We start from the raw sequence: 112,169 nt of genomic DNA, 5'->3' as shown, positions 1-112,169 counted from the left end.
ATAAGTTTCACAAGAAGAATATACTACTACGCAATAGTCCAACAGGGTAATGGGTTAATAGTCTGTAACAGTGGAATATCATATTTTAATAAATTTGCAGTTAAAATATTCATATATTAGGGTTGCTTTGTCATTTCAAAATATTACCAGTAATTGAAACGGAGGTGTTCTGTAAAGCGATCGCTTGATTTGAGCAGTGAAGAGGAGACTACATCATGACTAACAAATACAGTATACTAAATTGAAAAAAAGTATAAGTAAATTGCTGCTTCACCTGGAAGGAGTGTTTAGGGTCCTAATGGGAAGAGAAGAGGTGCAAGGATAGGTGTTGCATCTCCTGTGCTTATACGGGAAAGTGTCATGGGGAGGGGACCAGGCATTGCAGGTAATTGAAGAGTGGACATGGTTTTTTTCAGAATGTTGAATGGGGAGGGTGGGTTGGGAGGTGGGCGGGTGGAGCTGCGTTTGGTGTATGTGTGTGTAGTCCATCTTTTGGCCTAAGTGCTGCTTTCCTTGTATTTTTGGCTGGCTAAAGTTCAAAAATTTTGCTCACTCCATACAAATCCATATCAACAAAGTTAATCATTAAGGCAGAACATGAACCATGTATCTGTTTTGACTCAAGACAAGCAGGAATTGTAATCATAAATATATCTACAAAAGGTTACATTAAGAGAGGCGCAGTTTGCAAACTATTTCCTTCCTGGGTAGTATTACGTAACAAAATACTAATTATAGATGCCAGATTAACAGAACAACAGCAAAATTGTACAAATCATAGCCATGATTAGTTCAGTAATATAATAATATTCAAGTTCAGCTGAATATAAATCAACATTTATGGCAGTGATTGGAGCTTTAGACATCATCACAATTGACCAGAAAAGTTAATAAGTTGCCTCATTAATTACTAATTCTCCATGAAACTTTGAGTCTTTCTGCATCCGAAGTCATTACCATATATATTTTTGGTGGTCTTATTTACTAGCTCACGGAGTGGTACTATTTTTACATTAGCATTAATATTTGTGTTAATTTCTGCACAACATTAAGAACTGAAGCAGTTAAGTAGCAGGGCTTTGGTCAAATCCATTGATATGCTCTTAATAAATAGAGGAAACACCTCCAGGCACATCCCTAACTTTGACAAGTTTGGTACGTTTGGTACGTTTGAATCCTAGTAAACCTGGGACAGGGTTTTTAGGTCGGTGGGCGAACACGATCGGCAGGCCCAGGAGCAGCCAGGGAACAGACCACCGACTGCGATCGACCCCCAACCGCAATTTCACGCTGACTGGCCAATTAACAGCCAGCCAGCGTGAAGTGGGTGCTGATATGATCAGCGCTGCCTGGGTTGGGGGTGGGACTAGTCAAAGAAAGTGGGGAGAGGGGGAATGTCCTCGACTATTTAACCTTCAACCAACACCTAAAAACATGACCCTTGGGGGTGAATTTTACAAGGTTGGGGAGTGGGAGCCAATTCAAATATGCCAGCAGGGTACGTAAAACTCAGCCTCTGGTTATTTACTCCATTGCTGTTTTGGGGGCTTTGCTGCATGCAGATTGGCTGCTGTGTTTTCTACTTTGTAACAGTGACCACATTTCAAAATACTTAATTGTCTGAAGAGCACTTTGGATGTCCTGAGGTTGTGAAAGGCACCATGGAAATGTGACTTATTTCTTTCTTGATTTTGTCCTTTCGTTTCATATTAATATCACTCCAGCCATTTAGCCATCTACCATTTTCCATTTGTGATTTACTGTTCATTCTATTTCTTCTCTGTGTTTTCCTCCCATCCCTCTTTCTACTTTTTAAAATGCTGTTCATCTGTAGTTTTAATAAAGGGCACACACTAAATGTTGATACATAGGTTCTCTCCATGGGCAACTGACTGACCTGCTGAGTTTTTCCAGCACTTTCAGCATGTGACAGCAACTTGATTAAAAGATAAACAGGTTAATATTTAACAGGTGTTTTCTGAACTGCAACCATGGAATCCTCCAGGGATCAGTATCAGGGACCATTGGTATATTTTGGGAGGATGAATAAGGAGATGATATCCAGATTAAATAGTAAAACTTAAAGAAGTAGAGGAGCAGGGGTGCATAATGCTTTGAAAGTGGAAAATAAGTTGATTAAATTGTAAAATGAAAGCATAAAGAATCTTAGCATTTATAAATAAGGGTAAAGAGTATAAAAGAAAAGATGGAATAAAAACTATATAAATCATTAATTAGGCTGCTAATACAATATTGAGAATATTGAATCCAATTTTGGATTACTTCAGGTAAGGGGTCTCAAAGGACTGCAGAATTTATTTAACTGAGATGATTTCAGGAATAAGAGGATTTAGTTGTTGGGAGACAAGAGATACTATATCTCTTGTAATTGGAGCAAAATAAATTAAGAGATCATAGAGATATTCAAAATTAGTAAGTGTTTTAATAAAGTAGGTCAGGAAAAATATCATGTCACCTCTGGTTCTTTTGCCAATCACCTTAAATCTGTTTCTACTGCTTACCAACCATTCTACCCCTGGAACCTGTGTCTCCATATTTACTATATCAAAACCCTCATGGTTTCGGGCACTATCCAATCTCCTCTAAGCCTTGTCTGCTCTCAGGAGAGCCCCAGCTTCTCCAGTCTCTCCATCTCTCCATAACTGAAGTCACTCATCCTTGTTCCATTCTACTCCTTGTTTCATCTCTACCCTTAGGTCTTGACTTCCTTCCTGAAGTTTGGTATCCAGAATTGTACATAATATTCCAGCTGAGGCCTAAGCAGTGTTTATAAATGTTGAACATAACTTCCTTACTTTTATATTCTACGCCTCTATCAATAAAGCCAAGGATCCATCTTCAACCCCCCTTTCCTATCCAAAGTCCTTAAGCATGTTGTCACCTTTTAAATCCATTCCCATCTTTCCTGGAACTCCATGTTTGAATCCCTCCACCAGGTTTCTGGCCCTGCCACTGTACCGAGACAACTTTTATCAAAGTCACAAATGATATCAGCATAACCATGACAATGGTAAGCTTTCCCTCCTCATCCTTTTCAACATGTCTGCACCCTATGAGCTGTTTGGCCTCACAGCATCCTCCTGCAATGCCACCCCGGTGTCGTCCAGCTGGGTAGGGCTGCTCACACCTTGCAAGCTTCAGTTCATCAATGGCTTCGAGGTCAGTCAACACTGCTTTCGCCTACCTTTAAGAGTGTTGCTACGAGATTTCAAGCTGTGTCAAGGCTGGGCATGGGAGGCAAAGTCAGCAGGGATGGAGGAGACTGAGGCAGGACTAGGAGGATGGGGGGATGGAACACGGAGGGGAAGGTGAAGATGAGTGCAGGACTAGGGGAGGGGCAGTGGAACACAGGAGGGGAAGGCTGAGGCAGGATTGGGGTGGGGGTGGTGGAACACAGGAGGGGAGGGGGGAGCCTGAGGCAGGACTAGTGCGAAAGGTGGGTGGAACAAGTGAGAGGAGGAGCAAGAATGAGGCAGCACTGATGGGATGGGGGCTGTTGTGGCACATGGGAGGGGAGAGGGGAAACCAAGAAAGGACTGGGAGCAGGTGGGGGGTTGGAAGATGGGAGTGAAGGAAGGAGACAGAGGCAGGACTAGGTGGGGAGCTGTGGAAGACAGAAGCGGAGCGGGAAGCCAGAGGCAGGACTAGGAAATGGTCAAGGTACAGAGTGGAGTACTGAAAGACTGCCCTGGGGCAAGAGTTATAAGACTGTCTAAGGAAGAGTCAGAGCCTGGCCTGGGGGCTGAGGCCACTCTGTCGGGGACATATCGAAGAGATTGTCTTGGGACTTTGCTGGACATGAGTGCTCTGCGTAGCACGTATGTCTTGTCCCAGTCTTGGGTGGGGGAAGGCCTTGCTGGGTAATGACAGTTGTGCAGGGCACAGTCAGTCACCTACGGAATTTCATTCTGGGGGTTAAAGTCATAGTGCTGTGAGGCAGAGGACACAGTCACATTCAGTGGAGGCATCTGTATCCTGTAATTTAGTAGCTGAAAAGTCATGGGGGTGTATTGGATGATATCATGACAGGGGTTTGGGGGGGGCAGGGTTGGGGGTGGAATCCTGAAAAGTCAGGGTGCATCCGGCCTTGAGAAGGAGAGGGGTCAAGTTTACAAAGGGCATAGGAACATCAACATTAAAGGGGTCGGGGGGGAGGCGGGGCGGAGAAAAGAAATATCCACATGGATAATGATGAGTCAAGGGTAACAGGGGGAGGCTGGATAGTGATAGCAGGAAGGGGAATTTAGAGATAGTGAGAATGTCGGAAGATAGGAGGAACTTGGTGGGTGATAAGGGGAGGCTGGAAGCTGATCTCCCAGACAAGGTCAGCAGCACCATTTTCGAGCTCATCACATAATGCTGTTCAAAAAACAAGCTGAGAAAATATCAATTGGGGAGCGGTCCCAGGACATGTGTGAGGAGTTCAGCACAGCAACTGGCCAATTGAAGGGACATCCTGCTCAAAACATGGAGAGCATGGCTCAGCTGAGTGCTGGAGTTGAGGACCTAATGCACAATGAATGAGATTGGCTCCTTTGCTAATGTTATGCATTCAGGCAAGAATCCATTATGTTTAGGAGCTGCAGTGTATATGATCTTAATTGGCATCTGATCCTTACAGAGGCTTATGGGAAAGAAAGTAGGGCCAAAAAATCAATGTTCATGTCTGCTGCGCAGAGGCAGCATGGACCCTACAGGCCTCCATGTTCCCAGTGCACTGGGCATGGCATTCAAGGCAGCATGCTTGTAGTCAGGACAAAAGTGCAAGGATTGTGCATCCATAGTTATTGTCGAGGCTACTGGTAGATAACCAATACAAGGCTGACTGTGACTGCTAGGACTTGGGCCTTTTGACCCTAATTAAACCCTCGTTATGAATGCACAGTCACATCTGAGGGGAAAGATCAGCCACGTGTCCTCCAGGATGATATCAGCCTAAAATGGCTGGCCTTGGTATGCGATGTGCAGACTGAGGGAAAGTCAAGGGCTGGAGACTGCATTCCTGTTTTGTATATGGTGGGAGACCATTCCACAGGAGCTACCATAGGTGCAGGGCTTGTTGTGGAACACAAGTCTTCAGTACTACAGCCGAAATGTTATCTGGGCCCATAGCCTTTGCCATATCCATCCCTTCAGCAGCTTCTTGATATTACATGGAGTAAATGGAATTGGCTGAATTCTGCCATTCATGATGGTGGAGACCACAAGAGGAGGCCTAGATGAACTATCCACTTGACACTTCAGGCTAAAGATACTTACAAATGCTTCAGCCTTGTCTTTTGTACTGATGTGCTGGTCTCTGCCATCATTGAGGTTGAACATGTTTATGAAACTTCCTCCTCCTATTAGTTGTTTAATTGTCCACCACTATTCATGACTGGATGAGGCAGAACTGCAGAGGTTTGTTCAGATCTGTTGGTTGTGGGAGCACTTTGCTGTGTCGATCGCATGTTGCTTTCGCTGTTTAGCATGCAGGTAGTCCTGTGATGTAGCTTCATCAGGCTGGCACCTCATTTTTAGGTATGCCTGGTGACATTCCTGACATGTTCTCCTGTAGTCTTCATCAAACCAGGGTTGATCCCCTGGCTTGATGGTAATGGCAGAATGAAGGATATGCAAAGTCATGAGGTTACAGATTGTGGTTGAATACAATTCTGCTGCTGCTGATGGCCCACAGTATCCAATGTATTCTCAGTTTTGATCTGCTACATCTGTCCTGAATCCATCCCATTTAGTACGTTGGTAGTGCCACACAACACAATGCAGGGTATTGTCTGTGTGAAGGCAGGATTTTGTCTCCACAAGAACTGTGCAGTGGCCACTTTTACCAATACTGAGGAGCAGAAATTTCCTTCAATTAAATATTGGGAAGGCTAAAGCCATTATTTTCAGTCCCTTCTCCCAACTCTGTTCCCTAGCTACTCACTCCATCCTACTCTCTGGCAACAGACTGAGATTAAGTCAGACTATTTGCTACTTTGGTGTCACATTTGACTCGGAGATGAGCTTCCGATCTTATATTTGCACCATCACTAAGACCACCTTTTCCCACCTCCATGATATCACCCAATATTGTCTGTCTCAGCTCATCACTGCTGAAACCCTCACTTATGGCTTCGTTACCTCAAGACTCGACTATTCCGACTCACTCTTGGCTGAACTCCCAGGTTATACCTTTCATAACCGCGAGGTCATTCAAACTCTTTTCCCCATGTCTTAACTCGCAGTATCGTTCCTCAACACCCCTGTGTTTGCTAAGTCTCTACTTACTATTGACTCACTTATTGTTGTTTCACTTCAACATCCTTAATAAAGTAGTGTCAATATACCCATTTAATGTTGCCAGTCATTTGCCACAGACTTCTTCTTCTGAGACCTGCCTGCTCACATGGCTTTTCCAGCTGGGCTTTCGCTCTTGCCCTCAGTCCATCTTCCTCCCACTTCTGCCCTTGCCTCTCCCACTCTTGCCAACTCCAAGCCTTGCAGACCCCTTGCCTTGCCGACTCCACCCATGCCAACTCCCAGCCTATGTTCTTACCTTAGTTTTCAGGTTCTATTTTTCAGTGGCTCCCAGCTTTTGGCTCCGCTGCTGGGCTTGCTCCTGGCTCTCATTCTGAACTCGCACTGGAGTCCTGGATTCCATCTAGTAACAGAAGTAGGTCAGTGCAAGCAGTTCTGGGACTTCGACTGCTACCTGCACAGGCCAACTTCTGCCACTAGATGGAGCCTGGTCAATCTATTCTAAAAGTACTGTGGACCGAGGCAAGTACTGTAATTTTTAAAAACAGTTTAATTGTATTGTCTATTGTATTTATTTTATATTTAGTGGTGTATTAACTTTTACATGCACAGTGCTGTACATATATGGTTCAGTATTTCATCTTGCACATTGGTTTTCTCAGGCGAGAAATGTCCGAAGGAATATAACTCTGGCTTTAACAGGCCAAAATTCTAGACATTTTAAAACATGCCTTTTAAAATATACAAATATACTAAACAGCAAGAAAACTACCCTTATCAAAACTCTTGGTTCATTTATCGAAGAATTCAATGAAGCTAGTCAATCATGATTTAACAAATCTGTGTTGGCTTCCATTGATTAGTTGAATTTTCCAAACAGCAATTAATTTTAATTGTCCTGAATTGTCTCTAAAGGTTTCCCCACCGCTGATGTTATGCTGGCTGGACTGTAGGTGCTAGGTTTAAATCTCTTTTTAAAACAGGGGTATGACATTTTCAATCTTCTGGTACCACCCCCATATCGAAGGAGGATTGGAGGTTTGTGGCCAGAGCCTTCATCCCCTCAAAATTTACTTCCTTCAGGAACCTTCCAATACTCTGGAATTGGGTGACTTTTCCCAATTTGAGGGCCGTCAAAATGTTTAAGTACCTCCCCTTGTAAGTATAAGAAAAAAATGAATTAACAGGAAATAAAACAGAAAATGCAGGCAAACACTCAATAGGTCATCTGTGGATAGAGAAATGGAGTTTGGATTGGCAACGATGCTGCCCCCTGACTCTTTTTGGAGTAAAGAGAAGTGTTGTGAACTAAGCAGTAAATGTTTCTAAGAGCCTGCACAACTGCACAAATTTGATGGGTCGAATGACCTCTCTCTGTGCAGACTAAAAATATGGCTTGAATGAAAGGCGAGAAGGAGATGGGTGGGGGGGATGGAAATCACCCTGTTTTAAAACAAAGAGAGGGTAAGCAAAGTTCTGCACATATCAAAAAGAAACAGGGCAGACAACAAACTCCTGTAGGGTGGCCAACCCTCAGGATTGGCTCAGAGTCTCCAGGACACAGCTCTGTGCAAAAAAATCACAGGAACCATTAAAAAAAATGTATTTTTTGTCATTTTCTTTGGACATTTCTCTTACCAGATATAAAAATATTGACAATGGGTTGGAAAGGCTCTTTGGCTAACAGTCAAGTAACATCCAATTGGGTAATGAGTGTTTTTGCTTTCCAATTGGTGTAGGAAGGTAGTCTGTCACAAGGAAGGACATGTTGGCTAACTAATGGCTAGAGTGGGAGGGTGGGGGGCAAGTCATGTGATGAACCTTCAGGAATACACTTAATGTGCCTTTTAAAGGGACATTAAAAGGGATTGTAATAGAGGGTCACCAGACTAATACCCTGGGAGGGTGGAATTGTTTTAAGAGGAGAGATTGAGGAACTTGTATTCTCTAGAGTTTTGAAGAATAATTGGTAGTCTCATTGAAATTTACAAAATTCTTCAGGGGCGTGACAGGATACTTGTAGATAGGATGTATCTCCTGGTAGATGAGTCAGAATAAGGAACAGGCCATTTAAAACTGAGATGAGGAGCAATTTCTTAACTCTAAGAGGGGTGAATCTTTGGAATTCTCTACCCCAGTGGGCTGTGGAAGCTCAATCAAGGCAGAAAGCAATGGATTTCTGGATACTAATGACATCATTATGGGGAAAGCAGGGAAAAATGATTTAAGAAGCCAAGATCTGTTCTAATGGCAGAGCAGGCTCAATGGGCCAAATGGCCTACTCTCCTATTTCCTATGCTCCGAATCACAGCTGGAAACCCTATGTACAGATCAAAAGAAGCAGGGCAGATAAACTCCTATACAGATCAATGTACAAGATTCATGGGGGCGACAGTGATGTAGTGCTAATGTCACTGGACTAGTAATCCAGAGGCCCAGGCTAACGTCCTGGGGACAAGGGTTCAATCCTACCACATCAGCTGCTGAAATGTAAGTTTAATTAATAATCTGGAATTGCAAGGCCAGTCTGGCAACCATGAAACCATTGTTGACTGTCGTAAAAACCCATCTGGTTTTCACTCATGTCCTTTGGTGTTGGAAACCTGCCTCCCTTCCCTGGGTCTGGTGACTCTCTGTGTGGTTGACTGTCATCTGCCCTCTGGAATGGGGGTGGCAAACCACCTGGCGCAGTGGCAATGAGGGGGTGGGCAGCAAATGCTAGTCTTGCCAGCGACGTCCACATCCCATAAAAGAATATATTTTAAAAAGCAGGGCAGACACACTCTTCTACAGGTCAAAAGAGGCGGGGCGGCTCAATTTGAATCGCCGCGCTTCCCGCCCACAATGTCGCAGCGGCACAGCCTGTGACGTCATGCCATGGCCCTGAGCCCCGCCGGCTGCTGTGACGTCACAACGCGTGAGGGTGGCGCGAGGCTGTCACGCTGCGTGACGTCAGTGGCGCTGTCACCGCTCGAGCCGCTGCGCACGTAAACATTAGCGGAGAGAACTTTGAGGCGCTTCAAAAAGTGATCGAGCAACGGCGGACACGGGAGTTAGACAGCCGGCTAGATTTTAACGGGGGAACTGAGGCGAGGGAGTCCCGCGACTTAAGGGTTTGTTTTTCTCTTTTTTATTGGTATAGAAAAAAAGCTTCTTATTCAAACAGGAAGGAGGATTGGAAAGCTCACAGGGCAGCCGGAGCTGGCGCCGGAAATCTCGCCTCTGGCTCGATCTTATTGGCTGGCTAGGGAGGATGCGTGCCTTTAATTGGTGCATTGTGCTGTCAGTCGAATGGGTAGTGTCATCACCCCCCCCCCTACCTCCCTCCCTCCCCACCCCCCGACTTCCCGGCAGGTTCTGAGTATTTCCACCACTACCCCCGCCGTCGCGGTCTGACGAGGCTTTTCCGTCTCCACTTCACTTGTGAGACAGCCTCTCCTCCCTTAGAGCTGTCTCAAAGTTTGCCGTTGTTAGGCGGCTGCTTACCTTTTGGGTATCAACCTTCGCGCACCGCCCCCCCCCCCCCCGCAGTAAGGGAAATGGGCAGCACCGCCTCCAACTCCCAACTTTAAATAAGCTTTCCTTGCCTTTAGGATGCTGGCTGCCCTTATCTCCACAAACTAACTCTCAACCAGTTCTTCTTGCCACCCCTCCCCACCGCACCCAGTTCTTCTCGCCAGCCCCCCACCGCACCCAGTTCTTCTCGCCAGCCCCCCACCGCACCCAGTTCTTCTCGCCAGCCCCCCACCGCACCCAGTTCTCCTCGCCAGCCCCCCACCGCACCCAGTTCTCCTCGCCAGCCCCCCACCGCACCCAGTTCTCCTCGCCAGCCCCCCACCGCACCCAGTTCTCCTCGCCAGCCCCCCACCGCACCCAGTTCTCCTCGCCAGCCCCCCACCGCACCCAGTTCTCCTCGCCAGCCCCCCACCGCACCCAGTTCTCCTCGCCAGCCCCCCACCGCACCCAGTTCTCCTCGCCAGCCCCCCACCGCACCCAGTTCTCCTCGCCAGCCCCCCAACGCACCCAGTTCTCCTCGCCAGCCCCCCACCGCACCCAGTTCTCCTCGCCAGCCCCCCACCGCACCCAGTTCTCCTCGCCAGCCCCCCACCGCACCCAGTTCTCCTCGCCAGCCCCCCACCGCACCCAGTTCTCCTCGCCAGCCCCCACCGCACCCAGTTCTCCTCGCCAGCCCCCCACCGCACCCAGTTCTCCTCGCCAGCCCCCCACCGCACCCAGTTCTCCTCGCCAGCCCCCCACCGCACCCAGTTCTCCTCGCCAGCCCCCCACCGCACCCAGTTCTCCTCGCCAGCCCCCCACCGCACCCAGTTCTCCTCGCCAGCCCCACACCGCACCCAGTTCTTCTCGCCAGCCCCCCACCGCACCCAGTTCTCCTCGCCAGCCCCCCACCGCACCAGTTCTCCTCGCCAGCCCCCCACCGCACCCAGTTCTCCTCGCCAGCCCCCCACCGCACCCAGTTCTTCTCGCCAGCCCCCCACCGCACCCAGTTCTTCTCGCCAGCCCCCCACCGCACCCAGTTCTCCTCGCCAGCCCCCCCACCGCACCCAGTTCTCCTCGCCAGCCCCCCACCGCACCCAGTTCTCCTCGCCAGCCCCCCACCGCACCCAGTTCTCCTCGCCAGCCCCCCACCGCACCCAGTTCTCCTCGCCAGCCCCCCACCGCACCCAGTTCTCCTCGCCAGCCCCCCACCGCACCCAGTTCTCCTCGCCAGCCCCCCCACTGCACCCAGTTCTCCTCGCCAGCCCCCCACCGCACCCAGTTCTCCTCGCCAGCCCCCCACCGCACCCAGTTCTCCTCGCCAGCCCCCCACCGCACCCAGTTCTTCTCGGCAGCCCCCCACCGCACCCAGGTCTTCTCGGCAGCCCCCCACCGCACCCAGTTCTTCTCGCCAGCCCCCCACCGCACCCAGTGCTTCTCGCCAGCCCCCCACCGCACCCAGTTCTTCTCGCCAGCCCCCCACCGCACCCAGTTCTTCTCGCCACCCCCCACCGCACCCAGTTCTTCTCGCCACCTCCCCCACCGCACCCAGTTCTTCTCGCCACCCCCACCGCACCCAGTTCTTCTCGCCACCCCCACCGCACCCAGTTCTTCTCGCCACCCCCCCCCACCGCACCCAGTCCTCCTCCTCCACTCCCCACTCCCCCACCGCACCCAGTTCTTCTCGCCACCCCCACCGCACCCAGTTCTTCTCGCCACCTCCACCGCACCCAGTTCTTCTCGCCACCCCCACCGCACCCAGTTCTTCTCGCCACCCCCACCGCACCCAGTTCTTCTCGCCACCCCCACCGCACCCAGTTCTTCTCGCCACCCCCCCCCCACCGCACCCAGTCCTCCTCCTCCACTCCCCACTCCCCCCCCGCACCCAGTCTCTCCACCCCCCGCACTCAGTTCTTCTCCCACCCCATCCCCCCACACCCAGTCCTCCTCTTCCCCCACCCAGTCCTCCTCCCCCCCCCCCCCCCCCCCCCCCCCCCAGTCCCCGGCACCAGACCCCCCCCCCTCCGGCACCCAGTCTCTCCACCCTCCCGCACTCAGTTCTTCTCCCACCCCACCCCCCCACACCCAGTCCTCCTCTTTCCCCACCTCCCCCCCCCGCACCCAGTCCTCCTCTTTCCCCATTCCCCCGCACCCAGTTCTCCTCTTTCTCCGACCCCACCCCCCCAGCCCCCACTGGGGTGTCTCTATGTCTGATTTCACCCCCCCCCCCAACCAAAAGGCATGTCCATCCCTCCCCTGCCCTTGCTCCCAGAGGCAGCCAATCCTCTCCTGTACCAGGGCTGCTGTTCAGCCTCTCACTTTCCCCCTACCCAAGAATGTTCCCCTGGGGGGTTGGGGGGTTAACTTTACCCTCCCAGTCCATCCAAGTGTGTCATCTCTCCCCGCACCCCGGTGTCCTGTTCCTCCCTCACGTCTCCCTTTGACCCCTCCTGTCCACCCCTTCTGGATAAGCTGCAAGCCAAAGGTTCACCTTTTTTCCACACATTGGCTACACTGGTAAACTTTCATGGTTCAGTACTAAGCCATCACAAGTGACCTTTTGCAGGTTGGCATTGATCCGCTTTGTATTCCTCTGAGCTGCTTGTAGTGGGTCACATGCTGGGCTTTCACACGTGGTTTATTGTAGTTTTGTTTGGAAATTGGACTTATCTGAAAACTTCATAATATTAGAATCTGTGGGGGTAGATGGAAGAATCTATTGTGAAACAACAAACTGTTTTAAGCCAAGGTTATACAATGATTAGGATACATACAGTTGTTGATGTGACAATTTAAAAATAATTGGTGTCTGGATTTTTACTAATATTTAAATGTGTAGTGAATGACAGTTTTATAGCTTTCTTTTAAACTGAGATATTTTATATGTAAAATATATTAAAGTATTTTGAATAGAATTACAAACAATATTCAATTCTATTGTATACTATATTGATGCACACATCTACAGAATGCATGGTTAAAAGCAAATATCCTAAAATGAGCTGGTTTATTCTGTGCAGGGATGTTTAATGCAGCTATTGAATTCTAAATAGGTTACTTTGTGGCATTTTTGCTGCTGTTCTATATTGCGAAGGAAGAAAATAACCCCAGAAAACAGAGATAATTCCCTTCCTCTGTTATGGGAGTACTGTTTTTCTAAAATAAATTTGTACCAGGATAGATTTATGAAGGTGCACATTTTATAGTTGTGTATCATTTGTGTAACTTATATGAAAGCAGAGATAGAGGGGTACTACAAACATCACTTAGACTGCTAATGGTGGCAGTACCATGGTCAAACTTTCCTTTGTCACAGTGCATTACAGAGATCTTGTGTTAACAAGGAGGCCAAATATATTTTTGCTAGCAAAAAGGTTTGCAAACAAACTGTGCCACTAGTCCACAATTGAGCTTAATAAGATGGTAAGTTGAATATATGAAATCCCTATTTGAAGAAAAATGATTGTTACTAATATTGATTATTAATTGGAGTTTTGCTCAGTGGCTTGCAAGTATATAGTTATTGACGCAGTTATGTGTATTTAAGGCAGTATGAAATTAGAAAAGGCACTGACAAGCCAAAAAGAAGATTTTTGAGATTGATTATTGCATGGGAAGTGGAGCAAAACTTCATTAAGAGAATCCATTAAAGAATGCGTATAAAGTTGTAATTCTTAAGAGTGTAGGTGCATTTTCCTTTGGAAGCCTGCCTATTTGACAGTTCATTAATTGCAATAATGTGAATTATTAAAGTCTGGAGCAAAACAGAATAAAAGTCACTGGGTTTAGAATTTCAATTTACTTTAAATCTTTTTAAGAAAAATACTGAATTTTCAAACGTTGTAAAATGTTTGCATCAGTCCATTATTTAATTAGATAGCGAAACTTGGATTTTTGGCTATTAAATTGATTTTTTTCCTCTTTCTTTCTCCATCCCAAACCCCCTGACCACCATGATGTATCATGGGTTGACACAATGGGTAGAATTTCACCAGCCCCATGGTGACAGGCTTGGAGTTGGATGGGGGACAGTAGGTGGTAAAATGGCAGGGGCACAACAGTGCAGGCAAGCACAAACAAAAATTGCTGGAAAAACTCAGCAGGTCTGACAGCATCTGTGGAAAGGAAGACAGAGTTAACGTTTTGAGTCCATATGACTCACATGCTGTCAGACCTGCTGAGTTTTTTCAGCAATTTTTGTTTTTGTTTCAGATTTCCAGCATCCGTAGTATTTTGCTTTTATCTTAGTGCAGGTAAGCAGTTCTCTGTGGCTTTAAGGTGGACTTTAAATTTTACTGTGCACAGGTTCCAGATCTTCAGCTTGCCAGCTAAACAGGAGTGACAGATCAGTGGCAGGTGAATGGTGGCTGGAAGCCTTGAGTTAAGCTGTGTTTTCAAATGGGAATGGTAAGAATTATTCAGGCAGGGGAGTGAAATGTTGGGGGGGATTGTGCAGTGGGAGCCCATATCACTTACTCTTTTTATTCATTCATGGGATGTGGGTGTTGTTGGCCATTCCTAAATGCCCTTGTTTATATTTCCTTCCCTAAAGGGCATCGTTGTAGTCGGCAATGGTTTTGTGGTCATCACCAGGCTTTTAATTCCAGATTTTTATTAAATTCAAATTTCGCCATCTGCCATGGTGGGATTCAAACCCGGGTTCCCAGAGCATTACCCTGAGTCTCTGGAATACCAGTACCATGACAATACTGTTATGCCACTACCTCCCCACTAGAAGGGTGCCTCCCAGCTGTATTTCATCTAGTGCATACAATAGTAGGGGATTGAGAGGTTTTGTGCCTTGAGTGATCTAATTCTCAATGGGTGAGTTGACTCCTTTAGCGAGGGGAAGAATAGGAGTGAGAGACGGGCAGAGGAGCAGCAGCCTCACGATGGTGCGAGGGGATGCAGACATGGGCGTTTAGGATGAAGAGTGTAGGCTGTTGTTTGCAGGAGGCTCTAGCTGGCTGAAAGGGTTTGCAGACCATCAACATCCTGGGGGTTGCCATTAACTAGAAATTTAACTGGAGAAGCCATATAAATACTGCGGCCACAAGAGCAGGTTGGAGACTAGGAATTCTGCAGCGATTAACTTGCCTGACTTCCCCAAAGCCTGTCCCCATCTGCAAGCCACAGGTCAGGGGTGTGATGCAATACTCTCCACTTGCCTAAATGAGTGCAGCTGCAAAAGCACTCGAAGCTCAACACCATCCAGGACAAAACAGCCCACTTGATCGGCAGCCCATTCACCACATTAAACATTCGCTCCTTCCACCACTGTCGCACAGTGGTTGCAGTGTGTATCATTAGAAAATATAAACTACATCAACTTGTCAAGCCCCTTCGACAGCACCTTCCAAACCCACGATCTTTACAACCCAGAAAGGCAAGACAGCACAGAAAGGCAAGGACAGCAGACACGTGGGGACGCTACAACCAGGAAGTTCCCCTCCAAGCCACACAAACCATCCTAACTCGCAACTACGTTGCTCTTCCTTCACTGTTGCTGGGTCAGAAACCTGGCACTCCCTTCCTAACAGCCTTGTGGATGTACCTACACCAGATGGACAGCAGTGGTTCAAGAAGGCAGTTCACCAACACCATCTCTAGGGCAATTAGCGATGAGCAATAAATGCTGGCCCAGCCAATGATGCTCATATTGCATGAGAGAATAGAAAAAAGAGGTTCTGCTTCATGGAGATGTCAGAACACCTGTCTGCAAAGCCTGGGTCTCTCCAGGCAGGTGGTAGCAGACACACGTGAAATGCTGGAAGAGACATTAAGGCCAATATGATGTGGCGGTGGAGGCGGCCATGGCGTTTAACATTTAAGCCTCAGAATCAATCCAGGGGTCATCCGGAGGCACCTGTAGGATATTCCAGTCAGCTGCCCATCACTGCATCAAGCAGGTGACAGATGCCAGGTACCAGAGGGTAGGGCAATATATAAGGAATCGCACCGATCAGGCCAGAAAGGCCAAAAGTGCTGGATTCTCTCAGGTTCAGCAATCATCGACTGGGGTATGTGGCCGTCAAGGCTCCCGCAGAGAAGCCAGGAGCTGCCTTGAACAGGAAAGAGTCACACTCCCTGTTCACTTAGTCATGACTTGTACGTCGTGAGACAGACTGAAATGTGTCAGCTTTTCAGGCTACTCAAATAACTTTATGCTTGGATATTGTGTGACAAAGGGTATGCACTGAAGACATGGCTTCTTACAACCATGCAGAACCCTGAAACAAAGGCAGAGGACATGTACAACTGCGGTCATAGGCTGCCTGAAAATGAGGTTCTGATGCTTGGCCAGAGCTGGAGAAGTCCTGCATTACTTCCCTGCAAGGGGGTCTCATATTGTTGTGGTCTGATGTCCTTTGCACAACCTGGTGCTCCAGTGGGAAAAGTACCTCTCTTCTGTTGCCTTCCAGCCTTTGGGAGCACCTCCGGTGAGATGTCACTGAAAATTGGTGCTATCCTTTCTCTGATTCCATCCATTCTTCATGCTCAATCTATGTTGTCTGGTACCCCTTCCAGTGTCCTCTTTATGTGTAGCCTGTAGAAAGGCTGCTAAGTATGGGGCTTCCTTTGACCTGCTAGAAATTTCTCCCACCCATATGGCTGTCCACACTGTATTGAGCCCCAATGTAATCTCTCTTTTGCTGAAATTCAGCTCAATACCTCTGAAAATGTTTTAATACCTTTAGCCTAGTAGCATACTCAACATGCAAAAGTATTCGAGTTAATGTTTTGAGTCCATATGACTCTTCAGAGTTATGTGGACGCGAAACGTTAACTCGGTTTCTGTCTCCACAAGATACTGCCAGACCTGCTTAGTTTTCCCAGCATTTTCTGTTTTTTCTTTCAGATTTCTAGCATCTGCAGTATTTTGCTTTTATGCAAAAATAATCATTTGGATCAGGTTGGTATTGAGCTTTTACTAGGGAGATAAATTCAACCATTCCACAACTTTGCCCCAATTTGTCAATTTCTGTTAGATTATCTGTAGCCTGAAGAACACAGAGAAGGAATTATTTTGTGGAATATTTGTGTTCAGAGTGAAATAAGACCTTGGCAGCTATGTAAGTTAGCAGAAAGAAATATTCAAAAAGGGATGAAGGAGGTCTAAAATGATGTGTTCAGTTTGAATTATGATAAATGATAAGAAAATGGAAGTGAGGTCATTGCAAGAGATTTTAAGTCTTTGATTCATAAAATGTTGATGAGATATTAGTTTCACTAGAGTGGATTAAATTCTAAGTAAACAGAATATTGTCACTTTACAGAAACTGTGGGCAGTATAATCATATTTATACTGAGACAGAAGCACCTATTGTTTCACCCTGGCAGTTGCTGTAAACTAAACAATGCTTATGAGATAAAAGTTTAATAATTGCTGTTAGTGCTTGTATAATTGGATATGCATTACTGATTTGTGGAGTAATTATGTTATAGATTGCTTTTTATGGGAAACACGGGTTCTGCTCTATTTAACACTATGTCTCAGCCCTATGAATCCTTTGGTCGTTGAAATCATACCTGACTAGATAAAATGTTAAGCTCAATCCTACTTCATGTTATATGGTTCTTAACTGGGTCCAGTAGCTCAATTCACACAACAGTTCAAATTTTATTCCTTTTCCAAAAAATCTTTTGGAAGCTTGAGTGCACAAAAATTAGTGGCAGACTGTGATTTTCCAAAATTGGCCTGAACCTGTCAGGAAAGTTGTTGACCTGGGAAATCTTATTGTAGTTTCAATGGTAGAAATCTAAGACTGTTTAAGATTGACATTGGAAAGATATTTTGAGAATAATTTTGCAGTTATTGCAACTTGTGTGTTTCCTAAATATTTTGACAGTCATTTTTTAAATGGTTAAATATAGAAGAATAGAATGAAATTATTCACGTATATAAAATCAAAATTCTGCAGATGCTGGAAATCAGAAATAAAAACAGAAAATGCTGGAAAAACTCAGGTCTGACAGCATCTGTGGAGAGAGAAACAGAGTTAACGTTTTGAGTCTATATGACCCTTCTTCAGAGCAGAAATATTAACTCTGATTCTATCTCCACAGGTGCTGTCAAACCTGCATTTTTCCAGCATTTTCTGATTTTATATTATATGGAATTATGTATGGCCACATATTAAAATGTGTTTCTTAGGCAATTTCCCTTTTATCTGAGATGGAGTGTGCTGAAATCTGATTTTAAAAATTTCTATTATAATATGTAACTGCTGTTATCTTTGTGTAATATCAAGTCGAATTTCGATCACAGAATCTTTACAGTGCAGGAGGAGGCCGTTCATCCATCAAGTCTGCACTGGCACTCTGAAAGAGCATTCCACTTAGTCCCTCTCCCCTGCCTTATCCCTGTAACCCTGCACATTTTTTATTTTCAGGTAGCAATCCAATTCTCTTTTGAATACCTTGATTGAACCTACCTCCATTACACTCTCAGGAAATTCGTTCCAGACTCCAACCACCCTCTGGGTGAAAAATAATTTCCTCATCGCTTTTACTCCTTTTTTTGCCAATTAGTTTGAATCTGTGCCCTCTGGTTCTTGATGCTTCCTTGAGTGGGAACAATTTCTCACTATATACCCTGTCCATACCCCTCAGGATCTTGAATACTACTGTCAAGTCTCCTCTCAGTCTTTTTTCCAAGGAAAACAGTCCCAACCTCACCATTCTATCCTCATAGCTACTGTTCTTTGTCCCTGGAATCATCCTTGTGAATGTCCTCTGTACTCTCTCCAGTGCTTTCACATCCTTCCTCAAGTATGGCACTCAGAACTGGATACAGTACTTAGGCCTAACTAGTGTCTTATACAAGTTCAACATGACCTCCTTCCTTATCTTGTACCCAACGCCCCTATCAATAAAGCCGAAGATCCTATATACCTTGTTAACTGCTCTCTCAACATCCCCTGCCATCTTCAATGACTTATGTACATATAAACCAAGGTACCTCTGTTCCTGCACCTCCTTTAGAGTCTCTCCTCTTATTTTATACTGTCTCTCCATATTCTTCCTGCCAAAATGAATCACCTCACACTTCTCTGCACTGAACTTCATCTGCCATTTGTCTGCCCAATCCACCAACATGTCTATGTCATTCTAAAGTTCAAGAATATCCTCATTACAGTTGACAATGTCTCCAATCTTCGTATCATCTGCAAATTTTGAAATCATGCCCTGAACACCACAGTCTACGTCATTAATATATATGAGGAAGACAAGGGCCCAACTCTGACCCATGGGGAATTCCACTACAGATCTTCCTCCAATCTGAAAAACAACCATTTATCACTACTCTGTTTCCTGGCGCTGAGCCAGTTCCTCATCCAAGTGCCCGCTTTCCCTTTTATTCCATGAATTTTGTTCATAAGCCTGTTGTGTGACACTATCAGATGCCTTTAGAAAATGCATATATACCACATCAACAGCATTGCCCTTATCAATCTTCTCTGTTATCTCCTCAAAAAATTCCAGCAAGTTAGTTAAGCATGATTTTCCCTTAATGAATCCACACTGGCTTTCCTTTGTTATCCTGCACTTTTCTAACTGACTATTCATTTTGTTCCAAACTATAGTTTCCAGAAGTCTCCCTACCACTGAAGTCAAACTGACTGGTCTGTAGTTGTCAGCTTTATTCTTGCACCTCTTTTTGAGCAAGGGTATAACATTCGCAATTCTCCAGTCCTCTGGCACCAACCCTGTGAAAGATTATCACTCGTGCCTCTGCAATTTCCACTGTCTTCCCTCCGTACCCTTGGATGCATCTCATCTGCTCCTGGTGCCTTAGCTGTTTAAAGTAAAGATATCCCTTCTGCTGTAGTGTTCAAGTGACACTAGAGGTGGAGATGCTGGAGGTCCGAGTAAGACAACGGCTTTATTACAAGTGTGCAGACAAGGGGACACGGCTTGTGGAGAGACTGCCTCTCCAATTGTTCGTTTTACACATTTATACACTTTACAATCATGTCGATTACTTAGGTATTCTGATTATCACATGACTACAAGTTATGCAGAGCTATTACAGTACTTTGCATTTCTTTGTGAAACTAGACGGATCTCCGGTTGAGGCATTTTACAGCGGTCATGGCTTTGTGCATTAAAACAGATTTCCACTCTATCTGCTTACAGCAATCATTTCATTTTAAAGTTAAATAGGTTTCTGCTTTACATATATTACAGTGACCACCTCCTCTTCGTGATCTTAAACAAGTCTCAGTTTTGAATTAAATATGTCTCGACCCCTCTTGATGCCTACAGCCATGTCACCCCCTTTCTACATAGTTGGCTAATAATTTCTGTATCTATATCTTCCTTCACTTTCTAAAACCTTCTCAATTGTAAATTCTTCAAATGTACCAGTTACCTCACCTCAGCCTGGGTAGCATCATCTTCCTTTGTAAAGACAGATGCAAAGTACTCATTTAATACCTCCGTTATTTCTCCTGCCTCCATGTGCCCTTTTTTTTTATCCCTAATTGGCCCTACTCTTCCTTTCACCACCCTTTTATTATTTATATGCTTAGAGACGAGCTTGGGATTCACTTTTATGTTAGCTGCCAGTCTCATTTCATGCTCTCTCCTTGCTTTTCTTATTAGTTTTTTCACTTCCCCTCTGGGCCTTCTGTATTCAGCCTAATTCTCCATTGTACTTTCTACTTGATATCTGTCGTACGTGCACTTTTTTTTCACCTTCACCTCTCCTTACACTGCATAAGGTGAGTGTGCCAATTGAGTCACTGTATCCAGAGCTAAACATGTGTTTTTTTAATTTTTAGATTAGAAAAAATTGATTCATCAATAGTTCTGGGCAACCAGACATAATATTTTATCCCACCAGTTTTCTTATTTATTAAACCCAAAACACAGCTACACTAGATAGACCAAGTGAGAAATGAAGCCATGAGCAGGTTTGGTGTACAATAAGGTCCCCATTCATTTACATGCACGAATGTTTACTAGAAAGCTGCTGTTATACTGAAGTAGGTGTAAAGCTGATTCAGCACAAAATCAACTTCTGCAGGTGATCTTTCACCCTCTGCATAAATGTGATTTGGGTGATTATTTACATGGATTACATTGTATGATTAGATTTAGTTAAATTCTGTGACCTGCTGAATCTAGCAAACTAATCTAAGTGGCCTAAAAGATTATTATTCACAATGATGTGATTTTCTATACTGTGTATAATATTAGGTTATTATGTACTGATAGCACTGAACATATTCGGCCCACAGAACAGATGAATGGAGGCTTCTCGGCTTAGTGGAATTGTGCAATACTAAGCTTCCCTTGAAGCCCGCTTTAATACTTTTGTGTGATTGTTTATTGTTAATGGATATGTACACAATTTATGGCCCTCAAAGGGTTAAAGCTGAGATCTCATTACAAGCTGAAAGTGTTTATAGTCTATCGTATGACTTGTTACAATATGCAGTCATGTAAATAGACTCAGCAGTGCCTTTGCCAAATCACATGTCACCTAAATTTGAAGCAACAAGTGCTCCAGAAAGTCCTTTTGATTTGATTGCTTAATAAAGATACCTTTATAAGTTATTAGTGAATTTGAATCTTGCTCTTCCAGTTTGTAGAGGGTGTGAGAGGCACTTGCAAGAATGAAAAAGAAAATTGGCATGAAAAGGAAGTTCAAAAAATGTAAAATAGATCACTCGTCAGAAATAAAATATCTTACTCTGAATCCAACTGAGTTCCCAGGTTCAGTCTCAGCCTTTGTAGCATTAGTTGGTCTTCACCACAGAACAAGAACTTATATGACAGGGTGTTTTTAATGTAATAAAATGCCCATGGCACCTCACAGGAGCATTATGTGGTTCAGTGCCATATTTTGTTTTATAAGTTATTAGGTCGGATGGTCAAAGCGGTAGGTTTTAAGGAATGTCTTAAAGGAAGAAATTGAGGCAGAGAATTCTTGAGCTATGGACCAAAGCTGGTGGAGCAATTAAAGTCAGGGATGCTTAAGTGCCCAGAATTATATAAGTGCTGATAGCTTGGAGGATTGTGGAACTGGAGGAGGTTATAGAGCTAAGGAAGTGAGAGGCCATTGAGGGATTTGAAAACAAGAATGAGAATTATAAAATCAAGATGCTTCTTGACCGGAAGCCAGTGTAGCATACGCAGGAGTGATGGGGAACGCAGGTAGTACATTTCCTGTGCTTTGAGGTGCCGGCTATAGTTGTCCGAGAGGAACATGGGGATCACTGCTGCCCTGTAATCAGTGACATTAGTCTCAGATTTGAGATCCTGGTCCTCAAATGCCTTAGTCAGTCAAAGGCTGAGCTGGCACATTGGAGGCAATAATGAAATGATGAATTTTGTCATCTATGTCTGCCTCTGTCGAGAGGAGGTCCCAAATATGGAAAATAATCGACATTTTTAAGGATCTTGCTGTTGATCTTAATTAACTCGAGGAGGCATTGTGCTGTGGGAGTTTAGTTTTCTGACAGTAGGCCCTGGAAACATTGGAAAAGTACCACCTTTGAAAGATCCTCCAAATCCAGTGGCAAGAAAGACAGTCCAACAGCAGCAGCATCTCTCAAGCCAGGATGCCCAGCATCGAGGTGCCAATCATTGAAAACTAGCTCTAGTGGGTGGGAGAGACATGTTGCCTGACACCAGACTCCTGAAGCAACAGTTCTACTTGGAACTCTGTCGTGGTGGGAGACTACCAACAGGACAATGAAAACACTCCAGGGATGTCCTCAAAGCATACATGAAGCTATTAAACATTCCTGCTGACTGATAGTCCCTGGCTTGTGATTGACCAGAATGGAGAAAGTTCATTCAGGCACCAAACACATCAAGAAACTTTGGGGACATACAGATGTAAAGTCAAGGTGTTGGAGAGCACATGCACTAACCTCCAAACACCTCACCTATCTGACCCTTCAAGTAGCACCTGCCCTGAATGTGGCACAGTCTGCCGATCATATATTGACCTTATCAGCCATCTCGGAACCCATTGCACTGGACTGGAAGCAAGTCTCCCTTGAACCTGTTGGACTGCCTAGGAAGAAGGTGATAGGTGAACAGGACTTGGTGTGACTTGAAATGTGGGAAGCAGAGTTTTAGATGACCTCAGGTTATGAAGGATAGAATATTGGAGACCAGACAGAATTGTGTTGGAATAGGTAAGTCTAGAGGTAACAAAGGCATGAATGAGGGTTTCAACAGCAGATGAGCTGAGACAGAAGCAAAGTCAAGCAATATAATGGAGCTGGTCTTAGTGATGACACAAATATGAGGTAGGAAGCTCATCTCAAGACCATATGTGACACTAAGGTTGTGGACAGACTGGCCTAATCTGAGACTGTTGCCATGAAGGAGGCGGAGTTAGGAATGGAGTTTAGAGCATGGTCCAAAAACAATGGCGTCAGTCTTCCCAATGTTTAATTGGGGGAAATTTCTGCTTATGCAATACTGGATGTCAGATAAGCAGCCTGATCATGTAACAACAGTGAAGGAGTCGAAAGATGGTGAGGTAGGGTTGGTGTCGTCAATGTACAAGTTAAGATGAACGTTGTGCCTTCCAACGATGTTGCCAAGGAACAGCATGTAGATGAGAAATGGGAGAGGACCAAGGATAGATCCTTGGGGGACACCGGAGGTAAGGGGGTGGGAAGTAGAGATGAGATAGATTAGAATGGAAGCAGATGGGAGCAGTCCCACCTATGGGCACTCTGTTCCCAAAGATAGTCATGCCTCTTGGTCAGCAGTGAGGGACAGGAAGATATGACCATGAGTGAGGCAGGGCATGGGACCGAGCAGATAGTTGTGAGGAGCCTCAGACTTTGCAATTGTCAAACAGGTTGAGGTGCTTACAACCTGTGTGAACATCAGTCGGCAAGGTGGATGAGCAGGCTAGCAATGGCACCATGGTACATGAAGCTGTTCAAGGAGGGAGAGCAAACAGGAATATAGCGGTGGCAGAGGACAGTATAATGAGGGGGATTGACACTATTCTCTGCAGCAAAAAGCAAGAGTCCTCAAGGCTGTGTTGCCTGTCCGGTGCCAGGGTTTGGGACATCTGCTCAGGGCTCAGAGAAACTTGCAGTGGGAGGGGGAGGATCCAGTTGTTGTCCATGTAGAAAGCAACGACATAAGCAGGACAAGAAGGGAGGTTCTGGATAGTCAGTATGAGAAGCTAGGTACCAAATTAAGCAGGACCTCAAAAGTAATAGATTTATTACCTGAACCATGTGCAAATTGGTATAAGGCAAATAAGATGAGAGAGATGAATGTGTGGCTGGTGTGGGAGAAGCAGATTCCGGTCTGTGAGGCACTGGGACCAGTACAGGGGAAAGTGGGGGCTGTACCGTTGGCACGGTTTACACCTGAATCATGGTAGGATGTGTGTTCTTGCGAACCACTTGACTAGGGAAGTAGAGAGGGATTTGAACTAACGCGGGGCGGGGGGGAGGTTTTTTCCGGGGGCAAGGGATCAAGCTTGGGTAGGTGTCAAATCAAGGGGTAGATTCGAGGCAGAAGACCATAATAGTAATATGGGAAATGAGGGTCATAGAATAGCAGGAAGGAGCAGAGAGGTAAAACCTGAGAATACACCAAGAGTCAAGATGATGTTCCAAAGATAATAAGATAAAACTAAAGGCTTTGAATCTGCATGTAGCATTCATCACTAAGTAAATTAATATCGAACATTGGAGTAAGTAAATAAATATGATTGCCATTATGGAGGGATGGCTACAGGATGACAAGGATTGGGTCCTGAATATTGAGGAGTATATGACGTTGAAGAAGAATAAGAACCTAGGTAAATATGGAGGATAAACACTGTTGATCAAGGATGGCATTGGTGCAATAGTTAGGCATTCCCTTGGTTCAGGAGATCAGGATGTAGGATTGGTTTGGGTGGAGATAACAAATAGGGGAAAGAAGTCAGTAGTGAGAGTGGTCTACAGGCCTCATAACAGTAACCACAATTTAGGACAAAAGTATACAAGAAATATTGAGTGCATGTGAAAAAGGGACAGAAGTAATGGGTAAATTTAATCTACATATAAACTGAAAAATCAGACTGGCAGTAGTAGCTTGGATGAGGAGTTCATAGAATGTTTTTGAGAGCTTTTTTTAGAGTGGCACTTTCTGAAGCCAACCTAAGAGCATGTTATATTAACTTGGTATTGTGTAATGTGTACAGGATTAATTAGTGACCTCAGAGTGAAGGCACCCCTAGGTAGCAGCAACCACAATATGATTGAATTTCACATTCAGTTTGAAAGGGAGAAGAGTGAGTCTAAGACTAGTATTTTAAACTTAAATAAGGGCAACTGTATGGGCATGAGAAAGTTCAGCTAGCTGAAGCGAACTGGGATATGAGGTTAGGGGATAGATCAATAGAGAAACAGTGGCAGACATTTAAGGGGATATTTCACAATTTTCAGAATAATACCATAAAGAAAACTACTACTACTAGAATACTACTGTAGAGAAAAATTCTAAAGGGAGGACCCACTATCCATGGTTAATCAAAGAAGTTAAGGAAAGCATCAAACTTAAGGAAAAAACATTTAACTGCACATAGGTGAGTGGCAGGTCAAATGATTTGTCAGAATACAAAGAATGGCAGAGAATGTCTAAAATGTTAATCATGAGTAAGAAATTAGAGTATGAGAAGAAGCTAGCTAGGAATGTAAAAATGGATAGCAAGAGTTTTGACGTATTTAAAAAGGAAAAGAGTAAGTAAAGTGAATGTTGGTCCTCTAGAGAGTGACAATGAGTTAATAGATAATAAGGAAATGGCAGATGAAATGAACAAATATTTTACTTCTGTCTTCACTATAGAGGATACAAAAATCATTCCAGTAATAGCTGTAAATCAGGAGGCAGAAGAGAGAGGGGAACCTGATGAAATTACAATCACTAGAAGTGATACTGAGCAGACTGACGGAGCTGCTGGCTGACAAGTCTCCGGGTTCAGATAGACTTCATCCAAGGGTCTTAAAAGAGGCAGCTAATGGGATAGTTGATGTTAATTTTCCCAAATTCCCTACATTCTGGAAAGGTTCCATCAGACTGGAAAGTGGCAAATATGATCCCTCTGTTCAAGAAGGGAGGGAGGCAGAAAACAGGAAACTATGGGCCAGTTAGCTTGATCTATCATTGGGAGGGTGTTCGAACCGATCATTAAGGAGATTATAGCTGGGCACTTGGAGCAACTCAAGGTAATTGGGAACAGTCAGCATGGTTTTGTGAAAGGAAAATCACGTTTAACCCATTTATTGAAGTTCTTTGAAGGAGTAAAATGCACTGTGGATAAAAGAGAGCCTGTAGACATACAATACTTGGGTTTTCAGAAGGCAAATGATACGGTGCCACATCAAAAGTTATTGCGTAAAATGAAAGCTCATGGTGTAGGTAGCATATTAGCATGGATAGAAGATTGGCTGGCAGAAAACGAAGAATATGCATAAATGGGCCTTTTTCTGATTCACAGGATGTGATGAGTGGAGTCCCGCAGGGGTCTGTGCTGGTGCCTTAACTTCTTACAATTTATGTAAATGAATTAGATGAGGGGAGTGAAGGCATGATAGCTAAATTTGCAGGTGACACAAAGATAGGGAAGTATGTTTTGAAGAAGACGTAAGGAGGTAGCAGATGGTTATAGATAGGTTGTGAGTGGACAAAAATCTGGAAGGTGGAGTATAATGTGGGAAAATTGGCAGGAAGAATAAAAAAGCATAGTATTACTTAAACAGAACACCTGCAGAATTCTGAGGTGCAGCGGGATCTAGGTGATTTAGAGCATGAGTAACAAAGTTAGTGTGCTGGTAGAGCAGGTAATTATGAAGGCTAATGGAGTGCTATCCTTTATTATGAGAGGAATTGAATGTAAAATTTAAGGATGTTATAGTTCAGTTATACAGGGCATTGGTGAGACCACACCTTGAATATTGTGTGCAGTTTTGGTCTCCTTATTTAAGGAAGGATGTAAATGCATTGGAGGTGTTTCAGAGGATGTTTACTGGATTGATATCTGGAATGAGCAGGTTGTCTTATGAGGAAAAGTTAGACAGACCGGGCTTCTTTCCACGAGTTAAGAAGTGTAAGGGGTGACTTGATTGAAGTATGTAAGATCTTGAACAGTATTGGCAAGCTGGAAAGGATGTTTCCTGTTGTGGGAGTATCCAGAGCTACGCGACATGGTTTTAAAATTAGGGATTGCCTTTTTAAGGAAGGAGGTGAGAAATTTTTCCAGAAGGTTGTGCGACTTTGGAACGTTCTGCCTCAGGAGGTGGGGTCATTGAATATTTTTAAGGTGGAGCCAGATAGATTCTTGCTAGGCAAGAGAATCAAAGGTTATTGGGGGTAGATGGGAATATGGAATTTGAAACACAAACAAATCAGCTGTGAATTTAATGAATGGCGGAGCAGCCTTAAGGGGCCAACTGGCCTACTTCTCCTATTTCGTATGGTCGGATTTAAATGTGGAGTTCCAAGAAAGATGGGAACAGATTTTGGAGGTGACAGCAAGTTTAAGGACTTTGGGAGAGGATGTGGAGATGGGAGGATACTGTGTGGGCAGCACCTGAAGGCAGAAATGTTTGGCTGTGATCCCCTCCACTGTTGAATAGCCTGGCAGTTGCAACCAAGACTCAACAATAATTAGACAAATTTTGGTGAGGTACCGGAGGGGCAGTCAATATGCTGGTTAGTATAGGGTAGAAAATGTGTGCTAAGTGGAGAGTTTTGTGTGCTAGCCATTAACTATTGGGCATGTACATTAGTAAACATGTGGAATTGACAGGCAGGGTCCATCAAGCCTGCCTCTTGCTATGATGGCCATCATGTTATAACTAAACACTCTCCTTCCCCTGCACCCCACTTTGTTGAAAAAAAAATTCATCCAATAATTTGGCCAGAAAGAGAGAAAAAAGTGAATGGGGGAGAAAAAAGTCCTGGAACATTCTCCACTCCCCTTGAGGCAGTCAAAACCAGTCCAGGAGATCATGTGGACTACATGCTGCCTGTGTTTATTTGTATCACATGTTGGCTGAATTCGTTTTCTGATTGGTCCCCATGGAGGACAATGCACACCCACCAGTTTGTCTGGAATATATAATTTTATCTTGCCTGCTGTAGAACAATTCAATGACCTCTGAATTGTGTAATTTCAACTAATAATTGTCAGGAAGGCTTCAGAACTCAGTGCTGCTGTGATTGTACAGTATGGCTGAGGAACGTGCAAACCATGTGAGAACAGTGATACAATAGAATGCAGAAAATGGAGCTATGGTTAGCTTTGTGAAGGTCATCTTTATCCATATAAGATAAGAACAAAAAAACTGCGGATGCTGGAAATCCAAAACAAAAACAGAATTACCTGGAAAAACTCAGCAGGTCTGGCAGCATCGGCGGAGAAGAAAAGAGTTGACGTTTCGAGTCCTCATGACCCTTCGACAGAACTTGCGTTCGAGTCCAAGAAAGAGTTGAAATATAAGCTGGTTTAAGGTGTGTGTGTGGGGGGCGGAGAGATAGAGAGACAAAGAGGTGGAGGGGGGGGTGGGGGTGTGTGGTTGTAGGGACAAACAAGCAGTGATAGAAGCAGATCATCAAAAGATGTCAACGACAATAGTACAATAGAACACATAGGTGTTAAAATTAAAGTTGGTGATATTATCTAAACGAATGTGCTAATTAAGAATGGATGGTAGGGCACTCAAGGTATAGCTCTAGTGGGTTTTTTTTAATATATAATGGAAATAGGTGGGAAAAGGAAAATCTTTATAATTTATTGGAAAAAAAAAAGGGAAGGGGGAAACAGAAAGGGGGTGGGGATGGGGGAGGGAGCTTACGACCTAAAGTTGTTGAATTCAATATTCAGTCCAGAAGGCTGTAAAGTCCCTAGTCGGAAGATGAGGTGTTGTTCCTCCAGTTTGCGTTGGGCTTCACTGGAACAATGCAGCAAGCCAAGGACAGACATGTGGGCAAGAGAGCAGGGTGGAGTGTTGAAATGGCAAGCGACAGGGAGGTTTGGGTCATTCTTGCGGACAGACCGCAGGTGTTCTGCAAAGCGGTCGCCCAGTTTACGTTTGGTCTCTCCAATGTAGAGGAGACCACATTGGGAGCAACGGATGCAGTAGACTAAGTTGGGGGAAATGCAAGTGAAATGCTGCTTCACTTGAAAGGAGTGTTTGGGTCCTTGGACGGTGAGGAGAGAGGAAGTGAAGGGGCAGGTATTGCATTTTTTGCGTGGGCATGGGGTGGTGCCATAGGAGGGGGTTGAGGAGTAGGGGGTGATGGAGGAGTGGACCAGGGTGTCCCGGAGGGAGCGATCCCTACGGAATGCCGATAAGGGGGGTGAAGGGAAGATGTGTTTGGTGGTGGCATCATGCTGGAGTTGGCGGAAATGGCGGAGGATGATCCTTTGAATGCGGAGGCTGGTGGGGTGATAAGTGAGGACAAGGGGGACCCTATCATGTTTCTGGGAGGGAGGAGAAGGCGTGAGGGCGGATGCGCGGGGGATGGGCCGGACACGGTTGAGGGCCCTGTCAACGACCGTGGGTGGAACACCTCGGTTAAGGAAGAAGGAGGACATGTCAGAGGAACTGTTTTTGAATGTAGCATCATCGGAACAGATGCGACGGAGGTGAAGGAATTGAGAGAATGGGATGGAGTCCTTACAGGAAGCAGGGTGTGAGGAGCTGTAGTCGAGATAGCTGTGGGAGTCGGTGGGTTTGTAATGGATATTGGTGGACAGTCTATCACCAGAGATTGAGACAGAGAGGTCAAGGAAGGGAAGGGAAGTGTCAGAGATGGACCACGTGAAAATGATGGAGGGGTGGAGATTGGAAGCAAAATTAATAAATTTTTCCAAGTCCTGACGAGAGCATGAAGCGGCACCGAAGTAATCATCGATGTACCGGAGAAAGAGTTGTGGAAGGGGGCCGGAGTAGGACTGCAACAAGGAATGTTCCACATACCCCATAAAGAGACAGGCATAGCTGGGGCCCATGCGGGTACCCATAGCCACACCTTTTATTTGGAGGAAGTGAGAGGAGTTGAAGGAGAAATTGTTCAGTGTGAGAACAAGTTCAGCCAGACGGAGGAGAGTAGTGGTGGATGGGGATTGTTCGGGCCTCTGTTCGAGGAAGAAGCTAAGGGCCCTCAGACCATCCTGGTGGGGGATGGAGGTGTAGAGGGATTGGACGTCCATGGTGAAGAGTAAGCGGTTGGGGCCAGGGAACTGGAAATTGTTGATGTGACGTAAGGTGTCAGAGGAATCACGGATGTAGGTGGGAAGGGACTGGACAAGGGGAGAGAGAAGGGAGTCAAGATAACGAGAAATGAGTTCTGTGGGGCAGGAGCAAGCTGAGACGATCGGTCTACCGGGGCAGTTCTGTTTGTGGATTTTGGGTAGGAGATAGAAGCGGGCCGTCCGAGGTTGGGCGACTATCAGGTTGGAAGCTGTGGGAGGGAGATCCCCAGAGGAGATGAGGTCAGTGACAGTCCTGGAAACAATGGCTTGATGTTCAGTGGTGGGGTCATGGTCCAGGGAGAGGTAGGAGGAAGTGTCTGCGAGTTGACGCTCAGCCTCCGCGAGGTAGAGGTCAGTGCGCCAGACAACAACAGCACCACCAGTTTTGTAATTGTAATTCTAGTTATCCTTGGTTGGTAAGAGTTAATTACTACTTTGAAGTCTTATGTTTTGTTTTCCTTCTGGAAGTGATCATTTAATTCTGAATGAAGGGACCAAAGTCAAGATGACAACTTTAAAGCAAAAATGTGAATTAAAATCCAACAGCCTGGTGCAGCTTAGTAGCAAATGACTCTTCTGGTCTGGCAAATGCAACAAGGCCTTCCATTTCCTGCCATGACAATCTGACTGGCCACCAGCACATCTACATGATGAGCAGGCCTTCCTTCCATTGTCTGGCCTGCAGGAAAAATTTTATTGAGTTAGGCACCACCATGAGCCTTCCGTGACCACACGGAAGAGAAGGCCTTCTGTGAGGAGTGTGGTAACTCCAAACTTGATGGTCCATCAGGGCATGCACCCAGGACAGGCAGTGTGCTTCAGCAGGCCTCACTTCTGATTTCCTCTCCAGTCAGCTTTATGGAGTTTAGTCATATGCATGACCGATTGTCAGATCTTTTTTAATCTTCTCGTTTGGGAGGCACATGTTCAGAAGGACTGATGTGTCTTGCAAGTAATCACTCTGTAAAGATATAGACCTTTTATATGAAGCAGTCATTCACCCAATCAACAAGCAGCCCAGCTCCCTCCTGAAGGCGTGCAGAAAGTCAGCACTCACCACACCAGCCATTAATGTATTGCAGAAACACTCAGTTCTGCAAGAACTGCCTAATATCCAGTCTAGTCCTACCCTAAGGTTAAACTCATGACCTGGTCCTCAGTTTGTTAAACTGGAATAATCAATAGAAATACTATCTAGCCGTTAATTTATTTATCTCTATCTGATCACCTCAAAGTCTGCAATAGCAAAATACTGCAGGTTTGGAAATATTCAGCTGATCAGGCAGCATCTATGGAGAGAGAAAGAGTTAATTTTTCAGGTCAATAATCTTTCATCAGAACCTGAATTCATTGACCTGAAATGTTAATTCTGGCCCTGATTTTGCAGTCAGTGGTAAAGCAGCAGTGCTGGCCCCTCACTGCACTGCAATATACTCACCTAGTCCAATAGCCATAGCAAAATTTTGAACTTCTGGCTGCAACATGGCTTTCTATCAGGAGGAATGGCGAGCCTCAGTGCTTTCTGGGTGAAGGTAGAGGCATTGCCATGGAGACATCTCTACCAATCAGAGTCCACTTGCCAACTAGTCAGCGTTCTCTTCTCATACAGTGTAAATTGTTTTCTCCTTATCAGGATACTTTACAAGAATACTAATGAGTGCAAGATGGAAAGCTTCAACATGTCTCTCTTTTTCAGCAATACTCAAGTTCTGTACTAACAAATGACCATTTATATTCAAACTCCTTCTCATTTTTTGGTATAGGAGGAGCCACAACTCTAACTTCCAAAAACTCAGGATCTCTATTAAGATCATAGAACAACTCTTTTTTGACTATGATGCTCTCTTCCCATGCCTATGTATACTTGTGGCATACCTTTCCCTGGCTGGGTGGATGATAGGTAGCACCTGCTTGAGTGTCCAACCATGTTATTCCATTTAGCTGTTGGGAAGTGCACAACAGTGGTTGGAGGTGACTCGATTCCTGATTCTTTCTCTTCCCCCGTGGTCCCAACATTTCTATGAGAAAACCACTTAAGGGTAGTTGATGAGCAAAGATCAAGTTCTCACACAATTTTGAACTAGCCATTTAAGGAACTGAAGGTGCAACTTTTCTGCTGTCATTTGCACAGTGATTTGGTGGCAAATTGGTAATGTCACTGGACTAGTAATTCAGAGGCCCAGGCTATGAACAGGGGTTCAAATACCATCAAGGCACCAATTTAAATTCAATTAATAGATCTAGAATTAAAAGCTAGTCTCAATAATGGTGACCATGAAACAATTGTTAATAGTCATAAAAACCTGTCTGGTGCACTAATGCCCTTTAGGGAAGGAAATCTGCCATCCTTATCTGGTCTGACCTACATGTGACTCCAGACCCACATCAATGTGGTTGGCTCTTAAATGCCCTCTGAAATTGCCCTCAGCACGCCACTCAGTTGTATCAAACCACCTCAAAGCCTAAAAGGAGTGAAACTGAATGAACCACCTGGCATCGACCTAGGCAATGGAAATGATAATGGCAAGCCCGGCCATGTCAACCCTGCAAAGTCCTCCTTACTAACATGTGGTGGCTTCTGCCAAAATTGGGCAGACTATCCCACAGACTAGTCAAGCAGCAGCATGACATAGTCGTGCTCACCAAATCATACCCCACAATGTCCCAGACACCGCCACCACCATCCCTGGGTATGTCCTGTCACAGTGGCAGGATAGACCCACCAGAGGTGGTGGCACAGTGGTGTACAGTTGAGAGGGAGTTGCCCTGGGAATCCTTAATATTTGACTCCATACCCCAAGAAGCCTTGTGGCATCAAGTCAAACATGGGCAAGGAAACCTCCTGCTGATTACCACCTACATGCCCCCCACCTTTAACTGATGAATCAATACTTCTCCATGTTGAACACCAATTGGAAGAAGCACTCGAGGGTGGCAAGGGCAAAGAATGTATTCTGGGTGGGGGACTTTCAGATTCTATCACTAAGTGGCTCAGTAGAACCACTACTGATCGAGCTGGATGAGTCTGAAAGGACATAACTGCTAGACTGGATCTGTGACAGGTGCAGAGGGAATCAGCAAGAGTTTGATCTCGTCCTCACCAATCTATCTGTTGCAGATGCATTTGCCCATGACTACTGTACAGTCTTTGTGGAGACAAAGACCTGTCTTCACATTGAGGGTACCCTCTATCGTGTTGTGTGGCACTACCACCATGGTTAATGGGGAAGATTTTGAACAAATCTAGCAACTCCAAAACTGGCCACCCACAAGGCACTGTGGGCCTTCAGCAGCAGCAGCATCTGTGTGTAATCACAATGTTACATCATGACCCAGCATATCCCCCACTGTAACAATACCATCAAGCAGCCGGGTGATCAACCCTGGTTCGATAAAAAGTGCAGGAAGGCATGCCAGGAGCAGCACCAAGCATATCTAAACATGGGTTGAAGAAACAACACAGGACTACTTGCATGCCAAATGGCAGAAGCAGCATATGATAGAGCTAAGTGATCCCACAATCAACAGATCAGAGTTAAGCTTTGCAGTCCTGCCAGTCTTGAATGACGGTGGACATTTAAACAACTAATAGGAGGGAGGTGGCTCCACAAATATTCCCATCCTCAATGATGGGGAAGCCTAGCACATCAATGTGAAAGACAAGGCTGAAGTATTTGCAACCATCTTCAGCCAGAAATGCCATGTGCATTATCCATCTCAGCCTCCTCCTGAGGTTCCCAGCATCACAGTTGCCAGTCTTCAGCCAATTCAGTTCATTCCACATGATATCAGAAAACGGCTGAAGGCACTGGATACTGTAAAGGCCATGGGCCTTGACAGCATTTAAACATTAGTACTGGAGACCTGTGCTTCAGAACTAGCCATGCCCCCTAGCTAAGCTGTTCCAGTACAGGCAACTACCCAACAAAGTGGAAAATTGCCCAGGTATGTACTGTTTACAAAAAGCAGGACAAATCCTACCTGGCCAGTTAGTACCACATCAGTTTACTCTCGATCATTAACAAAATGTTTGAAGTGGTGGTCGACAATGCTATCAAGCAGCACTTATTCAGCAATAACCTGCTCACTGATGCTCAGTTTGGGTTCCACCAGGGCCACTTGGCTCCTGCCCTCATTACAGCCTTGGTTCAAATATGGACAAAAGAGCTAAACTCAAGAGGTGAGGCGAGTGACTGCCCTTGCGGTCAAAGCAGCATTTGACCGCGTGTGGCATCAAAACTGGAATCCATGGGAATCGGGGGGTGGGGAAGTGCTCCACTAGTTGGAGTCATACCTAGCACAAAGGAAGATGATTGTGCTTGTTGGAGGTCAGTGGTCTCAGTTTTAGGACATTACTTTAGGACTTTCTCAGCGTAGTATCTTAGGCCCAACCGTCTTCAGTTGCTTTATCATTGACCTTGCCTCCAGCATAAGGTCAGAAGTGGGAATGTTTACTGATGATTGCACATTGTTCATCGTTCACAATGACTCAGATACTGGAGCAGTCTGTGCCCATATGCAGCAAGACCTGTACAACATTTGTGCTTGGGCTGATAAGTGGCAAGTATCATTTGTGCCACAAGTGCCAGTCAATGACCATCTCCAACAGGAGAAAATCTAACCACACCTCCCCTTGACATTCGGTGATACTACCATTGCTGAGTACCTCACTGTCAACACCCTGGTGGTTGCCATTGACCAGAAACTAAACTGGACCAGCCATACAAATATTCTGGCTGCAAGAGCAGGTCAGAGACTGGGAATTCTACCGTGAATGACTCGCCTTTTGTCTTCCCAAAGCCTGTCCACCATATACAAGGCACAAGTCAGGAGTGTGATGGAATACTGTCCACTTGCCTGGATGATTGCAGCTCCATCAGCACTCAAGAAGTTTGACACCATCCAGACAAAGCAATCCGTGTGATTGGCACCCCATCCACCACCTTTAAATATTCACTCCACTACTGATACACAATGGCAATTATGTGTATGCACCTTCTACAAGATGCACTGCAGCAACTCACCAAGGCTCCTTCAGCAGCTCCTTCCAAACCCGTAACCTCCACCACCTAGAAGGACAAGGGCAACAGATGCATGGGAACACAACCACCTGCAAGTTCCCCTCCAAGTCACGCACCATCCTGACTTGGGACTAAATGGCTGTTCCTTCACTATCGCTGAGTAAAAATCCTGAAACTCTCCCTAACAGCACTGTGGGTGTATCTACACCACAGGCAGTGCAGCGGTTCAGGAATGCGATTCACTGCCACCTTCTTGAGCAATTAGGGATGGGAAATCAATGATGGCCTAGCCAGCGACACCCACATCCTGCAAATAAATAAAAAAAGTTTGCAGTTTGTTTCTACAACAATGAGGTACATTATCAGGTGGCAGTCACTGTCACGAATAATAGACTCTTGGTGAGGTATTGGAGGTATTGAAAAACAGCTGAGACCTGTGAAGCTGTACCCCAGTGAGGAAGTTGGGGCCTTGGGGAAGAGAAGAAGCAAAAATGCACAGGAGAATGTAGGACAGAGAGTGCACACTAATATTGAGAAGTTTTGTCTGCTGGTCATGCATGTTGAGAATATGCTGGCTTATTAGTAAACCCATAGCCACATGGAATTAACAAGCATTGAAAAGAGCAGTTCGTTCAGAAAGCCTGTTTTAAGCCATGACTAAAGACCTACCCCCCCCTCCCCAAAAAAAAAACTGACATGCAGCAATAATCTGTGTGAAAAAATGCTCTAACTCCCTCAGGTGATTGAAACAAATCCAAATGATCACATGGACTAAGGTGTTATCTGTAACATTTTGCATCAAATTTATATTTCTTTTTATTTACCCTTAGACAAGAACTTACTGCACTTCAGCTATAAATAAGCACTAAGTTTTGTCATTTTTTAAAATCTCTGCTGCAACCAATCATCTTTAGGGTGTTGTACCTCATTAGTTGGTTTTTGTATACTTGCTCAAATATTGCAAGGCAGCGGGCTATTTTCCCAAGATCACATCACAACCTTGCTAATCCTATCCTTGCCTGATGTGTACGTGCTTTTCAGTAATTCATGAAAAGCAACCCAGATTGGAAATAATGGCTGAATGTTTTGCTCATCCTTCCTCATGTAAAGATGTTGAGGCCGGTTGTAGTTCACTGTCTGCTGACACTGTTAATACAGGACAGGCCTGCTCCTTTGTAGATCAGTACCACAACTTGAGGCATCTTGCTGAATTGCAGGCAAACTACATTGTTAATCTCACCTGTTTGTTACACAGTTCCTTGCCAGTACTTGGGATCTCCTGCCATGCTGTCTGAGAGGGACTCCGTAAGGATTCATTACAGTGTGGGAAAAGAATGACAAATACTGACTGCAAAAGGACGTGGCAAAAACATTTAGCCCTACAACAGATGATTTTTACACGTGCATCCACACTCCAGTTGTATTCAATAGAAAATGCCCACATGAGAGTTCACATGGTCTAGCCACCTGAAGAGATGCAGTCTGCTGGCTCAGCAGGGATAGCTCAGCACTACATGATATTGAATTGGGCCATGCAGAGGAAAAGGTTCTGGGTTTAATCCCTTTTTCGTTACCTGATTTCTGATCTCTTAAAGGCTATTGTAGGTTTGCTGCAATGAACCTTGGTCGTCCTGAATTGGGGAGGGAAAATTCAACCAAGGTTTCTGCCCTGGACTGCTGCCCAATACTCACCACTGAAACATGCATACATTTTGATGCTGAGTGAGGATGGGACTGAGTTTGGGTCCCTGGCACATGCTGTCCAGATTCAAATTGACTTTGTTTTAAAAATGTGTGCTTGGTTTCAGTACTGACATCCATGACAGACAGTATGAATTTCTGCCACCGAGTGGAATTCCTTTACTAGACGTGCTGCAGGACAGCATCCATTGTCCTTGTATGCTCGATCTATTTTCATTACAAATTTATTATTCTTCTATCAGGGCCTCTTTTCACTTAAATTACTGTTATTCTAAAATGTCTTTATTGTATTTATTGTATTTATGAAGACTTGTTAACTAAAAACAATTTAATATCAGTTAATATTAGTTGAGAACCGGTTGTCTATCTTTCATTTGAAGTCTTTAGCAGTGTTGTTCTCATTTCTCAGCTTGGCTACAACTACAGAAGCACACAGTTTCCTCCAAGATTTGCTGATGTATAGGATACCTTAATGGTTTGGGAGCCTAGTGTAAGAGGTTTTGCTGTAACTGTTCAATTCAATAATACAACAGCTTGTGCTTGTATAATGCCTTTAACCCAAAACAACTCACCATTTCACAGATGCACAGTTATGGCTCCAAGCCAAAGGTGAAGATGCTAGAACAGGAGATCAAAAACTTAGTGAAAGAGGTGGGTTTTAGTGAGGGTCTTAAATGAGAAGTGGAAGGTAGAGAGGTGGTTATATTTAGGAAGAAAATTCCAGACATTGACATTAGGCTGTTGGAGGCATGGCCATAAGTGATTATGGAGTGGAGGTTGGGGGTGTTGCTGGGCAGGGGAATTTACGAGGCTATAGTCAGGCATATTCGGGTAGTTACAGAACAGGAGGCAGTTAAAAGAGATGGTGGTGAGGTCATGAAGACATTTAAACATGAGGATGAGGATTTTAAATTCCGAGGCATTAGGGGACTAGTGAGGATGGTGTGATGATGAGCATGATGGTGCACATTGTTGGGAAAGAAGAATTTTGTATGAACTGAAGTTTCAAATTTCTAATAGCCTAATATTTGGCCACCTGTTTACTGTGATTCTTCAACTGTCAATTTATTCAAGTATTTCCTCATCTTTGGTAAAATCTTCATTGTTTCTCATTCCTTTGGTGTGAACCCCTTCATCACTCAAGTGCAAAAGGCATAGACTTCAACTTATTTGGTGTATGATTGGCTTAGCCATGTATCACTGGATTTAGCTGGAACATATCAAGTGCTACTGGGCTTAATTCTCTGCTCCCATGCTAGGTCATATGGTAAATGGATTCCTCTCTGCTGGGGCACCCTTTCAGAAGCACCGTCCTTATGCTTCCTTCAAAAATAAAATGTACCCTTGACCACTCTGTCCTTGCAAACTGTTGCCCATTTCCAAAATGTCTTTGCTCTCCTAAGTGCTTGAACATGCTGTCACTCCTAAATCCATTCCCAGTTCTCTGGCAGTGCTCCAATAAAGTTTCCGCCCTGCCACAGAACTAAAAAGGTCCTAACCAAAGATACTAATGGCATTTTTTGTGCATGACTGTGGTGTGTTATCCCCTTTCATTCCCCTTAATCTCTTGAGATCCGAAATGCGGTCAGCAACAACAAATGACTTGTATTTATATAGTGCCTGTAGCATAGTAAATTGTCCTAAGGCACTACTCGAGTGATTTCAAACGGGCTTTATCTCCTTGTGGTTAGTTGTCATTGGGGTAGATGACCAAAATGTAGTCAGTGGTAAGTTTTAAGGAGCACCTTAAAGGACGATAGTGAGGCAGATGTTTACGGAGGGAATTCTAGAGCTTAGGTCTTGGCTGCCGAAAGTAAGGTCACCAGTGGTGGAGTGATTAAAATTGGAGTTGTGCAGAAGGCCAGAATTGGAGGGGTGCGAGTACCTTGGTTTAATGTGGGGTTGAAGAATTACAGAATTAGAGCATATGGCACCTCTAACAGTGCAGCTCTCTGAGTACTGCACTGGAGTGTCAGCCTAGACTTTTGTACACCAGTCTCTGGAGTGAGACTTGAACCCACAATCTTCAGTCTCAAAGGCAATCTGAGCTACAGCTGACATTAACAAGGATTAAGTATTTTCCGAAACAGAGGGGACAAATTCCTCTTTATTCTTTCGTTCGTATGTTTGCCTTTAATTTTTTTTTTCCAAAATTGCGTGTTAAGTGCTGGGTTTGTCCCAAATAAAACAGAAGTGTTGTAAACCTCTCATAAAATTCTTGCTTGAATTTGTTTCATATGTGTCTTAAATCTTTTAAATTCATGCTTTAAAAGCAAATGTACTTCAAATTGTTTGTGCAGACAACTTTCCGTTTCATCAGGAGGAAGAGCAATAGAAGTTTTCATTTTATTTTCAACAATTTTTTTGTTTGTGCCAAGTCGGACACCACACAACATTTTTTGTTAAATGGCTGACCACAAAGGTACCAGTACAAAAATACAGACATGTCAGTCACTGCACGACAAAAAAACTGTTTGTGATTGCCCGATCATAATCTGATGCAGGTGCAAACAATTTAAAGAAAGCATATGTTATAAGCTTTAAAAAATGTATATTACTAGTTTTCAGCTGTTCAGAGGCTTTTAAAAAGCTATGTACAGTGTTATGACATGTTGAGCCAAGCTTACTGTGTATGAGAACATGTGGATACAGTTCTGTCAGCATTTTTACAATGTGATGAGGTTACAGGAATGGGCCATTATTTTAATTAAAATGGTACATAAGCATGTGTTGTAGGTTAATTTGCCACTATTATAAATACTGATAGAACAGATAATACTATCACAAGCAGATCCAGTCTAAAAAGTACTATACAAATAATCCTTTCTCTTTTAAAGGATAAGTTCATTGCCAGAACCAAGTTTCAGTGACCTTTATTTGTTGCAGTAAAACATGTTCTAAAATTATATGTTTGTATCTCATCAGGTCTATGAATGTTTTTTATCGAGGCTTTGACCGGTTTGTGTTTGGGCCAACAATCCACACGTCAAAGATATGACTCAAGAGTCAGATTGCTGAGGAAGTGGGTAGTAGGTCATGGAAAAACTACAGGATGTGTCATCAGATTCTAAGGAGAAGGGGGATGATGGGGTGGATTCAAAGACTGCAGAATATGAAACTCCGGGACCAGATACTGATATAGCTTCCAGTAGTCAAAAAGGTAATGAAATAATGTTGGGTGTTTTTTTTTAAATAACAGGACTAAAGCTCTAACTTTGAGAATAATTAAGGGTAAGTAACATTTGTTTGCTAGTTATCTGAATACCTGAGGGGATACTTGCATCATGTAAATAAGGCTGAATAATGTACAGTTTCTATCTAACTAATTTGGAATATTCGCTTTGACTCTGCTTCTCCTTGGTATATAACTGGTGTCCTGTTTATGTTTATCTATCTAACTGTATTAAAGTAACAGAACCATATTAACTTTATTGATCACCACTACTAATTTTGCAGATAAGTTTCCTGCAATTTTGATTTGTGTTTTTCTATTGAGATTGAACCAACAAAAATGATTTGTGGTTATTAACAATTTTGAATAATAACTCCAAAAGGCTTTATTGGGACTTTGAGTTAGCACTTTTGGAATTTGGATTCAAATGTAGCCCATTTTAATTGGTTGCAAACTGCAAGGGTCCTTAATGGCATCAGATTGGACATGTCAAAACCCTTTCTTAATAGAGCAGAATATTGAGAGATTGAGGCACCAGTTGCATACCTCATGGAAACAAAGATGGTAGCAGGTAAACAGAAAAGTTCCAACTGGTACTGTCCTGATGTCTCAAACAACAAGTCTCCATCTTAGTGCCATAAGTAGTCAAAAATGGCCAAGTTCAATCCCTGATGTTGGCTCAGTTAACTAACTTCATCCAGGATTGCCACAATATTTTGTGAAGAGGAAAATTAGCCAGACTTATTGCTGTTGACCACCGGATAGCAGCCCCCCCTACTGGAATTCTGCATGTGTGGATGTTGAGTGAAGATGAAATTGGGCTAAGCTATGATGTTCTCAATAACTGGATAACTTTGCCACTCACTGACGTAGCTAAGGCTACTTGAATGAGGTACTGTGAAAACGGTACTCTAGTGAGGAAATAAAATCGTTGCTGGGCCAGAGTACACAGCTATTATCCTGGTTGCTCTGTACCTGACCTGGGAATGTTTGATTCTGAAATAAGATGCCAAAGATGGTAAAGATTTTTGTTCTCCTTTATTGTGTTGATATTCTTCACCACAATAATCAAAACAAAAAATAGTCAAGAGAATGTAGAATTTAAATAACAGTTTTACATAAGCCCACCAAAAAAATGTGGAATTTAAAAAAAAATGTTTGCATTAGTCCACCAAATATCATTTTTATTCTTTTTAAATTGGGTTTGGTTTTACAGAAGGAAAAACAATGACACTGGTGGCTTTAAGTTATGAATCAAACCAAATAACCAGAAAACAGCTTCACAATTTTTGCAGCTAAGTTCCCTAAACAAGATGGAAAAGGCTGGCAATATGTCGCAATTTCCGACACTGAAATTGACTTTAAACACACCTTAATAAACCAATGCCTAAAGCGGTTGATGGTCTGCCTCTTCCTATTCCATGTTTGGGTGGCAAAAAAATTGATACTAGATTGGTTGTAAATTTAAAATCTGAGATTAGATGATAATCTATCAAAGATATTAGGGTATTGAGAAGAGGCAGGTACATAGAGTTGGGCTGCAGATCGACTATGATGTAATTGAGTGGCAGAACAGGCTCAAGAGGCTAAATGGCCTACTACTGTACCTATGTTCCTCCAGGTACAGTGTCTCAAAACTGGCAACGTCAGGACAGAGTCTGTACCGGATTTTGGATTTTGCTGCTTTTCGGAAAAAAAATTGGAACCTTAATTCAATTTTTCGACACATGAAATCAAGTGAATAAGGTTCTTTAAGAATATCTAACAGTGAAGAAATAATGTTTGAAAAAAAATTAAATACTAAGGTAGGTAAGACTGACAGGTCGGGTCAGGTGGATCGGGCCAAGCTGGGTCGGGTGGGTCAAGGGTCGCTCAGACCACTCACAGCGCAGGAACAGATCGCGCAAAGCCAATATTTAGCTCAGTGCACCATTGTGCCAATGTAGCAACGAGCCAAATTGTTCCAGTAAGTTATTTTACTTATTAAATACCTATTAAGATTTATGTATGATGGCTTATAAAAATCTCCAGTTTTCGGATAGCTGGATTTGAGACACTACCTGTAGTAATGTGTCAGTATCTGAATTTTTTTGGCTTCCCCCTTTCCCTTGTGTAGAAGCACCTTACCCCTGCAACCATAACAAATTTTAGAAAATAGCATGATTTAAAGTTAAAAGTCAATGCTTTAAAAATTCAGTTCAATTAAGAGGAAAGCTTATCATTTTTCTGTTTGAAGGCAACAATCCGTACAATATTTGACGATTGTCACAACCACGTAAAAGTGGTCTGAGAATCTGTATGTGTGTTTGTAGACCTACTTTACTTTGAAAAATTCAATCTATAAAAAATAACCCAGCATACAAGCTTTAGTCTTAAACAAGGTAAAGGTTAATTTATTACAAAACTACAGCTGGAATGTTACTTAAGAAAAAAGTGATAAAGCTATTAACTAAAATATAGATACAAAGATTAAAATGCAGATAAAGAAAAAGAGATATTTAAAGATGAGCTTTCAAGTCAGCCTCTGTGAAATATTGTTGTAGGCCCAATGATTGAAGGCATTGAAACTTGAGGTTCAGTTTAGCAGCTGCGATGGCTTCTGTAGTTGAAGAGTTGGAGTTTGCCGTTGTAGGTGGACTCAACAAGCAGAACAGGTCATGAAAGTGAAGTGAGTGAAGGCGCCTGTTTTCACTTTTACTGTAGTGCAGGTGATGGTCCTTGGTAGCTTCAATTAGTACAGCAGTCTGATAGCAATTCTGGAAACCTTCCTCCATCTCTCCCTGTTGAGAAGCAGTTTCTGATTCAAGGGGTGTGTCTCATGATGTTAAAGATTGTTCTCTGTTTAGGCAACTTCCAGCCTTGTCTTATAGTATGAAACTCAAAGATGGCTGTTCCCAAACTGACGGATCATGCTTCCATATTAGGTATTGGCCATTCAAACAGCCTTTCTCCCATCTGGAGTTGTTTTGAGCTTTTCATTAAGGCCCTTATCAGCTAATTGTCTTTGTCCTGAAGGAAGACTGGCAAGTGGATGGATCTTGTTCATACTTGTGGAACACACGTTGAATAATTCAGCAGGTCTGGCAGCATCGGCGGAGAAGAAAAGAGTTGATGTTTCGAGTCCTCATGACCCTTCAACAGAACTAGTTGAATCCAAGGAAGGGGTGAAATATAAGTTGGTTTAAGGTGTGTGTGGGGGGAGGGGGGGTTTGGGTGGGGGGAGAGAAGTGGAGTGGGGTGGTGTGGTTGTAGGGACAAGCAAGCAGTGATAGAAGCAGATCATCAAAAGATGTCACAGACAACAGAACAAAAGAACACATAGGTGTTGAAGTTGGTGATATCTAAACGAATGTGCTAATTAAGAATGGATGGTAGGGCACTCAAGGTATAGCTCTACTGGGGGTGGGGGGAGCATAAAAGATTTAAAAATATTTTAAAATAATGGAAATAGGTGGGAAAAGAAAAATCTATATAATTTATTGGAAAAAACAAAAGGAAGGGGGAAGAAACAGAAAGGGGGTGGGGATGTAGGAGGGAGTTCAACACCTAAAGTTATTGAATTCAATATTCAGTCCGGAAGGCTGTAAAGTGCCAAGTCGGAAGATGAGGTGTTGTTCCTCCTTGAGTGCCCTACCATCCATTCTTAGCACATTCGTTTAGATAATATCACCAACTTCAACACCTATGTGTTCTTTTGTTCTGTTGTCTGTGACATCTTTTGATGATCTGCTTCTATCACTGCTTGCTTGTCCCTACAACCACACCAACCCCCTCCACTTCTCTCCCCCCACCCAACCCCACCCCCCCCTCCCCACATACACACCTTAAACCAGCTTATATTTCACCTCTTCCTTGGATTCACCTAGTTCTGTTGAAGGGTCATGAGGACTCGAAACGTCAACTCTTTTCTTCTCCGCCGATGCTGCCAGACCTGCTGAGTTTTTCCAGGTAATTTTGTTTCTGTTTTGGATTTCCAGCATCCGCAGTTTTTTGTTTTTAACACATTGAATAATGCTTTTTGTGATCCTTCTTGAGATAAGTAGTTTGATAAGGTTTTGGAACCAACACTGAAAGGCACCAAGTTGTCGGTCCATTCCTTTTCTGAACAGTTCTAAAAAGAATTTTTTTAGCAAACGTGCTTTTCGAACAGTTGTCCCTAAAAATCTATACTACACATTCATGACAACTACCTCTAAATTAAACCAGGGCATCTCTTACTCCTCTATGTAATAGTTGTAAAATTTTGAACATTTTTTTTTTGTAACCATTTGGATTTCCTTCTCAGATGCAATGGAAGCTGCAAGTCCATCAGTTGTACAATCCAAAGTTACTAATGAGGAGGCCACCACCTCTGGAGTGAATGTTGAATGCCGAATATGTGGTGATAAGGCTTCAGGCTTCCATTATGGTGTACATGCGTGTGAGGGTTGTAAGGTACTGTGCTACATTACGTCCTTAAAATGTAACATGCTGTTGTAGAAATGTTCCCTTACATTTTATGATAACATGTATAAAGACTGAAACTTGCTTTGCACTTCTGATGCTGCATTAATGTGCAAATTAGTTAAAAGATAAGATTACTAGATGGCTTCAGGTAAAAGTCAGCTACCCTTTATTGCTTTCTGATATTTTGTTATATGATATATGCACTTTGAACACTTGCGTCTACCCTTAATTCAAAAATGCTTAATTCAGATGATTGAAATTAAAGTCTTTTAGCTGAACTTTTTAATTTGTTATCTACATTGCTTATAATTAATTTAATTTTTAACACAAATCCTGAATTGTCAGGAGGAAACTCTTCTATTGTTTAAATATCTTCATAATTGAAAATCATACAAGTAAATAAGTCGATACCCCAACTAGATTTTAGGTATTTTGTAAGCAAAGCTTCAGTAAGTATTTTATATTATGCTTTGTTTCAATTTCTTTTCAATTTCACATCAATTCATTACATATCACTCTATCAGCTTGGCCCTTGTACAAATTATGTGCAACATCTGAATATGCCTAGGCTTTTCTACAAGACTGAGTTCTCAATCTTGGCCTTACCATCAGTGAAGAATAGTAGATATTACTCCTTGTAGACGGACGGAAGGCTGAGGGTGATCCCAAAATATTATCCATACACCTTGAAGTTAACTCAAATGGCAGAGGTTGGGAGCAAGTCAAGGAAGGGAAAGAAATGGAAATATCCTCAATTCAACAGAAACCAAAAATAATATTAAATTATTTTACATATTGTTGACATATCCTCTGGAGAGGATCCAGTGCGTATAACAAGCAGAGTTGCTAAAGGGGAACCGGTAGATGTAGTGTATTTGGATTTCCAGAAGGCATTCAATGAAGTGCCACGTAAAAGGTTATTGCACAAGGTGGGAGCCCACGGTATTGGGGGTAATGTATTAGCATGGATTGAGGATTGGTTAACACACATAAGGCAGAGAGTCGGGATTAATGGGTCTTTTTCAGATTGGAAAGATGTAACTAGTGGAGTGCCACAAGGATCAGTCCTAAGGCCTCAATTATTTACTAACTCTATTAATGACTTGGAGGAGGGGTCAGAGTGTAATCTATCCAAATTTGCTGCCGTTAAAAAAAAATAGGAAGGCATGTTGTGATGAGGACATAAGGAATCTGCAAGATGCTAAAGATAGGTTGAGTGAGTAGGCAAAAACTTGGCAGATGGAGTTTAATGTCGGAAAGTGTGAGGTCATGCACTTTGGTAGGAAGAATCAAAAGGCAGACTATCATTTAAATTGAGAGAGACTCCAAAAATAGTGCAGCACTGAGGGATCGGGGTGTTCTTGTGCATGAAACACAAAAAGTTAGCATGCAGATGCAACAAGTAATTAAGAAGGCAAATGGAATTTTGCCCTTTTGCTAGGGGGTTGGAGTTTAAAAATAGGGATGTCTTGTTACAGCTGTACAGGTGTTGGTGAGGCTGCATCTGGAGTACTGTGTACAGTTTGGTGCCTATATTTAAGAAAATATATACTGGCATTGGAGGCAGCTCAAAAGAGATTCACTAGGCTGATTCCTGGGATGAAGGAGTTGACTTATCAAGAATAGCTAAACAGGTTAGGCCTTTATTCATTAGAGTTTAGAAGAATGAGGGGTGATTGAATTGAAACATACAAGATTCTGAGGGGGCTTGACAGGGCAGATGTTGAGAAGATGTTTCCACTAGTGGGGGAATCTCGAACTACGGGACATAGTTACAAAATAAGGGGACCCTCATGTGAAACTGAGATGCAGAGGAATTTCTTCTCGGAAGCTAGTGAATGTCTGGAATTCCCTACCTCAGAGAACTGTGGAAGCTAGATCACTGAAAGTATTTAAAGAGGAGGTAGATAAATTTTTGAAATATTGGGGAGTTGAGGACTATGAGGAGTTGGCATGAAAGAGGAGTTGAGGCCTGGGGCAGATCAGCCATGTTCCTATTTAATGGCGTGGCAGGCTTGAGGGTCCGAATGGCCTATTCCTGCTCCTATTTCTTATGTTCTTACGTAGTCCAGAAATCTATGTTTTGGAAACATCAAGTTTTCCGGAAAGTTTTTGAGTGGGCCAGAGCATTCCCTCAATGTCAACAGCACTATTTTAGCGCAGTACTTTGGGAGCAAGCTATATAGTATTTGAATAATTAAAACAGTTTTTATTACTGCTTTATAATGTTTTATCACTTTTTTGTTTTAAGGTAAGTATACCTGCACACTTGTAATTAGGCATCCTAATGTCATTCAAAAATCCAGAAAATTCCAAACTCCAGAAATGACTTGTTCCCAAGCATTCTGAACTGGTGAGATTACAGCATATAGTAATAAAAAGAGATTGTGTTGAGCAGAATGGTGTAAAGCTTTGTATCTTGTCTATGAATATTGGAATTGTAAAGTTAAATTTCAGTGTACAGAAATTGCTTAATGGCTTATTTATACTCATATAGCTTGGTTAGATAAACTTAGATCAAACAGCTAATGTTTTCCCTCCCTTAAAAATGACACTTAGTCCTTGTACCCAGATATTATTGCAAGTGAGAAATTCTTCATCTGGTACTCACTACAGCTTCCAGTGTCTGTGTCAGAAGTGGCACTAGCAGGGCTGAGAGGCAATCATTTATTCATCCTCAGGTAGTGCTTTGCATGGAGATGGGACTAAAGCTAACCCCAACCCTTCTGCTGTGATGGGTAGAAATACTATCAAAATTAAAGATGTAGGTATGATGAGTTCCATGGATAATGTCTCCAAACCTATACTTAAAATAGGTATTGTGTTACCTGTATAGAATGTGCTCTTTAATTAGACACAAGGTTTTGTCTCACCTATTTGAAGAATGTTTTGCAGGGATTTTTTCAGGAGATGGATCCCTCAGTTAGTGAAACTTGCTGAAATCTGAGTGATTCAGAATATACAGAAGGAGAATGCATATAAGGAAAGGATATCTTGTTTGTTAATCCATAATTGGAAATATTGCCATTCTTTTACTAACCCTTGGTCAAAATCCTGGAACATTCTCCCCAACAGCACTGTGGGTATACCTACACCACATGGACTGCAGCAGTTTGAGAAGACAGCTCACCACTGCCTTCTCAAGGACACTTAGGGATGGGCAATAAATGCTGGTCCAGCTACATCCAATGAATGAATTTTTTAAAAAGTAAAAATGACTTGGGAATGCTGCTGAATCTCTGCCAGCAAGTTAACTTGATCACTTTTCTTTCTTGTTAATTATTTTGAGAAGCACTTTCAAATGAAATAAAGCAATTACGGGACACGGCAGTTGTAAAGTGCCTTGAGCAAACTGTTTGCTTTGAAAATGCTGACTTGGCTTCGCCTTCTTTGCCTGCCTTTAATTTAATCTATGTCATATTTTCTGCTTAGTTCAGCCAACTGACCCTAGATATTGTAGATTCTTGACGTGAAAAATGAAAGGTGATTATAAGCATTATACTGTTTAAGTAGGCTGAAAGCACCAGCAGACAGCAATTTGGGTAACATGTTGACCAGGAAGATTCTAGGTTTGACCCCCAATCTCAGCTGGAGCAGAAATTGGGACTGTTGGTGATTAACCATGCCTTTGCACCCCTGAAATAGGAAACAAAACTAGACTCAGCTGTGATGAACTGCATGGTTGAGTAGCTTGTTGTAATTCACTTGCCAAGCTTTGATATGAACAACAGCTGCTTCAAGTGATTAGTGGGTGGTGATCTGCATTCCAACTATTCAACAGCCTCAGGAGGAAAGAGGGGGAGGGGGCAAAAGGGAGGGAAAATTCCTTGCAACACCAAAGAGACCATAGAATCTGAATGAATTTTATGTACTCTCCTTGAAACTCTGAATATCCCTCCCTCCGCTAAAGTCCCTATATCTCCATCTTCTATTCCTCCTTTCAGATACTCTTTGAAACCTACGTCTTCTGTTAAGCTTTTGGTCCTGACCTGAGTATTTCCAGCATTTTCTGTTTCTGTTTCCAATTTCCAGCATCCACACTATTTCATTTTTGTATCTTATTGACTACTTGAGTCTGTTTTTCCCATGTATATGTGAAGCATCTGGCGATGTTTTACAAGCTTGTTAATTTACTATTCTGTTAGTCTTGTTCTCTCATTGTGTCCCTCAGTTGAATTTTTATCTTGGTTGTTTTAACAAGTTAAATTGCAAGTAGGTATTTTCATGGACATAAAAACAAAAAACTGCGGATGCTGGAAATCCAAAACAAAAACAGAATTACCTGGAAAAACTCAGCAGGTCTGGCAGCATCGGCGGAGAAGAAAAGAGTTGACGTTTCGAGTCCTCATGACCCTTCGACAGAACTAGGTGAATCCCAGGAAGGGGTGAAATATAAGCTGGTTTAAGGGTGGGGGCGGGGTGGTGGGGTGGGGGGAGAGAAGTGGAGGGGGGTAGTGTGGTTGTAGGGACAAACAAGCAGTGATAGAAGCAGATCATCAAAAGATGTCACAGACAACAGAACAAAAGAACACATAGGTGTCGAAGTTCGTGATATTATCTAAACGAATGTGCTAATTAAGAATGGGTGGTAGTGCGCTCAAGGTATAGCTCTAGTGGGGGTGGGGGGAGCATAAAAGATTTAAAAATATTTTAAAATAATAGAAATAGGTGGGAAAAAGAAAAATCTATATAATTTATTGGAAAAAAAACAAAAGGAAGGGGGAAGAAACAGAAAGGGGTGGGGATGGAGGAGGGAGGTCAAGACCTAAAGTTGTTGAATTCAATATTCAGTCCGGAAGGCTGTAAAGTGCCTAGTCGGAAGATGAGGTGTTGTTCCTCCAGTTTGCGTTGGACTTCACTGGAACAATGCAGCAATCAAAGGACAGACATGTGGGCAAGAGAGCAGGGTGGAGTGTTGAAATGGCAAGCGACAGGGAGGTTTGGGTCATTCTTGCGAACAGACCGCAGGTGTTCTGCAAAGCGGTCGCCCACTGGCGCTTGCCATTTCAACACTCCGCTCTGCTCTCTTGCCCACATGTCTGTCCTTGGCTTGCTGCATTGTTCCAGTGAAGTCCAACGCAAACTGGAGGAACAACACCTCATCTTCCGACTAGGCACTTTACAGCCTTCCAGACTGAATATTGAATTCAACAACTTTAGGTCTTGACCTCCCTCCTCCATCCCCACCCCCTTGCTGTTTCTTCCCCCTTCCTTTTGTTTTTTTTCCAATAAATTATATAGATTTTTCTTTTTCCCACCTATTTCCATTATTTTTAAATATTTTTAAATCTTTTATGCTCCCCCCACCCCCAGTAGAGCTATACCTTGAGTGCCCTACCACCCATTCTTAATTAGCACATTCGTTTAGATAATATCACCAACTTCGACACCTATGTGTTCTTTTGTTCTGTTGTCTGTGACATCTTTTGATGATCTGCTTCTATCACTGCTTGTTTGTCCCTACAACCACACCCCCCCCCCCCCAACCCTTAAACCAGCTTATATTTCACCCCTTCCTGATTTTCATGGACAGTTGGGTTAAATAGTAAAGACTGCTTATCAGTCAATTTTATTTACAGACTGGAGAATTCTCAAAGAGTTCGACTTAAATGGCCATTTATTTAAGTCTGAGTAAGAAGACTGGTGACTCTTATTGGTTTGCTTGCTCAGAGTAAAATTTATTTCAATAGTTAATTGTATTTATAATCACACAAATACTAAGTGGATCAGTAGTTTATGCGAATAATCATATAACAGGTGCCCAATGGAAGCTGATTAAGAACACAAAGCCTTTAGTTTTCGCTTCTGTTTCACTCTGGACAGGTTTCAGACTGACATTTGGGTATAACTTCAATTTCAGTGCTTAATGCAGAACAGTTAACAGAGCAGATTTTTATCAGATTCAAGACGTTTATTACTGAGGTAGAGAGAGGAGCAATAGGAAGACCACGAGAAGAAAACATGTATAAACTTAGTGAGCCAACTGCTCAAATTCACTTTTATGTATCCAGCTCCTCACTGTATTACTATAAGTAGCAATGACCAGAGTCATTTCAAAGTGAATTAGGACAGGTTGCTCAGCATGTTTATTTATTTAGCAAGTGAGACACACAGGCCAGATAGATTTAATCACAGATCGCCTGTACTGTACAGAGTTCAGCTGTGTAGTGATTAAGAGTGCTTTAATTGGCTTCACTTTCTCTGGTAAGAGAGAGGAAAATCAGGTCAGTTACGCATTATTGATCATTTTCCAGTCATCCCTGCTGGAAGTGTTTAATGGATCAGGCCACTATTGAATTAGTTTAGTCTGAAGAATAAATAGAAATTCCTTTTGGAGATGTCAAGAGGGTGACTTTTGATTGTGAAATGACACCCCAGCAGTGAGAGGATTGTTCTTTGAACAAAAGTAGTTAATATAAATGAGTATTACAAAAAATAATAGTGCAGTCGGAAGATGGATTATAAACATCAGTAAGAGCGATCCAAATAACTTTTTTCTGAGCTTTGCAAGGTAGGAGACAATGTTTTACACTAGACTGATTCTCTAGTTGGTTCCACAAAGTATTGCTCCAAGAAACTGTCACACAACATTCTACAAACTCATCTTGCCAATTTGATTGCTCCAGTCTATATGAAGATGAAGGTCCCCCACAATTATTATGTTGCCTTTTTTACAAGCTCCAATAATTTACTATTGAACAGAGCATTAAATAATATAACTACTATTAGGGGACCTATAAACTACTCCCACCAGTGTTTTCTGAATCTTGCTATCCCTAATTTCCACCCATACAGATTCTACTTCATGATCTTCAGAGGCCAGATCCTTTCTCACTGATATCTTTATGCCACCCTTTAATGTCAGGATTACCACTCCTCCTTTGCCATTCTGCCTGTCTTTCTGAAATATTGTGTACCCTGGAAAATTTATTTCCCAACCATGATCCCCTTGTAACTATGTTTCTGTGATGGTGATTAGGACTAAATTATTTACTTCTTTTTATGCCATTAGTTCATCCATCTTATTGCAGGTGGTTTGTGCATTCAGATAAGGAACCTTCAATTTCATTTTTTAAAATTTCTATTCCCTGCAATTACCTTATTCACTGATGTATAATTTTTGTTAAACTTTGTCTCTTTCTGTCCCATTCTGCTTGCCTTTACTCACATTGCTATACTGTTCCGTTGCCTCGACCATTTTCCTTGGATTTCAAAGACTCCCATAAGACCGTAAGATGTAGGAACAGAAGTAGGCCATTCGGCCCATTGAGTCTGCTCCATCATTCAATGAGATCATGGCTGACCTGCTAATTCTCAACTCCACTTTCCGGCCTTTTCCCCATAGCCCTTGATTCCCTTAACTGATTAAAAATCTGTCTGCCTCAGCCTTGAATATACTTAATGACCCAGCCTCTACAGCCCTCTGTGGTAAAGAATTCCACAGATTAACAACCCTCTGAGAAGAAATTGCTCCTCCTCCTCCTCCTCTGTCTTAAATGGGCGAACCTTCACTCTGAGGTTATGCCCTCTGGTCCTAGACCTCTCCCATAAGGGGAAACAACCTCTCAGCATCCACCCTGTCAAGCCCCCTAAGAATCTTATATGTTTCTCTCATTCTTCTAAACTCCGATGACTACATGTCCAACCTATTTAACCTCTCCTTATAAGAAAATCCCTCCATACCCAGGATGAACCAAGTGAACCTTCTCTGGACTGCCTCTAATGCCAGTATCTCTTTCCTTAGAAAGAGGAACCAAAGCTGTTCACAGCATTCTAGGTGTGGTCCAACTAGTGCCTTGTATAGTTTTAGCAAGACTTCCCTATTTTTATATTCCATTCCCTTTGAAATAAAGGCCAACATTCCATATGCCTTACCTAATACCTGCTGAACTTGTATGCTAGCTTTTTGTGATTCATGTATGAGGACTCCCAAATCCCTCTGTGCTACAGCTTTCTTCAGTCTATCTCCATTTAAGTAATATTCAGCTCCTCTATTCTTTCTGCCGAAGTGCATAACCTCACACTTTGCCACATTATATTCCATCTGCCAAGTTTTTGCTCACTCACTTAACCTGTTTATATCCCCCTGTAGACTGTCATCCTCACCACTTGTCTTCCCACTATTTTTGGGTCATCCACAAACTTGGTGATTAGTATATTCATTTCCTTCATCCAAGCCATTAATATATATTGTAAATAATTCTGCCCCCCAGCACTGACTCCTGTGGCACAGGTTGTCATTCTGAAATGCCCTCCCCGCCCCACCCTGGATCCCAACTCTGTCTTCTATTAGTTAGCTAATCCTCTATCCATGCTAATATACTACCCCCAACACCATGGGCTCTTATCTTATTAAGTAGCCTTGTGCGATACCTTATTGAACGTTTTTTGGAAATCCAAATATATTACATCTACTGGTTCACCTATATCTACCCTGCTTGTTAGTTCCTCAAAGAATTCTAATAAATTTGTGAGGCTTGATTTCCCCTTCATGAAGCCATGCTGACTCTGCTTGATTATATTATGCATTTCTAAATGCTCTGCTATTACATCCTTTATAATAGATTCCAACATTTTCCTAATGACTGATAAGCTAACTGGCCTATAGTTACCTGTTTTTTGTCTCCCTTCCGTTTTGAATAAGGGTGTTACATTGGCAGTTTTCCAATCCTCTGAGACTTTTCCAGAATCTTAGAATTCTTGGAAGATTACTATCAGTGCAACCACTATCTCTACAGCTATTTCCTTTAATATCCTAGGAGGCAACCCATCAGGTCCAGGGGACCTATTGGCCTTTAGCCACATTAGTGTTCCTAGTACTTTTCCTCTAGTGATAGTTATTATATTTATTTTCCCACCCTCCCCCCTCACCTTTTGCCCCATGATTATTTAGTATTTTTAGTATGCTGTTAGTGTCTTCTACTGTGAAGACTAATGCAAAGTATTCAACTCCTCAATTTCCTGGTTCACCATTATTATTTCTCCAGCCTCATTCTGTAAGGGGCCTATATTGACTTTGGCCTCTGTCTTCCTTTTTATATATTTAAAGAAGCTGTTACGGCCGTTTTCATATTACTTGCTAGTTTGCCCTCAAAGTTTATTTTGTCCCTCTTTATTTTTTTTGGTCAGCTTCTGTTGGTTTTTAAAACTTTCCCAACCCTTTGGCTTATTAATCCTTTGTGATTTGCCACATTGTATGTTTTTCTTTCACTTTGATACTACCCTTAACTTCCTTGGTTAACCATGGTTGGTTTACCCCCTTCCTACATTTGTTCTTCCTCACTGGGATATATCTTTGTTGTAAGTCATTAACTATTTTCCTAAACATCTGCCATTGTTCATCAACCGTCTTTTCTGCTAAACTCCTTTCCCAGTCCACTCCAGCCAACACTGCCCTCATTCCTTTGTAATTACCCTTATTTAAGTTTAGCACAGTTGTTTCCAAACTAATTTTCTCACTCTCAAACTGAATGCTGAATTCCATTATGTTATGGTCACTGTTTCCTAGGGGATCTTTTACTCTGAGATCATTTATTAAACCTGCCTCATTACACATTGCCAGATCCAAAATAGTCTGATCCCTGGTTGGATCCACAACATATTGCTCTAGGAAACTGTCCCGATTACACTCTATGAATTCTTTCTCGTAGCTACCTCTGCCAATTTTTCCCAATCTGCATGAAGATTAAAGTCACCCATGATTAATATTGCATTTTTTACATGCCCTCATTATTTCCTGATTTATTCTCTGTCCAACAGCATAGCTACTGTTAGGGGGCCTATAGACTACTCCCACCAGTGTCGTCTTCCCCTTGTTATTTCTTACCTCCACCCATATGGATTCCACATCTTCCGATCCATGATCATTTCTTGCTATTGTGCTTATTCCATCTCGTACTAACAAAGCTACCCCACCATTCTTTCCTTCCTGCCTGCCCTTTCAAAAAATCAGATACCCCTGAATATTTAGTTCCCAGCTTTGATCTCCTTGTAACTATGTCTCCATAATGGCTATAAGATCATAAAAGCAAAATACTGCGGATGCTGGAAATCTGAAACAAAAACAGAAAATGCTGGAAAAACTCAGCAGGCCTAAAAGCACCTGTACAGAGAGAAATAGAGCTAACCTTTCGAGTCCGTGTGACTCTTCAGGCTAATAAGTTCATACCCATTAACATCTATTTGTGCCATTAATTCATTTATTTCGTTCTGAATACTGCGTACGTTTTAAGTGAAGAGCCATTCATTTTGCCTTTTACTATTTTACCCCCTTTGTAACCTATTTGTTGCTGTTTTTTTATGTTTGTACGCTTGGTCCCTTCCTGTCACACTCGGTATCGTTACCTAAATAGCTGCCCTGCAATACTGCCATATCCTTTTGCTTTGTGAGCCTAGGTATCCCCTCTCCAGAACCCTCCCCCCCTCTATTTAGTTTAAAGCCCTCTCTACAGCCCTAGTTATTTGATTCACCAGGACACTGGTCCCAGCATGATTCAAATGACTCCTGTCCCACCGAACAGCTCCCTTCTACCCCAGTATTGGTGTCAGTGCTCCATGAACTGAAACCCATTCCTCCCACACCAATCTTTGAACCATTCATTTAACTCCTTGACTTTATTTACCCTATGCCAGTTTCCCCATGGCTCAGGTAGTAATCCTGAGATTATTACCTTGGAGGCTCTGCTTTTTAATTTAGCTCCTAACTGTTCAAATTCTTTTAGCAGAACCTCTTTTCTAGTCTTATCAACGATGTTGGCATCAACGTGGATGACGACAACTGGGTCCCTCCCCTCCCACTCCAAGTTCCTCTCCAACCCTGAAGAGATGTCCTTAACCCTGGCACCAGGCAGGCAACACAGCCTTCAGGACTCACGCTCACGGCTGCAGAGAACAGTACCTAACCCCCTAATTATACTGTCCCCTACCACATTCCTATTTCCTCCCACCACTTGAATGGCTCCTAGTACCACGGTGCCGTGGTTAGTTTGCTCATCCTCCTTGCAGTCCCTACTCTCGTCCACACAGCTTGCAAGGACCTCGTAACTGTTGGACAATTGCAGGGGCTGAGGCTCCTTGAACGCCACCCCCTGCATCCCCATACCTGCCTCACCTGCAGTCACACATTCCTGTCCCTGATTACAGACCAAATTCAACTTACCTAACGTGTGGGGTGTGACTGCCTTCTGGAGCAAAGTGTCCAGGTAACTTTCTCCCTCCCTGATCTGGTATAATGTCTGCAGCTCGGATTTCAGCTCCTTTACTCGAATCCAAAGTTCCTCGAGCTGCCAACTCTTACCAGAGATGTATTCGCTCTGGATCACTTTGGTATCTAGCAGCTCCCATATGCTGCAGCAGCAACATATCACCCGTCCTGACATCGTTGTCGTGTTCTAATTAATGAATTCATTAATTACTCTAGCTCTTTGCACTTTATGGAAGTTAATTTTTTACACCAGTATCGATCTTATATTTAACAAACTATTTTTAAAAAAGAGAAAATAAAGACTAGAGACCTAAACACAAACTATAGACCTTAATTTTACTCTAAAGACTAGAAATACTCACCAATCAACTGCTGTCCGTGCTCTTTTTAAATGAAGTCACCCTACTCTTTGTTTTAAATGAAGTCTGCACGCTCACCCACTCTTTGTTTTAAATGAAGTCTGCACGCTCACCCGCTCTTTGTTTTAAATGAAGTCTGCATGCTCATCTGCTTTTTGTTTTAAATGCCTTCACCTGAACCCTCCCCTTTTCCTGTTTGATGGTGTCCAACTAGAAGATCATCCTCTAGGGGTTGTACAGCCTGCTGCTGCTCCATTTTCTTATGTTTTGCTCCAATGGCATTGTTAACAGCAGAATCTTACAGCATAGAAGAAGGCATTCAGCCCATCACCCCCGTGCTGGCTCTTTGAAAGAAATGCTCAAATTAGTCCCAAACCCAGCCTTTTCCCTCTAACTCTGCAAATGAGTCCTCTTCACATACATGTCCAGCTGCCCTTTAAAAGTTCATTCATCACCCTTTCAGCTAGCGCATTTTAGATCTTAGCTCTATACGTGAAGAAATTTGTCTTCATAGGGAAATACTAAACAGAGGGGGGGATAAATAACTAGGGCCATCGGAGGTTGTTCTCATGCATTTGCTGTCATGGGAGGGCTGGGGTTAAGTTGCCAACTTGAAAATTCAGCTAAAGTTTTGTGGTCAATTTTGGGGTGAGGATAGGTTTCTTTTAATAAAAAAGCAACATTTATATAAACCTACGAAATAGAAGCGGAGGTAGGCCATTCGGCCCCTCTAGCCTGCTCCAACATTCATTAAGATCATAGCTGAATGTTTGTTTCGAATTCCACATTTCTATCTACCCCGATAACCTTTGATTTCCCTGCCTAACAAGAATCTATCTACCTCCGCCTTAAAAATATTCAGTGACCATGCCTCACCACCTTCTGAGGCAGAAGTCTCACAATCCTCGGAAGGGGGGGTGGATTTCTTCTCACCTCTGTGCTGAAAGGGCAACCTTTTGATGTCCCACCTTGTCAGTACCAATCAGGATCTTATGTACTTCAATCAAGTCACCTGTCACTCTTCTAAACCTCATTGTAAACAAGCCCAGTCTGCCTAAACTATCCTCATAAGACAATGGCTCATTCCAGGTATCAATCTAGTAAGCTTCCACTGAACTACCTCCAATGCATTTACTGTATTTGTATAAATGTTGTTTTTGGTCAAAAGAAACTTATCTCGCCCCCACTACTAACCACAAAACTAGCTGAAGTTTCAAGTTGGCAACCACACTCCAAGCTCTTGTAGCAGCAAATGCATGGGAACAACCTCTGGTTTCTCCCCCTTCTGTTTCCTCCTCTCGTAATAAAGGCATTAGCCGCCTTAATTACTTGCTCTACCCACACAACTTCTTGTGCCTTGTCCATTAGAGCACCTAGATTCCTCTGCACCTTGGAATTCTGCAGCCATTCTCCAGTTAAGCAATATTCTGCGTTTTTATTCTTCCTGCTGGAGTGAACAACTTTACATTTTCCCACATTATACTCCATCTGTCAGATTTTTGCTCACTCACTCAACCTATCTATATCCATCTGTAACCTCCTTATGTCCTCTTAATAACATACTTTCCTACCTATCTTTGTATCATCTGCAAATTTAGCTATTGTGCCTTCATTCCCCTCTTCTAAGTCATTGGTATAAATTGAAAAATGCTGAGGCCCCAGCACAGACCCCTGTGAGACTCCACTTGTTACATCCTGCCAATCGGAAAAAGACTCATTTCTGCATACTCTCTGTTTTCTGCCAGCCAAATCATCTATCCATGCTAATGCGTTACCCTCTACACCATGAGCTATTATTTTACGCAGTAACCTTTGATCTGGCACCTTATCAAATGCCTTCTGGAAATTCAAGTACAGCACATCTACAGGCCCCCCTTTATCCATAGCGCATGTTACCCCATCAAAGAGCCCCAATAAATTGGTTAAACATGATTTCCCTTTCACAAAACCATGCTGACTGTTCCCAATTACCTTCAGTTTCTCTAAGTGCCCAGCTATAACCTCCTTAATGATCGATTCTAACACCTACCCACTGACAGACATCAAGCTAACTGGCCTATAGTTTCCTGTTTTCTGCCTCCCTCCCTTCTTGAATAGAGGTGTTATATTTGCTCCTTTCCATTCTGATGGAACCTTTCCAGAATGTAGGGAATTTTGGAAAATTAACACCAACGCATCTATTACCTCATTAGCCACCTCTTTTAAGACCCTAGGATAAAGTCGATCAGGACCTGGAGATTTGTCAGTCTGCAGCTTCATCAGTTTGCTCAGTACTGCTTCCCTAGTGATTGTAATTTCACCAAGTTCCCCTCTCCCTTCCAACTTCTGATTTACAGCTATTACTGGAATGTTTTTTGTATCCTCTATAGTGGAGACAGAAGCAAAATATTTGTTCATTTCATCTGCCATTTACTGTTTATCTACTATCAACTCCCTAGAGGACGAGCATTCACTTTACCTTTTTAAATACCTGTAGAAACTCTTGCTATCCATTTTTACATTCCTAGCTAGCTTCCTCTAGCTAGCTTCTTCTCATACTTTAACTTCTTACTCCTGATTAGCCTGTTAGCCATTCTCTGCTGTTCTTTATATTCTGATCAATCATCTGACCTGCCACTCATTTTTACAGTTATATGCTTTTTCCTTAAGTTTGATACTTTCCTTAACTTTTTTAGTTAACCACGGATGGTGGGTCCTCCCTTTAGTTTTTCTTTACAGTAGAAATATGCTTATTCTGAGTGTTCTGAAATATCCCCATAAATATCTGCCACTGCTTCTCTATTGATCTATCCCCTAGCCTAGTATCCCAATTCACTTCAGCTAGCTCAGCTTTCATGCCCACATAGTTGCCCTTATTTAAGTTTAATATACTAGTCTTAGACGCACTCTTCTCCCTTTCACACTGGATGTAAAATTCAATCATATTGTGCTCATTGCTACCTAGGGATGCCTTCACTCTGAGGTCACTAATTAATCCTGTCACATTACACAATACCAAGTGTCGTGACTCACTGGGGATAGTCCGCTGTAATATCAAGCCCCGCTGTTCCCTGAGCTATAACAAATGTGAAAAATTTGATCAAACCACCAGATTGCCCCAATTCTACATAACTGTTTAACTTAGGTTAACAGAATACAAGCACCAGGTTTGTAAACATAATAAGTAAATAACTGTTTATTGAACAAACTGTCGTTAAGCAGTGGCAAAAGAAAGAAATATGAACTGCTAACTTCTAACACTATAACTTAAACTCTACCCTCTTAAGTCCCATGTGTACATAAAACACATACAGCGCATGCACAACACACCACACAGATTTTAAGGAGCTAAATCAGTTCAATAGTACCAATCTGGAGTACAGGATTCGATGGTTTGATTTTGATCAATGTCTTCCAATTTCCTTTCAGTTCTTGTTGATGATACGAGGCGGTCTTCCAGCATTTTCGGTATTTAGTTCACTGGTCAAGCACTTGCCTTTCAAAATCAGCCTGTGATTTTCCCCCTTTGCCTATTGACAGGGGCTTTCAGAGAGAGAGCAGGTTATAGAGATATGAGGAGAAAAGCTAGCTATTATTGTGGAATTACTGGAATCTTGCACAAAGAAGAGAAAGAGTTTTTAGGTCTTGTTCCTTTCAGGCTAGGAGCTATTCAGCTGCACTGCTTCTCACACAAAACTTGGTTACGTGGTCAGGAACTTAAAAAAATGTTGTTGTCAGGCAACCCCCTTGGCCCAGGACCCCTTTCCGGCACCATCCTGTCTTTCATAGCACACTCTGTTCCAGGACTGCAACATTGTATATATCTCTCATTCTGTCTTTCAACCTGCAGCTATTGTAATTTAATCCACAGTCCAACAGCAAATAAAAAGATATGTTCCTTACACAAGTCTAATATAACCTGCTCTCTGGTTGGTTCCAGAATGCGCTGCTCTAAGAAACTAACTCGAAAGCGTTTTATGAACTCCTCATCCAGGCTACTACTGCTAACCTGATTTTTCCAGTTTATATCTTGATTGTTATTATTTATAGCTGCTTACACATTTACTATAAACGCTTATTGATTGGAACTCTCATGTTTTGATCCATGAATACATGGAATAAAAATGCACATGGAGGTGTCAATGGACACTGACTTTAACTGCCATCATTTCCAAGATCATCACCAACCTTATGTCCTATGGAGATCTGCCCTCCGCAACCTCCAACCTCATAGTCCCCCAACTCTGAACAGTCCATTTCTTCCTCTCCTGAAGATCAATAAACAGGAATACCCTGGTGGACATCATTTCAGCCTGTTCTTGCCCCGCAGAACTGATTTCTTCCTGTTTTGACTCATATCGTTCCTCCCCTTGTCCCATCTCTTTACACCTATGTCCACATCTCTCCCAGCATCCTTCATCACTTTAACTGTTTCCACTTTCCTGGCCATAGCTCTATGGACATATCTCCACCAGGCCTGAAGGCTCTTTAATTTGTCCATGACAGAGGCCCAACCAGTCCTTATCTTTCACCAACCATCTCCACCTGGCTGAACTTGCTCTCACATTGAAAAACTTCTCCTCTAAGTCATCCTTCCCCCCAAAAAACTGTTGCTATAGGAGCTATGCCTGCCTTTTCATGGAATATGTGAAATATTCTTTCTCCCAGTCCGTCTTGGGTCCCCTTCCTTATTCCTTTTCCCCCTTCCTTTTTCAGCTCATTGATGACTGTGCTAGTGCTGTTTCCTGCTCTCGCCCCAAACTGGAAAATTTAATCAACTTTGTTTTCAATTTGCACCCTGCCTTTACATGGTTCAACTCTGACTCTTTCCTTCCTTAGAATCCCTGCCTCTATTTTTGGGGATAGACTATCGACCAATACCCATTATATGTCCATTGGTTCTCATAGCTACTTTGACAACATTTTCTGACACCTTGCTTCCTGTAAGGACTCCGTTCCATTTTCCCAGTTTCTCCCTCACAATTGTATCTGGCCTAAGGCTGCTATCTCCCATAACAGTACCTCTGAAATGTCTTCCTTTTGCCTCAACTCAGGATTTGGTCCCCACTCGCCCCAAACATGGTTGGCGGGGCTCTCAACTATGCCTGTACCATTTCCTGCACTTCTGCTCTGACCGCTCCACATCTCTCCTACCTACCACCACCACCACCACCCACCCCCCACCAAACCATGATAGGATTTCCCTTGGCCTCGCCTTATCAGTTTCCATATTCAAAGGAACATTTTCTCCTCAATTTCTGCCACCTCCAGTGTGATACCAGCACCAAAAGCACCTTCACTTTCCCTTCCCTTTCAGCATTCCAAAGGGACTGTTTGTTCTGTGACCCCCTCGTCCACTCCACAACCATGATGAGATGCAGCACCTAACCTTTTATCTTCCCTCTTCCCATTGACCAAAGCCCCAAATACTCCTTCCAGGTGAAGCAGAAATTTTCTTGTACTACTTTTACTTTAGCATATTGTATTCACCATTGAAATACAGACTCTTTACAATGGGGAGACCAAACGTAGATCAGATGAATACTTTGTGGAGCATCTCCATTCAATCTGGAAATGTGATCTCAATCTTCCAGCCACTGGTCGTTTTGAATCTCTGCACCACCTCCACTATTACCTTTCTGTCCTCAGCTTCCTACACTGTTCCTCTCAAGCTCACTGGGAACTTGAGGAACAACATTTGATTAGGCACTTTACAGACTTCTGGACTCAATGTTGAGTTCAGCCATTTCGCATCATAACCTGTGCACCATTTTTTTTCTTATTTTCTGTCTTTGGATGGCAGCCATTGGTGATAATTCTGCATTCCCCATTCACATCCCTTTTGGACTCATCTTTTGTTTCTTGTTCATTACGGTTCCCTTTTGCAATGCATAATCACTGTTATTTAATCTCTCCTGCTTTCTGCCCTATCATAGACTTCCCTGTTGTTGTTCCTTGGTACTGCCACCCCCACCCCCACATTCTCTGCCTCTGTAATTAACTAAAATTTGTTAATGGCTAAATTTTTCTGGTTCTGATGAAAGGCATTGCGCTGAAACTTTAACTCTGTTTCTCTCTCCACAGATGTTGTCAAACTTGAAGAATATTTGTAGCATTTTCTGTTCTTTTCAGATTTCCAGCATCCACGATATTTTGCATCTGACTTTACTTTGTTGGTCAAGAAATTTGGTTAACTTACGTGACATAAGAAATTTAAAAAGTCTTGTCGCTGGATCATTTTTTTTAAATTCTAAGGTGTGCTACTGAATTATGGATAGAGGGTACTAATGTATTAGGAATAGATTAGATAGGTTAGAATGATTCAAGGAAAGGAGAATAAAGGGATGTGGGAGCAGAATGAGCACAAAGTAGGATACTGCCTAGTGAAGGATAAGAACCAATATGGACTGGCTCGGTTAAATGGTCAGTTGTTGTGCTGTAATTTCTATGTAATTGAGTTTTACTAATTTTCTTACTCTACTCACTGATATAAAAAGCAGTTTATTGAAATCAATTTTATGTTGTCCATATTGCACTTGGTAGCAAAAAAATCCAATGTCAAACCGCTGATTTCTATTTGAACTAGTATTGCAAAGGTAGAAAAGAAATCTTCCCTTTAATTTATTTTTTTAAAAGTGCTTCCCGATGGTTGTTAGTAAGTGAGTTGCTTGAACTGAGCAGTACAAAGTGTTATGACACAGCAGATGGTAAATACTGAGCTGTTCAAATCCCGGAGGGAAACTTGACACAACTGTCACAACTAATTTTCAATTTATATGTTTCGTGATGTGGGCTTTGAATTCAGTAATAAGACCATCGAGTCTTAAGAGGTTTTTATAAAACTATATTAAACATTTATTAATAAGAGAAATGATTTTAAATACATAGATCTACAAATTACCTACTATGATGCTTCTAAATCTCCTAATCAATCTAACTCCCAGTTACACTTTCGTTAAGGCAACAATAAGACATAATGATTTTAAAAGATACCCTGAACAGTCGGATTCAAAGTGAATTCTCTTAACTTCAGTCCCTGGAGGCAGCAGTTTGGTACATACAGGCTGCAGGCTTTTCACACTTGTTGGATCTTAAACTGCCTACCCTTACACGCATCCTTCGCTCCTATATACATATTTCCCTTTTTCAGTGCAAATTCCCATTGTTTCACTATGTCCTTGGACTTTATCTTGCTGATAATAAAAAATCTCTTATAGCAATAAGTTTTACCAGTAATCTTTGGGAAAAATAAACACACTCTTTCTAAACTTCAGCTGGCTAGGTGACACATTTCACTCCTTTTTTGAAAATAATCTAGTCTGGTTTATTTAAAAATGTAATGTTCCCTTGACACCTTTGTTTCTAAACTTCCCCATGTTTACCTAGTTAACATTTCAAACCTAACTTCTCTTACATTAAAGCACCCAGACTAGCTGCTTCTAATTCAATTAAGTTTCTCTCTCTCTCTCACACATGCGCACGCGCGCGCACTCACACACACACACGTATATATATATATATATATAGACACATCCCACTATTACTCTATTTTACAATAAATTCCAATAACATCAGGAGAATTATATCTTCCTGACAAAAGTAGGAATAGCCATATATTGATTCACAATTGGTATTATCCCTTAGCTACTGAAATGAAAAATTAGCTAGATTATCACTCCTCATTAGGATTTTGAGCAGGAGTCATTCCTAGAGTGGATGTCTAACTTGTCTGTGATGTTATCCACAGTCAAATAGCCTGCTGATGCTTAATGACTAGACTCACATGTTGAATGGCTAACTATGTTGTTATACTGCAGCCTGTCAGTCAGTGCGTTGATGTTGCATTCTGTGTTTGCCGCATGTACGGTATATCCAGCTGTGCTTAATTGAAATTTCTAATGCAGATTTTAGGCTATTCTAGGAAGTTCTTTTTCGGTTGACTTTCAGTCAGTTGAAATTCAAATGTCCTTTCTATGTCATTATCTTGTGTACTGTTCCAACAAAGATTAACTGAAGCTTCAACAACATTATTTCATATTTTTCCTAGGCACATGTAACCTTATGAACCTAACTGTTCAGAACATTTACTTCTCTTACTTGAGATTTTAACTTATATCTTTTTTTAAAGCCTGTTTTAATTTAATATCTGATCCTCAGGTTTTCCATCTCATTTAATTGTATTTCGCTAGGCCTTACTTTGCCTCAGCTAGTTACAACAAAAACACAACAAGCTGGACATTCATAGCGGGTCATTCAGAACAAAAATACATTTATTTTGGTGCTTACTGTTGTTCAGATTGGTTAAGTTAACTTTTTATTAAGTATTGTGACCTAATTGGAAAGGAGCTCCACCCAGGAGGGAACAACCAATGAAAGAATTGCATTAATTGAAACTTATGCTTCAATAACTTGCATTTATCAGGAAAATTCTAAAGTTTAGCGTAGCCAATTAAGTTTCCTGCATGTAAATGATCAGAAGTTTTATTCACTGTTCCCAAAGTCATAATTATCTTAACTTCAAAACTTGCATTCATTTCAGTTCGCTAAATTTATGCTATGTATGTATGATAATGCAGACATTGCTTGACTTGGACACTCCGGAATATGCAAACACAGATCAGGGTCATTAGAATGAAGTTGAGTTACTGTGAATAGTCCTGATTCTTTTGAGAAACCAGCTTTCAATCTCAGCTCATGTGATTTATGACTGTGAAGCAAACTATATCATTATATCTCTTCCCCACCCCCCAACAAACACACATCCTGTGACTCTGGCATTAGTGCAACTCCCCTTCCTTTCCTTCACAATTGGCGGAGGAACCTTCAATAGTTAGGTTCCTACATTCTGAAATTCCATCCCTAAACCTCTGTCGTTCCACTTTTCTCTCCCTCCCAATAAAATCCCTCTTAAAACCCATCTTTTCAGCCAGGCTTTCAGTTGCTGTTCATAACCTTCCCCTTCTTGGCTCAACATAATATCCATTTGAGCTTTGGAATGGTAAAGATGCCATATAAATGAAAATTCACTCTGCAGAAAAAGTTTTCACGTTATGACTTGGTGAAATCGGCAATATTTATTTAAATAATGCAGTTTTATTAAAATAAATGTAGACTTCCATGATTTGCTGCTGGGGAAGCATTTATAAGAAACTTCTTAACCAGGGGGGTTGAAAATAGTAAGGAGTGCAGGAGAGAGCAAAAAGATGGGGAAGGCACTAATGCCTAAGGCAGAGGAAGCAGCAGGGGGCAAGATAACGGGCAGCTGGAGGGAGGACCGGTGAACTTTGGCAAATAGAATAAGGTGGAGCAGGAATCCCACTTCTTACCCAGCTTTGAAAAAGCAAAAGGCTTTACATGCCAAGCTGGGAAGCCTTAATACTATTATATGACAAACTGAAACTTTTATCAAGAGCTCAAGAAAACTTAAAGTTAGATCCTGCTAATGACAAGAACATAGATTTTCTTTGGCATGGGTATCAGAGTTCAAGTTGGAGTGGCAGCAGGAATGGCCCATTAGGGTTTTAGATCAAGTAGAGAGGTAGCAGTGACAAGGTAACAAAGGGGGCTGGCATGCAGTAAGTTGACAGGTAAATGACTGAAGATGGGAGCTAGAAGAGCTCATCCAAAGTGAAGTATGCAAGTTGAGATAGTGTATGATGGAAAAGTTACTAGAAATGATTGACAGTTCCAGGGAGTGCATGCATACCTTCGCTATATGCAGAAAATCTTTAATCCTTGGTTGCTCTCTAGAGTTTCAAAATGAGATTGTTTTGGCTTACTCTACAGGTGATAACCGAAAACACAAATGTTTATAAATAACTCAACAACTTGGAAGAAAAGGAGTAAAATATCGTCTAAGCTAGCATTTTAGTTATCAGAAATTTGCATGTATTTATTATTGAGCCACATACTCTGATTTGAAATCCTATTTCTGTCTTACTGCATAGTCTAAAATTAAACTAAAATTTGTCTTCCAGGGTTTCTTCCGAAGAACGATTCGCATGAAGCTGAAGTATGAGAAATGTGATCGTAACTGTAAGATCCAGAAAAAGAACAGGAATAAGTGCCAGTATTGTCGCTTCCAGAAGTGCCTGGCATTAGGGATGTCACATAATGGTCAGTAAATGTCGCCAAAATGAGCAAATGAAAATTAAAGACGTGAGAAGTTGATGAACTTAACAGCTTTCCAAATAGAGAATTGAGTAATTTTATAAGCTCTTTGTGTTAATACATTTTATTTTGTTTAAAATTGTGCTTTACAGGCACCTGACACGGCATAAATATCCTAAAAATCAGAGTTGGTCGATAAATTGCCACAACTTCATTCCTGATTCACTTTAATTATTAACTTCAATTGTTCAGCTTTGTTATTGATTCCCTTTTGAATTAATCCAGTCTTTAAAAATGATTGTGCCCATTGCGTCATACTTGCTAGGAAAGCCCCAGGTTTAGCCTTGATTGTTGCTGAGTTATTTGTTCTTGGCTAATGTGGCAGTTTTGCAATAAGAATTGGATTCACTGTACCAGGCTGTGGAGGGAGGAAAATCAGCCAATGTTTCTGATCCTGATTACTATTGGAGGAGGAACAGAAAGAAAAGCAAATAAAAATCAATTAGGCAAGTCTGGTTTTTAAAAAAATCCTATGAATATTTTGGGGAGGCATGACCTCTAAGTTAATTGTAAGCTCTAAGCATTGGTCTAAAATGTTACTCAAAAGATGAGACCAAGATGCTGCCTGCCTACCTGTTCAGGTGTCTGTAACAGACCTCATGGCATCCATATGAAGAAGAGTAGGGAGCTCCACCAGCCTGCTGGCCAACATTCACCCTCAACCAATGCCACCACAAATATTTACCTCATTGCTATTTTTGAGGACGTCCCGTATGTAAATTGGTTACCTGTTTTCCTACAAAAAACAGATGTCAGAGGTGCTGTGTAAATCTCTGTCAGTCCTTGCGTCTTTTATAATGTCCTCCAAGCCCATCAGTTTGTGTTCCATCCTTGAGATATACTCACAGCTATTGTTTTCTATTGTTCTTGAGCTATTTCCGGAATTGACGGTTGTGAAGAACAGTATGATAGCTGGTCCTTGCATGTTAGGAGAAGGTTAAAGTGAAAGGGTTACTGTGTTACAATTGTTACCAGAGGGAAGAACTGCCTGTTTTCAATTTCTGTTAACAACCTTGTGTTGAATCTTCTATGGTGGTACAGTCTGCAATGATTGATGCTTGCTGAAAACAGACTTGCTATTCACTGACCTGCCTAATAATAAATAACTTAAATTTAAGCCAATTTTATACTTAACCAAAATTAACTGAATTCTTTGCCAAGCCTAATTTTGTTTTTCTCTGGTAACAGCCATCCGATTTGGCCGAATGCCTGAAGCAGAGAAGAAAAAACTAGTTGCGGGACTTCTAGCTAGTGAAACAACAGTTCAAAACCCACTAATAGCCGATCTGAAATCACTGGCAAGACATGTTTACGATGCATACCTAAAGAACTTCAATATGACTAAGAAAAAAGCACGAGACATCCTAAGTGGAAAGGCTACCAAGGACCCTGTAAGTAAAGGGAGAAGAAGAGCCTTGTTGATCAGTGTAGGTGCTCCCATAACATGACTATACTTTGATTCTCTCAATATTGGCTGCACTCATTAGAAGCAAGAACCGAACATTGCCAGTGAAGCACAGCAATAACAGCTTTCATTTATACAGTGCCTTTAACATAGCAAAATAGTCCTAGGTGCTAAACAGAGGCTTAATCAGACAAAAACGAATGCTGCGCCAAAGAAGGCTGCATTGGAAGGGGTGGCTAAAAGCTTGGCTAAAGCGGTGGCTTTTAAAGAGAGACTTAAAGGAGAAGATGAAAGTGGTGAGGCAGAGAAGTCATAGGAAGAGAATTCCAGAGCATAGGGCCTAGATGACTGACTACCAAAAGTGAGGCAAAGCGGGGAGAGGTGCAGGCCAGGGACCACAGAGTGGAAAGATTGTAGGGCTAGAGAAGGTTACTGAGATAGGAAGGGATGGTGCCATGAAGAGATTTAACCATGATGAGAATTTTGAACGGGGTTTGGGAGCCAGTTCAGATTGCTAAAGGCAGAAATGATAGATGAGTGGGTGAGTATATGATGGGATATGAATGAACTGAATTTTGTGTAAGATGAGAATGAGAGACTGGGGAAGGGGATGGGTGAAAGAAGCAGACACAGCAGAACAAATGGTCTGAATTCTAATGACAACAAAGTCCATGAGTTCATGGTGTTTGAGGTAACAAAGCAGAGAATACAGTTGGTAATGGGGACATAAGCTAGTACTTTGAAGTACAAAGCCTGCTAAAATGAATTGAAATTTATTTCTGAGACAGTGGAGGCGTTTTTCTCATACATCTCCTGATCCTTGTTGAGAACAACAAACTCTTCTTGTTTATTAATTGTACAAGCTGCTGTGTTTCAAAGTTCCAACATACACAAACACCCTGAGGTACAGCATCTGTACAGTTTGATTCTCAAGTCCACTCACTATATGCAATTAATAAGTTCATAAGCAGTAGGAGCAGAGGCAGGCTACTGACCCATTGAACCTGCTTCGTCATACAATAAGATGACTGGTCTGATTCTGGCCTTAACTCCACTTTCCTGCCTGTCCCCATAACCATTAACATCCTTGTTGATCAAAAGTCTGTCTAACTCAGCCTTGAATATATTCAATGACCCCAGCCTCCACTGCTTCCTGTGGGAGAGAATTCCAAAGGCAAACAACCCTCTGAAAGAAGAATGCCTCCTCATCTCTGACTTAAATGAGAGATCCCTTATTTTTAAACTCTGCCCCCTCGTTCGAGATTCCCCTACAGGAGAAAACATCCTCCCTGTCAAGCTACTCAAAATCTTATATGTTTCAATAAGATCACCTCTCATTCTTCTAAACTTCAAGGAGTATAGGCCCATCCTGCTCAACTTCTCCTCGTAAGACAACCCCTTCATCCCAGGACTCAGCCCAGCAAACCTTCTCTGAACTGCTTCCAATGTAAGTATATCCCTCCTAAGTATTCTGCAGTCTCTCTCCATTTAGATAATACTCTGCTTTTCTATTCTTCATACCAAAGTGGACAACCATGTATTTTCCCACGTTATATTTCATCTGCCAAAGTTTTGCCCACTCACTTCACCTATCTATATCCTTCTGCAGACACTTGTATCCTCCTCAGAACTTGTTTTCCTACTCTATCTTTGTATCACCAACAAATTTGGCTATGAGATAGTTGGTCCCATCATCTTAGTCATTAATATAGATTGTAAATAGTTGAGGCCCCACCACTGATCCCTGTGGCACTCCACTAATTACAGTTTGCCAACCTGAAAATGACCCATTTATCCTGACTCTGTTTTTAGTTAGCTAGCCAATCCTCTATATATGTCAAAACTTTTACTGCATGTTTTTATATTTGCTACATATTTTATAGTTCTCACATTCCAATTTCTCCCTCTTTAATTTTTTAGTTATCATTCACTGGTTTCTAAATTTTTCCCAACCTTTGGGCTACCACTAATCCTTTCAGCATTGTACATGTTTTCTTTCAATTTGATACCATCCTTAACTTCTATAGTTAGCCATGGATGGTGCACCCTTCTCGTAGGGCCTTTCTTTTTCAATAGAATAAACCTTTGTTGAGAGTTATAAAATATCTCCTTAAATGTCTGCCACTGCTTCTCTGTCTTCTTACCTTTAACCTGTTTTCCCATTCCATTTCAGCCAACTCCGTCTTCATATGCTTGTAACTGCCTTTATTAAGTTTAAGACATTTCAGACCCAGGTTTCTCACCCTCAAACTGAATGTGAAATTCCATCATGTTATAATCACTCTTACCTAGCTGCTGTTTGTAGCTACTGTTGCCAGGAGATTTGCTGACATGGAATGCCACGCTCGTCTGAGTTCTACCATCCTCACACATCCAATGTAGCTCTTCTGCAACCACTCTGACTCTTATCTACAGGATCCTTTACTTTGAGGTTATTAATTACTCTTGCCTTATTACACATTACTAGGTGTAAAGTTGCCAGTTCCCTGCTTGGTTGCAGAACATATTATTTGAAAAAAACTGTTCAGAATACACTCTTATGAACTCATCCTCCAGGCTACTTTTGCCAATTTGATTCATCCAATCTATATGAAGATTAAAATCTCTCACGATCATTGCAGTACCATTCTTGCAAGTCACCATTATTATTTTATTTATACTCTGACGGTAGTTACACTGTAGGACAGGGGGCCTATAAACCATTCCCACTTTCTCCTTTGCTATTTTTTTACCTCCACTCAAACGGATTCTTTTTGGTCCTCCGAGCCAAGGTCATTTCTCACTATTGGACTGATCTCATCCTTTATTAACAGAGCCATCCCACCTCCTTTCCCTTTCTTCCTGTCCTTCCAAAAAGTCAAATACCCTTGAATATTCAGGTCCCAGCCATGGTCACTTTGCAACCATATCTCTTTAATGGCTATCGTACTCATTTATTTCTCTTTGTGCTATCAATTCATCTGCCTTGTTACGAATGTTGCGTTCATTCAGATAAAGAGCCTTTAATTCTGTCTTTTTATTGTGTTTTCCCTATTCTAATGTTATTTCCTGGTGAAATCTTAAGTTTATATGCTCTGTCCCTTCATGTTACACTCTGGTTATTATTACCCGCATCGCTATCCTGCATTTTTTTTTATTCCTTTATGGGATGAGAGCATTGCTGGCTAGGCCAGCATTTATTGATTTATTGCCCATCCTTAATTGCCCTTGAGAAGGTAGTGGTGAGCAGCCTTCTTATTGCCTTTGTCCTTTCTTTTTAACATTCCAAATCTACCCATTCTATTTAACTCAAAGCCTTTGTTATGAGATTCACTAGTATACGGGTACCAGCACGTTCAGGTGAAGGCCAACCCAACAGTAAAGCTCTCACTTTCCTGAGTACTGGTGCTAGTGCCCATGAACTGAAATCTATTTCTGCCACATCAATCCTCAAGCCACACAGTCTACTCTCTGATCTTATTTTCCTTGTGCCAATTTGCTCATGGTTAAGGTAGTAATCCAGAAATTATTACCTTTTGTGATTCTGCTTTTCAATTTAATCCTTAGCTGCTCATACTCCCTCAGCTGAACTTCTTTCTTAGGCCAAATATGTCATTGGTACCCGCATGGATCATGACAACTGGATTCTTCCCCTCCCACTCCAATTCCTCCCCAGCCTGAGGAGATGTCCTTAACTCTGGCACCATAGTTACATCATAACATAGCAATCCCAGAGCCATTCCCAGAACTGTGTTCTCTCAGGCTTGCACAGAGACCCGTACAAGGCACCTGTATAAACATGAGAGTGAAATGCATGGAGGTAGTTCTCCAAAATGGAATGGAAGAATGGTAAGTGTAGACATAACCCAAACTGTACATACCCACTGGGAGGAAGTTACCGTTGCACTGTAACAAGTTTACATAGGTAGTTTTCATTTAAAAAGTATGGACATAGGAATTTGTGATGGAAAAATATGTGCAGATGTAGGAGTTATAATATAGTTATTACTTTCAGAAAGAAATGGAAGGGCATATTTTGAATAGAAAGTACTCTCCCTAGACTTTGCTTTCCTATTAAATTCAAAGAAACCACACACTTTTTGGGCATCTCAAAAATAAAGGTACAGGAAAAGTCAAGCCACAACTTCCTATATGACATTAACTGCCAAATAATGGCTTCTGAGACTTTCAATCAGTTCAATGCAAAACTAAAACACAGTAAAGGTGCCTAAAGTACTGTTTCTTGTTTTGTAGAAACTTAATTTTAATCCAGAATCAAAATGAAATGAGAACTCAATAGTCAGCAGTCCCAACTCAGAATGAAGTTAAGTCTGCAATAATGCATTACTCGGATTGTGATGTAATGTCATATTTGTGCTGAAGTGTAATTTGGTTTGGTATTAAATATTAGTGTTTCATGTTTTTGCCGACTTTGTAGAAGTACAAATGAGACCCTTCAGTCGAAATTAGAAGCACACTTCACAAATAGATGGTGAATTATTTGAAGTTTATTCACCTTCAGGTTGCGTGGCCCAAAGACTGGAATGGTGGTAAACACTTCGGCTTCGTAAATGCATCCCCCTCTTGCTTCCTGCCCCCATCCCAAGTTAATCAAAAAAATTTTAGATTAGGACAGTCTGGATATTGATTTTTTTTTTATTATTATTAATTAGAAAGGGGAAAAATATCGAAGTGCAAGTTTTTTTCCCAGAATCAAGCCTCCGAATTGAGGGGAAATAGACTTGTTTACATTTATATTGCATCTTATGTCTTTCAGAAATGCCTCGGGTGCTTTATGTGCACTAAATTACTTTAAAATGCATGAATTTTTATTAAGTAAGCAAATAGTACTACCGTTTTGTGTTCAGCCAAGATTTCAAAAGCAGCATTGGGATGAATGATAAGTTAATCAGTTTTGGTGGTGTTGGCCAAGAGACTGGGAGACTTTCCTGCCTTTCGTCTAAAAATGTCAGAGATCTTCAACATCCATCTGAAAACATCTCTTTTAAAGCACAGCCCCTCAGCCTCACTAACACTGAAGTCCTGAAGTGGGACTTGAATGTGCAGTTCTCTGACTGAGAGGGAAGAGTGTTGGTAAATGTCAGATTAATAGGAATATAGATTTCAACAGACAATTGTTTTCTGAAGTCAAAGTTGATTCTATATTTCAGAACGCTTTTAGTATTGGACTAAACCATGTCCAAAAGGAAAACACTAATACAGACATTAAATTCTTCCTTCAACAATATCAACATTCATGCCATGAGCACAAATGGTTAAGATGCAGAACCTGATTATATGTTTGTTTGCATAGGTCAACATTATAATTGATCTTATATAATAGTTGTATCATTCATTCATTATTGAGAATACTGCATAGAGTTTAGTAAATGTTCTGTTGCAAAGTATTTTTGGAACATCTTTTTTGCACTGAATTTTGTGCGCACACATTTGAGGGAGGAAAAAAGGATGACTATGGGATCCATAAATAAAGAGGATATTGTCCTCTATTCCCACCCCTCATGTCTGAGGCAAATCATAGAATGATTAAGAGGAAATCTCAAGAGATTATTATGACACAGCCGATGGTAATGGCTGAGTTGTTCAAATCCCAGAGGGAAACTTGAAACAACTGTAATATCCTCATTTCGTGATACAGGCTTTGAATTCTGTAGTAAGAAGACCACCAAGTCTCAAGCAGTATTTTATAAAACTAAATCAAACATTTATTAATACAAGAAAGATTGTAAACACATACATACATCTACTATAATAACTACAAAAATCCCCTAATTAATCTGACTCTCAATTACACCCCCGTTAAGGCAACAGTAAATCTTATAGATTTAAAGAGACACCTGGCAGAGCACACCCTGAAAAAATGCATTCAAAATGAGTTTCTTTCAGTTCTGGGTCCTTGCAGACAACAGCTTGTGGCTTACAGGCTGGAGGCTTCTCACATTTGTTGGACTTTAAAATGCTTCTACCTTACACCCAATCTCCTTTTTCCTTTATACATATCTTTCTCTTTGTGTGTAAATTTTCCATTGTGTCACTAAGTTTTTAACTTTACTTCTTCCAACAATAATATGCTTTCATCCCACCAATTTTGTTAGTAAGCTGAAAAAAAAATCACATTGCTTGGCACCTTCTAGCTAGGTGTAAGATTTCACCTGCAGTCTTGATTGGTTTATTTTAACAAATGCAAATTTACACTTTACCTTCCACCTTCCTTACATTTATCTAATTAACATCTCAAAACTACTATACATCAAAGAACCCAGACTAGCTGTCTTTAATCCAATTAAGACACACACATAGACACAGACCCCACTAGACTCTATTTTAAAAAATAATTTCCAATAACATATAGACACTAATATCTCTTCATGACATCCCCCTCCCTATTGAAAAATGAAATCATCATAATTCTAAGAGACAGCTTCATTTTTTATTAACCCGTCTTACGCTATCTCCTATACTTAACTATATAGTTACACTATTACATTACCAGATCCATGCATTACCATAACAGTAGGTATACAAATCCTTGGTATCAGCAAAAATTATTCCAGTTCAGTGTCCAGGTTTTAAAATGTCCAATTTTCCCTTTAAGCTTCAAACCCTTAATAATGCAATTTTCTCTCCCAGCAACATTTATAATCTGAGGACTAAATGGTTGTATTAATAAACTGTATCTGAATTGACGTGCACTTCTGTCTCAAAATTTGTCCAGTAATTTTAAAGGATTGTGGCCTGTACAAACAATTGTTTCTGACAAATTGTTTGCCACATAGCATTGCAGCATTTTGAAATCTAACACCAAACCCAATATCTCTATTTTGGTCTTTGAATATCTTTTCTGTTGTGCATTCAGCTTCCATGAAAAATACCCTATCGGTTTTTCAATTTTAGTGTTGTCAACTTGTAACAGTATGGCCCCAATGCCTATATCGCTTGTGTCAATGGCAAATTTAAATTGCTTGGCGTAATTGGTACTGCCAGAACTGGTGCTGTGGTTAATACAGTTTTCAAACTATCAAATGCCTTCTGGCACTCCTGTGTCCGTTAAAACTTCGTGTTCTTTTTTAATAGCTCAGTCAGTGGAGCAACCACACTGCTAAAATTTCCTGTCAAACCCGCTCATGCCCAGAAATCTCAAAATTCCTCATTTTGTTGTAGCATGGGGAAATCCATGATAGCCTTGACTTTCACATCTCTCGGAGCCACCTTATTATATCCAATGGTATGACCTAGATATGTAACTTGTGCTTTTGCAAATTCACTTTTAGCCAAGTTCAGTACCAAATTAGCTTATTGTAATCGAGTAAGTAATTTCTCCAGATGCTGTAAATGCTCCCTCCAAGTCTGACTGAAAACTCTTAAGCCATCAGTATAAACAACACAATTGCTTAGACCTGCAATTACTTTGTCAGTCTTTGAAATGTCACAGGTGCATTCTTCATACCAAATGGCATGACTTTAAACTGACATAATCTATTTGGTGTCACAAAAGCCGATATCTCCTTTGCTGTCTCTGATAACGGTACTTGCCAAAACCTTTTAACAAGTCAATCTTTGTGATAAATTTTGATTGTCCCACTTTCTCAATACAATCCTCCAGTCGTGGTACAGGCTATGAATCTGCTTTTGTCACTGCATTCACCTTTCAATAGTCCACACACACTTTGTGTTCCATCCAGTTTCGGTACCAGCACAATTGGCGAACTCCATTTACTACAACTAGACTCAATGATATCATTTGGAAGCAGAAATCAGTTTCTTTCTGTACATGTGATAGCTTTGCTGGATTTAATCTATAAGGAGGTTGCCTTACTGAAGATGAAACTGTTATAGAGATAGCATGTATATCTAAATCTGTCCACTCCAACTAATTTCCACAAATAGCTTTGTGTGATTGCAATAGCTTTTCCAAAACACTGGCATTTGTATGGAAGGTAACTCAGTATTATATTTAAATTTTCAAGTACCCCCTCATTATCCAATTTGAGTAGAGGAAAATCAATTTCAGAGTCCTGCATTTCTACTGTTTCTCATTATCTACCACCACTAATACCTCTTTTTGTTCCTCTTCCCTGTCAAAGTACTTTTAAAGCACATTTACTTGACACACCCTCTTCTTTGTTCTATCTGGAGTATTTATTAAATAATTTACTTCACTCAATTTCTTTTCAATCCTGTAAGGCCTACTAAACCTTGCCTTTAAGGAGTTACTCATAACTGGTAACAGCTTTTTCTCCAGAAATAAAATAGCGAGCTTTAGCTTTCTTATCTGCCGTTACTTTTATCACTTGCTGTGATATCTTTGAATGTTCCCTAGCCAACTCACATGCTCTGTCTAATCTCTCTGAAGTTTGTTACATAATCCGGGAGAGTAGTTTCTGGATTTTGACCCACCAGTTTCTCATAAATCAATTTCATTGGTCCCTTTACTTCATGACTATAAACTAACTCTGAAGGACTCAAACCAGTCGATGCATTAGGAAAGTCTCTAAAAGCAATAACAAATGGAATTCCTCTATCCCAATCCTGTGGATAACCCTGACAATACCCTCTCATCATGGTTTTTAATGTTTGATGCTATCTTTCCAAAGCTCCTTGTTTGTGACTCCGGATGATAAGCTGTTGACTTAAACTGTTTTATCCCCAAACTGTTCATTACTTCCTTAAACAGCTGTGACATGAAATTTAAACCTTGATCTGATTGCATTTCCTTGGGTAAACCATGTCTTGTAAAAAATTTAGTTAGCTCTTCCACAATCATCTTAGTTTTAATATTTCTTAAAGGTATCACTTCAGGAAACCTGGTAGACACATCCATTATTGTCAGTGTGTACTGATTTCCACTTTAGTCTTAGAGAGGGGTCCAACACAATCAATCATGACCTTAGTAAAAGATTCTTCAAATGCTGGTATTGGGATTAAAGATGCTGACTTAACCATCGCTTGTGGTTTCCCTATCACCTGACATGTGTAATATGTTCTACAGAATTTGATTACACACCTATACAATCCTGGCCAACAAAAATGTTTCTGTACTTTTGCCTGTACTTTTCTAATTCCTAAATGTCCCCCCATTGGAACTTCATGAGCAATTCTCAGAATCTCATTTCTCTACCCTAATGGGATAACAATCTGACGTAACTCCTCACCAGCTTTCATTTGTTGAGACATGATCTGGCCTCCAATTTTTCATTAAAATATATTTTGCCTCTGTTTCTGAGTAAGCTGTCTGATATAACTATTTAATTGCAAATCCTTTTTCTGCAACTCAGTTAACTGTCTTGAGTTAAACACTTCAGCTGAATGGTGTTCCCCTGTGTCTTTCTGAACAACGTTATCAAACACTGCCTACTAATTGGATTTCAATACCTTCTTCCTGCCTTTGAACTGCCTGACCTCCTCGTTTTTCTTGCTTCAACTTGTGTGCCTGTGATCTCGTTATTAGACAATCTGGAAACAATCCAGGATGCTCCTCTTGTAATACCTCTGTTGGAAGCAATCCAGGATGCTCCTCTTGTGACACCTCTGTTGAAAAAATTTCTACAGGCTGCTCAATTATCTTGGCATCACCCACATTTGTGACCCAGCTACATCGTTACCTAGAATAAATTGAATCCCTGCAATGGGCAATTTTTCTACCACCCCCAACACTTTGTCAGTTTTCCACTTACTCTTTAAATTTACCTTCCACAAGGGAATAGGTTTAGCATCTCCATGAACCTCACTTATCACTTGTTCCTGCAATACTCCCTCTGAACAACAAATATTACTATCCCACCATTAAGTCTTGATATCCCCCTGTCTCTTAAATTTTTAATATCTTTACCTACTCCACCCAGTACACATGGAAGGACTTTCCCTTCACACACAAAATCTTTAAACATTTCTGCAACCTGCTACTCAGAATTCCCTTGGGTAAACTATGAACCCATCTCCACTTCTTCACCTATCAATGATACTCTCTGTTTTACTTGTACACAAACCACTGGTTTCTCCTGTCCCTGAACCTCAGAACCCCACAGTACTTTACTTCCAGAACTTTTCTGCACCCCAATAACTCCAACAGATTTTCCCTGCAATTTCCAACACACTGACTTCGTGTGCCCCACTTTATTATGATAACACCTCAATTTTCAAATATCAGTTCTACCCTCAGCACCTTCCTTTTTATTCTGAGGAAAAAACTTCCTGGGAATTTCCAGCTACTTCTCTTTCCTGACTACCCACCTTCCTTTCACCTTCCCACTTTCTATCCTTTTCGGATTTGAAAGGGGTGATTGAGAAAAACGTTTAGCTTTGTACACTAACTCATAATCATCAGCTATCTCTGCTGCTTGTCTTACCATTTGAACCCTCTGTTCCTCTATATGAGTTTTCACCACTTAAGGGATTGAATCTTTAAATTCTTTCAAAAGAGTTACTTCTCTAAGAGCTGCAAAAGTTATCTCTATTTTTAATGCCAATATCCACCAGTCAAAATTACTTTGTTTTACTCTTTCAAACTCAGTGTAAGTTTGCCCAGGCTGTTTTCTCTTATTCCTAAATTTCTGCCTGTATGCTTCAGGAACCAACTCATGTGCACTCAAAATAGCCTTTTTAACCATATCATAATTCACTGACATTTCTTCAGATAGCGAGGCATATACCTCATGTGCCCTACTCACCACCCTAGATTGTAACAGTAATGTCCAGTTCTCCTGTGGTCATCTCATCTGTTTAGCTATCTGCTCAAATGACATAAAAATGCTTCAATATCTTTTTCCTCAAACCATGAAAGAGCATGTACAAACTTAAACATCTCTCCATTGGGTTTTAGGTTAGAGGTTTTTTCTTCATAACTTTTCTCAGAATTTGAGGCCTTTTCTTTTTAACTTCCAACCTTTTAAGCCAATATTCTCTGTATCTTTCCTTAGTTCTCTCTTCCATTGCTAACTTTTCCCTCTGGAGATCAAGTTTTTGCATTTCCATTTCTTTTTGAAACAATCTTCCTTTTCCCCTTTTTCTGCTGCCTATAGTTCGTTTTTTCATTTCCTTTGCTTGTTCAAGCTCAAGCTTCTTTATTTCAAACCGAAGTCGCATTACCTCCAGCTGTGACGCACTCGTGTCAAATATCACTTCCAACTTCAAAAGCTGTGCTATCACTTCAATTATATCTGCTTTTATGTGCCAACTCTGTTAACTTACTCTTGGATACTTTTGGTAACCCAATCAGAGTTGTATCTTCTACTCCCAGACAAGTCTTAGCAATTACCAAAGCCATCTTGCAGTCTCACCATGTTTTTAAAAAAAAGTCCCACGCCCACTCCTGAATTCAAAGTGCTTCTCATACTTGTAACTTTAAGATTCAGCAATCCAAAAAATCAAGGAATTTCAAAAATATCCCGCAAAGAGTCCGCAATTATGATGTCACAGCCGATGGTAAAGGCTGAATTGTTCAAATCCCAGATGGAAACTTGAAACAAATGTCATAACCCATTTTTTCAGTTAGCATGTTTCGAGATGCAGGCTTTGAATTCAGTAGTAATAAGACCACTGAGTCTCAAAGCTTTTTATAAAACTAAATTAAACATTTATTAATACAAAGATTGTAAACACATACATATGTTTACAAAATTACTACTATAATAACTACAAAAATCCCCTAATTAATCTGACTCTCAGTTACACCCTCGTTAAGGCAATGGTAAACCTTAAATTTAAAGAGACGCCTGACAGAGCACCTCCTGGACAGTGACACTCAAAATGAGTTCCTTTCAGCTCTGGGTCCTTGCAGACAGCAACTTGTGGCTTACAGGCTGGAGGCTTCTCACACTTTTTGGATCTTAAAATGCTTCTATCTTACACACAATCTCCTTTCTCCTTTATACATATCTTTATCATTGAATGTAAATTTTCCATTGTATCACTAGGCTTTAACTATACTTATTCTAACAATATCACACTTTCATCCCACCAATTTTATTAGTAAGCTGAAAAATTATAAACATAGTGCTTGGCACCTTCTAGTTAGATGTAAGATTTCATCCACAGACTTGAATGGTTTCTTTTAACAAATGCAAATTTACACTTTACCTTTTACCTTTCTTATGTTTAACTAATTAATATATCAAAACTACTATATTCAAAGCACCCAGACTAGCTGGCTTTAATCCAATTAAATGACACGCACACCCCACTAAAACTCTCTTTTAAAAAATAATTTCTAATAACATTATAGACATTAATATCGCTTCCTGACAAGGTACAAATCAGAACCACTCTGATGTGTACTGTGGTCTGTACATGTTTTACTTTTGTTGAAACTGGCAGGGTAGTACCCCATGGTTATATGCATTGACTAGCTGAGGACTGACCTTCACTGAACAAGTTCTGGACAAGGTGGGGGGGGGGTTCTTTCTGCTTAAAGTTTTAAAAGATTGAGTTTCACTTAAAGGCTAGACTCCCTTTTGGAGTTAGTTTCCAGTATCAATCAATTTGCCAATGCATATTCATATACTTTCAATACTCTACCGTTCAGAGTTCGGAACCTAAGATGTCAGGATGTATTATACACTTTAGTCATTTGGTAGCACCGCACTTGAGTTTTGCTGAAAAAAGAAACATTGAAGCTTTTTGTCTTGTACTCATCAGGACACTTCAAAAATACCAATAAAAGGGGCAAAAACAACTTATACTGTATTTGCAGAGAGTTCTGAGTAAGTGGACTCTGGTAGAGGCATTGCCATGGAGAATACACCAGTGATGGCGACTGACAGTTAGCTACCAAGCATTGTTTGAAATTTAAACCAGACAGCTTAACTCTGATTGGTCAAAGCATTGCCCTGAGGATGTCTTGCAAGTCTTAATAGGCTCCATCCTGAGCTCAAATTCACCTTTGAAATGGAGCAGTCAAATAAACTCCCCTTCCTTGATGTACTGGTTGAGAAATCTGCCTGGGAGTTCTCTACCATGATCTACCGCAAGACTACTTTCACTGGCCAGTATACGTGTTGGGATTCTTACAGTTCCACACAATATAGGATTGGTCTTATTAGTAACCTTGTAAATAGAGCCGAGCCATTTGCTCATCCTGCAAACTTGATGCTGAAATAGGGTGCATAAAAAGTACCCTGCAGGATAATGATTACCCTGCTCAGATCATTTTGCGCTGAATATCACCCAAACTCACGAATGGGCCTAAGGCTGTCACTTTTGGCCCTGAAAAGTGCCCAGTCTACTTCAGATTACCTTGCCCTTCCAAGGTATCTGAAAAATTTGAACAACAGATGAAGCTAGCTGTTTCAAGTTGCTATTATGCTGTAGTAACACGAATGGTCCTCGCCACTAACAGGATGCTGCCATCAAGCCAAAAAGATGTTCTGCCTATCACACAAATGAGTAATGTGGTATATGAATTTCAGCGCCAGTGTGATGCTAGGTATGGAGGTCATACGTTCTAAAGACTGGCAGATCATATCAAACACGTCCCAGCCGCTGTTCACAACGGGCAGGGTACAGATCGTACCAAACCAGATCATGCTTGCAAAACTCAAAACACAGTATCCAACATTAGATGTGGATCCATGATTAGACAACATTTGCTAAATAATCCTCAATGTGCTAAGAATTACGCTGACAACCAATTTAAGATTGTCAGTCAGGCTTGCAGTGTGGCACATTTGCATGCACTGGAAGTTACATATATTAATACACAGGGCTCTGTTCTTCGCAGATAGAAAAAACATGTACACACAAGGATGTGATTGCACTGGAAAGGGTGCTGAGGAGATTCACCAGGATGTTGCCTGGGCTGTAGCATTTCAGATATGAAGAGAAACTAGATAGGCTGGGGTTGTTTTCCTTTAAGCAGAGAAGGCTGAGGAGGGACCTGATTGAGATGTACAAAATTGAGGGGCATGGAAAGAGTAGATGGGAAGAAACTTTTCCCCTTAGTGGAGGGATCAATAACCAGGGAGCATAGATGTAAGTTAAGGGGCGGGAAATTGAGGGGATTTGAGGAAAACTTTTTTCACCCAGAGGGTGGGGTTTGGTATCTGAAACTTACTGCCTGAAAGGGTGGTAGAGGCGGGAAACTTCACAACATTTAAGAAGTATTTAGATGAACATTTGAAATGCCATAGCATACAAGGCTACAGGCCAAGGGCTGGAAAATGGGATTAGAGTAGATAGGTGCTTGATGTCTGGCGCAGGCACGATGGGCCAAAGGGCCGCTTTCCATGCTGTAAAACTCTATGACTCTTGTTGCGCCTGTTTCAGCTAAACAAAATAAGTGACAGCCGTTCACTGACTCATTCCTCAGGCCAATGCCTTAACCGATCAGGGTCAAGTTGCCTGGTTTAAATTTCAAACGGTGCTTGGCAGTTAATTGTTCATCACCTTCATTGGTGTATTCGCCATGGCAATACCTCTACCAATCAGACTCCACTTGCCAGCCAATCTCTTGCACATGCAGTATAAATTGTTGTTTTCCCTTTATACTGGTATTTTTGCAAAGTATCTTGATTGCGAGATGAAGAGTTCGACATGTCTCTTATATAAAGGCAAAAAAACTGTGGATGCTGGAAATCAAAAACAAAAACAAAAATTCGACATGTCTCTTGTTCAGTAATAACAGTAATCTTTGTTATCTGGTACTCTCAACCAGAATTCTCCATTAACTGGAATTTTTGATGCTTCCCTAATACAAATTGTCATTTTATCAACTGGAAGAAATTATGAGGTTATCCAGAACCTGTACCTGTATATTGTATTATCTTATACTTTATGATTTAATGTACTGTTGAAGATTAGAAGTAAAAAGAATATTGTACTTCCTGAGTACTTGCATATTAGTTCATGCTATAAGTATTGCACTGTATTCCATTGGTAAATGAAACTCTCCTTTAACCAGCATTTTTGATTAACATGCATCACCCATCCCCTGCGCATGTTGGATAATGGTTTTACTGTATTTTTAAACATTTACAATTGATGTGCAGCAGCGACATCTGGTGGCTATAAATGGTACCGTGTAAGCCTTTTGACTGCAAGGGAAGTGTGTCAGTTCTGTTGAAGAGTCACGCGGACTCGAAATGTTAACTGTGCTCCTCTTCCACAGATGCTGCCAGACCTGCTGAGTTTTTCCAGGTATTTTTGTTTTTGTTTCAGATCTGTAATTGTGAATAGGGAGTTTCAGTTCGGTGGACTTTAGACTGGCTGACCATATTTTGAGATTAAAATCATTGCTTTGTACTAAAATTCCTTTGGTGCTTCACCCCATACTACCCTCTGCGTTTTTCTTGCTACATATCCCCATTGAATTTCCCATTGCAGATTCCATCTTCATGTGCAACCCCCACCCTAATGTCATTGACTGCTAGCAGAATCTGCCAAAAGCCTAGATTCTACTGTCTGAAAATTCATTTCGTAAAACCCTCTGCTTCTCCGTCTCATTAAAAATCAATAATTTTGACAAAATAATTGGTCACCTCTCATTGGCATCCAGTTTGCAGAAGCACCTTTGACCTTCTTGTGAAAAAAATTAAATTGAAATTATAGTTGAGAGAAAGTGGAAGTCCAAGACAAAAAAAGAGACGCAAAAGAGCACAAGTGACTCAGAAGGCACGCAAGCATGTGAATCTGAGAGCGCATGCGCAATTGAAAGATACAAATCATGCATGACTAAATGCATGACAGGAGGACCATTGTGATACAAGGAGAGTGGAGAATGAAGGAGGCATGTCTCCCATTAATTTCAGTTTGCATCAAGTGCTATATAGCATTTCTCCCATGAGGGAAGTGAAGTTGGCAACAGTGAATTTAAGAGCTTTTGTGTTTACACTGGCCAGTAGATTCCTCACTCACTCCCGGCTGGCTGAATAAAATGGGATATTACTAATTCCAAAACTTAATGGCAATTGTTGCATTCCTGGCTTTTTAATTGATTATGTATAGTGTTAGAACTATAGAAATTTTTCCTATTTGATTGTGCTTGTGGTTATATCCTGATCATTTTTAAAAATCTAGGTAATTTTTCTGCAGGTCCCTTGGCCAAAATCCAGCACTGAGACCATGTTGGATTTTGGATTTTCCTGGATTTTGGACATCATACCTGTGCAGTGCCTGAAACTAATGCAGACCCTGGAACTAGACCAGCACCGCATTTCAAAATTGTCCTATTTTTCAGACAATTCTGCTTTTCGGACAGCTGAAGTTTCGGTATTGTACCTGTAACTGGTTTGGATGTTAGTAAACATAAATCTGGTCCTCCAAGCAAATTTTAATTTTTCTATTTTCTCTCCTGAATGCAGCCTTTTGTTATTCACGACATGGAGACTCTTTGGCAGGCTGAGAAAAACCTAGTTTGGAAACAATCAGTAAATGGAATTCCAAACAAAGAGATCGCGGTTCATGTCTTCCATCGTTGCCAGTGTACAACTGTTGAAACAGTCCGAGAACTCACTGAATTTGCCAAGTGCATCCCTGAATTCTTAAAGCTGTACCTGAATGACCAGGTGACATTACTAAAGTACGGTGTACATGAAGCCATTTTTGCCATGTTGGCATCAATTATGAATAAGGATGGTCTTCTTGTGGCTAATGGAAATGGATTTGTGACTCGGGAATTCTTGAGAAGCCTGCGCAAACCATTTAGCGAAATTATGGAACCCAAGTTTGAGTTTGCAGTGAAATTCAATGCCTTGGAACTGGATGATAGTGACTTGGCTCTTTTTGTGGCTGCCATTATTTTATGTGGAGGTAAGGAAATAATCTGTGTAAGTACTAACTCCCTTCACTTAATAGAATCATGGAATAGAGTCTGCAATGGCTTTCTCGAAGAGCAATCAGTTATTGCCACTTCCCACTTTTTCCCCACATTCCTGATTTTTTTTTATCCTTCAAGTATTTAGCCAATTCCCTTTTGAGGGTCAGGCAGTGCATTCCAAATCCTAATGGTTCATTGTGTAAACAAAGAAAATTTTTCCTCATGTCACCTCTGGTTCTTTTGCCAATCACCTCAAATCTGTGCCTTCTGGTTATCAGTATTTTGGCCATTAGAAACAGTTTCTCTTACAACATAAGAAATATGAGTGGGCCATAAGGCCCCTTGAGCCTGCTCCATCATTCACTAAGATTGTACATCGATCTCAATTTCCTGCCCTATCTCATGTCCCTTGATTTCCTCAGTGCCCCAAAATTAAATGATCTCAGCCTTTAATATACTCATCAACTGAGCATCCACAACCCTTTGTTGTAGAGATTCGAAAGATTCACATCTGAGGGAAGAAATTTCTCATCTCAGTCCAAGTGGCTGAGACTATGACCCCCAGTTCGAGAATCTCCAGGAAACACCTCTCTGCATCTACCCTGTCATGCAATTTTATAGGTTTCAAAGAGATTTATTTATCTAAACCCTTCATGATTTTAAGTACCTCTGTTAAATCCCCACTTAGCCTTTTCTGTTGTGAGGAGAACAACCCCAGCTTCTTCAGTCCATCCCTCATCCCTGGAACCGTTCTAGTAAATCTTTTCCATACCTTGTGTAAAGCCTTCATGTCCTTCCTGAAGTGTATTGTTCAGAATGGGACACAGAGCTGCAGCTGGGAAAGAACCAGTGTTTTGTATACTGTGCTTTTGTACTCTATGCTTCTAATGTCCCATATGCTTTATTAACTGCTGCCATCTCCAAGCACTGACACCTTTAACGTGATTGCCACCACCTGCCATTCCCTTCACATCACTGCTTCTACCTACATAGATATGAATAGGCTGTATATCTCCTTGAGCATTCAGTGAGATCATGGCTGATCTGCATCCTGACACCATATGGGCCTTTGCCCCCTTTCCCTTAATAACTTTGGACAACAAAAATCTCTCAATCTCAGATTTGAAATTTGCAATTGATTTGCAGAAGAGAGTTTCAAACTTCTACCATCTTGTGTATAGATGCAATTCCTAATTTCATTCCTGAAATATCTAGCTCTAATATTTTGATTAGACTTTTCAGCCCAATGGAAATAATTTCTTTTTACCTTCTCTGTTGGGTCTCCATTAATATCTTGAAAACGTCGAACAAATCATCCTTAACTTTCTGAATTCCAGCGAATAACCTTAGTTTGCGTCATTTCCTCATAACCTTGGAGTCCAAGTATCGTTCTGGTAAATCTATGCTGCACTCCCTCCAAGCTCAATATATCCTTCCTTAGATGTGATGCCAGACTGCTCACAGCAATCCAATGTTCAGCACCATTCACAACTCCTCAGATACTGAAGCAGTCCATGTCCAAATGCAGCAAGACCAGGACAATACCTATGCTTGAGCTGACAAGTGGCAAGCAACATTCATGCCACACAAGTACCAGGCAATGACCATCTCCAACAAGTGGGAGTTTAACCATTGCCCCTTGACATTCAATGGCATTACCATCGCTGAATCCCTCACTATCACCATCCTGGTGGGGGGTTACCATTGATCAGAAACTGAACTGGACTACCCATATAAATACTTGTAGCTATGAGATCAGGTGAGAGGCTAAGAATCCTGTGGCAAGTAACTCACCGCCTGACTCTCAAAGCCTGTCCATCATCTACAAAGCTGAAGTCAGGAGTGTGATGGAATATTCACCACTTGCCTGGATGAGTACAGCTCCAGTAATACTCAAGATGCTTGCACCATCCAGGACAGAGCAGCCTACTTGATTGGCATCCCATCCACAAACATTCACTCCCTCCATTTGGTATAGTTTTGTCATTCATTTAATTGATCAATGTCTCTTTGTAATTTTATGCTTCCATCTACATTGCTTACATTGCCACCTATTTTTGTGTTTGTCATTGGCAAATTTGGTTATGCGGCTTTCTATTCCATCACCTTAAGCCTGTAATAAATACAGTGAATCATTGAGGCTCCAGCACAGATCCTTCCCGGACAAAACTAGTAATTCTGACAATTAGAGTATCTGCCCATTATCCTGAGCCTCTGTTTCCTGCCGCTTAACCAGTTTCCAATTTTTTCAATTGCATGGGCTTCATATTTAATTAACAGTTACAGTATCTTATGAAGGACTTTGTCAGGTGCCTTCTGGAAGTTCATTTGGTTAACATCCATAAACTTTTGCTTGTCCAGTACTTCAGTTACCTCTTCAAAAAACTCTTTCAGGGTCATCAGGTATGATCTACTCGTTACAAACCCATTTGGCTCTCTCTGACCAGCTGAATGTTCAAGGCGTTCAGTCACCCCATCCCCAACTGTTTCTTAGTAATTTCCCAACAACAGATGTTAGGCTAACTGACCTATAATGTGCTGGTTTTTCTCACTCTTTTCTTACATATGGTGATGAATGCAGTCTTCCAATATAAAGTCATGGTTCTCTTATCTGTTAGCTCTTATCTGTTTTGTCACCTTGTATATTTTTGCCAGGATCTGTCTTGGTTTTTCATTTTTGCATGCTTTTTCTTGTTTTGTGTTCTCTTACCTCTTTAGTTGTCCATGGCTTTTTGTCAAGAAGAGTTATTGCCCCTTAGTGTTATAAACTGATTCTGTATCATACTGAACTCTTTTTGAACCCCTGCCACTGATCATCTGTCATTAGTACCCATTAATGGATTTGACCAGTGTAGTGTGGGCACTCTATCTCATCGCAGTCAGCTTTACCTAAATCTAGAAACATAGAAAATCTGAGCAGGAGAAGGCCATTCAGCCATTTGAGCCTGCTCCTCCATTCATTATTATCATGGCTGACCATCCAACTCAAAAGCCTGCTCCCGCTTTCTCCCCATATCCTTTGATCCCTTTCGCCCCAAGAGCTATATCTAACTCCTTCTTGAAAACATACAATGTTTTGGCCTCAGTTACTTTCTGTGGTAGTGATTTCCCCACGCTCGCCACTCCCTGGGTGAAGAAATTTCTCTTCATCTCAGTCCTAAATGGTCTACCCTGTATCCTCAGAATGTGACCCCTAGTTCTTAATGAATGTTAATGTTAAAAGAACCTTAATGAATGTTTCACATTTCTCCCTTTTAAACAAAATGTTGAATTTAATCATAAGATCGCAATTAGATAAATGCTTAACATCTGTTAACTAAATCTGGCTCATTGCTCATTACTAAATATAATGTGGCCTTTTCCCCTTGTTGGTTCTAGGACATATTAAGCAGAAAGCACTCAAAAAATTCACTACCTTTCTGAAATGTGCAAGTCTGGTTTTCCCACTCTTTATAAGAATTAAAAATCCCCCATTAAAACCGCTCTGCCTTTGCCAAATGTTTGTCTAACCTTTGCATTTATACAATCTATCACTTACAACTTTAAATCCTTTTTTTTATTCTAGCCATAAAATCTCCAATGCTAGCTTACTTCTCAGTATATCCTCTCATCATTGAAGTGATTGAATTGTACGCTAAGCACTAAGGTTACTCGTCCCCTCTATTATTTCCCTATGTTTCCTGTAGTCCTTAAAACCTGCCATATTTAGTTCCCAGTCCTAACCATCTTGCAGCCATGTCTCAATAATGACTACCATGTCATACCCTCCAAGTTGGATTTGCACTTACACTTCATTCAGTTTGATCCTTATTCTCCATGTATTTATATAAAGAACATTTATTTGGACCATAGACCCTAACCATCAGCTTTAATGTTTCACCCACATGTTTCATATTTCCTTCTCCTGGTACAATCACTTTGCATCCTTTAGTTTTTATTTTACCTGTATTGCCTAAAGCTCAATTTCTGGCTGTTGCTCTGCTCTCATCCCCTTCTTTTGTTTTTGACCTATTATGAATACTACTTTCTCCACCTGAGCCCTTCTGACCCAGCCACATTCTCCATCCTATAAATCCCTACCTTTCTTACCATCACTGCCTGCATCTGCATTCATGACTCCCTTCACATCACTATTACCATTTGCAATTTTCCTATTTTTTTCCTCCCGCTTTTCCTGTCACTTTTCTCAACATTTGTTCTGGATGGGGTATAGTTTTACAGCCGCTTTAGTGTCACACATGAAGAATGACCACAGATAATGAATGAGAAGACTATGCAACTACAGAAGGCAGCACAACCAAGTTTGATCCAGCAAACTTGTTTCCAACTGGGTCACAGATTATCTATTGAGACCAGGAACCCTGGCCAACTTTCCTAGATCCACTAGTAACACCTCTTCCTATTTCACGGCAAAGTAATTCTTTGTGGGAATCCTGGCTGGTTATCCCTTTCCTGTCCATAAGGAGCACAGAGGCCAATTGTACTGCACTGGTTGAGGTCAGTTAACTAACCAGAAAATGCATCTTGGGCTTCATATGGCTGTACGAGTAGTTACCTTAAAAGCTTCACTTTTAACTGCAGGTTATTTATTTACCCCTTGAGCCTTGAGCTTGACTTTGAGGTTTAGAGTTACTTAACTGTCGCAGTAGATATGAACCACAAGCTAAAACAGAATTACCTGGAAAAACTCAGCAGGTCTGGCAGCATCGGCGGAGAAGAAAAGAGTTGACGTTTTGAGTCCTCATGACCCTTCGACAGAACTGAGTGAATCCAAGAAAGGGGTGAGATATAAGCTGGTTTTGTGTGTGTGTGTGGTGGTTTGGGTGGGGGGAGAGAAGTGGAGGGGGTTGGTGTGGTTGTAGGGACAAACAAGCAGTGGTAGAAGCAGATCATCAAAAGATGTCACAGACAACAGAACAAAAGAACACATAGGTGTTACACTTGGTGATATTATCTAAATGAATGTGCTAATTAAGAATGGATGGTAGGGCACTCAAGGTATAGCTCTAGTGGGGGTGGGGGGAGCATAAAAGATTTAAAAATATTTAAAAATAATGGAAATAGGTGGGAAAAGAAAAATCTATATAATTTATTGGAAAAAACAAAAGGAAAGGGGAAGAAACAGAAAGGGCGTGGGGATGTAGGAGGGAGTTCAACATCTAAAGTTATTGAATTCAATATTCAGTCCGGAAGGCTGTAAAGTGCCTAGTCGGAAGATGAGGTGTTGTTCCTCCAGTTTGCGTTGGGATTCACTGGAACAATGCAGCAAGCCAAGGACAGACATGTGGGCCCGCAAGAATGACCCAAACCTCCCTGTCGCTTGCCATTTTAACACTCCACCCTGCTCTCTTGCCCACATGTCTGGCCTTGGCTTGCTGCATTGTTCCAGTGAAGCCCAACGCAAACTGGAGGAACAACACCTCATCTTCCGACTAGGCACTTTGCAGCCTTCCGGACTGAATATTGAATTCAACAACTTTAGGTCTTGAGCTCGCTCCTCCATCCCCACGCCCTTTCTGTTTCTTCCCCCTTCCTTTTGTTTTTTCCAATAAATTATATAGATTTTTCTTTTCCCACCTATTTCCATTATTTTTAAATATTTTTAAATCTTTTATGCTCCCCCCACCCCCACTAGAGCTATACCTTGAGTGCCCTACCATCCATTCTTAATTAGCACATTTGTTTAGATAATATCACCAACTTTAACACCTATGTGTTCTTTTGTTCTGTTGTCTGTGACATCTTTTGATGATCTGCTTCTATTACTGCTTGTTTGTCCCAACAACCACACCAACCCCCTCCACTTCTCTTCTTTCCACCCCCCCCCCCCAACCAGCAAAACACACACACACCTTAAACCAGCTGATATTTCACCCCTTTCTTGAATTCACTCAGTTCTGTCAAAGGGTCATGAGGACTCAAAAAGTCAACTCTTTTCTTCTCCACCGATGCTGCCAGACCTGCTGAGTTTTTCCAGGTAATTCTGTTTTTGTTTTGGATTTCCAGCATCCGCAGATTTTTTGTTTTTATATTTATGAACCACAAGCTGCCTGACTTGTGAAATTTCATTGCATTTTGAAAATCATTAGGGGAAAATATTAATCTCATGTTTTGTAAATGTATTTTTCACCAACTTCATAGACAAACTTAAGTTAATCTTCTGATATTAGTCTATGGAGGAGCCAAGCCTACTTGTTTAGTATGCAAGACCTATTTGACAAGTGAAAAATTATATTAAAGTAGTTGAAAATGCCAGCCTAAAGCAACATAACCACACTGAAACATTTCTTGGGTAAGCGCATCATCATAAAACTGAGAGTTGGACAAATCCTGATCTGTAAACACTGATTATTGCAGCAAACAAAGTCTCAGTACTGACATTAAATGTTCAGTTTATTAAAAAGAAGGCGATGATGAATTTGTTTCAGCAAAACTATTGGAGACAGCCCTGCTTCAAGCTATCATATATAAATGTGGTGATGTCTGTCACCACAGAGAACCACCTCAGTAAGTGGTATGTTCTCACATAGCCAAAGGCACAGTGCAACTAGCAATAAATATAAATTCTTCTACAAGAACCATATTTTTCAGCTGATTGGGCCAGTGTTTATCTGACCTGAACGGTCTAAGAGCTGTTTTCGCATTGCCGATAGTTTTGATTGCTTCCCCAGCCCCATTCCACAACTTCTGTGGTCTGCAGATAGACTATTAAAGGTAATGGTTATGACTTTTCAACAGCAGGCATTGAAAAATTGTGTATGTGTTTTTCCATTGATGGCAAGGAACCTTCTTTCTCCCTTCCATTCCTCTCTCGAACTTCTGGGCAAGCAGAGTTAGTGAGAAAAAATATCAGCCAAGATTCTCACTTCTGATCACTATTCCGCAACCCTGACTGGATGTGTTTGTGAGCTGATAAGGAGGATATTCCGCTTGGCAATTAGTTCCTTACAGTTGAATAGCTTACCAAAAGCCAATATTTATTTTAAAAATGGCTACTAGTGTGTATTTCCAGAAAACTGACGCTGCTTGTGGTACTCTAACTGATTTATATTCTTTTAATTTGGACACCCCAGTGTCCATGAGATAAATAATTAGATTTTATGAGCCTGTTGCCAGGTTATAGAAAATACATTTAACAAAGCAAGTAGCATGCGCCCCCAGCTGCCAAATTCTCAGAATTGGGATTTTATGATTTAAAACTACCATAAACAGACTCCTAGACTCATGGACATGTACAGCTCAGAAGGAAGCCATTCGGCCCATCGTGTCCATGCCGGTCAACAAAGATCTGACTGCCCTAATCCCATTTTCCAGCACTTGGCCCATAGCCCTGGAGGCTATGGCAATGCATGTGAATATCTAAAATACTGCTGAAATGTTACAAGAGTTTCTGACTCAACCACCCTTTCAGGCAATGAGTTCCAGAATCCCACAACCCTCTGGGTGAAAAAATTTCTCCTCAACTCCCCTCTTAGCCTTCTATCTCTTAACTTAAATCTATGCTCCCTGGTTATTGACCACTCTACTAATGGAAAAAGCACCTCGTTCTATGCCCCCCATAATCTTATATACCTCTATCAGGTCCCCCCTCAATCTCCGTTGCTCCAAGGAAAGCACCCCCAGCCTATCCAATCTTTCTTCATAGCTCAGAATCTCCAGCCCAGGCAGTATCCTGGTAACTCTCCTCTGCACCCTCTCCAGTGCAATCACATCCTTCCTATAATGTGGTGACCAGAACTGCAAGCAGTACTCCAGTTGTGGCCTAACTAGCATTTTATACAGTTCCAGCATAACCCCCCTACACTCGTATTCTATGCCTTGGCTAATAAAGGCAAGTATCCCATATGCCTTCTTAACCACCTTATCTACCTGCCCTGCTACCTTCATGGATCTATGGATATGCACACCAAAGTCCCTCTAATCTTCAGTACTTTCCAGGGTCCTACCATTCATAGTGTAATCCCTTGCCTTGTTCTTCCTCCCCAAGTGCATTACCTCACATTTTTCGGGTTGAATTCTATTTGTCATTGCTGTGCCCACCTGACCAGCCCATTGATATCCTCCTGCAGTTTACAGCTATCCTCCTCACTATTTACCGCCCTACCAATTTTCATGTCATCTGCGAACTTCTTGATCATATTCCCTACATTTAAGTCCAAATCATTTATGTACACCACAAACAGCATGGGCCCCAATACCAAGCTCTGTGGAATCCCACCGGAAACAGACTTCCAGTCACGGAAACATCCCTCTACCATCATCCTCTGCTTCTTGCCTCTCAGTAATTTTGGATCCGGCATGCCTCTTTGCCTTGGATACCATGGGCTCTTCCTTTCTTGACCAGTCTGCCATGAGGGACCTTATCAAAAGCCTTGCTAAAGTCATGTAGACTACATTAAATGCATTACCCTCAGCAACGCTCCTAGTTACCTCCTCAAAAAATTTGATCTAATTTGTCAAGCATGACCTTCCCTTAACAAATCCATGCTGACTATCCCTGATTAATCTGTGTCTCTCCAAGTACAGATATACTCTGTCCCTTAGGATTCTTTCTAGTAACTTCTCCACCACCAAGGTTAGATTGACTGGCCTGTAATTTCTTGGTTTACCCCTTTCTCCCTTTATTAATAATTGTCAATGTTAACAGTCCTCTGGCACCTCACCTGTGGCCAGAGAGGATTCGAAAATTACCGCAGGGCCCCTGATATCTCTTCCTTGCCTCCCTCAACAGCCTGGGATGCATCTCATCCGGGCCTGCAGATTTATCCACTTTTAAGGCAGCTACACGCGCTAGTACTTCCTCTCTCTCTGTTATTTTCCTCTAATATTTCAGTCCTCCACCCTGATGTCTAATAACTGCGTCATCCTTTTCCATTTTGAAGACCGACGCAAAGTATTTATTGAGGATTGCACCCACGTCTTCTGGGTCCACACAGAGATTACCTCTGATCCCTAATTGGCCCTAACTCTTTCCCTAGTTATTATCTTGCTCTTTATATATTTAAAAAACCCCTTTGTGTTTTCCTTCATTCTACCCACCAATGCTTTCTGCAGAAGCACCTGTCTACTCCCTTCAGTAATGAATCCCTTACCACTATTGCCCTTCCACACTTCTCCCTCCCGCCCTGAGCAGTTGGACCACCCACAGTGCCATGGCCTTGGCTCTGGTTGGCCTCCACAGAGGAACCATCACTCTCACCGTTTTCCAAGGCCGAAAAATGGTTTGCGAGTGAGGTGCATTCAGGCCATTCCCTCACTACCTGCCTGGTCCTTTCTTCTGTCTGGTGGTCACCCATTCCCTCTCTGCTTGCACTTCCTTAAGCTGTGGTGTAACCACATCCTGAAACATACTATCCACGAGCCTCTCAGCCTCGTGAATGCACCATAGTGCCCCCAGTTGCCGTTCAAGCTCCAAAACCCAGAGCTCGAGTTGCTCCAGTTGGAGGCAACTCCTGCACACATGGTCTTCTGGACCGCCAGGAGCGTCTAGGATTTCCCACATAGTGCAGGATGTGCAAATCACGTGACTGAGCTCCGCAGGCACATCTTAACTAAACAGAATATGGGCCTTTGCTTTTATTTTACCCTTACTCTTACTTAAGCGTAGATTAGATGTTAGATCCTCTAAGTGCTGCTGAGTGCCTATCCCAGGGTAGTCCTCTTGCACTCTCCTCTAGGGACTGCTGACTGCCTGTCCCAGGGTCCTCCTCTCGCACTCACTGTTGATATTTGGTTTTCAAGACATCCCTCAGTATAAGGAAATTAAATAAAAATAGTATTTCTCATGGACAGGAATTCCAAGAGTCAGCCTACTCAGGGTCTTTAAAAATAGTAGACCTTAGCGACACCAGCTGCAGTTTACATTCATTGCTAGTGGAGGTATTGCCTCAGGAAGGGTCTTAGAACATCATCACCTGGCATGATTTTAAATTCCTTCAATGGCATTAGCCCTACCTTGTTATATTGCAGCACTACCATCAAGGCAAGCCAATATAACATGTAAAATACAGTCAGTTTGTGCCTTCTCGTGCCAGTATGGTTTAACTTTCAGCTTCAGGAAGTTGTCCTGTAATCTAAGTTCATAGCGTCCTCTGGCTGTGCTACCGTTTTCTGGATTTAGTCAAATGTTTGCCAATAAGGAAGGTGTGGGAGGGGAAGGAGACTAAAGAGGGGAGCTGGTGGTGTAGTGGTATTGTCACTGGACTAGTACTCCAGGTATCCAGGGTGATGGTCTAGGGACCAAGATTCGAATCCCACCACGGCATAGTGAAACTTGAATTCAATAAAAAACCTGGAATTAAAAATCTAATGATGACCATGAAACCATTGTCAATTGGTGTAAAAATCCATCTTATTCACTAATGTCCTTTTCAGGAAGGAAATCTGCTGTCCTTACCTGGTCTGGCCTACACATGACATAACCCATAGCAATGTGGTTGACTCTTAGATGCCTTCTGAAATGGCCTCTGTTCGCAGTTAGGGATGGGCAATAAATTCTGGCCATGACAGTGAAATGAAGGTGGTGAAAAATGCTCTATTCTTGAGCACCACTGAACAACCAGTCCAGATCAAAAAAACGCTTAAAAAACTGGTCCTTAATGTTTTTTTGCTTTTAATGTAGACCGTCCTGGGCTGATGAGTGTGAAGCAGATTGAAGAGATGCAAGACAGTATTCTCCAAGCTTTGAGCCTACACTTGCAAACTAACCACCCAGACTCTCAGTACCTCTTCCCAAAGCTCCTGCAGAAAATGGCTGACCTGCGCCAACTAGTGACTGAGAATGCACAGCTTGTCCAGAAGATTAAGAAAACTGAAGCAGACACTTCATTACATCCACTGTTACAGGAGATCTACAAGGACATGTATTGACAAACATTGCACATTCAGTATACAGCTTAATTTTGCACCCCCACCCCTCAAAACCAAACATGGCTCCATTGAACTCTCACCAAAATAGTTCTGCGCAAGTACGCAAGGAAACATAAAGTATCTGTAACTGGACACTCCTCTTCTGAATTTTCTGTTCTTCATTTGGTTTGTTGCAGTTGACTCATTTGAAGTCAGCAGAGCAAAACCATAATAATTAAAGCTGAAAATTGTAGGACATCAAAAACATTTACAACACTACTGACTGACTGCAATAAATAATTTTGTGTTGTTATTTGTGATCTTGGTTACAGTACTAAAACCTCCAATTGGTAGATGCAACCTTGGTCAGAAAGCAAATTTTTACATAACTATCCAATGGTACTAAGCATGCTGAGCCCAACAATATACATCCATTTTGCTGGTCTATATAATTAGAGGGTATGGAAATTATATGAACTGCTGCAATGAATGTGGCTTATACTATATAACAATCCATAGTATAAAGGAACATGCTCCACGAAGTGTTTAGTTAAGAAATGTGCATACATTTACAGGGCTAGCCATTAACTCTTCCTTTTGTGGCATTTTTGAAGTTAGTAATTAACTGCCTTTCAAAACGACTTTGAAGCACTTTGAGAGATTTCACAGAAATATGATGAAGTGTTTAGATAAATGCAATTCTTTCTTTGATGAAGAATTTCATTCAAGTTTTTCAAGTCACTTCTTTCACATTTCTATATCTGACAGCCGCACCTGCTTGCCAAACTCTGTTGAGGACACATTTGTAAATTCCCTGTTGGGGATTAAAATGTAGGATTGGGAGAATCTGACCCCTTACCTAACATTTCACAAACTGTGTTTACATTTGTTCTAAGGGTATCAATAGAAGGCTTATAGTGTTGGACTGTTTATTGGGGCATTCCTTCCTTGCTGCGGTTAAATTCACCAAATGAGTTAATTGAGATTAGTGAGGAACCTTTAATGAGGCACTCTATTTACATCATTGTTGATCTTTGGGGGGAAATAATATAGCCATAAACTTTGTTAAACAGTGAAATATTACCATAAATGGAAGCCATGAAATTATTTTGATGCTTTTCTAATTAGTAACGAAATCTCTGGTTGGACCTTAATTGCCAAATCTGTGTTTTCTCTTTGCATTGAAAATTGTTAATTTGGTATCACTAGTTACACTCCCATGGGGAACTGATAGGTCCTATTAGTTCTACTTTGCATTCTGTTCTGCTTCTCAATGGAGACAGGAAAAATCCACATTTATTTCTTGCCTCTCTCCCATTTCTATGTTGTAGCAACTTTCTGAAAAGATTTGGTCTTGTCTGTGTTCACTATTTTTCCCTATGAGTAGTGAATTCTGATAGACAGGGAAATGCTGGAATTTTATTCTCTAGGAGCCATTTTAACAAGGATTGTTTCAACAATTGGTAGCACAAGTGAAACAAGATAAATAGAGCAGCGTCTCCAAGCAATTGGTTTGTGACTGGCTGGCTCAGCTACTGCACTGATAATGGTATCTTTCAATACAAAACTATTATATTCAGAAACTGATGATATTGGAAATAAGCAGGCCCATCAGCATTTGAAGAGAGAAAATAAATAAATTCCTGTTGTAGGCCCCTTGATGTCATCATCTACTTTTCAGACACTAGTGGGCCTGCTTTGCATTTTCTGGTTTCATTTAAGATTTCTGGCATTCAGCATTTTGTTTTCTACCTGCATGATACCAGAAAGTTTTACACCGCCAAACTTTTCCAAAGTATAGCTGATACTAAATTTAGTTCAGTGCGCATTTGACACTGGGTACTGGATAGTCCTTGCATCAGCCATTAAGTAATGTAGGTTAAGCCATAAGTGGAAATTCTTCCTTAAGTCCACAAATGTGCAGTATTACAGTTTTATGATATTTTACATCCAGTTGTAGTTTTGACTTAACTGCTATAATTTTAGAATTATTTTATTGCTAGGTCTCTTAAAGAGAATTTGGGGAAGTTTCTGATGTGTCCTGGTGGTACACTCAGAGTTGGGGATGCCTGCTGGAATTGGCTGTTAGTTTAGTTATGCAGCTAGCCTGAACAGGAACTGATTGACCAATGGAATGTGCTGGTGGGCATAATGAAGACTGACAAGTACCAGTCCTGGAGCTTAAAACTGGGAAGGGCAATTACAGGGGACTTTGTAATATTGACATGCGATTAAATCATGGAACCTGAATCCAGAAATGAGTTTTGCTACTGTTTGTTTCAAATAGCTATAATTTTTTTTACATTTCTTTTAGTTGTGTTTATCTGTTTTCCCCTTGATGCTGTGTGATTTTTGTTCTAAATGTTTTCTTCCCTTGCCAGTGTTCTAGACCTCTCCTAGAGATGTTTACTCCTTCCTTGGGGTATAGTTCCAATTAGGTGCCCTCCACTACCTTGTGCAATTGACCAATTGTTTAAATGTTTCACTTGAGCCTGGACTGCAAAGGTTTGACCATATAGGTTGCATCAAAGCTGAGGCCAATCCTCTCTAACAACGTCCACATGTGACCCTCCAACAGGAGTACTGGATGGATATTAGGAGTGGGAAATACTTTATTAATTTTACCCTACTATACCCTGACATTGCTGAGGCTAGTTGCCAATCTCCACTAGATATTGCCAAACTCTTCACTTCAGAACAACAACTTGCATATATAAAAACACCTTTAACATAATAAAATGTACCAAGGTGCTTTACAGGAGGGCTATGGATCAAAATTTGAAGATTGGACCTGGTGTTTTTTTTTGGTCAGCAACGTTATTCACTATATAAAGCACAGAGATGTAGGAGAAGTGTCCTTATGATGATTTATAATATGTGGGACCAACGTCAGTGAGCAGTGAAATGGGTAGGAGGGGGGAATGAGCAATGAGTATCTATATTTGCACCACTGTCCATGACATTTGTAGGGGGATCCAAGTATGTAGTGTGTAACAGTAGCACAGTGATGGATTTCTCCTATCAAGACAGGACTTGACTGCCTATTGCCATTTTCCATTAGACCCTAGCCAGATAATTAATATATACTGTGCTTACTTTACACCCGTAGATGCCCATACTGTTCACATAGCAAATTATTTTCAGGGCTTTACCATAAAATATTGATAATTCATGCTCAACACAAACAGATTCTGCAGGCGGTTGCTGGAAAATCTGAATGCAGATTCTCACTGGTAAAATAATTACTGTGAATGCAGGAAGCTGATAGTTTAAAAAATCTTTAATGAATTCAGGTTTTTTTAAATCACTAATTAGTTTACTTGGTGATTCAGTATTGAGCAATACAAGCGTTTAAATGGGGAAGAGTTTCCTGTTTGCCTATTCATGAGTTGAAGGAGGATAATGCAGAAAGGATTGTTGATTGGTAGAAATGATGAAAACCTACGTAATAAATAAACTGTAAAGACTGTTAATGTGACAGCTAATCTCAAACCTTTACATACACTTTCTGTGGAAGGGGTTGCACCAAATTAAATTCACAAGGAAATACTGAATACATTTGTGGTTTTCTGGAGCTATTTAATTTCCATTGATGTTTCTGATAGATTCCAGTTGTGACATTCTAAAGGAAATGAGGATGATTTATTCGTGTGATATTGGCATTTTACCATCCCAATGTCACGTTTTGTGTGGCTTCCTTTAAGGTGTCAAGCAGATTTATTTAATATCACTTGTTGGCAATGAATAACTATAACTGATAGCAAGGCAGAAGAAAGACAACGTAAAGAAAAACAAAGTCTGAAATTGATTTATGCACTTTTTGACTATTTGCTTCAGACTCTAATGGTGTTATTAGTGCGTTAGCGCCCTCCAGGTGCATTACCAACTGTATTTGTCTTTGAATTGTCTGTTACATTCTTAAACTGAGAGATCTTCCACAAACTGTCTTAGTTTTTTTTCTACATATGTAATGAGCCTAATGCAATGATTGCAAAAGGCAACTGGGAAATGGATTTAAGTTTTTAGTCTAATAGACTCTAATACTAATTTAAATATAAATATCAATTTAATTAGTTTGAACCCAATAGTTATAATCTTTTAAAATCATTTTTGTTTAGTACTAGGGTATTCTATCTGTGGAAGATGCAATAAATAAGCGTTATCATGTATGTTTTGCTAAACTGACGTATGTATTTTTTCAGACTGTGTGTCTTGTTAAAGATTGTCTTTTTTGTCACCTAAACAGAATGCCTCTGTTTGGTTAATGTGTTTTTTGTTAATAAGATTATTTCCTTTCATTACTTTTGTTATATAGGCTATGCACTACCTGGTCAATGTGGTTCTAACGTTGTGCTGTTTGCACTGATAGTATTTTTGTACTAAAAGAGCTTCTTAAAAACTCCAGTGTAAGGATGTGTTTTATGTTGGAACCCAGAAATTTTAAAAACTGTTTGTAACCAAACCAACCCAACTCTCTCCCAGTGGCCAAGGTTGAAGATGAGCTAAAATCACCTTACCAGTGTAGTCAAATATTGTCTGCCATTGTACCGTCTTACTAGCAGCAGAACATTATTTTATCAGAGGTAAGGGGACCTAGGCATTTCCCTCCAATATACTAATAAAACTGAACAAGAATTACCTCTTTCAATCATTTTCTTGCACCAGGAGTTGTCTGGTTCAGTTACCATACACTCCTTGCTGGCTAGGTCTACCATTGAAACACTACAAAACGGGAATATATTGCTGGCCACGGAGATGAAAGTGCATCATTTGTCGACTACATATTCAATTTTTCCAAAACAAATGAACGGGGTTTCAGATGCATGTGTACACAAAACAGTTGCACAAATTAAATAGTTGTCCTTTTATCTCTCAATGGAGGCCAACACTTGTAATTCTATCTCTATTCTTTGAGGTTTTACCTTAATCGGAGTACTAGATCTGACAAATTCTACTTGTCCTGTGGACAGGTAATTGTACATTTGCACTTTTCCCTGTTTTTATATCTGCACGGACATGAATAGGTGGGATGTTTCATTCACCATGTCTTCAATATAGTACCTACAGGAAACACGGACACAAGTGTCTACTCAGGACTTAAAAGCACTGTGCCATTTATTTGAACTATTTCAATACCATGATTTGATTTGTTTATTTGATCATCCCAGGCTAGCTTCCTTTGTTTACATAGTTACTGTGACCATATCAGTTACAAGGTATGTGTATATTCTATGTTCAGAGGTTAGACACAAATTTAGCCATTACCTCCATAGGAAAGGATTTCATTATGGTTGAACAAAACAGATTAAGGTTGGCACCTAGACGTGCAAGGTGCTTTATTCATCCATTCATGTTCTAATTATACTAATGTCTTAAAGAAGACATGGGTATCATTTTTATGTCACATCTCAGGACAGTAAGATTTTTTGATACTGTATGTAGGTTATGTATTATGTCCTAAGAAGCATGCAATAAATTTCAAAGTAAAAGCTGGAAAAATTAAATATCTGAAAACTGCATATTTTTTATGTTGAAACCTCTATTTTTGTGGCATCATTCATGACTTCTACAAAACATTCAGTGGCAAAGATGGTACTAAAAATTACTATTAAGGACTGCCCATATGTAAGGCCTTTTGCTGAAATTCTGCAGATATCAATCATTCAAGGCCAATTCTAAAGTTTGTTATATTGTCCCATGGAATGCACCTTTCACTCAGCTGTACTAACCAATTTCACCAAGTATTTTTTCCACCCAAAAGTTGTTCCTGATAAGCTGAGATTTCTATTGAAAATTAAATCTCTGAAGTGAACCTCAGTTAATGTAAATCAATAGTTCAGGTTTAATGAGGTCAAAAATGACCTGTTTTAAAAACACATGGAAAATACAAGGTAGCTTTCTGTAATATGTGGAAGATAATAAATGGCGCTGTGACTTGCAGATAAGTTGGGTTCGCTTGCCCTGTACCTAATGTTAAAATATCATTTTTGAAGCCTCTTACCTCAATAGACCAGACAATTGAAATAAAAATTAATCCAGAATAAAACATAAGCAGTTGCAAGTTTCTGTTGTACGAACTGGTGTAAATGATTTTACAGGAAAGAGCAATCTCTAAAACACTTCAGTTGTCATGAAGATTCTGACTTATTGTGGCTTGTTGAAACTGGGTGGTTAGGGAGTTGATATCAAAACAGTAGTCTTACTGCTGTCTTAATAGGCTATAACAAGCAGAGTGTGCAGATCCAGCACTGAACGTTTTAGTCACCTCAGGACCCACAACACCGTGGAGTGGAAGAAAGTCATCCTCAATCCCAAAGAACTCCAAGAAGAAGAAAGAAGAAAAGGCAATAGATGTGCCTGACTGACACGGGGGTGGTGGTGGCGGCGGTGGTGTATCGTAAATACATCTAACTGGAAGTTCTATTATATAGGTCAGACCCCAAAGTAATTCTTACCAATAGACCTCCATCAATTAATTGACATTTTTTTTTTTGGAAAAATGTACTTTATTCATAAAATATCTGAAAGAACATTACAAAACATTTCTAAATGGCCATCACATAAGTGTACTCAGATTCAACTTTTCCATATAGATCACGAGGTACTTCAATACAATCAATGAACATTACAGACATTTCAATATGGTCATGATAGACAGACAATGCAATGGTATTCAATTTACATAGATCATGTTGCACTCTAAGGTGCTTCAATACAATTATGATACATTTAGTATTCACTGCATGCGTTCAATGTGAGTCATACAGTCCGAGGAGCCTATACAATTTCCAACCCCTTGGTGCACAATGGCAGAAAGTTCTTAGACCGTGACCTTTCCCCAATTAGTTGACAACACTTTTTTTTGAAAAATATACTTTATTCTTAAAATATCAGAAAGAACGTTACAAAACATTTCTAAATGGCCATCACAAAAAGTACAATCAGATTCACATTTCCCACATGGATCTTGAGGTGCTCCATACAATCAATGAACATTACAGACATTTCAATATTGTCATTACAAACAGTGCAACGGTATTCAATTTATCTACATAGATCACGTTGCACTCTGAGGTGCTTCAATACAATTATGATAACATTTAATTTTCACGACATACATTCATTGTGAGCCGTACAGCCTGGGGAGTCTATACAATTCCCAGCACCTCGGTGCACGATGGCAAAAAGGTCTTAGACAGCAACCTTTCCCCATTTGCGCCTTTGCGGCGGCTGCCCCAAGCTTTAGTGCATCCCTCAGCATGCAGTCCTGTACTTGGAATGTGCCAGTCTGCAACGCTCGGCCGGGGACAACTCTTCGCACTGGAAGACCAACAAGTTTCGGGCAGACCAAAGAGCATCTTTCACCAAGTTGATGATCCTCCAGCTGCATCTGATGTTTGTCTAAGTCTGTGTCCTTGGGAACAGCCCATAGAGCACAGAGTCCTGTGTCACAGCACTGCCCGGGATGAACCTCAACAAAACCACTGCATCTTTCTCCAGACCTTCTTTGCAAAGGCACATTCCACAAGTGAACAACAGTCTCTTCCTTACCACAGCCACCTCAAGGGCAATGTGCAGAGAGGATGAGACTCCTGGCATGCAGGAAGAATCTGACAGGGAGGGCCTTTCTCACCACCAGCCAAGCTACATCTTGGTGCTTGTTGGAAAGTTCTGACGATGAGGCATTCTGCCAAATGACTTTGACAGTCTGCTCGGGGAACCACAGGATCCACCATCCCCTTTTCCCTCAGGGCCTCTAGTGCCAATCACTGCCTGATGGACTTGTGGTCAAAAGTGTTTCTCTGCATAAATTTTTCCACAAGGGACAGGTGGTGTGGCATGGTCCAACTACTTGGAACATTCCGCGGCAGCATGGCCAGACCTATCTTTCACAACACCGGGGACAGGTAGAACCTCAGCACGTAGTGACACTTGGGGCGGGGCCCGCTTGCCAACGGGAAAATGATGCGGGATGACGTCGGGAGGAACCCCCGACATCATCCTGCCCTATTTAAATATTCAGGAAGGCGGGCAGACAGCGAAATCAGCTGTCCGCCCGCCTGCCAACCTGTCAATGGCCAATTGAGGCCATTGACAGGATAATTAAGGTAATTAAAGGCCCTGCCCGTCCAACCTTAATGCTGGTGGACAGGCCAGGAGCCCCAGTGGGCTTCTGATAAAACGTGAAACCTCATCTACTGGCGGGATGAGGTTTCATGTCTGTTTTAAAAATCTTAAATAAACTTTATGTGAGATTTATTAACATGTCCCATCTCGTGTGACATTGTCATATAAGAGGGATATGTTAATATAATTTTTATTTTTCTATTTTGACACTTTGAAGCACTGTTAGTGATCTCCCTGAGACAGCACTTAGTCTCAGGTAGCAGTACGCTCAAGAGCACACTTTGGCAGTTAGGAAATCCCTCCCCCTCTGCACCTGTCGGGCAGACTGCTGGACGGGCCTTAATTGGCCCACCCACTTAAAATGGCGGTGGGGCCCGCTTCGACGGTGGAGTTCTGCCCTCCCGCTGCCGAGCTAGTGGGGCCCGCCCACCAACCTAGTGCAAAATTCTGGTGTTTGCGTACCGAGGGTCAATGCACAGCTCGATGCAGCCACACAAAGGTGGCCATCAGGATGAGGGCGAAGTTGGACACGTTTTTCCCCCTTTATCTAGAGGCTTGTACATTGCGTCCCTGTAGACATGATCCATTTTTGACTCCCAGATAAAGCAAAAGATGTCTCGGATGATCGTCATCGCACAGGAGTGAGGAATGGGCCAGACCTGCACCACGTACAGCAACAGTGAGAGTGCCTCACACCTGATGACCAGATTCTTACCTGCAATGGAGATGGAGCGTTGCTCCCACATGCCCTGTTTTCTTTCCACTGTAGCCACTCGCTCCTTCCAGTTTCTAACGCCCTCTGAACCATATTCTCAGCACCTTCAGGCCATCTGACCTGATGGTGAAGGGGACAAAGGATCGGTCAACCTAGTTCCCAAAGAACATGGCCTCGCTCTTGCCACGATTTACTTTGGCTCGCGAGACCAGTTTGAACTTGTCGCTGATGTTGATCAGTCTGCGCACCGACAGCGGATCCAAGAAGAAGACGGCAACATTGTCCATGTATAGGGAGCCTTTGACCTGAGCGCCTCCACTGCCTGGGATTGTCACTCCTCATGCCTGGATCCTTGCTAATGGACTCAGCAAAGGGTTCGATGCAACACACAAACAGGACAGGGGAAGGAGGGCAGCCCTGCCTGATTCCGGATTTAATTGGAAAGCTTCCAGATTCCCACCCGTTGATTGAAACTGCACTACTGATGTTAATGTAGACCAATTGGATCCAGTTGCGGATTCCCTCCCCAAACCCCGTTTTGAAGAGCATATCCACCATGTAGGTGTGCGATATTCTGTCAAAGGCCTTCTCCTGATCCAGGCTAATGAGGCAGGTGTCCACACCCCTGTCCTGTACATAGACAATCGTATCCCTGAGTAGCGCAAGGCTGTCTGAGATCTTCCTGCCGGGCACAGCGCAGGTTTGGTCAGGGTGGATCACCAACTCCAGAGCAGACTTGACCTGATTGGCGATGACCTTGGACAGAATCTTATAGTCCACATTCAGCAGTGAAATGGGTCGCCAAATTCTAATTTCCTCCCTTTCACCCTTCCACTTGTAGACGAGGGTGACGATGCCTTTCCTCTTGGATTCTGACATGCTGCTGGCCAGAAGCATATTCTCGTACACTTTAACAGGCCTGGGCCGATCCAGTCCCACGGAGCCAAATATAACTCAGCCAGTAAGCCGTTGCTTCTGGGAGTCTTACTGTTCTCAAACAACTCAAGGGCCTTAGTCAGTTTGTCAGGAGTTAGCGGTTTGTCCAGACTCTCCCGTGTACTGTTGTCTAAGACCACCGTGATAGAGGACAGGAAGGACTAGGAGGCTGCACTGTCTGTGGGCTTCACGTCATACAATCCAGCATAAAACGTCAGACTGCGATGACTTTACTGAGCCGTCTTCTGTGTACCTTTTGGAAGAAGAAACATGAGCACGTCTTATCCTGCTCCACAGGGCGGACTCTGGACCAGAAGATGATCTTGGAGGCCTCCAAGGCAAAGAGCGAGGCTTGCTGGCTCTTCACCTCTTGGAGTTCCTCCTTGACATCGACCCCCATCGACTGCAGCCAGAGCAGGTTCTGCATGTTTTTCTGGAGTCGGGACGTTTCCCTCTGTTCCTTTCTAGCTTTCTGGGCACCTTTGAGGATGAAAAACATTTTTTTTTAAATATACTTTAATCATAAAATATCTGAAAGAACATGACAAAACATTTCTAAATTGCCATAGCAAAAAGTGCAATCAGATTCAACTTTTACACCTGGATCATGGGGTGCTTCAATACAATCAATGAATATTACAATCATTTCAATATGGTGATTACAGACAGTCAGACAGTGCAATGGTATTGGAGTTATCGACATACATCATGTTGCACTCTGAGGTGCTTCAATACAATTATAATACAATTAGTATTCAACGCATACATTCATTGTGAGCCGTACAGCCCGAGGAGTCTATACATTTCCCAGCCCCTCGGTGCACTGTGACAGAAAGGTCTTAGCCAGCGACTTTTCCCTATTGCACGTTTGCGGCGGCTGCCCCAAGCTTTAGTGCGTCCCTCAGCACATAGTCCTGGACTTTGGAATGTGCCAGTCTGCAACACTCGGTCGGGGACAACTCTTTGTACTGGAAGACCAACAAGTTTCGGGCAGGCCAAAGAGCGTCTTTTACCAAGTTGCTGATCCTCCAGCTGTAGTTGATTTTTGTCTCAGTGTGTCCCCCTGGGAACAGCCCGCAGAGCACAGAGTGCTGTGTCACTGATGAAAAACATACCCAGACATGAGTTGAGGAAATCTTCTAGCTTTGGGAACCAAGAGTCCAATTCACCTGTTCCTCTTTAGCATGCTACACTCTACAGTATGCCGTGTTTCAATTTACTCTCATACTATATCTGAAGGGATAATTTTCTGAGAGAAATCTATTGAATTTGCATTTGAATGAATACTATTGACATCTGTAATCGCCCTAGGTAACCTGTGCCATAGAAATAATGTTTCCACAGATTAATTTTGAATTTATCCCTTTTTAGGCACAGGCTGTGAGCTCTGGTTCTGCTGCTCTGGCTAAGATGAGACAGCTTAAGGTCTACACCTTCGGTCTGTCCGCAAGCATGACCCAGACCTCCCTGTCGCTTTCCATTTCAACACACCACCCTGCTCTCATGCCCACATGTCCGTCCTTGGCCTGCTGCAATGTTCCAGTGAAGCTCAAAGCAAACTGGAGGAACAGCACCTCATCTTCCGACTAGGCACTTTACAGCCTTCCGGACTTAACATTGAGTTCAACAACTTTAGACCATGAACTCTCTCCTCCATCCCCACCCTCTTTCCGAACCCTCTTTTCCCAATAATTTATAATTTTTAAAATATATTTTTCTTTTCCCATCTATTTTTAAATTTATTTCGATTTATTGTTTTATCTCCACCTTTTAGTCCATTTTGATCCCTTCCTCCACTGCACCCCCACCTGGGCTATCTGTCACTTGCTCGTCCTGCTTTCTACCCTTAATGTCACCATTAGCACATTCCTTGGATAATATCACCACTGTCAATAAACTTTTGTCCTTTTGTCTATGACATCTTTGGCAATCTCTTCTTTGCCTCCACCTATCACTGGCCCTCTATCCAGCTTTACCTGTCCCACCCCCGTCAACCAGCTTATAGTTCACCACATTTCTATATTTCCTTAGTTCTGATGAAGAGTCATACGGACTTGAAACGTTAACAGTTTCCTCTCTGCAGATGCTGTCAGACCTGCTGAGTTTTTCCAGCTATTTTTGTTTTTGTTTCAGATTTCCAGCATCTGCAGTATTTTGCTTTCAGCTTAAGGTCTATCTAGTTCCTTCAGAATCCCCAAATCTGTCAAACCTCTTTCAGTGGGAACATGCCCAATGAGCATTATCATTATGTAATCTCTCATCATTCTGGTTTGGTCTCTTTAGTACTCTTTCAATAGGTGAACTATCTCTTGGTTCTGCAGGGACCAGAACTGTACACTGTTCTAAGTGGAGTTGCACTAATGATTTATAAAGTGGCATATTACCTCACTTTCATATCAATATCCGTCATTCAGACCCAACAGCTGATTTGGTTTAGTCGGTTACCAAGCCGTTTGCAATAGCTTCAGTTTATTGTTGAGAGCTGCCGATCTCTTTCATTTTGCACTCCATAGAATGGACACCACAGAAGTAAGCCATTTGGCCTAATAAGTCCACGCTGGTGTAATGTTCCACATGAGCCTCTCCTACCCCTCCTAATCTATCACCTCCCCCCTCCAACATATCTTATACTTTTCTTCCTCATATGCTTATCTAGCTTCCTCGTAAATCTATCTATGCTGTTCATTTCAATTACTACATGTGGTAGTGAGTTCCATTTTTATGTTAAAATATACTTTATTCATAAAACATCTTAAAGAACATTACAAAACATTTCAAAATGGCCATCACAGAGAGTGCAATAATATTCAAATTTTCTGCACAGATCATGTTGCACTTTGAGGTGCTTCAATATAATAAAAGGAACATTACAAACATTTCAAAATGGTCATTACAGTAAGTGCAATGGCATTTATATTGTCTACATAGATCATTCCATATTCTAATCATTCCCTTGATAAATAGGTTTCTCTGAATTCTGTTGTCAGTTTGCAGCAAGAATGTATTTAACTTAAAAATAAACAGACATTAAAGGGTTTAAAAAGCTGGACTGTAAAGGCAGTTTTTTCTAAATTGACCAATCATATCCCTTAAGGAACCAATGAGACTCTTAAATGAGTTTCTAAAACAAGCTGTGAGTTGAAAGGAAATTGTTCATACCAAAACACAGACACGGTGGATTGACATTATGAATGTTAACCAAGAAAGTAGCTGGAGTAATCAGACCATACAATGGCATGTTCTGTCGAAGGGTCATGAGGACTCGAAACGTCAACTCTTTTCTTCTCCGCCGATGCTGCCAGACCTGCTGAGTTTTTCCAGGTAATTCTGCTTTTGTTTTGGATTTCCAGCATCCGCAGTTTTTTGTTTTTTGTTTTTATACAATGGCATGTGTTGTTTAAATTTAGGTAACTATCTTGATCATTGAACTCCTGTGACCAAGCTGTAACAGGTCTTATAAAATAACAACCATAGTTCTGCTGCTTCTGGATCAGTTCCCACATTCCATGGAAATGTTAACATCAAAATTGTCACTGGAGTAACGCATATTCACCAACCTGTCAGACTACTGATAAACTTAGAAGGTTTTCCTATGTAAACACCTTTGTGTGATAATGGTTAAAGTTCAAACAAAAATGAGGACATTTTCTTCTGTGACAATGGACCCAGGATGGCGAAAAGATCAAATCAGGCTGATAAAATCAAAGGAAGGTGTGGTTACATCAACCCATTGTCACAGGTGTGATCTTTGTATTATAAGAAGTATGCATTTAGGGACGATTTTGGCACCTTGGAAGGAAACTGTAGGTAGACTTGATTATTCACGAGATGGGAACATACTCCTCTGAGTTATTGCCAAATTATTGTGAGTAGTGTTTGAAATTAAAGAGAGTTAAAGGGAACGGTGTATTTGGATACCACTTGAAGTTAAGGGGAATAGTGCATTGATATTTGTATGTGATGTGTAGTACAATAAATAATTAAAAGAATACTAAGTTGTGAGCTTTGACCATTTTACCCCACTTGGACGGATTCAGATCAGACTCAGGGATTAGACTATAAAATGGAAGATGTGGGTTCACCTCCCTGAAATTCCCTATTGGATTTCTTTGTGATTATATTACAGCCTCTAGTTCTGGTGTTGCCTATGAGTGAAGCAACTCCTCATCTATCCTGACAAACTCATTTATAATCAAAATGATTTCTAACAGGTCAACCCTCAGTCTTCCCTTATCTAGAGAAAAGAGCCCAGCATGTTCATTTTTTCCTGACAGGTGTAACCTGTCAGCTCTGGTATCATTCTAGTAATCTTCTTTGCATCTTCTCCAGTGTCTCTACATCCTTTTATAACATGGAGATGAGTAGTGTTCAGAATACTTCTCTAAGTGTGGTCTAATCAAAGTTCCATACATGTTCTGCATTTCAATTCTATCCTCCCCGAAATGAACTCAGTGCTTTCTTGCAGTATTGGTGGAGAAGAAAAGAGTTGATGTTTCGAGTCCTCATGACCCTTCAACAGAATTAGGTGAATCCAAGGAAGGGGTGAAATATAAGCTGGTTTAAGATGTGTGTGTGTGTGTGTGTGTGTGTGTGTGTGTGTGTGTGTGTGTGTGTGTGTGTGTGTTGGGGGGGTGGGGGGGCGGTGTTGGGTGGGGGGAGAGAAGTGGAGAGGGGTGGTGTGGTTGTAGGGACAAGCAAGCAGTGATAGATGCAGATCATCAAAAGATGTCACATACAACAAAACAAAAGAACACATAGGTGTTGAAGTTGGTGATATTATCTAAACAAATGTGCTAATTAAGAATGGATGGTAGGGCACTCAAGGTATAGCTCTAGTGGGGGTGGGGAGAGCATAAAAGATTTAAAAATATTTAAAAATAATGGAAATAGGTGGGAAAAGAAAAATCTATATAATTTATTGGAAAAAACAAAAGAAAGGGGGAAGAAACAGAAAGGGGGTGGGGATAGAGGAGGGAGCTTAAGACCTAAAGTTGTTGAATTCAATATTCAGTCCGGAAGGCTGTAAAGTGCCTAGTCGGAAGATGAGATGTTGTTCCTCCAGTTTGCGTTGGGCTTCATTGGAACAATGCAGCAAGCCAAGGACAGACATGTGGGCAAGAGAGCAGGGTGGAGTGTTAAAATGGCAAGCGACAGGGAGGTTTGGGTCATTCTTGCGAACAGACCGCAGGTGTTCTGCAAAGCGGCTGCCCAGTTTACGTTTGGTCTCTCCAATGTAGAGGAGACCACATTGGGAGCAACGAATACGGTAGACTAAGTTGGGGGAAATGCAAGTGAAATGCTGCTTCACTTGAAAGGAGTGTTTGGGCCCTTGGACGGTGAGGAGAGAGGAAGTGAAGGGGCAGGTGTTACATCTTTTGTGTGGGCATGGGGAGGTGCCATAGGTGGGGGTTGAGGAGTAGGGGGTGATGGGGGAGTGGACCAGGGTGTCCCGGAGGGAATGATCCCTATGGACCACCAAACACATCTTCCCTTCACCACACTGTCGGCATTCCGTAGGGATCATTCCCTCCGGGACATCCTCCGGGACATCCTGGTCCACTCCTCCATCACCTCCTACTCCTCAACCCCCACCTATGGCAACCCATGCCCACGCAAAAGATGTAACACCTGCCCCTTCACTTCCTCTCTCCTCACCGTCCAAGGGCCCAAACACTCCTTTCAAGTGAAGCAGCATTTCACTTGCATTTCCCCCAACTTAGTCTACTGTATTCGTTGCTCCCAATGTGGTCTCCTCTACATTGGAGAGACCAAATGTAAACTGGGCAACCGCTTTGCAGAACACCTGCGGTCTGTCCGCAAGAATGACCCAAACCTCCCTGTCGCTTGCCATTTTAACACTCCTTGGATTCACCTAGTTCTGTTGAAGGGTCATGAGGACTCGAAACGTCAACTCTTTTCTTCTCCGCCGATGCTGCCAGACCTGCTGAGTTTTTCCAGGTAATTCTGTTTTTGATTTGGATTTCCAGCATCCACAGTTTTTTGTTTTTATCTCAGTGCTTTCTTTACTTTTGTTGTGGTCTTACTAACCTGTCACTACTTTTAGAACTTTCTCTCTATAATTTAGACTCTCTATAATGTGCAATATTCAAATGTTCCAGGTGCAGTGCGACAAGACTGCTCAAGTACATAAAATTAATCCTTTTAAAATATGGCAATTTTATTTGGGCTTTAGAAATCTCTCCAATTTTTGTAATGTCAAATGTGATGATATCATCAGTGGTCCTCAGCCACCTGTTAGTTGAAGATTTGATCATTCTATCAGGAAAGACTGATATAATAAAAACAAAAATACCTGGAAAAACTCAGCAGGTCTGACAGCATCTGCAGAGAGGAACATATTTAATGTTTTGAGTCCGAATGACTTTTCATCAGAACTAAGGAAAAATAGAAAAGAGGTGAAATATAAGCTGGTTTAGGGGTGGGATGGGGGGTAACAGGTAGAGCTAGATTGAGGGCCAGTGTTAGGTGGAGATAGCCAAAAGATGTCATAGACAAAAGGACAAAGAGGTGTTGACAATGGTGATATTAACTAAGAAATGTGCTAATGGGGACATTAAGGGTGGAAAGCAGGACGAGCAAGGGATAGATAGCCCTAGTGGGTGGGGGGGAATCGAAATAGGCTAAAAGGTAGAGATAAAATAATGGATGGAAAAACATTTAAAAATAATGGAAATATGTGGGAAAAGAAATATATATATAAATTATTGGAAAAAGGGGGATCGGAAAGGGGGTGGGGAAGGAGGAGAGAGTTCACGATCTAAAGTTGTTGAACTCAATATTCAGGTTGGAAGGCTGTAAAGTGCCTAGTTGGAAGATGAGGTGCTGTTCCTCCAGTTTGCGTTGAGCTTCACTGGAACATTGCAGCAGGCCAAGGACGGACATGTGGGCATGAGAGCATGGTGGTGTGTTGAAATGGCAAGCGACAGGGAGCTCTGGGTCATGCTTGCGGACAGACCGAAGGTGTTCCACAAAGTGGTCACCCAGTCTGCGTTTGGTCTCTCCAATGTAGAGGAAACCGCATTGGGAGCAGCAAATGCACTAGACTAAACTGAGGGAAGTGCAAGCGAAATGCTGCTTCACTTGAAAGGAGTGTTTGGGCCCTTGGAATGTTTGAGGTGCAGATACTTCTTCAGAAGATTGGGTGGCTGTACAGATCCAATATTTTCTGTTTTATTTCAGATTTCCAGCGATTGTGTTTTTTAAGTGTCTGGTTATGAAACTTCACTTAGTAGTTATGATCAGCAACTCAATGCCACAATCACTCACTCCTTTTGTATTATGAAACAATGACCCATAAGCGAGTCAGTCCGTCGTGGTTCTG

At 41.7% G+C, this 112,169-nt stretch overlaps 1 protein-coding gene across 1 annotated transcript; it reads left to right on the top strand.

The window, feature by feature from the left end:
• Nucleotides 1–9,231: 9,231 nt before the first annotated feature.
• On the top strand, nt 9,232–100,542 carry LOC121281871 (peroxisome proliferator-activated receptor delta-like). The gene is made up of 7 exons (XM_041194960.1): nt 9,232–9,374; nt 39,646–39,880; nt 44,178–44,326; nt 65,857–65,995; nt 67,238–67,440; nt 83,747–84,194; nt 94,823–100,542. Exons 2-7 carry the CDS (start codon nt 39,757–39,759, stop codon nt 95,068–95,070), a joined length of 1,311 nt encoding a protein of 436 aa, XP_041050894.1. The 5' UTR covers nt 9,232–9,374; nt 39,646–39,756; the 3' UTR covers nt 95,071–100,542.
• The last annotated feature ends 11,627 nt before the right edge of the window (nt 100,543–112,169 follow it).

This window comes from Carcharodon carcharias, chromosome 9, assembly GCF_017639515.1.
Source record: "Carcharodon carcharias isolate sCarCar2 chromosome 9, sCarCar2.pri, whole genome shotgun sequence".
Classification (NCBI taxonomy): domain Eukaryota; kingdom Metazoa; phylum Chordata; class Chondrichthyes; order Lamniformes; family Lamnidae; genus Carcharodon; species Carcharodon carcharias.
The sequence above is the reverse complement of the archived record's forward strand: the minus strand, read 5'-3'. Positions and strand labels throughout refer to the sequence as shown.

Bases quoted from the DNA above. Each gene is read 5' to 3' on its own strand.
- LOC121281871 (XM_041194960.1), top strand. From the start codon at position 39,757: ATGGAAAAACTACAGGATGTGTCATCAGATTCTAAGGAGAAGGGGGAT. The intron at 44,327-65,856 runs GTACTGTGCTAC...TTTGTCTTCCAG, and splicing joins ATGCGTGTGAGGGTTGTAAG to GGTTTCTTCCGAAGAACGAT. The intron at 67,441-83,746 runs GTAAGTAAAGGG...TCCTGAATGCAG, and splicing joins GAAAGGCTACCAAGGACCCT to CCTTTTGTTATTCACGACAT.